At 32.0% G+C, this 126,856-nt stretch overlaps 1 protein-coding gene and 1 long non-coding RNA gene across 2 annotated transcripts; one reads left to right on the top strand and one right to left on the bottom strand.

Moving 5' to 3' along the window:
- Window positions 1-8,268: 8,268 nt before the first annotated feature.
- Window positions 8,269-12,040, bottom strand: LOC143076562 (uncharacterized). Its single transcript, XR_012978694.1, has 3 exons — window positions 11,926-12,040; window positions 10,612-10,695; window positions 8,269-8,746 (listed from the first exon to the last, which is right to left on the bottom strand). It is a non-coding gene; the product is annotated as an uncharacterized LOC143076562 (long non-coding RNA).
- Window positions 12,041-18,743: 6,703 nt separating this feature from the next.
- LOC143076561 (uncharacterized) lies at window positions 18,744-124,475 on the top strand. The gene is made up of 18 exons (XM_076252387.1): window positions 18,744-18,890; window positions 38,319-38,612; window positions 39,653-39,757; window positions 43,780-43,941; window positions 47,842-47,922; window positions 50,347-50,421; window positions 52,112-52,231; window positions 54,869-54,982; window positions 55,551-55,761; window positions 67,768-67,875; window positions 78,299-78,562; window positions 78,981-79,025; window positions 84,045-84,155; window positions 100,685-101,002; window positions 104,148-104,257; window positions 111,562-111,745; window positions 114,895-115,041; window positions 123,627-124,475. Exons 2-18 carry the CDS (start codon window positions 38,346-38,348, stop codon window positions 123,725-123,727), a joined length of 2,523 nt encoding a protein of 840 aa, XP_076108502.1. The 5' UTR covers window positions 18,744-18,890; window positions 38,319-38,345; the 3' UTR covers window positions 123,728-124,475.
- The last annotated feature ends 2,381 nt before the right edge of the window (window positions 124,476-126,856 follow it).

Below are 126,856 nucleotides of genomic sequence, written 5' to 3'. Positions count from 1 at the left end.
AAGAAGGCAATTTGCACTAGTTTGTGTGCTTTATTCATGTAATTTCCAAGCTAGGGGGTCATTATTTTGACATTTACGAAAATTGAATTTTTCATCGTCTGCAATATTTACCAAGTGCGCATGACTTTTTTCTTCATGAAAACACAAGTAATGTAGTGGGTTTTTAATTAATAGAAACATAAATTTATTAATAATCATGCATAAATATCATATCAGGGGGCAAACATTAAAAATCGTTCGTAATTGTGTCCAGTCGTAATTGCGTCCGGTAAGGCTAGATGAATTTAGGTCTCATTTCCGTATGAGCAGGTCCACTGTTGAACAACTATGTTCTCAGTTAGCACTTACTGGGGAAATACCCACCATACATGAACACGGCAGGTCCCCAATAGAGACAGAAAAACAGCTTCCTGATGTACATATGGTAAAATTTAAGTTAATACTATTACTAATCATGCTAATAGTAGTAAAAAGAAACAAAAACGAACATTAGTAGCCATTACCAGAGACATATAATACATATTATATGTCTCTGCCATTACACACATTTCACAGAAGCCCAAAAGTATGAACAACACAAAAACCATCATAACATTGATTGAAACCAAGTGCCCTAGAATGGTATGCAAAAGTTACTGCTCCACATGCATACATCATTTTTTGTACATGTGGCACCCATTTTTTGTACATGTGGCACCAATTATATAATATGAATTATAAAATATACCATCAGTGGCAGTGTCATTGAGACAGCAAACAACCTGCCAAAAAGATGTGTAGGATATAAGAATGGTTCATTTGAATAAAATGTCAGGATTTACCAAGCAACTGTACTGTCTTTAATAAAAGAGAAAATGAAATTATGGTATATATTCACCTTTAAATAAACAAACATGATAAATATGATATATTTCAGTTGACAGTACCAGTATGACTTATATACATGTAATTTATGGCGAATAAACTTAAACCTGCAGCTAGACATGTACACCTTACAATAATTCCATACACCAAATAGAGTAAAACTGTTGCATACAGTATAACAAAAAACAGACCAAAACACAAACACTTAACTATAACCACTGAACCATGAAAATGAGTTCAAGTTCAGATGACACCTGCCAGTTGGATTAGTCCTACAATATATGACTGGAGGTTGGTAACGTTTACATTCAACGTTTTTTATCAGTTTTTTTTTTACCATCTGTATCATTGTTGAATGTACACCTTACAGTCCTTCTATACACCGAATATACTTGACCTATTGCTTATTGTATCTGAGATATGGACTTGACCAACAAGGAGGTACACACATACCAAATATAGTTATCCTATTACTTATGATAAGAGAATTTAACATTACATAAAAATCTTTTTTTCAAGTAGTCACTGATGTACTGTAGTTGTCGTTTGTTTATGTTATTTATACCTGTTTCTCGTTTTTTTTATATAGAAGAAGGACGAAAGAAACTAGAGGGAGAGTCAAACTCATAAATCGAAAATAAACTGACAAGGCCATGGCTAAAAATGAAAAAGACAAACAGACAAACAATTGTACACATGACACAAGTTGACAACATAGAAAAGTAAAGAATAAACAACACGAACCCCACCAAAAACTAGGGGTGATCTCAGGTGCTGCGGAAGGGTAAGCAGATCCTGCTCCACATGTGGCACCCGTCGTGTTACTTATGAGATAACAAATCTGGTAAATAGTCTAATTCGGTAGGTCACATTTATGAAAGGGAATGGAATTGTTGTTACGACGTTAGGAACATATCGATATCATTTACATAACGGCCAACCAACTCCGGAATGGTAAGGAAATCCTGCTCCACCTGTGATATTCATCGTGTTGCTTATGTGATTGGTTGTTTTTTCCCGTTTGAATGGTTTAACATGTCTAGTACAATGTAGTACATTAACCTATAATCAGATAATGGCTTACTTTTATAAATTGTTACTTGGATGGAGAGTTGTCTTATTGGCACTCATACCACATCTTCCTATACCTACTAAACCACGAAAATGAGGTCAAGAATAATGAACATATAAATTGTTATTTGGATTGAGAGTTGTCTTATTGGCACTCATACCACATCTTCCTATATCTACTAAACCACGAAAATGAGGTAAAAAATATTGGACATGTTACTGATAGAAAGTTTGTAACATGAGGCATCTATATATGAATTAAGAAGCATCTCGGTCTTCCACCTTCAAAAGTCGCAGGCTCTACAAATTAAAGATTGAAAAACCCAATGTATGTTTTGTAGTATTCTTCGTTTTACCTTATTATATAACTATGATAAAAGATCAAATTTAATTTTAATAAAGGAATATTTTGTTGCAGCAGATTAATGTAGTTATATATATGTTTTACATAGTCATTAGTTACTAGTATTTTAAAAAATCAGTTCATATTCTAGGTATATTGCTACATCTGAAACCTACAGATCAATCAGTGATCGCTTTGGTGTCACAATGTCCTCTGCTCATCGTGCAGTGAGAAGATGCACAACTGCTGTAGTGCAAATTGCAGACCAGTACATTTGTTGGCCAGATGAAGGTATTTGAGGCATAGGAATAAAAACAATAAATTGTTATAGGTGCTTTCCTATCATAGATCTTTAATTATTCTCTACAGCTGAAGTATAAATATAAATATTCTAAATATATATATACAATTTAATTTTACTAAAATTTTAACTGGTTGAATGATTGATATCAACTATGAACACTGTTCTGGCAAAATGAAATATATTCCTTTTACATTTGTATAAGGGCATGTATAATGCAGATCATAAACATGTAGAATAAATATTGTTAAATTGATAAAATGTTTATAACTCAATTCAAATTTTGATAACATATAAACCATTATCTTCATCATTGCAGCTGAAAATTGACTTTAACTCTGCCAGGTTTTACCTGCCGGTCCCAAGCCCGGAATAAAGAGGAGGGAAGTCAGCTACTAAATGTTACTAATCATATATTTTTTTAATTTCAGATCTTGTACGTGACTCTAACTCTGCCAGGTTCAATCCACAAGCAATTGTCTCTTATTTTTTTTTGTTTATATATATATATATATAATCAGAGACAAGCGCCTGAGGTTCAATCTGCCAGTCCCCAGCCCGGAAAAAACGAGGAGGGGAGTCATTGTTAAATTTAAAATTGTTTCCAAAGGTGTGTATATATGTAAATAATTCAATTTATGACTGACATAATACATGTTATATGAATAATTGAATTTTGTTTTAGCTAAACAAGCAGAAATAAAAAATAAATTCAAAGCCATCAAAGGTCTTCCAGGAGTGATAGGAGCTGTGGATGGGACACATATCAGTATAAGGAAACCAACGGACCATCCACAGAGCTACCTGAACAGGAAGAAAGATTATTCTATTATTCTGCAGGTAATAAATTTGGATATAAGATTGATTGATTGTTGGTTGCTTAATGTCCAGTGGCTAATATTTTATGCATGTTCAGGATGAGAGATAAAAGATAATACATTTGTAGTTACAGCCCTGTAATCAGCATTAAAAATTCTGAGATGAAAATATGCACAACTACATAGTATGTCCTTATTATCTGAAAAGGTTTCATGAAATTCTGTTGTGTAGTTTCAGAGGAGTTGCGATGACAAACTGTTGCAGTAGTACATTGAAGCAAATAAGTTCAAAGGGGCGTAACTCCTAGAAATAAAATTGAATCGTAATTTCCCGTCGATATGCACAACTACATGATATGTTCTTTTCATATAACAAGATTTCGTGAAATTCTATTGTGTGGTTTGAGAGGAGTTGCGATGACAAACTGTTGCAGTAGTACATAAAGTAAATAAGTTCAAAGGGGCGTAACTCCTAGAAAAAAAATTGAATCGCAATTTCCCGTCGATATGCACAACTACATAGTATGTCCTTATTATCTGAAAAGGTTTCGTGAAATTCTGTTGTGTGGTTTGAGAGGAGTTGCGATGACAAGAAACAGGACTGACGGACGGACGGACGGACGGACGGGTCAAAAACATTATACCCTCCACAACTTCGTTGCGTGGGGTATAATAAAGCCAGTTAATTTTTTCTATGCAGACATTTTACTTTCAAAAATAATTTTTATACCTGAATGTTACCTTTTTCAATGTTTCTTCAAAAACAAAATATATACAAAAAAAAATCTGTTGGGTACTTTGAACTGTTTAATTTAAGGAATAACTGTAATATTTAAAAAATATAAGTCATTTAATTCTTATATTCATGTAAACCAGAGTAAACCATGAAAAAAAGTTGAAGACATCACGGTCACATGACAAAATTATGTCAATGAGCTGAAATACAATACAACGTAAGCCAATCAGAAAAGGTGTTACATCTAAAATTAAATTATTAGCTTTTGAACTTATATGCATTTTTGTCTGATGAAGAAAAGTCATTTTTTAATGTTCATTTGGTGTAAATAAATGGACAAATAGACAGGTATTAGCATTTGAAATAAAAAAAAAAAGTCTACCCATTTAGGTGACAAAAAATATGATATGATTAAGACATATAGCCTATATTGACTTATTTTACATTTCAAAGGGTGTTTGTGATGCAGACATGACTTTTATTGATGTTTTTGTTGGTTGGCCTGGGTCAGTTCATGATGCGAGGGTATATCGGAATTCACCGCTGGAAGAAAAAGTTTCCCATCTGCCAATTGAAAGCCATTTATTGGGAGATGGTGCCTACCCACTGACTAAGTATAAATCTTTAAAATATTTTGATAGGCTTCAGTTAATGCTCCTGAAAAATTTCATCACATGATATGATTTGATGAGAGAAATGAAATTCTTCTCAATTTTCTATATATATTGAGATTTTTATTTTCCCAGTCGACGACTTTGTAAATAAGGAATTCTATGTGCCTATGGGTAATACCATGCCTAAAAAAACGTTATGTAAATACCTCTTAACTTTTCTGTGAGATGAATACAAAGAAACATTTAGTGAATTCAAACAACTGTATTATGCTGACAAGGATTATTTGCCCAAAAATACTGATTCAGTGGTAATAACAATTGTTGATGAAGGAGAGTAAATCGGATACAACTTTGCATAACTCACACTAAGGTTTTAAATAGATAAGTACAGTGTATCACAAATGGTAAGTTCATGTCATCACAATTGATTAGTACATATTATCACAAATGAGTAGTACAATTAAACACAAATGAGTAGTACAATTTAACACAAATGAGTAGTATAGTTAAACAAATTATTAGTACAGTTAAACAGAAATGATTAGTACAGTTAAACACAAATGATTAGTACAGTTAAACACAAATGATTAGTACAGTTAAACACAAATGATTATTACAGTTAAACACAACTGATAAGTACACCTCATTGCAAGCGATTAGCATAGCCCTTTCCTCCATAATGACGCTTTTTGACGCCACCCCCTTTACTCCATAATGACACCTTTTGACGCCTGTGTAGTGCCTCAGTTGAAACGTCTTAACTAGGAAAAATCTTTATCAGATCTAATAAAATTTGTATCTAATATAAAAAGAATATTCAAGAGAATATCTGACTGGAATTTCATTGATGAAATATTCCTTTTTGCAATGCATTGATACTTTAAACCTGATGATTTTTTTTAATTGAAAAAATCCTATGCGAATCAGGTATGTGTAAAAAAAAATGTCAATGGAGGAAAGGGTTAATTAAACACAAATGATTAATCCAGTTTATTGCAAGTGGTTAGTACAGGTCTGGTCAACCCAAATGATTAAACCAGAATAAATAGTAACTACTATATATGTAGATCTTTTTTTCACAAACCAAATTACTGATGTAAGACATATCTAATGATTTAGAATATATCTTTTCTAACAAGAGTAACCACAAAACTTAAACAATGCAGGCTTTGCCTGCAACATCATTCTTTTAATCTAAGTACCGGTAAGAATAAATGATTATACTATTACGCCAATGGCCCCCAATATTTAGTGTGGGCTACTTAAATTTCATCTTTTCTTGTATAGGACTAAATATGTGGGTTACCATGCCAAAATTTCAACTTTCACATGTAACTATTTCCTTTTTGAACACCTAATTTGTGTTAAAAAAAACAACAAATATATATAGGACATGATCTTAAAATTTCAGTCCACTTCTTTTATTATTCTAGTGTTCTAATTATATGATTTCAGTGGGCTCATCACACCATACAGAGACACAGGCAGACTTGCAAATGAGGAATTGAAATTTAATAAAGTGCAATCTGCGACCAGAAATAAAATAGAGTGCACATTCGGCATGTTGAAAGGCAAATGGAGACGTCTTAAATATTTAGACATGCTAGACATACCATGCATGGTGGAATTAATTTTTAGTTGTACTGTTGTACACAATTTTGTTATTCAAAGAGAAGGTACTCATCTCGATGATGAGTTTGATGATGAAGACAATCTTCAACCTCCCAATTTGGATGTGCCAACACGTTTGGCATTTCAAAAGAGGGATATGTTAAAGATGTCCATACAGTAAATATTATCTTGTCCCAAGATTTTAATATTATTTTTAAAAGCCTCCATAGGTTATACAGCTCCTTATATTTTTTTTACATCCTTGAAATGACAGACTTTGGTAACTCATAAAAGATTATTTACCAAAGATAAAGCAGATTATAGATTACTTTTGATTTGAGACTTAAACAATACCAATGCAAATAACAGTTAAAAGTTTTCCACCCTTTAAAAAAATCAAATATTTAAAAAAGGATTGAATGATTGTTGGTTGATTTAGGTTCAGTGGCAAATATTTCATGCCTGTTCAGGACGATATCAAAAAAAGGAACTGCATAACATATCAATATCTTTAGCTAAATGCTAAATGTGTATCTTAACTTAAATATGCTCTTCTGACTTAATACACTATCTTTGTTAAGTTCTAGTTTGTACTTGAATTAGTTAATTCCTATACATTTGAAAATAAGTATTATTTATTTCATGCATAGTCATACAGGTTTCATTTTAGTTGACTTTAATGTAGGCCAATTTACTTAATTTACCATTTCTTAAAACACGTAAAAAGTTTTGTATAATAAGATGTTGAAATCTGTTTAAATTTGAAAACTATAAAAATTTGCCATGATGATACAAACCTTGTTACAGAGTTAACACAATTATCATTGCTGGTGAATAAAACAATACAATTTTATTGTTATAACTAAAATTAAACCTGCTTTGACCTTTTTTAACATGTTTACCTCCACCAAACATTATAAATACCTTAACATAAATGGTATGCTGTTTTAATCAGTTACTTTACAAATTTCTGAAATAAACCTTCAACAATAAGTATGAATCATCAATCTCATCATCTGTATATATATATATATATATAATTAACACGAATACCTTCTCTGCAAAATTTTTATATTTTCACTTGAAATCACTCATATGTTATAGAGAAATATTTTTCTCTCTTATCTTTATTTCTTTCTTTAACAAATAGATTTCTTGCATGAAGTCTGTCTTTTTTCTTATTGTAATGAAGGATACAGATTGAACCAATGACTGTGTAAGAAGGATTTATTTCGTGTAAACTATCAGTTACAATTTGAATAATGAATACAATTTCTAATGTTAAAATAAATATCACAAGGAAAAGGGAAAACTGGGGTTTTTTTTCCGGAATATTATATTTCGTGCAGAAGATAAAACAAATTTGAAATTTAATTTCATAATATGGTAGTGGTAATTGAATATGAAAAGCTAATGAACTAACAAAACAACATTTAATCCAATAAAAATATAGTTATATGTGCATGATGTGGGAGAATATTTATTTATCTGGTGTTATAATTCCTAATTGCAATAAAAATGTTTATAACGTTTGAAGAAAAAATTTGAAAGTAAGTTTCAATCATCTTATACAATATATGAACAAGTAAAATTTTGTTTTTTCTTTTATAGGAAGAGGAAGAGAGTGTTCTCTCAGAGTTTATCATAATAAAGCATTATATCAACAAAATTTGCAGAAGAAAATTTTTATGTACGTTTAATTTTTTCAAAACTTATTTCTATACATTAAAGCTGTTTAACTTTGCAAAAGTTCTAACTTGTCAAATTATTATATTGAAAAATTATTGAAGCTGCATCAAGTTTTATTGGATTAAATGTTGAAAAAATCCTTGGTTTCTCATTTATTGCAACTATTCTTAAACACATTTATAAACTCTCTCATTAAGTCACACCTCTTTTTATTTATCTCCTTCACCATACTCTCAAACCTCTCATACCTATCCTCTCTCTCCCTCTTCATTTCCCCCAAAGATTCTGTTAGTTCATTAGCTTTTCTCTTACGGGGTTGCTTCCCTTTTCCCTCTTTTTGCACTTTGTCTTTTTCAACACTCAAATCCATGGAGGAAATGGTCTTAGCTGGACGGATGTTGGGGTTGTCCCCAACAGCTTCTTCCATTTCCTCCATGTATTTGAAGTTATGTGTTCCTTCTCCACTCTTTCGATTTTTATCCTCCACCTGTTTGAACTTTGATTCAAGCTTCTGCCACTTGGATTTCAGTTGAATCCAAGTGACAGTTTTAGCTTGTTCATCGCTTGTAGCATTAAACTTTATAGCAATGATTTCCCACACTGCCTTCTTAGTTAATCTCCCCTCCTCAAATTTGTTGGAATGCTCTTTTCTATATTCGATGAGCCTCTTGATGCTGCAGTCATCCCAGATATATTTTTCTGAAATTATGTACCATTTTACTTACTTTACATGTTAAATTATATGTATTATTTCAAATCAAGATTATGTGGACTGTTATAGAAATATTTCTTTTTGTTAAAATGTTGGATTAGTTTTCATTTACCTTTTGACAACTTTCATCTGTTAAGCTGATTGGGGATGAAATAAACAATTACAGTATTGCCCTTTTGAGGTTATGTAGTTCTGCTGTCTCTGTGACTCAAACGACATTGGTGATGAGTACCATTATATTATGAATTGTGGATTTTTTATGTTTGAAAGAAAAATGTTTACCTTCATACTGCTGGTCAAACTGTAATATCTATGAATTTGATCAACTGTTATATTTATGTAATATTGTAATATTAGAAAAACTATGTAAATTTATTAAAGTTATAAATGTTAAAGTTAGTCCATCCAAGTTTATTTCGTTGTGTTGTTCACACATGCTTGTAAAAATTGTACCTTATAGTTATATTTATGTATGTTCTCTATAACTATGTAATTGTAGTTTTATGAGAAATATAGTATTCGTATTCGTACCCAGATATACCTATAAAAACTACAAGGCAAAAATGTAGTTCAAGTTAAGTAATATTCATAAAAAAAAAAAAAAATCTCAAGCAATGAGAACTTTACAAATTGGTTTTGATTTTTGGTTGCTTTATGCTGTATCTGCACAAAAAGGTTATTCCAGTTATTTTTTCAACAAATGGGTTATTTAGTGAAATGACTCAGTTATTAGTTGTATGCATTATATGTATTGTCATTACAACAAAGTTTATTGTGTTTTTTCTTATTTTCCTCATGGAAGTGATTCAAAATTTGATGAAATCAAATAATGTTAAATTTTAGACACTTTAGACCTCAATGTGGACCAATTTTTTAACGGGGCCCAAATATTAAAAATCTAAATAAATGGTTGGATTCTGGATTCAGCATACTGAAGGACCCCATATATTCAAATTTTTTTTGCAATAAAAAAAACTTTAATGTCAACCCTTTGGACCTTCATTTAGACCAATTTGAAAACAGGACAATACTGTGCAAATTAATATTTCTTGCTATTGGGTAAAACTGTGCACTGGAAAATTTCTTGCTTTTGCGCAATATTGTGCAATTAGATATTTCTTGCTATTGTGCAATACTGTGCAGTTGAAGATTTCTTGCTATTGCACAATACTGTGCAACTGAAGATTTCTAGCTATTTCCCAATACTGTGCAATAGAATATTTCTTGCTATTGCACAAGACTGTGCAATTGAAGATTTTTTGCTATTGCCCAATACTGTGGAATTTTAAATTATAATAAAAAATCTATAAGTTTATGTTCAGATTCAGCATATCAAAGAACCCCAAGAATTCAATTTTTGTTAAAATCAAGCTAAGTTTAATTTTGAACCCTTTGGACTTTAATGTGTACCAATTGGAAAATAGGACCAAAAATTAAGAATCTGGATACATGGTTAGATGTGGCATATCAAAGAACCCCAATCATTCATTTTTTTATGAAATCAAACAAAGTTTAATTTTGGCTCCTTTTGGTCCCTTATTCCTGAACTGTTTAGACCACAACTCCCAAAATAAATCCAAACCTATCTTTTGTGGTCATAAACCTTGTGTTAAAATTTTATAGATTTCTATTTACTTAAACTGAAGTGAGAGTGCAAAATCAAATGTCTTTGGACAACGACCCCAACATGATACCAATATACGACCAAAAAAAACTTTACGATTGTAAACAAATAATGAAGCCTTTATGATATACATTATATATTTTTTATCTTTTGAATAAATTCCAACATTAACTGTTTTCCCTTCCATTCTGTTTAATCTACAGATACAAGTTAAGAAAAAACACATACCATTTTCTTCCTCTGCAGCCTTGCTTGTTGATGGTACTTCTTGGTCTGTACATTTCTTTCCAACACTGGTACTTGCTGATTTAGCTATTGAAATAAGTTTTATTTTTTTTATTTTTTTTTAACTATAGGACTTCAGTTTGAAAAGAATGATATTGTTTCTTGTTATATATATATATTTGTTGTTGTAATATATATTGTTTCCTTGATATATTTACATTTTTATTGTATGTACTGTACATATTGTTTCCTTGTTATATATGCATTTGTTGCTCAATATTCATCATTTTTCAATGAATGAAGAAGGACTGTGATAAAACCTCTTTTATTAATTCTACAATGATAATAAATTTCAAAAGGTATTTAGTAGTTTTATTTTAAAAGAGTTATATATTTGCTGAATATTCATAAATTTTTAATGAATGAAGAAGGACTGTGATAAAACTTGTTTTAAAGCATTTTTAATTTTACAAGGATAATAAATTACACAAGGTATATAGTATATAAATGTACAAGTGTATATATATATGTGAAAATGGATAGCAAACAACATGCAGGCATCAAACCAGCTACTTTTATTTTACCATTATATTGTAATGTTATTATTGTCAGTTTAAACAAAATGTACATGTATTGTGAGCATTTTTATGTATAAATAGATTACAAATATATCAATATGTTTCTGAGTGATGGAATAGTTTATTACAGTGTTTACAGCTGTTTTGATATATCAGACGTAATGGACATGATTTACAAGTATGCCACTACCAATACCATGAATTAAATAAACAAATTAATAAAAAATACTATATATTAATATGTTTTAATAGGAATAAATAGAACATGCTTGTGATACTTATGGTATATTTGGGTCATTACCAGTCCAATCATAGTAATACGAATTGCATGTGTATTAAGATGAATGTATGCCAATGTGTTAAAGCTCAGCTCATATATCATTGTATATAGTATTTAAAAGTGCTTTTGAATATAATTATATTATATTATAATGATTAAAGATAAGCACATATTCATAGATCTTATTTGTCATTTACAAGGTTTTGTTTTAAGTTTCAGGGGAATGAATATGATATACTGTTGTAATATTATATTTAAAAAAAATAAAGGGTAAAAGGGGTGCTACTCCTATAAATTTAAGTTGATCATTGTTGATATGCACATCTGCTTAGTATTTTCTTATTATCTATTCATGAAATTTTGTTTTGGGTTTGACAGAAATTGCAACAACAAGAACAAGAATACAGATAAATAGAATTAAGAATCTCAAATAAGTCTCTCCATCAATGCTATACATACGTCTTGGTTCAATAACCAAAATTTTTTCTTGTTCTACAGAACTTTCTTGTTCTGTCAATATGTTGACTCCATCTTTATCCAAAAGATGCCCCTGCTCATTAATTAATTTTTGTAGATGCTCTGGATCTACAATGTAAGGATACATATTTTTAAATGTGAGGTGGTTTAGGTGAGACACATTAAAAAATATAGTTTGTAATAACAATAAAAAATGGAATTCAAATGTGTTAGAAAAATGTCTATTTTTTCTCGCATACGTAAAATTACATTACATTATGGCAAGTTATTGTGATTGGCTTACATTTACAACAACATCATGTCATTTTAAAATCAACCTTCATTTAATTTCCAATCAAAAATGTAACATTAATGATGAAAATACATGGAGCTACAATGTACTACAGTAAAATGCATACAGTACATATAGTTAAATAAAATAAAAACTTGATAGGAATTGTATTTTCATTATTCTATCAAAGGAATGTTATTATAGGAATTGAATATGGTGCATACATGTAAATTTGTTTTTTCCTGTCCTAAGTCATGTTACTGACGTTCAGTGGTTATCATTTGTTGATGTTTTTTTTTAAGGATTTCTGTTTGTTATATATAGACCGGATCTAGGCCATTGGTTGACCTCTTTGGATTGTTCATTGTTGTTTGGCACAGTCAATTTTTGGGATTTTAATAGCTTTGTGTTTAGTTTAAGCCAAGACTCTGTGTTGAAGACCATAATTAAATCTTTATTTGTTTTTACAAATTGTGACTTAAATGGAGAGTTTGGCCTTCGGGCTAGGGTCGAATTTACTTTTCAGTTAACCCCTAAAAGGGTTCGTTTAATATGGCTGTGTATGGGTTTGAAATTAAAAAAAATTTGAAAAAATAAACCAACAAGTTACATGCTACACAATTAGCCCGATCTCCAGACTGGTTTAATTTTATTCAAACTTTCAGTTGGTTTGTTTTTACAAAATCTTATCATTTGCTTTTCATGTTTATGACAATGTTAGTCCGAGATTACTCTGACGTCCGACGGCTGTTTTGCCAGGCAAGCTGGGGCCGTGGGACGTCAGAGTAATCTCGGACTATGACAATGTATGATCTGACAATATCATCTAATCATGTTATTAGACAAACAGTTGGTTAATAATATTTTTCTGGGAGACAGCTTGCTCATTCATTTCATTGTTTAAAAAATTGTCAATATTAAGGTAAATCATTTATATAAACATGATTTTCCTTATTAACCCTTTCAGCGCCGAGACGTTGTTTTTTCACATGATTACGTTGCCATACATATTTCAATGACGTTATTTAAATTATACGTAACGTAACGTCAACACATTACCGTACAAGCACATGCACGCTATCCTCCGTAATCGATTAATTGGACATCTCATATATTCGGGGAAATTTCCCATATATCCGGCCACCTTTGAATTAACTTGAGGTCACGTAGCGAATGCGTATTTCCAGTGATTTTTGTTTAATTTTCAGGCTAGAATTCGAGTTTTTTTTTTTTATTCTTTTCTAGAATACTATTTAAAACACCCGACAATATGGAAATAAATGAAGATTCTTATAGCATGATGAATATCATTATCAATGAAGATATATTGATGAAACTATAGCTCAACTTCTGTATTTTGATATAAAGAGGGTGGTACATGTAAAGGGTTATTTTCGTGCAACATGTTTTGACATTTTTTTTCCACGTGCAGCCGTAAAAAAGGTTGTCGTTATTCATCGTAATTTGTGAAATTGGTAAAAAGATCAATGTGCAAGAAAGTTTTAATTGTTCGTTCATCGTTAAATGGCAATTTTACTTCGCCTTCTTTCGTGTAGTTAGGGGAACATGGTGTAACTCGCACCATAAGAACTATTCAAGCTGATGCATTTTCCCCTCGCATCTTTCGTGAAACTTTTTCATGCGATACTTTAAAAAGTGTATACAGTGTTCTACAAATACCAAAATCAATTGTATGTTTATACTCTATGATAAGAGCCTACCCCCTCTCTTTACGCCCTCTATAAAGCATCATCAAATGTAAGATTTGATATCATCGAATGATTAAAAAAAAACGAGCAGTGTTCTCAGTTTCTTCATACTTGGCGCGGGTCTGTTTTTTTCTTAAGCACCATCGATGAAGAGTTCGACTGAACACTTTGCAGATCTTTGCATATCACCACAAAATTAGGGATACCAGTATATACCATTGTTATAATTCAACCATCATATAAGTCTCAACTTATTGAGTAATAAATAGTTCAGCGGCAAATATTTCACGACACTAACTTATCTTTTTTCTGATGTATAATCTGAAATAAGTTTGCTTTAACATTACAATTGTGTGACTTATCTTTCATTTTGATTTGCCGGTTTGGTTTTGAAGAATGTTACTTTTCTGACTAGACCAGTACATGTAGTTGTGAATATTTATAGCATTCATTTTGCTTCTTTTTTATATAGCCTAAAATTATTTTATTTTTTGGTATTCTATAATTTAAGTCAATTAATGTTTTACATGTCAACGGCATGCAAATTTTCATAATTTCACTAAATATTTATTTATGAAGCACTTGGTGTCTAAATTTAATGTATTAATACCTGTGGTTCAAACTGTCTTGACCTTTTTATAGAGTAAGCCGATTTTTACCAGATACTATTTCTAAAAAGTGTACAATTAAAGATACAGTTTTAAGAAATACTTTGCTGTGCTAAATACATGTCTGACCTAACCTCAATTTTGTCATTAAATGGGGCCTGTCGCTCAAATAATTTTATGTTTCTGTTGCGATCATTGACATCGAAAATCTGATATGAACCCCTTTTTCTTGGGTGTGATTTTGGCGTAAATGAGGAGAAACTATCTCATCGTAAATACACATTTTTCTGGCAAGAGTTATTTAGGGATTTCGTTAAAATCGATATAGCCCTAAATGCTTGAATTATTTTCCTTCATTGTACACAGTTAGTTTGAAGTTTGAAATAAAAGAGGTAAATGTTGGTACCAATAGTTTACTCCAATCATAATAACGGACAACGTACTTTCCTTTTTACTGAGATTCTTCAAGTAATGCATTTGATTTTAATAAATGCACAAATATAATCACAAACTGGTCGACTTACATTAAAAGCCCTTCTCTAAATTTTAAAAAGAGATCCATCCAGTTAAAGTCTCATTTTCACTGAGTCTGGCATGACTCAGTGAAAATGAGACTTTAACTCCAGTACACAAACAAATTTACAAAGATATATAGAGGTCAACTTACAGTCTAAAAAAAAGATAGTCAGAAATATGCATTATACGATATTTCAAACACTAAAAGCAAAAGTATAAATTGGCTGCGAATAAATTATTGGAGGCTACACATATTTGTTATACCATTCACTTCCTAAATTAAAATTTAGAAGTCTGATATTAACGAACACAACCGCTTAGACAATAGAAAAAACCCAACTCAAATACTATCGAAAACAACGACTGGACTGGGACAATAAAACAACTCGCAGACATGAGTGGAAAACATCGCTGTTGACTGACACAGATAAATGGTCCCGGGTTAAAATGTAGTCATTCATATCCTATCCATAGTTAGATAGAAGATTGGACTTAAGTGAATATATTATAATACGCAAATTTAGACGACCCTTTATTTTCAAGTTGAAAATTTGATTTTTAAACCAAACGGAAACATTTAAAAACATTGGAATTACAAGAGATGCCTCATTATATGTTTTTATATTTTCATCTCTTTTCCTTAGCTCTATTTGATTATATCTTAATCTTTTTCATATTTAGTCATACGAAGTAGCTAGATTGCAGTCGTGTTTAGTCTTTCTAAGTAACGATTCAAAATGACGACAATAGCGTAATAATTTTAATGGATCAGATGGACTGATCTGCATGCTAACTTCTGTATATAAACAAGTTCGTATATCAATTGCGTGTGTTGGGTTTGAGTTGTCAGTACTAGTATTAGCTTGTATGTAATTTATACATGTATATATAGAATTATGCACTGCCGTCCGTGTTTATATATTGTTTTATTCTTTAGCTGGGTTTTTTTTAACAATAATGGTTGTTAAAATAAACAATTCAGAATTCTCTTTTGGCACCAGTATTATTTTTGGAAGAGTTCGTTATAATAAGTCATGATAGCTGTACGTATGGTTACAAATGATTCACTTATAGCCACCAAAGTCATCGGGACAAGGCTATAAACTACGGGTCGTCGTACTGCCTTATACAATAGTTATGTATATATGATCTCCTCCAGTTATTGGTTGGGTTGATGTTGCTCAGTCTTTAGTATTCTTTTCTGCCTGTGTAAATTTAACTTGTCTTTTGGTTAGTATTATTTTTTTGCCATGGCATTGACTTTTGAGTTTGAATATCTCTTTGGTAACTTTTACCTCTCTTTTTGTATGCACGATTGGTCACTATATAATTCAATGTGAAACATTTAAAATGAGATGATCATGACATGTCGGGTACCAGTTTAATATTAGAACAGATTGAAAAAAAACTTTTATAAAGAGCTTGTCAAAATTGGACCAAGCACAAAAAAACCCAAAAAACAACACAGTAACAAAGGACAAAAATAAATCCAAAAATACTCAGTAAGTGATGGGTAAATCAAAACACGATCTTAACTCAAAATTGAATATGATTTCTAATATTGAATTGACAACAAAGTGAGACACATGGACACATAAGGCGGAGTATGCAGATTGTATGCCATAATTAAGTATTAGAATGATAAATACAAAAATCCGGGTCAAGTTTAAGAAATTATTTTAGAAGACCGGCATTGTCAAAATTATTCATTATAAGTTATTATAACTTAAATATTTGTTGTTTTTAAAACTAGTGAAGTCAACCCATGTTTAAGCCAACCCCAAATGGCTAAATTTCTCAAGAAATATGAGGAGTAAAATAGTGCATTTAAAAAGAGATATTCCCGGATTCTATATACCGACTATATTTGCAGAGCTAACCTTCTAAATTTAAACTAACAGTTTTATTGAATAAATTAATAAACAACAAACTATTAAACAAATTATCGAATGATTTTCGATCTGTAACACTTCACATTGTAAAAATTGGTAAAAACTCAACGGTTTTACTGCAAAACGTTTCCAGTAATATCAAGTACCTGCCACTTTTATACGCATAAACGTCACACACAGCATCAGTTTTGATGACGTCATTCAGATAAACGTTACAATTTAAAAATAAAATAACAACTTTTTTTTTAAAGTCAACCATGTGAGCTAATTTCATTCAGTTAATTTAATAAATAAAGGCATACAAAGTTTATAATTGGAGTATAGATTGTGTAAAAAGTTGCACATTGTCTCAGACAAAAATAGTTTTCAACCCCAAAATTCAATATATAATTTGAGAATTTTATGTTTATTCTTGAATAACAGAACAAAGTCAATTATTTTTCTTTAAACCTAATATGGTTTCGGCAGTCAAATGAAGTTTTTTATATACGTTTTTAATGCTTCGTATGTTCTACTGAAAAACGACAAAAATGTCGTTTTGGCGTGCTAGCGGTAAACGACAAAAATGTCGTTTTGGCGCCGAAAGGGTTAATACTTACTGTCATGGTAAAAACTCATCATACTATATGAAGATTGAAACCTGTAATTTTGAAATTCATAGTTTAGTATGGCCTCTGCTTGCATTGTCTGTTAGTGATGGATACCTTATATATTTAAAGAAATGAATTGACTTCAGTCTACTGTACCGGAGGCAGATGTCAGATGAGAAGAGTGCAGACGACAATGAAACAATTAGAATTCAAACGACGAAAAAATTAATCTATCCTTACATATCAAATGGCACCTCAAATTTATAACAAAAAGGTGCACAAACGATATAAAAAGACGATTTTTATTGCATCTCAAGCAGACGAGAATACTGTTACTTTCATTCATGTATTTGGATGGGCTTTTATGAATGGGCTGGAAAATCACAAATATGCGGCATTTTCACAAATGAAAACCCCCCAAAATAACTCGGTTGTGTAATTATATGTTTCCTTTAAAATCGTAAGTGTTCTGTGCCGTTGAAACATCATCATATATCTTTCCTTTTCTGTAATCTGTAATTGCAAATTGTTTACATTCTTCTTAAACTCTATTTTCCGCCATCTTGGATCTGTATTGGATCGGGGAAATCGACGAATCAGACGAACTGTATGGTACGGCGCGTTCCATTTCAGGTTCGAGGGGTTCAGCTGGTACGTACCGCATAATGGAAAGCACCCCTGGTAACAGCGTTTCTTTGTTTACATTTAATATGACGTCATAACTTAAATAACGTCACAACTAAATCCCTAACAAAAGAACCAATATCGGAAACGTTACGGTATTTCCGTTTCTTTTATCAACATGTTTGTCAGTTTGAACACAGGGGCTTGTTACAATTGCCGGGTTTACTATCCATACGAACCCCTAGGGGCCGGGTTCGTATGGATAGTAAACCCGGCAATTGTAACAAGCCCATGTATTTTGAATTATAAAAAAAAATAGTACAGACTTCGTCCCCATTCACAGGTAATGCCTGCCTCATATTATTTTAGGAAAGCAAACCATACAGCACTAAAACTATGCACACAAATCCAGGAAAACACACTAAAGGTCAATATCCCTTATTAATTTTGTATATTCCGAAGGCATACTGGAATGTTTTACGGAGGGGACCAACCTAGAGAAAATCGGAAACGGAAAGGGCTTGAATTATTCGAGTTAACGCGAGACTTCAATAATATACAAGGGAGACAATCCAGTGTCAACAGCGACACCTATGGATGACGGTTTAACTGAAATCTGAAATTATAGACAAACCGCATAAGTAAGCTGTGAATTCGTACACCTATCACATGAAAAATCTAAACAAGCACACACAGTTTTATTATTTATAGCACTGGTTGAGACGGACACAATTTAGGTAAACAGCTAAAATAAAGGAGTAGGTTCACTAAGACCCCTTTTTGGCCCCAAAATATAGCAGTTTTAGAAAATTGTGAAAATGTAATCTTTAAGCTATATTTTGGAAAGTAAAATGCTTGTGCTACATAAATATGAACTGTTTTTGACGATAAAATGCACAAATATCGCGTTCTAGCATAATTAAGTCATGCTAAATTACTGAAATCTTCACAATTTTAGCATTTTGGTCAATTTTTAGACGGTTTCCGTCTAAAATGAAAGTGGCCGCATTCGTGTTCATTCATAATATTGAAATGTAAGTTGAATTTGATGATAATACAAAACATATATAAAGGTTGAGGATGAACACTGATGCGGCCACTTTCATTTTTGACAAAAACCATCTAAAAAGTGACGTTTTTTGGCATATTTGATAGATTTTTTCATATTTAAGCTTGAATCAGAGCGTTTTTAATGACCAAATCAGTTAAGATCTTTCACATAAATTAATCGAATCAATTGAAATAGACACTTAACTTAAGTGTTTAAAAAGTGTCCAAAAACTTTCGTTAGATGAACTTGAAATTTGAGGCCAAAATCGGCCCTTACCGGACCTACTCCTTTTCTGCAAACTGGGTTCCAAATTATAGTCAGCATGGTCAGGGGTACTACTTGTACAAGTGTATTTTATTTACTTGAAGAAGTGAAAAAAAATATACACATATAAGTAAATAAATAATGTTTGAATAATCTCCGCTTAATTTTCTGAAAAATCCAATAAAAATCCTTAAGTTTTGAGATGTAAAATCATGCCTTTAATGATTTTTCCCAGGTTTGCTCAATTTTTTTCATTAAAGTTCAACATGTTCAATGTTTCATCTCATTAATTCATCAAAGAAACTGATTGAGCAAAGATCTTGTATATTTGCGCAAGGCATTCCAAAATTGCTCCTTTGGGGCTTGTAAATGAGCAGTGTTAAGAAGATAACAGACAAATGGGACTTTCATTGTCCATGAAATTACACTTAAATGATTAGTAAAGACATCTGCAAAGGGTACACAATTTAAAATTCTATTAGAGCAAAGAAATTTTAAGAATTCAAGAAAAGAAGAAAGGATGATTTTTTTACTTATACAAGTAAAAAATTCTGAATGCCTAAGGGACATAACTAAGCCAATTTTTGTTTACCTATACAAGTAAATAAAATTCACTTGTATTATAAGTATCCTGCAAATTTACTTATATGTGTATAATTTTTTTTACTACTTCAAGTAAATAAAATACACTTGTACAAGTAGTATACCCCTGACTGAATTATAGAAAATTATATTTAGGCCACACCTACATCTACATCTACATAATACTTCTTAACTTCAATATGTTGAAGATTACAAGAAGGCACATACTAGGGAAACAAATTAAAAAATAAACAAATTTACAATAATTTCAAAAACCATTTTTTTTTTTTAAATTTTGTATATAGATAAAAACATGGTTTGGTTTAGCAGTACATATGTGGTTTTGCACCATACTTAAAAGCTTCTAAGTCTGGGCTACAGGCTACTTGGTATGGTAGGGAATTCCACAACCTTATTGTTCAGGAAAAAATGAATATAAATGATAGTTTGTGGGAGAGAATGGCTGTATGAATTTATGTTCCTTAGATGGTATTAGGTATGTATTTAAATTGTACTGGGATGGAGACTAATTGGTGTTGGATTTTATATAGCACACCAATTTAATTTCTTGTTCTACGGATTTTTGGACTCCAAAATTTGGGGCGAGCGAGCAATTTGAAAATTTAAATATAAAAATATTTAATTTGCAAATTTTTGAGGCGAAGCTTGAAAAGTAAACAATGGTAAAGGCGAGCGATTATAATTTTTTTTGTAAACATAAAATAGTAGGTTTTGACAATATTAAAACTTGAATTATCACTTGTACTTTGACTTTTCTTTAATTTCTGAGGTATTTTTTCCCTGCTCACCAAGAAATGATTAAATCTGGTCTATGTATGTGTGACTGACAATGAGACAATTCTCCATCCAAGTCATAATCAGTTTTGGGGCAACCCCTTTATGTTATAAATATCGATATCCCTTTTACATGTTTTATGAGGGATATCGATCAATATAAGGTATAATATATTTGTTTGTACAAAAGGGCTCATATTTTTTCAAAGAACTATATATATCTATCTGGTATTAAATGGTCTTCTTTTCTTCTTCTTTAGGTTTTCAGTAGTCCTTCAATGATCTGAAGATTATTTACTGTTTGCGCGCGCAGCGTGGCCTATATATATATTTACAAAAACAAAGACAAAAATATATGGAAATAAATTTGAGGTGCGTAATTTAACTTTTTTTTAAAATGTGATTAAAACTATGTACATAGGCTAATAATGAGTTAGATGAATTTGTGGAGAACAGCTGGTGTGAGCTGTTCTCTAAACGTGTCGACTGTGGCGACAGCGACTGTTTGCATTGGCAATAAGTTCCACTGAGTTATGGTATATGGAAAAAATGAATATTTATATGTATCTTTTTTGGTTGAAATGTGTCTAAAAGTATAATTATGGTTTTTGCGGGTTCTACTGTCTGATGGTATGAGAATAGCAGATGGTATAGCTACGATTTGATGTACTATTTTGTAGAACATTATTAATCTTGTGCGTGTTCTTCTTTCCTGTAGAGTTGGCCAGTTTAGGGTGTTTATCATATCTGTCGGGCTACTGATGTTATGGTATCTGTTACAGACATATCTGGCAGCTCGCCTTTGGACCATCTCGATTTTGGAGGTTTGTTCAACTGTGTGAGGGTCCCACACTGAACATGAATATTCCAGTTTTGGACGAACTAGTGCCAGATATGCCTGAGTTTTGATGTTCTGACATGATGTTTTAAGTTTCTTTTTAAGAAGCCCAGAGATTTGTTGCCATTAGCTATGATGTTGTCTGTATGTTTTGACCATTTTAGGTTCAATTGAAGTGTAATGCCCAGATATTTAGCTGAAGAGACAAGTTCCAGTTTGTGATCGTGGAGGATATAGTCATGTTTGAATGGGTTTTTCTTCTGTGAGACTGTAAGGACTGTGCATTTGTCTGGATGGAAAGCCATCAACCAGTCTTGCTCCCACCTAGCAGCTGCATCTAAATCTAACTGGAGTGCATCACAGTCACTTTGAGATTTGATGGTTTTGTAGATGATACTGTCGTCGGCAAACAGTCTGAGCTTACTGTATGATAGGTATTCTGGTAGGTCGTTGATATATACCAAGAATAATACTGGGCCCAGGACTGTGCCTTGAGGGACACCTGAGGTGACTGGAGCCAGGTCAGATGACTCTCCATCCAGGACAACTGTTTGTGTTCTGTCATTTAAAAATGCAGCGACCCAGTTCAGTGTTTCTTTTTGAATACCATAATATTTAAGTTTGTATAGAAGTCTTTTATGAGGGACTTTGTCAAATGCTTTGGCAAAGTCCATTATAATTAAGTCTATTTGTGTGTTATTGTTGTTATTTGCTGCAAGCTCTTGTATGAATGAAATGATTTGAGTTTCACATGATCGTGACTGACGGAAGCCATGCTGGAGGTCATACAGTATATTGTTCTTTTCAAGGTGGTTGATGATGTGTTTGGTGATGATATGCTCCATAAGTTTACAGGAAATACATGTTAATGATATTGGGCGGTAATTTTCTGGCTTGTATTTTTCCCCTTTTTTGAATGCTGGTGCTACGTAAAAACATGGTCAAAACATGTCCAAGAATTTTGTAATATTCCTGGACTTTAACCATGTTAAATTAACACATTTACTTTAACAGTTTAATATTATTCAAAATAAGTGGACCCCTCTTTTAGAAAAAGTAGTTTAAAATATGATGTAACTCGAGATCCTCTTTTTGAGTACAAAATCCTAAGCAGTCAGGGGACTTACTTAAACAAGTGATTTTCTAAATCACTGATTCAAGTAACATTATTTCCATAAAGGTTGGAAGTTAGAGTTGTCTTTCTTTAATAATCACCTATTTAAGTAGTACAAATTAATCACTAGAAGAAGTGATTTAATATTAGTGTAGCTTTAAATATAGAATACTAATGATCCAGGGACTAATTATGTTTCTAAACTTATCAGAACCAACATCTGTGTTGTCTAGGATGACCAGGTCATTTCAGGTGATGACCTTATACTGAATCTAGGATAATGACATAAAAATCACTTGTTTAAGTATCAGACCTCAATTTCCTTCCCAAAAATCACTTCTTTAAGTATCATTCTTTTAATAACCCCAACTAATTTCAACACCCCAGAACAGTGAAATTTTTATCGCGAACAGTAGAATTTTATTACATAATCTGAAAGATGAAACCTTGAACTTCACAGGAAAAATACTCCCACTGCTGTGAAAAATCTTTTAAGAAAGTATCAGTTCATTATTTAAAGCCATTATTATATAGCATTTTTTCAACTAAAATAGAATTTTCAGGTAAATGATAGCATCAAAGTCATAAACCTTGCTACTTAAAAGAAGAAAAAAGTTTATATTTTTAGCTCACCTGGCCCGAAGGGCCGAGTGAGCTTTTCTCACCACTTGGCGTCCGTCGTCCGTCGTCGTCGTCCGTCGTCGTCGTCGTAAACAATTTACATTTTGAACTTCTTCTAGAGAACCACTGAATGGAATGGAACCAAACATGGCATGAATGTTCCTTATGAGGTGCTGACCAAGTGTTGTTACTTTGTAGCCGATCCATCATCCAAGATGGCCGCCAGCGGGGGAATTAGTTCAACATAGGACCCTATGGGAAATGCATACAAATGACTTCTTTTAGAGAACCACTGAATGGAATAAAACCAAACATAGCATGCATGTTCCTTATGAGGTGCTAACCAAGTGTTGTTACTTTGTAGCTGATCCATCATTCAAGATGGCTGCCAGTGGGGGACTTAGTTTAACATGGGACCCTATGGAAAATTTATACAAATGACTTCTTTAAGAGAACCACTGAATGGAATAAAACCAAACATAGCATGAATGTTCCTTATGGGGTGCTGACCAAGTGTTGTTACTTTGTAGACGATCCATCATCCAAGATGGCTGCCAGCTGGGGACTTAGTTTAACATAGGACCCTATGGGAAATGCATACAAATGACTTCTTCTAGAGAACCATTGAATGGAATGAAACCAAACATAGCATGAATGTTCCTTATGAGGTGCTGACCAAGTGTTGTTACTTTGTAGCCGATCCATAATCCAAGATGGCCGCAAGCGGGGGACTTAGTTTAACATAGGACCCTATGGGAAATGCATACAAATGACTTCTTCTAGAGAACCACTGAATGGAATGAAACCAAACATTGCATGAATGTTCCTTATCAGGTGCTGACCAAGTGTTGTTACTTTGTAGCCGATCCATCATCCAAGATGAGCGCTAGCTGGGGACTTAGTTTAACATAGGACCTTATGGGAAATGCAAAAAAATGACTTCTTCTAGAGAACCACTGAATGGAATGAAACCCAACATTGCATGAATGTTCCTTATGAGGTGCTGACCAAGTGTTGTTACTTTGTAGCCGATCCATCATCCAAGATGGCCGCCAGCTGGGGACTTAGTTTAACATAGGACCCTATGGGAAGTGCATACAAAAGTCTTCTTCTAGAGAACCATGGAATTGAATGAAATCAAACATAGCATGAATAGTCCTTTCCTTATGAGGTGCTGGCCAAGTGTTGTTACTTTGTAGCCAAATATTATATGATTTCAAAAAAACAAGTAGAGTCAGGTGAGCGATACAGGCTCTTGAGAGCCTCTAGTTTTTAATTTACTAATTAAAAGATGTTATTTAAACCTATGTGTTTAAAATTTTGAAAAAACTACAAAATCCCAATTTGTGACAAAACCTCGAATTTGCTACTTTAATAAGTGATTTAAAAATCACTTATTTCAGTAAGTCCCTTGACTGCTAAGTTTTCAAAGGTTTTGTATAGATGAACTATACACATCCTTGGTATTTCTTTTCTTTTCTACATCAGTAAAATGACCCCTTGTCTGAGGGAGAGTTGTTCTCAACTAGTTGCGGAACCGTAGCTCTTAGGTCCTTATGTTATTTTTTGACTATTTGCGGACCTTCGCAAATAGTCAAAAAATAACACAATGACCTTAGAGCTACGGTCCCGCAGCTTGTTCTCAACCTGATAATAACAAACACAGGTCAAAGTACAGCCTTTTACACAGGGCTTTGATACAGACCAAACAGCAAGCTATAAAGGACCCCAAAATTATTAGCGTACACAATACGAACAGGAAAACCAACGATCTAATTTATATATCCAAACGGGAAAATACCAATGAACAACATCAACAAACGATAACTGCTGAACGACAGGCCCCTGAATCAATCAGGACAGGTGCTTAAACATGCACTCCCACTTTGAATAAATAGGTTTCATGCTGAAACAAATATTTTCATATATTAACACAGTGTGGTGGGGTGCTTTTATGTTTAAAATCGTTATATACAGGTTAGACTGTGATTTTAAAAACAAATGTTGATAACTTTTTATAATATTTACTAAAAAAAAACTGTGCGGAAAATGATTACATTTCCGGATGCGGAAAGCGCTACCTAATTAGCTTCCTAAGGATTTAAGTCAAACATGTGGATTTTGTATGTTCATTTACTTGTAATGTTGTTAGAGCCTAGAGTCGCTTTTTTAAAATGTTATCAAAGATGGTATAAGGGTACTATCTGAGGCCAAAATAAATAAAAAGTGTGTTTCCTATTTCACCCCGAAATAAATTAGATAGGGTAGGTAGGTAAAACATTTTATTTTATGAAAACTTTTATTTTGTTCTATCGATGACAGCAGAAAAAGGTTCCAAATGAAATCATTTGTTGTGCCTACATGCTTCTTCAATATTTAGAATAGTATTAAAATAAAATCTACAGCTTTTTAATTCTCTGTTATAGTTCTGTGTAAGAAATATGAAAATAAACTTTAATGCAAATTTTATGCATTTCGTGGGTCATACATTGTCATAATAGGAATATGTTCTTGCATTTAATTATCTTAAAGCAAAAATGGCAGTGAAAAATCTGGCATGGTATTATTATGTTTGGCCTCATTGAACCTACATGTAACAATGTAAATGACACACAGGGTACCTATACATGTACATGTGGGAACAGATTCCTACCCTGTTTTTTTAGTAGTAAAAACACTGCAAATCGATGCTAAGCAGCTTTCGGGTCGATCCGGCCCCACGTCGATCCGGCCCAAGTCGATCTGTCCCACGTCGATCCGGCCCATATGTAAAGTCGATCCGGCCCCAATAAAAAATATTTTTATAAGGAATGAAAATAAAGATATATATTAATGTAATTCATAAATGTTTATGATTTTTATTATAATGTAAAAGGTATTATTATATATGTTACAGGCATTTTCTAAATTTAGGCATTTTGTAAAATGACTGAAGTTTTAGGCATTTTCTAAAATGCCTAAAATTGACAGGCATTTTACAAAATGCCTAAAAAAACCTAGTCATTTTGTAAAATGCCTGAAATTTTTAATGACAATTTCACAAATTGCCTGGTCTGTTAAATAATTTCAGGCAGATTGTGTAAATATGAAATATATGAAGGCAATGTTTGGCTGTGATGGTAAGATAGGACTATTGTCATCATCACTACCTCAAGAGATTCTTGGGTCTTTGGGTGCAATCAACAGTTTTTTACGTGACGTCATTCTGTAACAGGGCATGTAATAGTGGACCCATCATGCAGAAGTCAGATATTCATAGTTATATAGATATCTATACATCAATGGAAAGATAATTCTATGAACTTTCTGAATAAATAAAAAAAAATCCAACATCTCTCGTTTAAACATGCAAATTGGTACAAGTTATCAGCTGGAAATTAGGCATTTTCCCCCTAAAAAACCTTAAAAACAGACCACCTTTGGACACACGGATCAGTAACCTGTGCATATATTTGAGATTTCTTATAATATGCATTTCGAAGAGCTTATCCGGCTGATTTAAGAAAATGTAGTTTCAGCCTACGTTCGCCTGCTCCGAAAGGAGCTATCTTACCTGACAAATCAAAGTGCTTTTTGCAACAGGTGAAAATCAGCTGTTTATGGAGTTGCCTCCCATATAGTAGGAAGTCACAAAAACATTTTTTTTATTTTAAATCTTGACAAAAGTGGCATTTTAATTGAACTTCAATATATGTTTTTCACATTGAACATAAAAAACAATCAACTTTTTCATTTAGTGGTATATAAATAGCAGGGAATTCCATCAGTATGTAAATCTCACTGGGGAAATACCCCTAGTTTTAAGTACGAAACTGTTTATAGCACCCTTTACAGACTGAGGAAGATCTGATTCAGCATCTTCAAAGCTCTGATAAGCCAGATGAGATAGCAATGACAAGCCAAATGAGTTAAGCTCTGATAAGCCAAACAAGCATGACGAGGTTAGCCAGCCTAATGCAGCATTGAATCTATCCGAATTTCAGGAAACAGAACTAGATGTTCATGTGTGTGCCGTGTGTGAAAATCCATGTTTTTCGAATATCCAGTGTTCGACTTGTGCAACAATACATACATGAGCTGTGTTCAAAAGAAAACATGTCTGATACTATTACTTGTCATCTGTGTTACAATGAAGAGGTTATCAGAAATGAAAGAAAGCTTGCATCAGACTCCATGACAAAACAAGCTGTCAGGATGAGAAATCTATTAGAAAGAATTTTTACAGAGGTGGATGTAGGAGCGAATGTGTTAGTTGCAATTCCCAATGTTGGTTTTATGACTGTTGTTACTGGAAAGAACATGGTTATCAACTGGAAATTAAAGATGGAATACTACGTGGACTTTACACCAGGAATCAGTTTGAACTGTCTGACAGTAACTTTATTGCTATTCAATCTGTAAATTATGATAATGAAATATCCTTTAGAAAAGCTGTCAGTAAAGTTTCTTTGTGTGATGGTCAGGTTTACACAAAACGTGGATGTAGTGCTTGTGGTAAGACTAGATGTAACACTAAACGTTGTCTTTGCAAAAAGTCTGGACAAATGTGTAACATTTGCTGTCATCTAAACATTACATGTAGCAACAAATAATTGTCATCTTCAGTGTTAATGTAAATAATTTAATTACAATTATAAAACTGTAACTGTTTAAATTGCATACTATATGTAATGATAGAATAAAATTATCTATTTGATATTTCCAGTCGTTAAATTTTGAGTACATTCCATTCAGTCTAAGTCTTTTAGGCATTTTGTAAAATGCCTTACAATTTTTTCAGGCATTTTATGAAATGCCTGAAAAAAAACAGTCAATTTGTAAAATGCCTAAATCATGCAGGCATTTTAGAAAATGCCTAAAAATTTCAGTCATTTTACAAAATGCCTAAATTTAGAAAATGCCTGTAACATATACACCAAACAAAATATCAAACTATAAAGACCTTGTTGATATTACAACAACAACAACAAAAAAACCAAAAAAACAAGTGTTATAGAAGCCTGTGATGTAACCTGAAAAAAATACAATTAATTATTATTATATATACACCAACCTGAACCAGAAGATCAATCTATAAAGACCTTGTTGATTACATAACTTTAATTAATCAGGATTTGATTTAATTAATTGATTACAATTGGCATCACCTTAGTTCACAATCATCAGACAATTGTTGAATAAACAAACCAATTATAGACTAATGATTTGATTAATCAAGTCATTATGATGAGTTAAATTTTATAGGTTTCAGTGGACTGTAAATATTTATTTAGATATTCTCTGTGTATGAACTAACAAAAAATAAAATTGCCATGACATTCAAAGTTACAGTTATCACGGAAAATAACTTCATATTTCAAAATATGTTGAACCTGCAATTCAACAATAACACTCCATTTTCGTATCGATTTAAAATAGTTCTTTAACTGGTACTCCAATACTTCACTTACATGTACCTGTTAATTTTGTCATCCATCATCGGACACTTTTTGCAAATTCCATTTAAACTGTTAAAATGTGTCACAAATTCCTCCAAAATCAATATAGTTATTTCATATTTATTATGGGGCCGGATCGACTTGGGGCTGGATCGACGTGGGCCGGATCGACTTGGGCCGGATCAACTTTGGGCCGGATCGGTTTGGGGCCGGATCGGTTTGGGGCCGGAACGACCGGATACCGCTAAGCAGCAGCTTATTATGATTTTTCGAGGGATAATACTCTTGCACCCTCTTTATTTAATATATATATAGATGTGTTTTGATGTTTGACAGAATTGAGGGGGGGCTAGAGGGGGTCTATTCCCGATTTCCCGGTTTATATATCAGAAAATCCCGAAATTCCAGACATATTTTGTTAAAAATCCCGATCCCGATAAATTTGTTTCAAAATTTAAGAGTTTAAAGTTTCAATGCTTACGATTTAAACATCTCGGATATGATTGATGTTCAAAGTCTTTCAGCGTAGCCAATCCGAATATGTATTATCAATATTACCGTGACGTCAAGCTGCATATAAGCATTTTTGTTCACATAAATCTTCAGTACCCAGGCAGAAAATTGGCCAAATTTCAGTTCAAGTCAATACAAGAATTTGGCTTGATAAGAAACTGGATGCACACGTTTAGGGGAAAAAAGGGGGATAATGTTTTGTAAATATACAACTTTTATAAAAATTCAAATGATATTTTATAAGATGATTGAATGAATACTTTAATTAGTACTATAACAGAAAGAGATAGTTTTCTACATGCACCTATCAAATTTGATCTTTCAGTTTGAAGGAATGTTTTCTCGTGATCCCATTGATGCTGTGTATAAATGGAAAAGTTTATTACTTTTCCTTTGCCATCTTTGTATTGCCGTCCTATCTTTGTATGGACATTTCTCCCCATCCTTTTTTCACAGGCTGATTCATTAATTCCCAAATAATTGATAACATATTTTTTTAATTTGTTTAAGTCAGTGACTGCTACAGGAAGTTTATATCTATAGTGTAATTAAATCAAAATCGTTTAATTAACAGTATAATTGAAGACCTGATCCGAGCTCAAAGCTTATCTCTAAACTTACTGTTACATGTACTCTTATTGATTTGATCAATTGTTGGTTGCTTAACGTCCAGTGGCAAATACTTCATGCATATTCGGGACGAGAACGAGTTCACAATAAATACAATATGTAGGTCTTGTCATAATAGAGGCCCTTTGGAATGATGGTTGGAGATATTTGGACTGCCACTGGAAAATGAGGAAAAATCAGTCACCCTTGGGGTTTACATATACTCTGATCTGGATCTACTCTGTTTCTAGATGCGATTCTGATTGAAGTATAATGAAAATGGCACTTTTATCTGTCCAAGGTACAGTTGTTTGTCAATCCCGTTATAATATTTCAACATAATAATCCCAATTGCCCGTAGCTAAAAACATGGCTTTCCCGTATCCCAATGTTTTTTCATCCCCAATTCCCGATCTTTAAACAAGGCAATCCCGATTTCCAGTTGCTAAAATCGCCCGATCCTGGCGTCCCGAAAATGGTCTAGCCCCCCCCCCCCCCCCCCCCCCCCCGAATTTAATTACGAAGAGTGGGGTTCTGACAATATTAAAATTCCAGGTTTTGAGAAGAGTGAGAATGCGAAATCTATGGAGAAAAAAATGTAGATATCAATAGGACATGAATTTTTTTTCTTCTCTAGTATAAACTGTTGTGGGATCAGCCAGAGAAATATTAAAGAATAAAAGTAGACATGGTGCCGGGGCAGATTCATTTATAAATGAACATGAATCACACACCATGTCTGCCTACTGGGGAAAGCTTTCTATTTCTGGTTACACTTTATATGCCCACTTGCCGTCATTAACTCAAACTGTCAAATGCTCAAAAGCATTAAACAGTAGGTATGGCAAACCAATAAGAGATAACTCCAAATTACCCTAAATAATTGTTCCCAGATGTGTGTAAAAATAAAATCTTTGGGTGACCTCCGATTACGGCCTTCTATTAACTTGTTAAGTCTCAGAAGGTTTTGATTGCTTTTGATAGATATTATATGAATATTCATGATTCTGTATATTATAATTTTCGGGAATACGATGAAATATTTGAGGTACAAACAAGGGTTTGAAAGTTACATTCGTTTCAAAAAAATACAAGGGAATGTTATACAGCCATAAAATGTACTTTTTTTATTAAGTTTAATATATTAATTAAATAATTAGGTCCAATAAATAAATCTAGAAAGCTGTGTTCATATCAAAATTAATTTTTATAAATAACTCTCGTTTTTGTGTATACAGAGTTATTTCCCTTGCATGGACAACTTTTGGTTTAGTTTTGATTGGAAATCAGCAGAGATAGTTTTTTTTGCATTATACAGCCAGTTTACTGCGATTTAAAGATAGTTCAACCACTTGCCATTGCACACAAGATAGTAAGGATAATGAATAATGTGGTTTAACAACAATAAATATATGTATTTTGAACATGTTCAACTATAAAAAACATACATAGGAATCCATGCAGTAGTGGCAGTTCACTGGGAATACTATTCACATTCAATACTGTATTGCATTTTGAACTTCAGTCCTGAATGAGATTGGTTTACAGATTTCACTGTATAAATATTGTAACTGATATACAGTTATGAATTTATATATATAAATACTTGTATACATACAAGTATTTACAGTGATCTGACATAATTATTTTGTTTGAAATTTCTCGAATAAAAATAATGTTATATTATTTTCATTGTCATGATTGTTTTTCAGTGCAACAGGTATTTTAGTCCTGTAAAATAATTGTTAGAAGGTTGTTGTTTATTTTTATTTATATTAGCATTCACTATACATGCTATATATATAAGAATAAGAATATTTCATTAAATAGAATGTTAATGAAAAGGGAACATTCTAAAACCATTATGACTTTACAAAGACAGATGACATATTTCAAAACTTTCTGGTCTCTCATGGTACAACTGATTTTTATAGTTCGTTCTTATGTTTAACCCCGCCACATTCTATATGTACATGTATGTGCCTGTCCAAAGTCAGGAGCCTGTAATTCAGTGGTTGTCGTTTGTTGATGTGTTAAATATTTGTTTTTCTTTCATTTTTTGTACATATATTAGGCTGTTAGTTCTCTTGTTTAAATTAATTTACATTTGTCATTTCGGGGCCTTTTATAGCTGACTATGCGGTATGAGGTTTGCTCATTGTTGAAGGCCGTATGGTGACCTATAGTTGTTAATTTCTGTGTCATTTGGTCTCTTGTGCAGAGTTGTCTCATTGGCAATCATACCACATCTTCTTTTTTATACACACACACAAACATATACATTTGTATATAAAGAGTAATATTCATATTTAAATTTTGTTTCTTTACATTCAAATGTTTATAAAGTTTTCTTTACATTTTCAATATACCAACTGCATGATGCTCTGAAAAAAGGAAAATATAAAGGTATCATCATGTTCACAGGTGCTTGAGGACAGGATCCTGTATGAGCCCCATATAGTCCCTCCCCCTTATTATCATAAATCTCAGATTTTTTGATATATATCACTTATTTGTACCATATATACTCTAAATATGCATGTTTACTATCAACGTGAATCTCGACTATATGGTATGTGTATTCTCTATTCTTTATATTATTTTGACACATCAGTTTGAGAACAACCCCTCAAATGAAGGATTACCCTGTTCAAAGTGCACTGACTCCCTATTATGAGTAAAAATGGATTTTTCTAAAAACTATCTCTAAGAACAAAAGGGAACATGTTTGTCATTTTTTTGCGGTCATATATTGGTATGGCGTTGTCGTCGTCATCGTCCGAAGACACATTGGTTTTCGCACTATAACTTTAGTTTAATTTAAACACAATTTAAGGTTTATGAACACAAAAGGAAGGTTGGGATTGATTTTGGGAGTTTTGGTCCAAACCATTTAGGAATAAAGGGCCAAAAAAGGGCCCAAATAAGCATTTTTCTTGGTTTTCGCACAATTACCTTAGTATGAGTAAATAGAAATCTATGAAATTTAAACACAAGGTTTATGAACACAAAAGGAAGGTTGGGATTGATTTTGGGAGTTTTGGTCCCAACAGTTCAGGAATTAGGGACCAAAATGGGGCCCAAATAAGCCTTTTTCTTGGTTTTCGAACCATAACTTTAGTATAAGTGAATAGAAATCTATGAAATTTAAACTCGAGGTTTATGACCATAACAGGAAGGGTGGGATTGATTTTGGGAGTTTTGGTCCCAACAGTTTAGGGATTGGGGGCCAAAAGGGTCCAACATTAAACTTTGTTTGATTTCATTAAAAATTTAATATTTGGGTTTCTTTGTTAAGCTGAATCAAACTGTGTATGTAGATTCTTAATTTTTGGTCCCGTTTTCAAATTGGTCTACATTAAGGATTAAAGGGTCCAAAATTAAACTTAGTTTGATTTTAACAAAAATTGAATTCTTTGGGTTCTTTGATATGCTGAATCTAAACATGTACTTATATTTTTGATTATGGACCCAGTTTTCAAGGGGGTCCAAAATTAAACATAGTTTGATTTTCAACAAAAATGGAATTCTTGGGGTTCTTTGATATGCTGAATCTAAACATGTTCTTATATATTTTTGATTATAGGCCCAGTTTTCAAGGGGGTCCAAAATTAAACATAGTTTGATTTTCAAAAAGAATTGAATTCTTTAGAATGGGATTTCATGTTCTCAGCATTAAAAAAATTTGGCTTTCAAGATTCTATGCTCAAATGGATAAAAACTATGTATACAGATATTAAAAGCTCAGTGATCAATAATGGGTGGATATCTGAACCCCTCAACATTTTTCGAGGGATTAGACAAGGATGTCCGTGCAGTGCTTTAATTTTCGTTATTGCTGTCGAGATATTAAAGCATGTAGAATAAGACAAGACAATAATATTAAAGGATTTGAAATCAAAATAGATGGGAAAACACATTCTTTAAAAATCAGTCAACTTGCAGATGACACCACACTTTTTTTAAAAACAAAACAAGACATTTCAAAAGTATTAAACATGATTGAAATTTTTGGCACTTTGTCAGGGCTTAAATTAAACAGATCAAAAACAGAAGGAATTTGGCTAGGAAAACACAAACATTGCAAAGAAAAATATGAAAATATCAACTTTACAAACAATTAAACCAGTGAAATGTTTAGGAATTTTTTTCGGTTGTAACAAAAATGAATGCCAAAAACTAAATGCAGAAAAACAAATAGAAAAGTCTGAAAATATCATAAAAAATTGGGAGAAAAGACATTTAACAATGATCGGTAAAATAACAGTTATCAAATCATTGATCATACCAAACATTACCTTTTTAGCGTCTGTTTCACATATTGAAAAAGAATATATTGTTAAATTAAAAAAAATTATCTATAATTTTTTATGGAAAAGCAAAAGAGAAAAGGTTAAACGCACAGTACTAAGTTTTTGTGAACTAGATGGGGGTTTAAAAATGATTAACATAGACAAATATATAGAATCTATCAAAATTGGGTGGATCAAAAGGTTAATTAATGGAGATTTAAAAAATTGGAAAATTATTCCACTTTTTTATTTTAATAAGTTTGGAAAAGATTTCCTTATCTTTCACATGAATATTGATAACACTGACTCTATTCCAGAGTTAAAGGAGCTGCCAAAATTTTATTTCAACATTGTAAAAGCATGGATAAATAATAAAAAAGTACAACAGCCAAAAAACTTTAGATCTATACGTCAAGAAGTTATTTGGGGAAATCGTTTCTTAAAGATAAAAAATAAATGCCTTTTATTCCAAAACTGGATAAATAGTAATTTTATCTTTATTAATGACATCATTGATGAAAATGGTAATATAGAAGAAAATTTTATTTTACAAAAGCTTAAAATAAAAAGTAACTGGATGTCAGAATTTTACCAATTAAAGAAAGCTTTTCCAAGAGAATGGTTAAAGATTTTATAACAGGAAAACTCAAAGAAAACTAAAGTAAAAACGCCCTATGCAATACATATTATTGATAATTGCAATAAAAAAGAAAAATTAGAAAATGTAGATAACAGAAAAATTTATAATATATTAATTGAGAATGAAATTGAAATACCTGTTGGTTTTTATAAATGGAAGACAAAGCTTAACCTTGTATACATTAAGAGTCTTTCATGTAATATGTTAAAGTTTGTTCATTATTTTTTAAAAGATAATAAATACAAAGTGTTCCGTTGGAAATTGCTATACACTTTATTTTACCTTGTAAAGTTTTATTGAAAAAGTGGAAGATATGCAATATTTGAAATTGTCATTATTGCAACACCACAGAGGATTATGATCACATGTTTCTAACATGTCACTATCTTGATAATTTCTGGAGAAAAGTAAAAACACTCTGAGAAAAACTGAATATTAATAATAATATTCTAACATTAAAAAATTTAGTTTGGGGTTATAAAATAAATGATGAACAATACTATGAAATTAATTATTTGATTACAATTATAATGTTTTGTATATATGTTACAGTAAATAGGTGAAATTAGGAATTACATGTAATTACTAAAATTTAGGAATTACAGGTAATCCCCGATGCACTTAGTTAATACAAGTAATTCCTGAAACGGTCCAGTTATTACCAGTAATTACTAATTTAAAAATGAATTTTTACACCTATTTACTGACTGCTACAACAATGGTGTATAATGGTCAGGTGATCAAAAATTATGGTAATACTAACTAAAAGATCAGTTAGTACTCTTAAAATTTTTAATGGTTGATTTCTATAAAAAAAATCTTGAATAAATATGGACTTTCAAATATTTGGTTAAATCCGAGTAACTTTAGTTTTAATCCAAAATGGTTCAAGTTGAGCATTATACAGATAATTTTTGACAAATTTCAGCAGACATGGAAATCAGAAATGGAAAATTCTCCTTTGGCATTATGTTTTAAATTTTTAAAGAAAACTTTGAATTTGAAGAATATTATTCAATTACTGTCTTTTTGGATTGATATCATTGTCTTGCATGCATATATTTACAGAGTTTCAAAACCTATAAAACACCCATTTTCCTCTTTCAATTCACAAACACTAAAGATTATGCACTTTTGATGTGCCTTATAATCCTACATCCTTAAGTAAGCTCCCTTAAAATCCCTATCCCTTTACTTTCTTATTTGGTATCTTGAATTATGTTTTTAATTTTAAAACAAAAACATCAAGTTAGTAAATAGCTGTAAAAATGACAAAAAAAATCAGTGATTACCAGTAATCACTGAAACAACTAGTAAATACATGTAATTACTAAATTGGCTAGTAATTACAGGTATTTACTGAAACGTTTAGTAATTACGTGTAATTCCTAATTTCACCTATTTACTGTAACATATACAAGGCAAACTATATGTCTGAACAGAAAACAAAATCTTTAGATGTATATACTGTATTTAAAACAGAATTCATGTACAGCTACAAAATGCAGGCAACTAGTAAACATACTAAGAATAAATGTCTACTTGATAAAGTTGTGAAATTGTTGTAATAATTTTTATGTTTGCAAATGTATAATCTAGCAAAAAATAAGAATAGAAAAAGATAAATAATTTAAAATGTCCAGATCAGGAACTGATTTCGAGAAATAATTTCACCTTTCACCGATAAGCGTGGAGATAACGGTATTGCTCTCCACTTTTTTTATCGTTAAAAAAAATGGGAAAAAAATTAATTACATTCTATTTTTATCAGAATCGATACACATATATTGTAATATTTGTTTATACATACCTGTGAATTGCTTATATTAATCATAAATCATTATTAAAACTGGTATTTCCAAACCAGGAAGAGATATCAATTCAATAATAGGAAACCGATAACGGCAAGTGTGAATTATTTCCGGAAACTTTTTATTTCTAAACAGACTAGATATACATATTGATAAATTAGAATTTCATATATAATTATTTATTTTACGGTTGAAAATGAATTATATACACTATAGTCTAGATAAATTGTACTTTATCATTGTTACACAGAGAGAAATGATATTAAAATGCAGGTACTCTTCACTAGGAGGCTGGACTAGTGGAGTCAATTGTTAACAGCAAGCAATATATTGTTGAATAAAAAAAAAAAAAAAAAAAAAAAAAAAAGAATTCTTGAGGTTCTTTGGTATGCTGAATCTAAACATGTACTTAGATTCTTGATTATTGGCCCAGTTTTCAAGTTGGTCCAAATCGGGGTCCAAAATTAAACTTTGTTTGATTTCATCAAAAATTGAATAAATGGGGTTCTTTGATATGCCAAATCTAACTGTGTATGTAGATTCTTCATTTTTGGTCCTGTTTTCAAATTGGTCTACATTAAAGTCCAAAGGGTCCAAAATTAAACTTAGTTTGATTTTAACAAAAATTGAAATCTTGGGGTTCTTTGATATGCTGAATCCAAACATGTACTTAGATTTTTGATTATGGGCCCATTTTTCAAGTTGGTCCAAATCAGGATCTAAAATTATTATATTAAGTATTGTGCAATAGCAAGTCTTTTCAATTGCAAAGTATTGTACAATGGCAAGAAATATCTAATTGCACAATATTGTGAAATAGCAATATTTTTTTTTAATTAGAGTTATCTTTCTTTGTCCAGAATAGTAAGCAAGAAATATCTAATTGCAAAATATTGTGCAATAGCAAGATTGTTTTTTAATTGGAGTTATCTTTCTTTGTCCAGAATCAACTTAAATCTTTGTTATATACAATATACAATGTATGTTCACTTTTTACTACCAACTGATAAATTAAAATAATCTTTACCATTCAGTGATAACAAGCATTTTTTTTACATCTTAATATTTTATGATGTATTTAAGGCGCCGTATTTAAATGAGTAGTTATTGTTGCAAACTCCATTAGAAATTTTAATTGAGATTAGTTTTGGAATAAGGGAAAGGGGGATGTGATTAAAAAAATTGGGTTCAATTTTTCTCATTTGAAATTTCATAAATAAAAAGAAAATTTCTTCAAACATTTTTTTGAGAGGATTAATATTCAACAGCATAGTGAATTGCTCTAAGAGAAAACAAAAATTTTAAGTTCATTAGAACACATTCATTCTGTGTCAGAAACCAGTATGCTGTGTCAACTATTTAATCACAATCCAAATTTAGAGCTGAATCCAGCTTGAATGTTGTGTCCATACTTGCCCCAACCGTTCAGGGTTCAACCTCTGCGGTCGTATAAAGCTACGCCCTGCGGAGCATCTGGTTGTAATATTGTCATTGAGGACCTCAAAAAAATGTGGGTTAGAGTATCATTATGGCATTGTCAGTGTCATATACAGGTAAAAACGTTAATTAACTTTGTGTTTCTATTTCAAATTAACAGGTATTTTGGTGGTTGAGTATATATAGAATGGATAAATCATTAAACTTGTTATCTCTGACATCCAATGTTCCTGCATCCTTACAAACTCCTCTTGGTGATCCTGAATTTGTAAAACTTCCAGCAAAGCACCAATGTTTGATATGCCACAAAGTACTGAGAGATGCTGTGATGACACTTTGTGGACATCGTATGTGTGAGGGTTGTCTTACTCCTCTATTGTTTGATCCTCAGAATAAAGAACCTGTACACTGTCCCGGAAAAGAAGAATTTTGTATAGAACTCAAACCTGATGAGGTATTTATGTTCATAGCAATTTGATGAAGAAAGATAGTAGGACACAACTAGTCTTTTCGTAGAGAGAATCATAAAATCAAAATACTGTCAGGAACAATGATTCAAAATGGATTAAATTTGACATGCAATATTTCAGATTGTAATTTTTCTTTAGTATTATACAGATGGCTTTTTGTTAGTCAAACCTTTTCATGATTTTTAAACTTGTGTAAACTAAATTATTTTCTTGAAGATGGTTGACTTATTTACTATTATTATCTGTTTGCATATCTGTCATTTCCAAAATTTGATGTGTGAAAACTACAATTACTGTGGTGAAAGTACTAGTCTTGTCTTCAGATAGCTGTTCCTTTATATGAATTGATTTTAATACCTGAAAAATGTTTTAATGGCATAAGTAGTTACCACTTGTATTAGTTACAGACCTCACCAAACAATATCATCAGACTCCTCTGAAGAAAACAAATAGATCTACCTACAAAGACATAACATAGTTCAGATAGCTTGACTTGGTAACACACACAACATGGTGAGGTTAAACCAGTTTTGCATGTACACAAACCTCCTCCTTAAACTATCAGGACAATAGGTCAAAAAAGTAAAACAAAATTAAAAAACTGCACGATGCAGCTACCAACAGGATGAAAACTTACTAATACAAGAAAATAAAAGAAGGAATAAACTTGGAAAGCAAGGGAAAAATGCTCTGGTTACTATAGGAAGCAATCCTGTTATGGGGATCAACAGATATCAGATGTTGGCTGAATACTTATGCTCAAGTCGAGTCAAGAAAATACCAAAAACAACACATCTAACAGTTTTCATAAAATTCAAGTTTTATTGTATGTTCTGTTTCATTTTTACTTCAAATTGAATTTAGCTTCTTATACATGTCGAATCAATGAATGTCATGTGCCTAGTAAACTAAAAAGTGACAAGTTAACAACATATCTCAGTGTTTAACTTGTTTTCATTGATTTCCTTGTTGATTTTTTTTTACTGAGATACAGTCTCAAATTAATTTTTTTAACGTCTTACAGATCAGGGGAGATAATGGAACAAGAAGAGAAATAAGAAAATTACCAGTTTATTGTACATATAAAGCTCATGGATGCTCAGAAAAGTTGCCATGGAAAGATTTAATGGTAAGGTTTTCTTGTTACTAAAAATGATATCAGATAGGAATGCAAACTATTAGACTTGCTAATTTCAATGATAGAAAATTTTACCATGGACTAACTTTCTCAAGGACACAACTGACCACTTTCAAATCAAATTAGTTTTTAATCGACCGCAATTTTTACACACATATTTCTGGACAATAACTTGAGTATAAGTAAATGGATCTATATGAAATTTTACCAGAACATATAGTGTCAGCCTGTGACGATGAAAATGCAGGTCATGATGCGTACGAACTTTTTCGAGCGGAATTTCAGTATTTAGGGGAAATTTTTCTTAAAATTAAAATCAGTTTCCAAAACATGTTCACTTGGTTAAGAGAAAATTTTATTAATCATTATTTCATAGCACTTTTAAAAGCTTTTGATAAATTTGTGTAACAACCATATCTCCTTTTCTTATTAATATTCCTACAATGAACATCATCTGATGTGTTTCAGCCTCAACCATATTTTCTACACATGATGTATCTGATGATTGTGACCGGTTATACAGCCTTTTCACAAAGCTGTTATTTAATAGAAATTAGAGTATAGTAAAATAAAGTCAAACAGTTAAAGGGGCACTTGCTGTCAAATTCATGTTCACCAATTTGACTCAAATTCTCATATTTTATTTTTAATGTAAAACATTTTTCCAAACTATCAAAAGTATAAAATAAACAATTAACAGGCCATGGTCCCAATAAGATTTAGCTTCGTTTCGTGTGAAATTTAGCCTAGACGCCATCTAATTAACTTTCGAGTTGACTTTCTATGACCATATAAGCGATGTAAACATAAACAAAGATATAAATAGATTAAGCAACTGGTGCAATTTGATTTTTATAGATCTGTTAAATTTTGTATTATGGATTGAAAATTTATGTGTATCGTCGTTTTTTCCTTTATAAGAATGATTTTTGGAAAATGACGCTATCAGCGGCATGTTTCCAATACCATTGACCAGAACCGGAAGTCGATTATATATTTCCGCCTACCGCACTCGGTTTCATATTTACTATTTTACATACTAAACTGGAATCTGCTTGTATTACGTTACACTCGAACAAAGTGTTGTAGTTGGACAGGAACCAGTTTACATACTTTATTTTATTTACAAAAAAAAAATCTTGACCTGTCCATAGAAATGCTTGTATTGTCCGGTTTTATTCTCCAAAATTGGACCGTCCAGAGGGGGTGCGGACTATAGAGTACAATAAGCAAGAAATAGGAGAACAAGTTCAATTTCGCGGCGAGATGGTTTGTTTACGTTCCGCCATCTTGTTATTGATATTGTCATCATTTTTCAAACTAATAATTTTAACTCATCCATATTAATAAGTTATTTCTATTCGTTATCAAATTAATAATGATAAATATAAAAACTAAACCTTTCATTACAAATTTCTCGTTTCTTTTCAATGCATTGGTTGAAATAAACTGGTATCTGCTTGATTGAAAAGATACATAGTAAAAAAGACAACCATAAACCAGCTTAGAATTTGTAAACTACAAAACGTAATCGGTTATTGTTCATTCCGTTTTGGCGTTTCATACTAACTAATATGGTTTGTATTAGCTTAAGACCCTTCAAACATTAATGTGAAAAGGTATATTAAAGACTGTTTTACAAAAGGATGGAACTCTTTTACTTTCAAAATTGTATTATAGTGATATCTGTCATGTACGGATTTCGACTCTCACCGGTTAATTTCTTCTTTTACACATGCTTTTTAAACTTCCTGTTTAAACATACACAAGTTTCTAAATTGTTTTTTAAGTGAATTAAACTTATTTTAACAACCATGAAGCGTTCTAGAATCTTTTACAAGCAGTTTCAGCTTCTGTTTGATGATAGAAAACAGGTTTTCCCAAGAAAATACCGCAAACGATCGCACAGGATTTGAAATTACTGGAGTTTCATTAGACCTTTTCTAACAATAACAAAAAAGTTTTTTTACCTAACATTTCGTGGGGAGAAGGGGGTTTGGACTATGTACCTGTGCGAACTATACAAGCCTTTCTACAGTATTTATTTGTACAACAAACAGCCAGTAGTTAATGGATACTGTAGATCATTCAGGTAGTCTTGGCCTATTCATATGTACTAAAAAAACTAGTCCAAATAATTATGACATCTTGAAAGGCTATTATATTTTTTTCTTTGACGCCTTAGGAAGGCGTCAAAGCAAACATGTAAATAGCCTTCCAACACGTCATAATTATTTGGACTATAAAAAAACCAGCCAGTTGTCATGTTCACTTCACACACACACATATACGAATATCAATTATATGCTTACGAGACATGTTGCAATGTTAAACTAATTACTTTATGTGAAAATCAAGACTTGCTTAAAAAATATCCCAATATTAAGAGACAGTGGCGTCTTACTGTGGCGTCATTTTTCCTCAGAGCTTTGATTAGTGGATCGAATCAGTCATTCAAATTATTTACCTTTGTTTCACTTTCAATGTTGACATTCTTTTCCTTTAAATAACCGTACTCGGACAATGCATGCGTTATTCTATCTCTTTCAACGGGGTTAAATTGGAGTTCACATGAATATGGATTTAATGAGGTCGACTTATTCACTTGCAAGTGAGTAAGTGATTATCATTTTTTATTAGCCTAATTTGACAAAATTGAACCATTTTAGTTGCTAAAAGCGAATTATTATTTCACTATTTCACTTTCATTAATGATTGAATCATACTTAAGATTTTTTATACATCTCTTAGATAGTGCCCCTTTAAAGGAAGTATAGATGGAAAAAGATATTTTCAACTTTTTTTTTATAATTGTATTAATGTATGAAAATAACATAAAGTTATATTTCAATAGGTTTTTAAATTCTTTTTGTATTAGATTTTATCTTTTTTACCAAAAAAAACGTGAATGTAAGGAACAAATTTGAAAATAGTGACAAAAAAGGGGAAGTAACTCAAGTTGAAAAATGTTTGTAAAACAACAGTTAAATCTATTTACGACCTAAAGCTAAGGTAATTGGTGTTAATTAACAGTGCATTTGACACCAAAGCTGTCAAGTAAAGCCATGCACTTAATGGGTCACTTAATTTGACAGCTGAGCTTCTTGTTCATGGAAGAATTACGAATTTGCTGGTATTTCAAAGGAAAATCACTTAAGAAATCAATCTCAAAGCTAAAAAATCCAGGTGAAAACGGGTCATTTTCGGAATTCCCGGTTATTCAATGACCCGGCGGGTGTCCCGGGTGATCCCTCAGAATTGTGAAAATCTTGGGTCACACCCGCAGAATACGGGTCAGTTGACAGGTATGCCAGAAGTTTAATACCACAAAGGAAGGTTGGGATTGATTTTAGGAGGTTATGGTAACCAACAGTTTAGGAATTAAGGGCCAAAAAATTTGAAAGTCATCTATAAATATTTGTAGGGGGCAACAATTTAAATTTAAAAGATATTGCTAATTTTTCAGGGATAGACAATGCGTCTTTTGATTCTGTGATACTAGATATAATTTAAAACCAGATGTATTAAGTTGATTATTTGAATAATGTAAGATATCTCCAAATTTTCAACTGGTAGTTCAACTTAAAAATATTCTTATATTTAGTTATCATGCTTGTAAAAGTGATTCAATTTGACCTATAATTGTTGTACTCTTATGCTCCTGTCGTAAACAACTTAAGTTTGCCTCAACCAAATGTTATGAAACTTATACACAATGCTTATAATCTCAAAAGGGTCTTAACTAAGTGAATCCTGCATCTGTATGTGGAAGTTGACTCATGCATATTTACAAGGGGGGGGGGGAGGGCATATTTGGCCCATAGAAACATTCACTATTTATTTATAAGATAGTTGATATGTTTATAATTTAGATTGAAGAAATTATTATATGAGTATTATTTGTGTACTACCGGTAGTAGATATTATTTCAATGGGAGACTGAAATAACTAGACTCTTGTTATATTGTTGTAGACTTCTTGAATCTATTCAACTGTTTTTGATTTATTTGTAGACACATGAATCCCAATGTAAATATAAACCTATACCATGTCCACACACTGGATGTGAAGCACAGTGTAGTGAAGATAAAATGGAAGCCCATGTAAAAAATTGTGACTACAGACCTGTCAGATGTAGCTACTGTGAAGAAACTATCCCATTCTGTCTACAAGCAGTAAGTTTTTGTTTAAATATCTCTTTTTAATACTATGAGGTAAAGACTGTCTGCACCCAGACCATTTAATTGAATACAAGAACTTATTTTTGAAAGATTGTTTGGAAGTGTAGTGTAGAGAGTCAAAAAATCATAGCAAATGAACTTTTAAAATCACTTTGTATATCCAAAACATCCAATTAGTATGCTGTATTACCAAAATTGATAACAAGTTCTTTGATTAAATTAAAGGAACAAGTTCTTTGATCAAAGTAAAGGAACTAGTTATAAAAGTTACAGACCTTCCTATGGGCACCTTTGTAATCACAGACTTGTCACTGTATTGTTATGAATCACAATTTATGGCCAAACTCATAAAAGATCGATCTCAATAACACTTAATTGATAAATTTATAAACGCTTATTGGTACGTGATGATATTTTTGCTTTAGATAATCCTGAATTTTCCAATTTGACAGGGGAAATTTTTGCAAAGGAACTTGCTTAAAATAAATATACAAAAACCAATCTGTCACCAAGAGCCAATGCACGTCGAGTTTAAGGGGGACTATCGAACATGCACAGCCCAAGGTACAGAGGGTCAGTCTTTCGCAAGACTTAAGGGTGTCTTCCTCCTATTCCCACTTTTTAAAAATACTATTCCTTCTATTCCCACTTGCAAATAACAATAGATGTTTTGATAAATAATTTGTTTTTATAACAATCAGGGTTAATTAGAATTTCACCTAAGATTTACCTGTATTTTTTTTTAAAGCATAACATATTTGGTACACTGTTTAGGCAGTGTTCTAGGATTTTTTTGGCACCTTGACTTACCACGGGTAAGATCAATAAAAAAATTACTTACCCACATCTAAAAGTTAATTTACTGAACAAAGCTGGATTCGGATACGATTGAATTTTGTACAAAATTTAAAAAAAACGATTTCTTACTAAATTTGACAAATATGTTATAGTTATTACTATGTCATTTATTAAGAGCTATAATAAATGCAACTGTAAGTTTATTTTCCTCCGATGACAAGAAAAAAAATCGTTTATGTCCCGATTTAAGCACCAGTTATCAATCCGGATTTCCCGATTTTACCGACACCGTGACCGACTTTTAGAATGATAGGAGAAGAATGTGGTCTCTTTTGCGCTTGATTACACCTAGTAAACGAGTGCTTGAATAAAAGCGCCGATAGACATCGACAAAATCTTCGATCTTTTATCAAAGTTTTTTCTCGTGATTTAATAAAAATAAAAAGCAGATATGGGAAAATTGAAGAGGACCGGGAAATTTCAAGAGTTTTTCGGCTTCCCCGAACTTGAAAATTGACTTACCACCGGGTGACAAAGGCTAAAAAATGACTTACCCGTTGTCCTAATCCACTTACCCCGGGTAACGGGTAATGGGAATCCTAGAACACTGTTTAGGTATAATACCTTGTTTATTTGTAATATGTTTCTTTTTTCATCAAATAAATACTTAAAAATAGAGAAAAATTATGATAAATAGATTGGAGTTAGATTTATTTTTAAACTTTTGAATTTGTACTTAAAAATTAAGAAAAATTGTAATTAAACTTTTGAATTTGTACTTAAAAATAAAGAAAAATTATGATAAATAGATTGGAGTCAGATTTATTTTAAAATTTTTGAATTTGTAACTTTAAAAAATTGTCTGCTTTACTTAAAAATCATGATGTAAATAATATTATAACCAAGTATAATCTTATATATATATATATCTTTATTCTCACAAACCAAGTTACAGAAAGGTATAGAGATATAATTAAGGATATCTGCCGGTCATCCAAAATAAATATTTCTGAAACTCGAAAGTAAGTTAAACTTTAAATAAACAATAATTTAATGCTTTTGGTGATTCCTGTTGGCTTAAGATGTGGAATAAAAGTATACTTTAAAATATAATTACTTGGACCAATAATCAAAGATATAAAATAATGGGTGAAAACTGTTAACTTTACTTCATTATTTATTTTGTTTTAAAAAAAAAAACAGAATTCATACAGATGCAAAAATCGGCGTTTTGCATTTGCGCCAATCTGCATTTCATTTGCGCCGATTTTTTCTTTCATTTGCGCCGATTTTTTTTTCATTTGCGCCGATTTTTTTTACAGGTAAATTACAGGTGAATAGATATTAGAAGAAGTGGTATGAGTGCCAATGAATGAACTCTCAATCCAAGTCATGTTCTTTTTCATTTATCATTATAGACCTCCTCAGTTAGCTCCTTGTACAAATTTAATGAATTATCAATCATAATTTGTATATAACTGTTGTCCCCTGCTCACCACGGGTAGTGGAAGAAGTCCTACAAGATACTTCTCCAGACTTAACATTGACTGTACCCGCTGTCTTTCGGACATCTACCACATGGTTATGCTCGTTCTGTGTTTTGACAATAGAATCTGTGGTGACTCTGGCTGTACACGATTTTATGGTACATTAGTAAAATGTGTTTCAGGACACTTATCATCCGATATGTATGGCCCTCGATGATTAAAATTGACTCCTCGACTCGTTTCAGTGTGCAATATGTCTATCATGTTACTATGAAGTTTCAGAACAATATGAATCAAAATTAACATAAATGAACAGCATTTATAACCCGACTTTACCAATAGTATAGTACAGTACATAGTACATGTACAAGTATTTACTTACCTGTAAATCTAATTAGGAGCAAATATAAAATCGGCGCAAATGAAAAAAATGAAATCGGCGCAAATGAAAGAATGTATATTTTCAAAATCGGCGCAAATGAAAGAATGAATATTTTCAAAATCGGCGCAAATGTCATACGCCCGCAAAAATAACTTATTACCTGTTCTAATAAAAACAAACACTGATCAATTAACAGTTGATTAAAAAATGTTTGTACAGTATAATCCTTTGTTTGCACAAGTTTTTCTTCTATTCCCACATGAAATTTTACCTTTTCTTACCAGATTTATAAAAAGTGGGAATAGAGGGAATGAACCGACTTAAGCAATGGCAGGTAAAACTATAAAGCAAGCAGCAAGTTGTAACAATTTTATATAGTAACCGGGCCAAATAATAATAATGATGCCAAATCAATTTACAAATAAATAAAGTCCAAATGTTCCAAATAATAAAGTCACTAATTTCACTAATTCATTCACAGTATAAGTTTAAAGTCCAAAATGTTTGAAATATTCCAAGTTAATGTTGTCTGGCTTCAACAGTAATAGTTGTGTTGAGCTGTCTTTTGAGTACGGGTTTCTCCTGAAGTAGCTGAGCCTGGATGGCTTTGGAAGCACTCCTATTTGGATCACACCGACGAGACTACACTGACGAATAACTGTTCGACTTCGATATTTAAGGTGAATGCTGAAAACTACTCATAAATGACAGACATTGATAATTTTGATAATTTTGATAATTTGAGTATTAATAATATTGTTTACAATGTCCAAAGGTGAAATATGAATAATGTCAATTAGAGCGATACAAGTTAATTACATTTATAATCCTAATTAAAATATAATTTTGCTCAGATTAATTAATGACAATTGACAAGATACCAAAATGTTGCTCAGGGCAATTATTAAGAAGCGACATGTTTCACAAAATTTACCTGAGTAATTAAATTAAGATTTGTGATAAAATATTTCATAATTTCATATTTTCTAAAATAATATATTTTCTCAATAAAATTCACTTTGAAAACTTTTACCTAAAAGAACACCTATGACAAATACAAGTCAATTGACCTTTCAGGATTTCTAGTCATTTGTGACATACTTGTTTTTATGAACTAATAAATCTCTACTTAACAATATAAAAGTGTGGATAGTTGATATGTTTGGGAGCAGATTAAAATATGCACATCATTTTCAGTTTTCACAATGGACATTTTTTTAATTTCAGGATCACCAAAATAACACTTGCAGAAAAGCAATTATTTCTTGTCCATATAAATGTGACCATGGACCAAGGGCAAGGGAAGAGGTTTGTTTTAATAAAAAAATACTTATTGATATTAAAGTTAAAATATATAAAAACCCAATATATATATGTCATTTAGTTTGTGTGATGATTATAATCCTATTCCATTTTATATCTGGTTGTGCATTTTAAAAATGATGATATTTATGCTTGTGCTTTATATTTTTTTGTATCTTCTTTATGTTAATTTTTCCTGAGAGCTAACTTATAGATGATTTAAGTTTATGTGATTAAAGTTTTGTTCAACCCATATTCAGAATAAGTACTTACAATAGACAATTAATATTCTGTTTAGTAATGCCTTATTTTACATGTTTCTCATGTGCAAAATACTATATTTATGATGTCTTACTTTTTTTTCTCATGATCTAGGACCTTGCATTGTAGTAAGTTTAAAGTCATATGAAATGAGTGACTTGTGAAAAATAATGTTTATTCAATTTTTGAACCAATGCATGTATTTATCATAAACTTAGTCTTCTGTGCACGATTTTATCATTTTTTACGCAAACATATCGTTTGATGGTCATTTTTTTTTCTCTCTGTCTGTTATGATGTGAAAATATGGCGGCTAATTATTTTTCGTGTTTTGAAGCCGAAGTTTACTGATTGTCACCTTATAGTAAACAATCAACAAAGAAGCATGGATATTGAGAACGTGTATAACATGTACAATCAGATGATAGTGCATTTCAATGAGAGATCCATGCGTATTGCGATCACCAGATTTTTACGAGAAGGGTCATGCTAAGGTCACTTTGCATATGGAAAATATGTCGCGAATTGCTTCCTGGAAGCAAGCAATTTAAAAAAAGTAAATTTTATCTTAATGTGGACAAATCAAAGAATTTTCTTCAGAAAAAAGTAAATGTACATAGGTTTTATAATGAAAACTATCCATTTAGTTTATAAAAAAAATATGCATCATTTTTTTTAATTTGAGGTTTCATATGACTGTAAGTTTCTGACTTGATGTGATTTTGCATATGGTTGGAAATGCAATGCTGTTGCATTAGGAATGATTAGGTTTTAAATATCTTCATGAAGATTTTGAGGTCTTACTATAAAGACATGTACAATGTATTTGTATCAAGAAATGTGCAGTGCTGGTTCTTTATTCAATTTTAAGTCTTCTAATATTTTCTAAGGATTATCCACTCCAAACTACATTCACACAAGCTTAGTCCATTTGATTGTTGATTGTTGATTTACACATAAGGAGTCAAAAATGTATTGCTCAGTGAACACTTTAAATACCCCCGCTTTAAAAAAAGGGAGGGGTATACTGTTTTACCTCTGTCTGTCCGTCCGTCTGTCCGTCTGTCAGTCAGTCAGTCAGTCAGTCAGTCTTATGAATATTTTTGTCACATTTTTCTCAAGAACTATAATACAAGGATTTCTGAAATTTGGTTTCAGGGTTTATATAAGTCAACATACTGTGTGGTGCGTTTTCAGATTCATCACTCAACAATTTCCTGTTTACCAAACACTTGTATCATTTTACACATGATAGCAAAGTTGAAAATTTTTGTCACATTTTTCTCAGGAACTACAATACAAGGATTTCTGAAATTTGGTTTCAGGGTTTATACAAGTCAGCGATACCGTGTGATGTGTTTTCAGATTCATCCCTCAACAACCTCCTGTTTACTGAACACTTACATATTTTTACATTTTTAAGATTATCCACTTGAGGCGGGGGTATCATCAGTGAGCAGTAGCTCTGACACAGTTTCATTTGTTTTCTCTCTCTGAGAAACAGGATACCATTTATGTACATTTATTGACAATGTTTATGTTTGTTTAGTATGCTAAATGTTTGTTGAACTTAATTCATATAACATTATGTTGGTATAAAAACAAAGAGAAGTGGTATGTTGCAAATGAGACCACTATCCACAGAATTTCAAACATTGGTAATTTGAATTTACTTTTTTTTTTGGAAAAAGTAGGGGAGGGTAAAAAGAAATTGGGGGGGGGGGGGTCATTTTTTTCTCATTTTTTTTATAATTTATTTTATGGAAGGGGGGTAGGGGTAAATTCGCAACAGCATAGTGTATTGCACAAAAGCATATAAAAAGTGGGGTCAAACAAATATTTTTTAGTTCTTAGACTACAGTTATTCTGTGTCAGAAATTTATTATGTGTCAATTACAATCCAAATTCAGACCTGTATCAAGCGCAAAAAATTGTGTCCATTTTTGCCCCAACTATTCACGGTTGGACCTCTGCGGTCATATCCAGCTGTGCTCAGTGAAGCAATTTATTAAAGTTATCATTTTAATTATACATGTAGTTAAGTCAGTATTTATTAATGAAAAATTACAAGAATAAAATATTACAATACAATGTTACATAAAGTTCAAATATGGGATTCGAAAACAAGTTTGGAAAAACTTATATAAATCCGTCTCATTTTATTTATAGATAGAAATTCATATGCAGACATGCCAGTTAAGACCACAAGAGTGTAAATTCAAATCTATGGGGTGTCAATTTGTGGTATGTATGAAAGTTTGTTAGAAATGAGTAGATATGTTCTAGAAAATGGCATTGTCCATATTAAAAAAGATTTATTTGTTAAATGAATCTGAAAATCCATTGGATGGCCTTGGATTATTGCCCCTACATTGACAGTTTTAATGAAATTTTGCCGTTTTGGTTATTTTCTTGAATATTATTATAGGTAAAGATATTAAAATGTCCAGCAAAGTAAGATCTACAAGTAAGGCAGAATATTCAAAATTGTCAATTGACCCTTTTGTACAAAGATTTTATCCCCGTTTGCACAACTCAAAATCCATTAACTTTAGTGGTTGTCATTTGTTGCTGTGTTTCAAATTTGCTTTTCATTTATTGTTTTTACCTCACCTTTCCTAATTACCATGCAATACTCACAGAATGCTGGATACTATCCACACTGGTTTGTTTCCACACTTATTAATTATACATTAAAAACTTAAAAGACAGAAAAAAAATGATCAAAAAGAATTTTAATAAAAATCTGCATGAGAGCATCTAGGAATTTTGCGGTGTTATATTGGTATCACGTTGTTGTCATCGTCGTCGGTGTCCTCATCATCTGGTGTCGTCACCAGTGGCGTCCAAAATCACTTAGTTTCCGGACAATAACTTTAGTTTAAGTGAATGGATCTCTATGAAATTTAAACACAAGGTTTGAAACCACAAAATGAAGGTTGGGATTGATTTTGGGGGTTATGGTCCTAACTGTTTAGGAACAAGGGGCCCTAAAGGGATCAAAATAAGTTTTTTTTTCTAGTTTCCAGACAATAACTTGTGTGTAAGTGTATGGATCTTTCTGAAATTGTACCATAAGGTTCCGTACCAAAAAAGGAAGGTTGGGATTTGTTATGGGGTTTATGGCCCACACTGTTAAGAATTGGGGACCAAAAAGGGTAAAAAACAATGCTTTTCTAATACTTTGTATAAATTGCTTATTTCTTGACCAATTTCAATGGGGTTTTATTCTTGAATTCTTGGGGTTCTTTGATATGCTGACTAATTTTGAGTCCCATTTTCATATTGGTCTACATTAATGTCCAAAGGGTCCAAAATTAAACTTAGTTTGATTTTAACAAAAAATAAATTCTTGGGGTTCTTTGAATTGCTAAATCTAACCATGTATTTAGATTTTTAATTTAGGCCCTGTTATTAAATTGGTCCACATTGAGATCAAACGGGTCCAAAATTAAACTTTGTTTGATTTCATTAAAAATCGAATGATAGGGGTTCTTTGATATGCAGAATCTGTGTTTTTAGATTTTTAATTTTTGGTCCTATTTTCAAAATGGTCTACATTAAGGATGAAAGGGTCCAAATTTTAACTTCGTTTGATTTAAACAAAAATTGAATTCTTCAGGTTCTTTGATATGCTAAATCTAGCTATGTATTTAGATTATTGATTTGTGAGCCCTGTTATAAAATTGATCCACATTGAGGTCAAAAGGGTTCAAAAATTTACTTTGTTTGAATTCATAAAAAAATGAAATCCCAACCATTTGTAGGATTTTCTTACTGTGTTGGTGGCTTTTTGGCTGTCTTTTGCTCTTTTTGTCAAGTTGTTGTCTCTTTGACACATTCCCTGTTTCTATTCTTAATTTTATCTTATCTTAAAACATTTAAAGAAATTTATTAATGAAATATTTGAACCTGTTTACTTTCTATATTTCAGGGATCAGAAAGGGACATGCAAAAACACAATAAGGATGCTGCAGATGAACATTTACAGATGATAACAATGTATACAGCTAGTATGGATCTACAGAGTATGGAGATGAGGCGAGAACTTCGGGTATGTCATAGTTTTGACAACATAAAATACAACAAGAAAGAGAAAAGGAATTTTCTGTCATATTAGTGGTGTCATTTCTTTCCTTAATTTTTCAGGCAGTTTGATCATTAAATTGTGTGCACTTCTTATAATTCAAAGAAGAAAATTTCCATCATAAAACTTTTTTAATCCCTCGTTATTTTTTAAAAGATTTTTTTAAGGAAAATCCATGATTAATGGGTTGTTACTTGGTAATTATAATGTGATTTGCCAAAAAGAAATAATTTAATATTAGGAGTAATACTACATTATTGCTAAAATTCCTATCATTTTAGCCTGAATGAAAAAAAACAACATTAGATTTAAGCCTAGCCCTTTGTGGTCTGTTCCTTTACCCTTTTGCTGACTCTGTGTATTGGCAAAATTATGGATTCTTCAATTTCATGAAAAGTGTATTTGTCAAGTCTTTTTTTGTAATTCATATTTTATTCAGACCGATTGAGTTTCCATTTCCTTCCAGTCATTTCCAGTTGACTAGATTTTTGAGGAATTTAAGTTTAAATATTAATTCTGGTGATCAACATTGACAATATGATTCTAGCTCTCAAATATTTTTTTTGTAATATTTTTTTGTACCATCTTCCAATACCCAATGGTAAAACATTATTTCCCATTTCAAAAGTATAAACCAATAATGATTTTCTCGAAGTCCATGTTTTGCCAAAAATCATTGGTATAAAAAAGAAGATAGAATTTATAATGTAAGTTTTGTCAAAGTTCAGTGCATTTTAGTGATAGTTTTTGAATGGAAGTGTTGAAACTCCTTTGCAATTATATGTATCGTCTCGTATTGTGTTTTCGACCGACTTACGTTTTCGACCTAATTCTACTTTCACTTCCCGTATGCGGCGCATGCCCACATATACTTTGTAACAATAGCAAATGATACCACGTGTGGTGAAGATTTTTCAAATAAAGTTATTTGATATCACATTTTTGTACCCTTTCACTAATACTAGTTTTACCTTCCAAAAGAATCGGTCTAAAATAAACAAATTTTCTAAACTTATGGCAGAGGTCTTATTGCATGCAAAGTTAACTTCAAGGTCATTAAGTCACATGACTGTCAGGTGGTTAGTTGTAATACTTAAAGTTAATTTGAATATGGAAATATGCATGCTCCTTACAGGTTTTTACCGTAAAAATCAAATATCAGATAAATTTTATTTACAGAAAAAACATTCTGTCAGTGGAAATTACAGACAATACTCACTTACCTCAAAGTATTTAACAAAAACATGAATGTATACAAGACCATGCAAGGCTTCCAAAGTGCCTCATTCTGAAATGTGTACAACTTGTCCAAAAAAGACATCAAAATAATATTTTATATCTTATAGTTGTATATTTAACCATTTAATTCATTAAGTCATAAGTTTGATCGCCTCTTACACTTTGATATAAACTTTGGTATCAAATTTATAACCAATTCCGGATTTGTACGACATGTCGTTTCCGACTTTTGACCCATTTTTTAGATAGGCGCTTGTTTTTGTCAACAAAGGTGCCATCGATCTAATGAACTCAAATAAAAAAATAAATTAAAGATCGAAATATATTTCAGATACAATTATTTAATGCACAAGTATACTAGTGACTCTCAAAATATTAGGTATGTCGATGTTCAAACATATAAAAGGGAAATTCGGAAAAATATGTAAGAAGGTCGAACATATAATACACGAGGATATGTCTAGTTTTTTCTTGATGACACCCAAGAATTTTTCAGATAAGAAATAAGAAATTAGCTGCATCTTAAAGGTTGCATTTCTGTTAAAATCGACAATGCAATTTCCCATAGGAACTCCTTTTACTGCTAAACCTGTACCACTTTTACTAAGAAATTTTGAAAAAAAATGTATCCTAGATTGGAAAGTTCATATGCACTACTATTTTTTTCAAAGGTCAAAATATAGGGCTATGCAACATATGTTCAACGTTTATATGCCCGAACTTCTCAGAGTTTAAACTTACACTAAAATTCTTTACTAACCCTACCTTGACTTTAGGATTCCCACAGATTTCAATACACATATTTACTGGTATTATTCCAAAGTAATGTCTCTACGAGATGAAACATAAAGATCATATCTGGGAACCAGTACACAAACAGAATTAATTATCTATGAATATTATATATCTCCCCAAAAGAGGCCTGGTTTGAGAAACAGCTGTACTTACAAAGTGCAACCTAAAGGCATTATGAAAGTCAGATTCAGTTAAGTGTATAAAGTACGGCCAAACCAGTTATCAATGTCACCTCTACAAAGCAAATACTTATCTTGTGACTTTAGCCAAATCAATCACTTCTTGGCCCATTGTAGAAGAATTATGTATTTTGAAACTCAAATTTAGAAAAGTAATCTTCGCTCCCAAGTGGGACTTTATATACCAGTGGTGGATCTAGAAATTTTCATAAGCATGATAAGTGGGAGCCCACTAACTGCCTAAGAGGGGGCACGCTCCGGTCATGCCTCAGTCATTCCCTATATAATCAACCAAATTTTTCCAAGAAAAGAGGGGCTGGACCCTCTTCTAAATCCATCTATGCATAAAGGTCAAGGAATGATTATCAGTAACTTTTGTCCAATTTCATAGGACATATCAGCAGAAAGAGATACTTTTCAGCATATTATTGAAAGTATACAAAGAGACAGCAGAATGTTGAAAGATCTGGTGGAGAGTATCAAAGTTGGACGGAAAGAATTAAAGGTGCTGATTACTGGAATTTATCAAGTTAATTATAAATAGAGAGAAAAAGCAAAATGAATGTTAAAGTTTGTAAAAGTTCTGTCCAAGCTATTACGGTTATTCATCTGCTATTCTCTTCACACATTCTGACTTAAACCATTGTTTTTAGTAATTTAGTAATATTTTGACAAAGATTTAAAAGATATTAGAACTATCCATAAAGAAACAGGTATGTACAGGGAAACCTCTTGTTTGGAATTTAGTGGTATTTTGATAAAGATTCAAAAGACATACATACAACAAAAACTCATAAAAAAAGATTGAAAGCAAGTATGTAACAGTACAAGGAATAATTGGGTCATATAGTGTCCAGTTATACCTGTTTAGTTGCTACATAAGAGGACATCATGTACATAAGTATGAATACAATTTAAAGAAAAGGGTCTTGTGTTAAAGTATGTAAATGTTGAACCAGCCAAAAAATGGATTGATGTATAATCATCTTTTGATACCAGCTGAAACACATTAAACAAAGGATTTCATACAAATATGCAATTCCTATCATTTATCTGTACATATATGTGAACAGTTAAAAATTGTTGAAAAGACGGAAAGAATAATTCACCTAGAAAAAAAAGTAGATGACTCAGCTAAGAAGGAAGTAGTAGATAAACTTGGAAGAGACGTACAGTCAGTGAAGGATAGACAAATCTCATTGGCAGAAAGAGTTAATCAGATAGAAAGAAGTGGATTTACTGGTGGAGGGACTGGCAGTCAACAAAACCTACAGGAGACTACAGGTTAGATATTAAGTTACTATGTAATAAGTGGTCAAGATGAGCTGCTGGAGTAGGACAGTCTAAGCTTGGTAATAAATGACAAGGTCAAGAAAATAAGATGAAATATATCATAAGGTTGCTAAATAAATCATAAGTAACTGAAACTGATAAATCTTTACAGTTTTCTCAAATGTGATTAAGATGGCCTTCATCACATAGTGCATGATGTAATTTGTCAAATCTATGTATCCTCAATGAAAAAGCTTTATCATGAAGGCTACAGCTGCATTTGTTGTCAAAAATGTATGATAGGGTATATATTTTTACTTTTCAAAATATATGAAAAGGTAGGGTACTGGATCTATCAGCTGCTTTCCCTTACCACAAAATGATAGATGTGCCCCATCTCCCCAACTTTTTTTCTGAAGTAAGAAATAAGGAACCTACATAAGGTTCAGTCTGTGGTTTATTTTTTTTCAACATCAATATCAAACCTTCAAAGAAATAAAGAAAAGTTAGACAATTTTTTTTTATATGATCAAAGAGTAGTATCCAGAGCAATTTTTTTACTTTCAGTTAATATGCATATTTAACTGATAAATGGAGTAAGTGTTTTATAGGTTATAATTAAGATACAGTCTAATGTTACAGTTTTGAAGACCTCAATCCTTCATTTGCCTTGAATTTTTTTAAAAATTGGACTGTAGTCGGAGCAAAATTGAAGAATCTATTTTCATTTACCATATTTTTGTCGAGCCTTCGACTTTAGTCGAAAAAGTGAGACTAAGCGATCCTAAATTCCGTCGTCATCTGTGTCGTCGGCGACGGCGTCCACAAATATTCACTCTGTGGTTAAAGTTTTTGAAATTTGAATAACTTTCTCAAACGATCCTGGATTTCTACCAAACTTGGACAGAAGCTTGTTTATGATCAAGAGATAGTATCCAGAAGTAAATTTTGTAAAAATAAAATTCCATTTTTTCCGTACTTTACTTATAAATGGACTTAGTTTTTCTGCTGGGAAATATTACATTCACTCTGTGGGTAAAGTTTTTAAAATTTTAATAACTTTCTTAAAATATCCTGGGTTGGTACCAAACTTGGACAGAAGATTGTTTATGATCATAAGAAAGTATCCAGAAGTAAATTTTGTAAAAAAAAAAATCCATTTTTCTGTTTTTTACTTTTAAATGGACTTAGATTTTCTGCCAGGAAACAATACATTCACTCTGTGGTTAAACTTTAATTTTTTGGTCGTATATTGCTATCACGTTGGCGTCGTCCTGCGTCATCGTCGTCGTCGTCCAAATACTTTTAGTTTTCGCACTCTAACTTTAGTAAAAGTGAATAGAAATCAATGAAATTTTAACACAAGGTTTATGACCACAGAAGGAAGGTTGGGGTTGATTTTGGGAGTTTTGGTCCCAACATTTTAGGAATTAGGGGCCAAAAAGGGCCCAAATAAGCATTTTCTTGGTTTTCGCACTATAACTTTAGTTTTAGTGAATAGGAATCTATGAAATTTTGACACAAGGTTTATGACCACAAAAGGACGGTTGGGATTGATTTTGGGAGTTTTGGTTCTAACAGTTTAGGAATAAAGGGCCAAAAAAGGGCCCAAATAAGCATTATTCTTGGTTTTCGCACAATAACTTTAGTACAAATGTAGTATAAGTAAATAGAAATCAATGAAATTTAAACACAAGGTTTATGACCACAAAAGGAAGGTTGGGATTGATTTTTGGAGTTGAGGTCACAACAGTTTATGAATTAGAGGCCAAAAAGGGGCCCAAATAAGCATTATTTTTGGTTTTTGCACCATAACTTTAGTATAAGTAAATAGAAATCTATGAAATTTAAACACAAGGTTTATGACCATAAAAGGAAGGTTGGGTTTGATTTTTGGAGTTTTGGTCCCAACATTTTAGGAATAAGGGGCCCAAAGGGTCCAAAATTGAACTTTGTGTGATTTCATCAAAAATTGAATAATTGGGGTTCTTTGATATGCCGAATCTAACTATGTATGTAGATTCTTAATTTTTGGTCCCGTTTTCAAATTGGTCTACATTAAGGTCCAAAGGGTCCAAAATTAATCTTAGTTTGATTTTAACAAAAATTGAAACCTTGGGGTTCTTTGATATGCTGAATTTAAAAATGTACTTAGATTTTTAATTATTGGCCTAGTTTTCAAGTTGTTCCAAATGGGGGTCCAAAATTAAACTTTGTTTGATTTCATCAAAAATTGAATAAATGGGTTCTTTGATATGCCAAATCTAACTGTGTATGTAGATTCTTAATTTTTGGTCCAGTTTTCAAATTGGTCTACATTAAGGTCCAAAGGGTCTAAAATTAAACTAAGTTTGATTTTAACAAAAATTAAATTCTTGGGCTTATTTGATATGCTTTATCTAAACATGTACTTTGATTTTTGATTATGGGCCCAGTTTTCAAGTTGGTGCAAATCAGGATTCCATATCAAGTATTGTGCAATAGCAAGAAATTTTTAATTGCACAGTATTGCACAATAGCAAGAAATATCTAATTGCACAATATTGTGCAATAGCAATTAATTTTCAATTGGAGTTATCTCTCTTTGTATAGAATAGTAGTTGATAATATATGTTGGAAATTTGCCAGACATCACTATGATGTCATTTTCTATTTTTATTTGCCAATAACTTTATGTAAATAACTTCATTGGAAATTTGCCAATATAAAATGTGGCTGATGAAGCTTTTTTCCTTATCTTATCTAAAATGTTTTTAGATAATGTATGTTGGACATTTGCCAGACATGACTATGATGTCATTTTCTATTTTTATTTGCCAATAACTTTATGTAAATAACTTCATTGGAAATTTGCCAATATAAAATGTTGCTGATGAAGTTTTTTTTTATTGTTTTATACAATAAACAATGCATATTCACTTTTACTACCAACCAATCTTTACCATTCAGTGATAACAAGCACTTTATTTTACATTTTAATATTTTATGATGTATTTAAAAGAGTAGTTATTGTTGCAAACTCCATTAGAATTTTGAATTGATATTAGTTTTGGAAAAAGGGAAACGGGGATGTGAAAAAAAAGGGGGGGGGGGTAAATTTTTCTCATTTTAGATTTCATCAATAAAAAGAAAATTTCTTCAAACATTTTTTTAGAGGATTAATATTCAACAGCATAGTGAATTGCTCAAAGGCAAAAAAAAATTTTCAGTTCATTAGACCACATTCATTCTGTGTCAGAAACCTATGCTGTGTCAACTATTTAATTTTAGATTTAAATAAGTTTGAAGAAGAAATCTTTAATTGATTTGTAAAATCTTGACATTTGTTTTATGTAATAAAAAACATGTAATGTCAAAAATTTGATCACAATCCAAATTCAGAGCTGTATCACGCTTGAATGTTTTGTCCATACTTGCCCCAACTGTTCAGGGTTCGACCTCTGCGGTCGTATAAAGCTGCGCCCTGCGGAGCACCTGGTTTCAATTAGACATAGGCAAATGACAGAAACATTTAACAGGCCCTCTCTTGACATAACAATTCATTAATATTACAAAGTCCATTCAGAAAGTTAGATTTTTAGCCATACAACACAAATATCTGAATGCATAATTTGCAACAACAGTATATATGTTGTGTACAAGTTGTAATGTTGTACAAATTATAATTTGTACAGAATTTTTGTACAAGTTATCAGTGTTTTATGACTTGCTGAACAAAAATGGATGATGCAAGCACACAGTCTTTTGCTCTGCATATTTCTGTCAATTTTTCACAACTTCATGATACAGTCTAATACTGAGCATTGACACAAAAAAATTATAAGACCTCACAAAGATTTTGTACAGATATGAATATGGTATAAGGAAAAAAAGAAAATTAGAATTTAAACCATTCAGGTATCCTCATTTCCAGTTTGAAGGCAAGGAGAATAACATTAAATGTTAGATTGACGTGTATTTATTTGAATTTAAAACATTACACTGGTACATTTTATAAGTTAAACCTGTACCACCTGTTGCAAGAAGGTAGGTGTCAAAAAACGTATAACTTGTACAAAAACCCTGTACAAATTATAATTTGTACAAACTTACATCTTGTACACAACATATATATATATGTTTTACCTTCACTGCCATCCTCTGGTTGCTGGTTCTGTTCCTGCATGGTTACATTAGCAATGGAGGAATGATTAGGTGTAGAAGTAGAACTTGTGTTTGCATCAGAAGGTGTAGTTGAACTGGAGGTTTTATCAACAGTGGAGACCCTGATGTTAGGTGTAAAAGAGGCTTCTTCTAACAAAAGAAAGGCTAAAATATCATTCTAATTCAAAGCTAGATCACACTTAAAAGTAGGCAAAAAATGTGTACATTTACAATTGATTAAAATCTTTTGTAACATATATATGATCAACAAAATTTTGTCCAAAATCACAATATTTCTCTTACTAGAAGATCTAATTAAAAGCTAGTTGTCAATTGCAGCATGATACAATAAACTGTTTATAGCATTGTGATGGTTATAATACATGTATAGACACACAAACAGTTGTGGACAATTCACTTAACTAAATCGTCAAAACCCTACTAAGGGAGCAGTCCAATTAACAACCACAAGTAAAGTTAAAGCATCCTGCCATTGACATATACCATTCTACAAGTATTTGCAGTTGTAAAAAATATGACATGGAGGATAAAAGCCTGTATAAATATTGTATTATCATTTTCACTTTAATTTCTTCCATCTTTGTACCTTGAAGAATGTCCTCTTCTGGAGCTTTCACTTGCTGAATTTCTGGAACTGGAACTTTTGGTGTTGATGTTACAACTTTTGTAGATGTGGTTGGAGTAGGACTTGAAAGGAAGTCCAAATGCATCCTTGATTTACTTACAGTTGATGTTGGTGTCTTAAACAAAGACGCTAAAAGAAATATTATCATTGTTGAAAATTCATACAAGATAAGCTTACATTTGGAAATTGTAATTACAATGCAAAAAACAAAATTGATTGTAAATCATAATTGCACATGGGAGTCACTACAGTAATTCTTTGAAATCTATAAACATGCATGCATGACATCAGCTGATAAATCATACTTGTAATTGTTATGATTTGCTGTATTTATTTTCCACCTCTTGTTTTTGGGTCAATTGAGTTTCTTTTCATTAATAAATATATGGAACATACAAATGTAGTAACATTCCATTCTCTATTCTAACATAACATGGTTGCATAAAATTATACAGCTAGAACTTTTTACTATGGCAAATTAAAAAACATAATAATGCAACTGCTTGGCAAACTGTCCAATTAATTAATAATGATAGGCAAAGGCATATTGGGTGAGCTTCTGCCTTGTGTCCCTCATTGTAAAACTTTTCATTCAAAGATCTTCTCCTCTGAAACTACATACCTCAAAATCATGGCTGCCAGCGCGGAACATAATTTAACATTTGAACCTATGGGAAAACATGTTAATCATCAACTCCTCTGAAAGTACTAAAGGACATTGAACCAAAGTTGACAGGAATGAAATGTATAAAAAGTCCTTTACAAAGATTGCTCATTTTGTTTGGATTCGTCAAAAAACATGGCCACCAGGGCAGAACATAATTTTAACATTTTTACTAGGTGAGCGGCTACAGCCTCTAGGGAGCATCTGGTTTGTCATCTAGACCTAGTTGTAATTTGCACATTATATTTTGATAATTAATTATTATTTTTCCAAGTCTTTACGTGTGACGTCAACTGCACATACACCATTTTGAATTCAGTGTTTACAGCGTTGTCTAAATATTTGTGTATTTTTGCCATCGTTTGGTGGTGGTCACTCTTTTTAGACATGAATTGAAAATTAAGTCATATATATAATAAATACCTTTAGCATCATTTGTAGATTGGGGTTGCTTTGTTCTGTCAATACTCTAAAAAGATACATTCAAAATTCACATTTACAGTGTGCTAAATTACAGACATTTGAAATTATAATGTCATGAATATAGTGCAATATACTATTTTATTATATATATAGACTTGTCCAAAATGATTTTCCGTTAATTTCACTCACTGCATATTTACATGATTGCAGCTTTATACAGTGCTTGATAATTTTGATTTCCTTTCAAAACATGAAGAATTTTAAATAGGCAATAAAGCATCTTCATATCTATTGCAAATTAAATTACAGATACAAGAAAAAAATGTTCAAAGCTGGTCCAGCAAACATACATGGGACAGGGGAAAGCACTTTTATTTATCACATATGGGTGGGTATTAAAAACTAAGACAAATTCAACGATTATAAAGGCATTATTCATAATTTCTTCTATGGGTAGCCCTGTCAGAAAAGCGCCTTCCCATGTACGCTTTGCTGGAACAGCCCTCAATAGAATCTACTATAATATTTATTTTTTTATTCATTCACTATAAAGCAAGTATTTTTAATTGATGCTCTAGAATTGCTTTAATTCGCTTGGCAACAGTTTTTCTTATTTTATTATAGAATACTAACTTATTTTATTATAGAATACTAACTTATTTTATTATAGAATACTATCTTAATCATTATCAAAATTCACTGAAGATGTTTTCAAATGCTTAAATTTTTAATCAACAACATATCAACATATTTGTCCTGTACGTGTGGTGCATGGCCTTTATTATAACCAGTAACTAAGATAGATTGCAGCTATGCAAGAGGGTGATACTCCTTATAGTTTCATAAGAATTTGAAGTTAGGCATCTAATGGGACATTGAATTACATCCCATCACATTGTGTGGCATAAAAAAGCATGTTATCATCTTGAAACCAAAAAATCAAAACACCATAACTTAAATTTACATTTGGATTGTGTTGCAATTTAAACTTGCTCTGTATTTTTAAGTATTCAAGTTTTGTGCAAAGTTGAAAAAAATCCTTTAATCCATTCTCAACTAGTCATTTGGAAACCACAAAAAGGGGGAGGTGATTACAAATGTTAAAAACAGTGCAACTCAAAAACTACAAATGGGATTGTGCTGTAAATCGACCTTGTTCTGTAATGACTACAAATATTTTATAGCACCAGTTGTGCAAATTAATACAAAAAATCCTTTGATCCGTTCTCAGATTAATATAAACTGGAAATCACAAAAAGTTATATTTTTTTAGTTACAATTATTGTTTGTTTTTATTGCTGTTATGTATATTTAATGGTGGCTCTCAATCTGGCCTGCCGTCTTTTTTGGGAGCAAAAAAAGGTGAAAGCAATTAAACCGTGCATAAATAAACACTTGTGTACCAGGTACATTTTACTGGACAAAAAACAACAGTTTAAGAGTTCTGTGTTAGACAAAAACAATTGTCTTAATTAGAATTACAAACTTTTTGTCACAAAAAAGCTACAATTTTCTAGCTTACATTCAATTGATTCTGTGCAAAAAAAACTAAAACAATAGGAAGTAATACATGCCACTTGCTTGCATTCCATATATACATGTATGTGCATTCTCGACATCATTATTGTATACCTTATAGGCTCTTCTCATGCAATCTTTGCAATCAAGGAGTATATCGAGCTTCATGTTGATATTCTGCATTAACTCCCAATTCTCATTTATGCTTTTCACCTGATTGGTTAGATTTTCCAGCTGCAACAGAAACAGTTATAAAAAAAATCAAAATTTGGCCAAAATACTGTTAACAATTGTGTCTGTTGACCTGCATGGTCAGCTTACCAAGATGGATCCCATGGCTGATATACAAAAAAGCACTGTTTACATATAAAAAAAACCAAATATCATCTTTTTCAGAACCACTTGGCAAAATAAAACCAAATTTGCTACTTATAGTCCTAGCTTGGATGGTCTCCTTTGAAACTTTTGTCCTTTGACCCCGTGTGCTGTCAAAAATGGTTGCCATGGCTGATTTGCAATTTAGCAGTGTTTTCATTAAAAATTCAAACAAAAAAAGCAGAACCACTAATTGGCCATTGAAACCAAATTTAATACAAATAGTCCTTCCGTTTGAAAATTCTGCCCATTGACTTGGTACAATATACATGGCTGATATGCAAATCCTTCTAATATTCGTCAGGTATTACTGTCTAGCAAATGTGGCAATAAGATTACTGGTGTGCAACAACAGGCTTTCGGGAGCCTATTTTTTTTATATGTAATTTTTCTATATTTATTTAGTTAACACAATTACATAATCAATCACTTAAGTGTAAAATCAACCCATGTCAATATTTGAATAAGAAAAACATGCAAAACCACAATATAAAATTAAGTACCTTCTGATTAATGTCAGATAAGGAATCCATAGAAGGCACAGGTATATGTGATTTCATGCCTTGATCACTAATCATATGCAAGCCAAGAACATCCCTGGCAACATCATTCAGTGCTTCATCTCTGATTTGCTCTGTTTCTTTCTTTTTTTTTATTTTTCTCAGCCTTTTCCTTTTTAGCCTGTGAAAAAACAAGTAATGGTCAAGATTACACATAAGGAGAATGAACGGCTGCGCCATTGCGCATGATACGACCGCAGCATGTTGACACATGAAAGTTGAATAAGTGTTTATTTAAAGTGAGTGTGGACACATTATTATGTTGGTCATACAATGTACAAAACTGTATAAAAAAAAATTTAAAATGTGCCTTATGTGGTACTTTGTAAACTTGCAAATATGCCCCCTTAGGCACCTTAATTATAGCTTGAAAATGTCAAGAGCTACGCAAAATTCATCAACACTCAACCAGAAGCTCAAGTCAAGAGGAATCCAAAGAAACAAGTCCCATTAAAATCTGACTCAAAATAAAAAAAACAGCCCTAATGTTTAATTTTTAGAAGGAATTCATTAAAAAAAATCTGACTCAAAATTAATTTTTTTTTTTTTGAGATTCCCCCTGTTGGGCCCATTTATTTCAGGAACGGTCAATGCTACGTTAAATCTGTTGAGATATTCTAGATTGGGAATTTTGTTAGGAACACAATGAAAGAAACGCCATCAAAATCTGACAAATAGTTATAATGTTCTACATCAAAATATACGAAAACACCCAATTTGGCCCTTTTTTTACAAACGGGCGGGGCCACAATACCCAAAAGCAATACCAGCCTTCCTTTTGTGCCAAAAATTTCATAAAGATGGTCAACTAGAAATAAAGTTATTAACAGGAAACGAAGCGTCCTACAGATGCTGACTGCATCATACCATTATCCATTATACGACCTCCAAAATTTTTTTGCAGTTGTATAAAAAAAAAACAGAAAATTATCTTCCACAAAGCCCCCCTACACATTTTAAGGTCATACCTTTAAGCAGGTGGCTTAAATACTCTTTATCACACCCCTGCATGGTGTCATAATGTGAAACACCTAGGTTCTGGGGTGATTTACCTCCACATTCTTTCCAATTAAAAAATTTTGAAACAAAGAAACACAAAATTCATCACTTAATTGTTATCATGATTGCATTGCACAAATAAAATATGTCAAAATCTGCATCAAAGACGTATATATATTGACCCTTGTCGGATCGATATTACACCTCGGTCTTCTGCTTGATCTATCACACCTCAGTCCTCTGGGTGATTTATGTTCCTCCAGTTGATACAGATTTTGACATGTATTATATTAATTAATTTTGCTGGAAATTAATAGGGCAATTAGACAGTTTTTGTAATTGCATTTGCAAAGAATGTGCAGAAATAACCCAATTAAAATGTCTATATTATAAGTTACATAATGTGGGGAAAATACCTCTTCAGACATTCTTTCTACTTTCTTCTTCTTTGGTTGTGGTTGTTGTTCATCACCACTAGAATCACTTTCATACTTTCGTTTTCCTACTTTCTTCTTCTTCAGTGTTTCAGGTTTTTCTTCTTTGTCACTGTAAAGCAAAATCCCTTGTGGTTGATGCAAATGGTATAGATATTCATTGAAATTGAAATTACAGGAACAATATCCATGATATTATTTAAAATCATAAAGGTAAGTACCACCACCTCTTTGCCGAAATATACACTTTAATTTTTAAATTATTTTTTTACTGTAGTCAATTCAAATGGCCCACTCATTTGACAACATGGCCCATTATTTTTTAAAATGGCCCATTAAATTTATTTATGGGGGGCCCTGGGCCCATAGAGAAAAAATCCTTCCAGATCACTGCAGTCTGTAAGTTATTATTGTATTTTAAAACACATATTTGTATCAGTAGGTGAGAACAAAACAACAGTCAAAAGTCTATATTTGTACCTATTAAGTTACCTATGCATGAACAGTTTGTTTGACTAATAGATCATCATGAAATAAGATATAATTGTGTAATAAAAGTTTAAAACATGCAGATACATAAACCAGCTCTATTTTAATCTTGATATGATGACAATGATGATGAACTTTTAGTTCATTTGACCTGTAATTATACAGTTTTTGTCGAGCCTGCAACTTTTGTTGCAGAAAGCTCAACATAGGGATAGTAATGCGGCGGCGGTGGTAGCGGTGGAAGACCTGGATGCTTCATAATTTGTATATAGATGCCTCATGTTACGAACTCTCTGTCAGTCACATGTCCAATGTCCTTGACCTCATTTTCATGGTTCAGTGACAACTTGAAAAAAAAGTTGAGATTTTTTGTAATGTTAAAAAAAAAAAAAAAAAACAAATCACAAAAATTCTCTCTTATTATAAGTAATTGGATAACTATATTTGGTATGTGCGTACCTTACAAGGTCATCATGGCTGTCATACTGTTTTTACTTGACCTCAACCTCATTTCATGGATCAGTGAACAAGGTTAAGTTTTGGTGGTCAAGTCCATATCTCAGATACTATAAGCAATAGGTCTAGTATATTCAGTGTATGGAAGGACTGTAAGGTGTACATGTCCAACTGACAGGTGTCGTCTGACCTTGACCTCATTTTCATGGTTCAGTGGTTATAGTTAAGTTTTTGTGTTTTAGTCTGTTTTTCTTATACTATATGCAATAGGTTTTCTTAATTTGGTGTATGGAATGATTGTATGGTGTACATGTCTAGCTGACAGGTGTCATCTGACCTTGACCTCATATAATAGTTCAGTGGTCAAAGTTTAGTTTTTGAGTTTTGGTCAATTTTATCGAAATACTATATGCAATAGGTCAACTATATTTGGTGTATGGAAATATTTTATGATCTTTATGTCAGTCATGCAGGTTTTATTTGACCTTGACCTCATTTTCACAGTTCATTGCTTAGTGTTAAGTATTTGTGTTTTAGTCTGTTTTTCTTAATTTATAAGCAATAGGTCAACTATATTTGTTGTATGGAAGAATTGTTAGCTGTACATGTCTGCCTGGCATGGTTCATTGATCAATGTTTAGTTTTCTTGGTTAATGTTGAGTTTATGTGACAGTTGTAATAAAGCTTTATATTTAGGACTATCAACATAATATCAATGATTAGTAAAGAAGGCGTGACATTTTAGTGTGTGCACTCTTGTTATTACTATAGATTTGATTTATTACAAAATATTGTAGCTCCTTTAAAAAATAAATATTGTTGTAAATTATACTGTATCATTCACAACAAATTATCAGTTAGATAGCAATTTTTATGCCCCACCTACGATAGTAGAGGGGCATTATGTTTTCTGGTCTGTGCCTCCGTTCGTTCGTTCGTTCGTTCGTCCGTTTGTGCGTCCGTTCGCTTCAGATTAAAGTTTTTTGTCGAGGTAGTTTTTGATGAAGCTGAAGTACAATCAACTTGAAACTTGATACACATATGTTCCCCATGATATGATCTTTCTAATTTTAATGCCAAATTATAGTTTTGACCCCAATTTCATGGTCCACTGAACATAGAAAATGATAGTGCGAGTGGGGCATCCGTGTACTATGGACACATTCTTGTTTTTAAAAAAATGCAAAGTTATTTTAATCAGTTGGATGGTCATGTGATGATAGTAAAAACATAATTCAGGGTTATGATTAATAATAAACTGGTAAGGTGTTTTCAGTAGTAAATGTTGAAAGTGTCATCATATAATTGTAGAAACAGCCAGTCCCAACAGAGACCCTGCTACAGAAAGTGTTAGAGAACTTGGATATACAGATGAAATGATAAAAAGAGCTATTGACAATATTAAACAAAATAATCCAGGTAAGGTTGACATCATTCTTTGTATACCATGTATACAGTAGATTCCGGTTATTTGCATAGCCTATTTGTCAGACAAAATTATGCAATAAAGCGGAGAATGCTTATATCCAAAATGCCAAATGACAGAGTCATAATAACATCAATAGAACAGATCAGTAAAGGAAATCCTTGAAGAAAGATGATCGTCTGTAATCCACGTACAGCATACTGAATGTTGACTTATTCTAATAAAAATTATATGTCTAGTGTCATATGTGTTATTTTATTTTATTTTTTTAAATAAAGATTATAAACACATTTTGTTTTAGTTTTAGTTTATTTTCGTTCCGACTTTCCTTTACCTGGGATAAGAAAACAAACTGTTCTAAAAATAGACTTGTTTCTAGGGAAATGTCTTCACAGTCTGAACCCAAAAGTTAAAAATACACCATATTATGAGTTAGCCACAGAAGATAACAATACAACTAAAAGTAAAAAATGTATAGCTGATACTTTTAATAACTTTTTCACTTCCCGTGCTGAAAAACTAAGAGAACAAGGAAGTTATACATCTGGACTGGGTTGCACAAACGTCTATTAAGTTAATAGACTATTAACTTCTAATAGACTATTAAATATCTAATTGACAATTAGTTAATAGAGTGATTTAATAGCGTTGCACGAATCACTTTTAAGGATACTATTAACTAATTGACAATTAAGTGACTATTAACATTTTAATAGTCAATTAAGCTCCATTTAATTCTGCGATTTTCATCATTTTTTCACAACGTCATTACGATTTTCTCGATTTTCATCATTTTCACGACGTCATCATGATTTTCACGATTTTCATCAATTTTTCATGACGTCAACACGATTTCAGCGATTTTCATCAATTTTTCATGACGTCAACACGATAATTTAGCGATTTCATCATTTTTCAACGGGGTTGTGTTCAACATCGAAGCAGCTAAATAATGCTACGTAGTGCTACGTAGATTTATGACTATTAAACGTGTAGCTAGCCTAGCTTCTATCAATATCTACGTAGCTGCTATAAGTATAGGCTAGCTACACGTTCAATAGTCATACATCTACAATGTACGTAGCTGCTAATATATTGAACGCAACCCTGGGTCTACTTTCAATGGACACCAAAACATGTCCAATTCTAAAATACAAGAAATTGCATATGTTGTATTGAAAAAGATAGAAAGTCTCGAAAAACAAGGGGAATAGGGGAATAAAAAAGTATTAGTCTTAAATTCCATTATGTTACTAATTTAAATATAAAGTTTATTGTCGACATCTACAAAAGAAAATTGACAACTGCAGCCTGCTATATTTATATCTTCCATTTCGAGAGACTGACTCAATCTAAGTCGATTTTTCACTTCGTTTTTTAACTCGAATAAATTACTATAACATTTGGCACAATCGTGGTAAAATCAGAAATTTTTAATCTCCCATGAGAGAAATTTAGCCGCTAATTTATTTCAAACAAGATACAAGAAATTACTTGTGTTGTCATTGAAAGGGAATAAATATTCTCGGAAAATACACGAGGGGAGAAATTAAGTATCATAAATTGGGGCAGCCCCATTATTCAGATGTCCCATTAGTCCGACACCCCATTGGTCCAACAACCCAATAGTCCGACGCCCCATTAGTCCGACACCCCATGATATTTCGATATCCCAAATAGTCTGACATGGAATAATTCAACAACTTTTTTAAATAAATAATTTTGATTTCAAGAGAATAATCCCATCAGTTAAACCTATTCCTCCTGATAGTCCTAAAAATAATAATACAAATAACATATCATAAAGTACTTAAAATTTTGCGTGATGTCCAGTGGCAAATATTACTGACATGTATGTTAAGGCCGAGAACAATCACTTGACATTAAAAAAAAATTAGAAAGGCCCTGTAATAGTTGCCATCCGGCATGAAAAAAGGTCAATGACACTTGAACTGCCACTATACAATCAATGAAAGTACATACTAGTATTGAATAGGAACCGCCGCGAATTTGCCTTGTAGCAGGCTCAGGCAATTTATCACGGTCGGTTGGTAGATATGTATTAGTGAAAGTAGTCGGATATATTCACCCCTTAAAATAAAGAATGAATGAGACACGGTGTAGCGAACATTTTGTCAAACGAAATAAGCTTTGTGAAGCTTTATTGAATAACTAACATGACGATACACAGCTATGTATCTCTCCCAAAGCAGAGAAATTAGAAAGTTAAGGCTCCAGTTAGGCTTTACCACTTAGACGATTGTATGCGAGATGCTTAGTTTAGTGCACAGAATTATTTTGAGATGAACATTAGTTTAGTTAGTCTATATATACAACAATGTTCATACACTACTTAATTGAAGAGTGAATTATCGAAAGTTAATACGCGGTACGTTGAACTATAAAGACAGTGGTAAACCAAATAGAACTTTGTAAAGTTTGTCGCGTTCTCTGTGAGGAATCTGTTATAATAAGTTTACAACAGCAAAAAATGCTCGTAAATCGAAATAGTGAAAACTTGCACCTTCCGTTGTGAGTGTCAAAAGAGGTGGTGTTAATTGCTAGAGTAATTTTCGTGTCGCATGTTTGCATGTGTTGTTTAACTCTATATAAGGTATGGGGGAATCTGCATTCAAAATATTGTTTTTCAACTGCTTGACCAGAAATATTTTTTTCCATCAAATTGGGGATCAGAATATATTTTTTAGGAAAAAAACATAACCCCCTTGTAGTTAAATGGTCGTTCCCTGATCACGTGAACATTTTTCTTTATGAAGAGAGACTGCACTCCTGATGACATTTTTTTTTTTTAGTAGAATGTGTTCCCACTTTCTTATGTACCAAAGCTTGCAAAGTTTTCAGTTTCTTTATATGCATATGGTCATGGTATTTCTTTGATAGTTATATCCGATAGGTGGCATGCTAAAATCTGTTTCTGTGATATTAGAACGAATAGTTCAAATACCATGTCAACAATTATTCTACCAAGGGGTGTCTGGATTGGAGAGGAGGGGGTCTTTCATATCTGTATTCTTTAAAATGTTTGCCATTTTCTCTATTCTTTATACTTTTTGCCCATTATTTTAGGACCTCATTTTTCTCTATTCTTTAACACCCCCCCTCATTATTTTCTATTCTGTAAATCCACATGAACATCCTCATAAAGCTCTACTCATGAAGTATATTTTCTATTACAGCAGTTATTAACCTTTGTCGGCCTATTGGGGTGTTGGACCAGTGGGGTGTCGGAATATCTGGGCGATCCCCAAAGTCCGATAATTGTTTATGTTATTATGAACCCTATTCCATGTCAATATCAGATATTTGTTTGAAGTTTATACCCAAGATATACAAAAGTGTCGGATAGTTTCGTTTCATCTATATTACAGTTTTCAGCTGCAAAAAAAAATTGTTAGATATGTATTATTGGTTATAAATATTATGGACAATTTACACTATGCCATCTTTATTTAAAAAAAAAAACTAAATTAATTCACTGTGTAATATATGAAAATTATCACATAGTTTCTCTTTATGTCCTACGAATAACAATGTATGGTATTGTAAAATTGAGAATGGAAATGGGGAATGTGTCAAAGAGACAACAACCCGACCAAATAAAAAACAACAGCAGAGGGTCACCAACAGGTCTTCAATCTAGCGAGAAATTCCCGCACCCGGAGGCGTCCTTCAGCTGGCCCCTGAACAAATATATACTAGTCCAGTGATAATAAACGCCATACTAATTTCCAAATTGTACACAAGAAACTAAAATTAAAATAATACAAGACTAACAAAGGCCAGAGGCTCCTGACTTGGGACAGGCGCAAAAATGCGGCGGGGTTAAACATGTTTGTGAGATCTGCACTGTTCTGTTATTTGTGTTTCTTATCTGTAGTAATCATTAATATGTTAACTTGGCATGCCATACTTGATAGAAATGCGGACGTGAAAGAAAGCACTCTTTATCAACACGTCAATGGAGATTACATTTACACATTCTTCGTTTATGAGGGTTTGGATGGGGTTAAATGATTAGAGAATAATGCCCTTAAAAAATGAAGATTAGAGAATAACGGGCAAAAAAAATAAAGATTAGAGAAATGCGTGGTCTAAAAATATAATGAATATTGAATGATTTTAATAAAAGAAAACGCTAAAAATTAACTGCTAACAGAATTTTCCCTTCTTAAAATTTAAAGAAAATTATCAAAATTAGCATTGTAAATATATGATTAAAGTGAAAACAAACTTGGTAAACCTTTTTTGGTTTCGTGATAACAGACTATAGGATTCGGTCAATGTGAACTGGTTTCCGATACTTCAACTCGGACTTTTAATTCAGTGGCGGATCCAGAGGGGGGCGTAGAGGGCGAATAAAACATCTCTTAGTCATTTTGAAATTCAAATTACAGTAACACATTGCGTAGGCTGAGGATGACAATCGTGACACCTTCAAAGCGACACAGGATTTAGCAACGTTTATACATCGTATTTCAGGGAAAATGTGTATTAATTTTCAATGTTGACACCAATATCGATCTGCTGGATGTAGAATTTTACGAAGAAAAACTAGGGCTGTAATTTAAAACTACCATATTTGTTATTACATAGCAAAGACTAGTTAAATCATTGTCAATACTATAATATTGACCTAGTCCAAATAATTATGACGTCTGGCAAGGCTATTTTAATTTTTTTCTGGGACGCCTTCCATTGGCCCAATATTGTTATCGTTCGATGCAGTCCGGTGTATCCGCGCATTGCAGAATTACTTTGAGAAGAACATTAGTTTAGTTTGTTTATGGACAATATACACCATGCCATCTTAAATAATAAAAAAAAATATCAAAATTATCACGTAGTTTCTCTTATCTCCTACGAATAACAATGTATGTTATTGTACGTTATTGTGCACTGTTCTGTTATTCATTTCTCAAATCTGTAGTAATCATTAAAATGTTAACTCGGCATGCCATACTTAATAGAAATGCGGACGTGAAAGAAAGCACTCTTTATCAAAGCGTCAACGGAGATTGCACATTCTTCACCCCTGTTATAAAAGGGTTTCAAATGTCCAATGCTTTCGTCCATGCATGCCTTCTAAAAATTGTTAATTTTGGAGAATGGATTTTATACTAAGAAATATATTTCAGTTTGAACAAAGCATACTTCGAAGGATGTGGGCAAAAGTTTTTTTTCTTCAGTTTAATGACACTTGTCGTATTGAAAATAAAACCATTGTTTCCCTAATAGATTTATAATGAAAATGGTTAATCATAAAAAAAACAATTATATCTTTTTGTGACGAAATCATACAATGTGGGATATCAGCGGCTGTGCGAGGCTCTCAGTCCGTCAAGTCATCGAGTTGAGAAGCCTGTCACGGTATTTTTCGGCTGATTTTGAGGTACAAGTTATCCAAGCACTTGCATGGCATCCATTTTAAATGTACAATTAAGGACTTAATAGCGCTCCTTCGTTCAATTAAATTTAATAGTGAGTAATAGACTATTAACGTTAATTAAATTTTGTGCAACGCAAGTAATAGACTATTAAATTTAAGTGTACTTTTAATAGACTATTAAATTTAAGTGTACTTTTAATAGACTATTAACTTTAATAGACGTTTGTGCAACCCAGTCCTGTTTACAAAGCAGATTTTAGTAATCTTAGTAAATTTGTTAAAAATAAATTACATAAACATGAAATTTTTTTTATACCACCAGTGAACATGAATGAGCTATTTATTGAGTTAGCAAAACTTGATATAAATAAAGCATCTGGTATGGATAATATTGGACCAAAAATCCTAAGATTAAGTGCCCCTTTTATTGCATCACCTCTCACATATATATTTAACAGAATGAAAGATACTGGTATATATCCTTCATTACTGAAGAATGCTAAGGTAACCCAGTTTTCAAGGATGGTGACAAGCTTTTAGCCACAAATTACAGACCTATATCTGTTCTTCCAACTTTATCAAAAATTAATAGAAAGACATGTTTCTAATAAAATGTACAAATATTTATCTAAACTTAAACATTTACACCCTACACAATCTGGTTTCAGGCCGCAGCATTCTTGTCAAACTGCACTTATCAATATCATTGACAAATGGTTGCAAGAAATGAATGATGGTAATTTAAATCTAACAATTTTATTAGATTTTAAACATAGCCAGAAATTAGTAGTGGTTTTGCTAATTAATATTCATAATATGTAAATGAGAATTGTACCACGTGATAGTACTTTGAACTGGACTGGCTTGATAGGCTTGATGTCATTAAAATCTTTAAAACACGGATATTATAAGTTGCCCGTCACAGAGTCCTTATTTACAATCACTTTGATATTTCCGTAAAGTTGTCAGGCGGTCAAAATCAAAACAATGAACACGAATTTAGTGAATTTTTCGTGCTTTCGTGAGTTTATTCTTCTTGAAATAGTGACATTTTAATTTTACGTGGGAACCTAGAGTTCAACGACTACACATACAAGGTTTGGAATTGCTTATTCTTTGGAAATTCAAGTTTCATATTTCACCCCGGCAACCTGTTTTTGTAATGACCTTAATTGTAAGCCAATTTTCAACACGAAGTTTGCAAATTTGACGTTTCAGCCATTTTAGCCTGTATTTTACACTGCAATGTTAAAGGCCTCTCGCTTCGAATTTTAAAATAGCTCAGGAACCTGTATTTTTGCAACAACAGTCATTATGTTTCGTTTAAATGGTGTATATTGTTGTGTATATTCATTTTCTGCCCCGGCAACCTGTCTATCACTTAAATTAAGATTAAAACAGACATTTTTTCAAAATTCCCTATCATTTTAATGTAATTTCCGTGACCCGTATCCGATTTCTATAGTATTATATTCAAATAAGCAAAGTGGCGTTGATTTCTGGATATGAAAAGCTTTTGGATTTGGTAGATCATGATATTCTTTGTTTAAAGCTTGAAATGTATGGATTTAGTGAGGCTACTGTTAGTTTTTTCAAGTCATACCTCAATAACAGAAAACAGCAGGTAAACATTTGTAATGTTTATTTTGAACAACAACATGTAAAATTTGGTGTCCCCCAAGGTTCTATACTTGGTCCCCTATTGTTTGTAATATTTATAAACTACCTTACCTTATGCATTGAAAATTGTGAAGCAGACCTATATGCTGATGACACCACTCTTCATAAATCTGGGAAAAACATAGAAATATACATGATGATGTTCAAGAAGATCTATACAGGGTTGAAGAGTGGTGTAAAATGAATAACATGTTCATTAATGAAAATAAAACAAAATGTTTGGTTACCGGAACAAAACAGAAACTATCAATTCAGACTTATCAACCAAACTTGATAATAAATTCAAAAGTAGAACAAAATTCTTCATGTGAAAAATTATTAGGTGTTAAAGGGGCACTAGCTACGAGATATATAAAAAATCTAAAGTTTGATTTTTTTTTTGTTCAATCAATAATGAAAGTGAAATAGTGAAATAACAATTCGCTTTTTGCAGCCAAAAAGGTTCAATTTTGTCAAATTACGCTAAGAAACATTGATAATTAGTAATTCACTTGCAAGTGAATGAGTCGACCTCTTTAAATCCCTATTCATGTGAACTTCAATTTAACCCCTAGCTAGAGATTGACAACACATGCATTGTACGTGTACTGGTTATTTAAAGAAAAAGAATGTCAACAATGAAAGTGAAACTACGGTAAATCATTTGATTACTAATTCGATGCACATTAAATCATTCTTATACGGTTAAAAACAACGAGAAACATCTATTTTTATACGCCCGTCAAAATTTTGACGGGACGTATTATGGTATACAAATGTCCGGTGTCCGTCCGTCCGTCTGTCCGTCCGTCCGTCCGTCTGTCCGTCTGTCCGTCTGTCCGGCGTTAACATGTCGCACCGTAACTTGAGAACGACTTATCCAAATTTCATGAAACTTAATAAAGTTGTTTCTTATGATGGTCAAATGATCTGTATACTTTTTGGTGAAAATAAGATTTAAACTTTTTGAGTTACGGCACTTTGTAACTAAAACAGGGGTGTGTTTTTTTTCACATGTCGCACCGTATCTCAAAAACGTTTCTTGATTATTGCTTAAAACTTTACACACTTCTTAGTTATATTAATCTTAATATCTGTATACTTTTCGGTGATGATTCAAAATTTCATTTTTGAGTTTTTGAGTATTTTATAAAAAAGGGGGAGGGTTTTTTTACATGTCGCGCCGTATCTCAAAAACAATTTTTGATTATTGCTTAAAACTTTACACACTTCTTTGTTATATTAATCTAAAGATCTGTATACTTTTTGGTGATGATTCAAAATTTTATTTTTGAGTTATTGAGTATTTTGTAAAAAAGGGGGAGGGGTTTTTTACATGTCGTGCTGTATCTCAAAAACGATTTATGATTATTGCTTAAAACTTTACACACTTCTTTGTTATATTAATCTAAAGATCTGTATACTTTTTGGTGATGACTCAAAATTTTATTTTTGAGTTATTGAGTATTTTGTAAATAAGGGGAGGTTTTTTTTTTACATGTCGCGCCGTATCTCAAAAACAATTTATGATTATTGCTTGAAACTGTACACACTTCTTTGTTATACTAATTTAAAGATCTGTTTACTTTTTGGTTTCATTCAAAATTTTATTTTAGTGATATTTGTAAAAAAATAACAGGGTGGGGAGGGGGGGGGTCACATGTCCTGCCGTGTCTCAAAAACAATAAATGGTTATTGCATAAAACTTCCACACAAGACGTCGGGCGTATCATGCGCTCATGGCGCAGCTGTTTATTAATCTATAAAATAAAATCAAACAGACCTATAAAAATCCAATTGCACGTGTTGGTTTAATCTTTTCATATCTTTATTTATGTTTACATCGCTTATATGGTAATCTGAGGTCAAATCGATAGGTAATAAGATGGTGTCTGGACTAAAATACACAGGAAACGAACCTATATATTATCTACCCCATGCTCTGTAAACTGTTTATTTTAGAGTTTTGATAGTTTGGATAAATGTTTTAAAATTACATTGTTACAAATCAAATATTAGAATTTGAGTCAAATCGGTGGCCATGAATTTGACAGCTAGTGCCCCTTTAAGATTGACAGCACACTTAACTGGACAAATCAAATTGACCAAGTTTGTGCTAATATATCATCCAGAATATACCTTCTTTCTAAAATAAAGAATTTTTTAGATATAAATGCAAGGGAAACATATTACAATGGGTATATTCTTCCCTTAATTGACTACTGCTGTATTATTTGGGGTGAATGTAAAAATGAAGGGAAAACAAGAATTTTAAAACTCCTAAAAAGGGCAGCAAGATTAATTCTAGATGCATATCCTTTATCCCCCTCAGCCCCCTTATTTAAAAAACTTGGGTGGATGACAGTTGACAATAGAATAGAATACCACAAATATTTACTTCTATATAAATGTATGCGTTATGGAATCACCAATGTACCTAGTTCAAAAGTTTAAACTAGAATCAGATAATAATCCTTACTCCTTAAGAGGTGTCACTCAAGATAATCTGATAGTTCCTAAGCCAAAAGCTAAGCTATTTAAGAAATCCTTTGCTTATTCTGGATCAGTGTTATGGAATGGACCAGCACACAAAATGCGTAAAGCTCAAAACATTTTTACTTTTATCAAGAAGTACCTAACACAATCCTGATAAGAAATGTTTGCTACAATGTATTTGTATATTTTTTATTTTCATTTGATATTTTGACTACATGTACATCTTTTACAGCATTATATCATGTTAATAACACTACATTGAACTACATGACTGTAAATTAACTATGTGTAAATATCTTTTGATTGTATTGTAATTTGTATGTGAGGGCCTCAGGGAAGATTAGTTTATTGTAACTAACTGAGTTTACCCTCTTTAAATAAAGAATTTATTATCATTATATATAAATTATTTAACCAATAAACAGATTATGACTTTGCATCAAACGTATTTGTACTACTGTGGATTCATTTATTTTCCATCGGTACTAATTTTTGTGGTTAGAGGAAAACTTGCATATTCATGGATATTTAATTTTGTGGGTATGGCAAAGTCTGCATGCATTTTTTTGAAAATTTAAAATTCAAAAACAATTAAATTTATGAAAATTGGTATTCTACGATTTGAAATGAATCCACAGTAGTAGACCCACTCGTGGGTAACCTTCTAAACAACAATGATGTCACACCAAGTGTGATAATAAATTCAGTTTTTACTGTACTCACATAGTGTAGACTTTCTTTATGATCTAATTAGTTTTGGTATATTTTTTAACAACAATGCGTGCAAATCTTGTTTTCAGGAGGCCAAAATATTGCTCTTTTCTCAAGTTAACAGACCTGTTTTCTTATTTTAGGAAAAGAGAAAATTAAGGCAATAGAAATTTTAGAAATGATTTTTTCAATTGATTTTACAACTGATTTTACAACTGATGATGATACATCAGAGAACACACCAAGTTCTGCTTTTGGTTCATCAGAAGCAAGCATACAGCCAAGTGTTAGAACAAAAACAAGTCAGGCACAAACAGCAACATCAAGTGTGCCAGCCAGTACATCAGAGAGTTCACTTCCATCTTTATCTGTCAGCTCATTGGAAGTACCAAATGCAGCTGTATCAGGTTGGCTGTTCATTCTTCATTGAATATTTTAGCATTTATATTTTCATCAGTACCCTTTTATATATGCAGAAGTATATCATGTCTTCTGAATTTTATGTTGGTATTTTTATTGCATGTTAAATAATTGTCAGAGGCACATGAATTTAATAAACCATAGAAAGAAAGATTTCTAAGATTTCTAATGTATTTAATCTACTGTAGATTTTTTTTTTTACATGAATATTAATGAATCCACAGTATTTTATAGTAGAATCTACTACAATTCATCAATTTGGAACACAACATGTTTATATAATTGAAAATAATAATTGTCTGACTTTTTGTACTAAACATTTATAAGATTTTTACACTATGTGATTTCATAAAATTGAAGCGGAGGAAATGTATGCATCAAATTATACATTTTGAAATATTTCAGGAGGCAAACAACAGTCTAGTGCAAGTAAAGAGATAACTGAAAATGGTATGTATTAAAAAATGTGCAGATTTTATTTTATTTACTGAATACTGAATTGTCGGTAACAAAAAGATAGATAATGATGTAAAGAACATGAATATATACATGTTATGATATAATTTTTGTTTCAATTTTGTAATTTCACTTCCAATAGAAAAGGCTCTTTTTGCCAAAAAATATTGAAATTGTTTTATAGTTTTGTTGAGCCTGCTACTTTTGTCACAGAACGCTCAACATAGGGATAGTGATCCGGCAGTGGCAGCAGTATTAGCTTACTTCTTAAAAGCCTTATATTTTAGAAGTTGGAAGACCTGGATGCTTCATACTTTGTATATAGATGCCTCATATTACAAAGTTTCCATCAGTCACATGTCCAATGTCCTTGACCTCATTTTCATGGTTCAGTGACTACTTGAAAAAAGTCAACTTTATCTTTAGTATAAGTAAATAGAAATCTATGAAATTTAAACACAAGGTTTATGACCACAAAAGGAAGGTTGGGATTGATTTTGGGAGTAGAGGTCCCAACAGTTAAGGAATTAGGGGCCAAAATGGGCCCAAATAAGCATTTTTCTTAGTTTTTGCACAATAACTTTAGTATTAGTAAAAAAAAATCTATGAAATTTAACACACAAGGTTTATGACCACAAAATGAAGGTTGTGATTGATTTTGGGAGTTTTGGTCCCAACAGTTAAGGAATAAGGGGCCCAAAGGGTCCAAAATTAAAAATTGTTTGATTTCATCAAAAATTGAATAATTGGGGTTCTTTGATATGCCAAATCTTAAACTGTGTATGTAGATTCTTCATTTTTTGTCCCGTTTTTAAATTGGTCTACATTAAAGTCCAAAGGGTCCAAAATTAAACTAAGTTTGATTTTAACAAAAATTGAATTCTTGGGCTTCTTTGATATGCTGAATCTAAACATGTACTTAGATTTTTGATTATGGGCCCAGTTTTCAAGTTGGTCCAAATCAGGATCCAAAATTATTATATTTAGTATTGTGCAATAGCAAGAAATTTTCAATTGCACAATATTCATCAATGGCAAGAAATCTTCATTTGCACAGTATTGTGCAATAGCAAGTATTTTCAATTGCACAGTATTGCGCAATAGCACGAAATATATAATTGCACAATATTGCGCAATAGCAAGAAATTTTCAAATTTGTTTTTAGTTTTCTTTCTTTGTCCAGAATTGTTGTTGAATCAACTTAGATCATTGTTTTATACAATATACAATGTATATTCACTTTTACTACCAACTGATAAATTAAAACAACCTTTACCATTCAGTGATAACAAGCACTTTTTTTACATTTTAATATTTTAATATTTTATGATGTATTTAAATGAGTAGTTATTGTTGCAAACTCCATTAGAAATTTGAATTGAGATCATTTTTGGGATAAGGGAAAGAGGGAGGTGAAAAAAAATTGGTGGGTTTCAATTTTTCTTATTTCAGATTTCTGAAATGAAAAAGAAAATTTCTTCAAATATCAAAGTATTAATATTCAACAGCATAGTGAATTGCTCAAAAGCAAACAAAATATTTTAAGTTCATTAGACCACATTCATTCTGTGTCAGAAACCTATGCTGTGTCAACTATTTAATCACAATCCAAATTCAGAGCTGTATCCAGTTTGAATGTTGTGTCCATACTAGACCCAACCGTTCAGGGTTCAACCTCTGCGGTTGTATAAAGCTGTGCCCTGCGGAGCATCTGGTTACTATATGATGTATATCACGTTGTGGTCTGTAATCTTGAGAATTTTTTTTTTAAAGTTCTATAGATATTAGTATTAGCCTGTAGTGCTTCATATTTGGTTGCACATGCAAGTGTAATCAAGCTTTTGTTAGTTTGAATATTTATATTTTCATTTCTGATGGCAACCAGTTCATGTCATACATGTACATATAGTCAGGATTATTAGTAAGTTTTACTTGTCAATGTTTATTGTAATGATTGATATGGACTATATAGAATTGCTGTTTGGTGTGAATCAGGCTTTGCGTTGAAGACCATACTACAACCTATAATGGTTTACTTTTATAAATTGTGACTTTGATAGACAGTTGTCATTGGTACTTATATGAGATCCAGTTATATCTATCTACATGATTGAGAACACATTTTAATACGAACGCAAACATTTTTTTGCGTCGTATAATGGGTATGATGTTGTCATCTGCATCGTCGTCGTCTTCCGAAGACGCATTTAGTTTCCGGAAAATGACTTTAGGTTTAGTGAATGGATCTTTATAAAATTTTAATAGAAGGTTCAATACCACTAAAGGAAGGTTGGGATTAATTTTGGGGGTTGTGGTCCCAGTGGTTTAGGAATAAGGGGCCAAAAAAAGGCCCAAATAAGCATTTTTCTTGGTTTTTGCACAATAACTTGTATTAGTGAATAAGAAATCTATGAAATTTAAACACAAGGTTGATGACCACAATGAATGCAATGGGAAGGTTAGGATTGATTTTTGGAGTTTTGGTCCGTAAAGTTAAGGAATATGGAGCCCTAAAAGGGCCCAAATAAGGATTTTTCTTGGTTTTTGCACAATAACTTTAGTATAAGTTAATAGAAATCTATGAAAGGAGTAGGTTCAGTAAGACCCCTTTTTGGCCCCAAAATATAGCAGTTTTACAAAATTGTTAAAATGTAAACTTTTAGTTATTTATTGAACAGTAGAATGCTTCTGCTACATAAATATGGGCTGTTTTTGACAAAACAATGCACATGTATCGGATACTTGCACCATTAAGTCATGCCAAATTACTGAAATCTTCACAATTCCAGCATTTTAGGTTTTCGTGTAAAACGAAAGTGGCCGCATTCGTGTTCATCCTTTACATTGAAACGTAAGTTGTATTTTATGATAATACATAACATATATAAAGGTTGAGGATGAACACGGATGCGGCCACTTTCATTTTTGACAAAAACCATCTGAAAAGTGACATTTTTCTGCATATTTGGTAGATTTTTCATATTTGAGTTTGAATCGGATCGTTTTTCATGACATAACCCATACAAAAAAAATTATCACTAGGGCAACTGCATTGCTCAACTGGCCGCCAGTTGAGCTAACAGTTGAGGGCCAGTTGAGGGCTAGCTGGCCATCAGTTGAGCAAATAGTTGAGGGCCAGTTGAGGGCTAGCTGGATTTTTGCCATGCAAATTAGGTAACCCTCAACTATCAATGCTCAACTTTATGCAAATTAGTTGAGCAAGTTGAGAAAATATCATAGTTGAGGGCTAGGTGTCCAACAGTTGAGCAATTAGAGTTGAGGGCTACCTGGCCAACAGTTGAGCACCAGTTCATTAAAAGTTGAGGGCTAGGTGGCCAATAGATGAGGGCCAGGTCATTAAAAGTTGAGGGCTAGGTCTTAAAAAGTTGAACATTATGTGGTAATTGAAAACTGAAGACTACACATTGTAGAAAAAATAAATTTAAATTGTGTATTTTTATAGCCAAAATACTGATGAAAGATCTTAACTCACAACATACTACATGAATGCTTTATCCTTACTCTTTAGAAGTTATCTAGCAAATAAGATAGAATAATAGATCTCTAGTTTTATACCAAATTCATTATATTAGAATATTCTTATTTTATTAGTAATACTTTCTAAAACAATAATAAAATAAACATGTCTCCTGTCTTACACATTTTGACAATATATAAATTAATGCATAAATATATTGTCTCATTTTTTTCTTCACTCTTTAAAGTTTATAAAGAAAACACTTTAAATATCACTATTTTGAACTAAAAGAGCATAATTATACACTTATTCAAAATGGTGGAAATCAAATCTTATCCAATGTACTTACCAAAAGATGTTATCAGAAATATGTGTTAAACACCAATCTTCCTAAATCCAAGAGTCATGTCATCAGAAGAATACACTGCACTTTTCAATGTCAATACAGTTATTTGTAACTTTTTTTATCTACATTCATTGTAAAATTCATATTTTATTCATGATAGCTAGAAGACATCTTTACTTGCCATGTGCATGCTCAAACCCAGTTCAAATTTTAAATGTTTGAGGTTCTTTTGGGTATTGTGACAGTGTGATCACTTTGAGATTTGCCCCTAATAATAACTGTTAATAACCTAAATCTTGAATATTTGATATATCTTATAATAAAAGAAATACTGTTTTTTTTTTTATCTTTATGTCAAAGATTTAGTTAAGTTAAAATACAGAAAAATGTATAAAATTGAAAACATGTGCTTCCCTTAATTTTGCCTCAAACTTTGTGTATACATTTATAATAATACTTCCTGTCCATTTGCACTAAAGACAGATAAAACAGATGGCACATAACATTTATATCACTAGGTCATATTTCTAATTGCTCAACTTTTGCTCAACTATTAAAAAAAAATCAAAGTCTGAACGCTCAACTTTTCCTCAACTACAACATGTACAAAAATTTCAAAGTCTGAATGCTCAACTTTTCCTCAGCTACAAAAATTTCAAAGTCTGAATGCTCAACTTTTGCTCAACTACAAAAATTTCAAAGTCTGAAAGCTCAACTTTTGCTCAACTATATGAAAATCAAAGATCAATTGCTCAACTTTTTCTCAACTTATTGGCCAGCTTCAGTTGAGGGCCAGTTGAGCGACATCTATCCAACATCAGTGCTTGGCCTGGTTTGAGTTGAGCTAAGATGCTCAACACCTAGCCCTTAACTATTTTGCTTAAAAATGCTAGCCCTCAACTGTCCGCCACATGGCCATCAACTGGCCCTCAACTTTTTTTTCTGAAGGGGAAATCAATTAAAATCTTTCACATAAACTAATTGATTCAAATGAAATAGACACTTAAGTGTTTAAAAAGTGGTCAAAATCTTTCGTCAGATGAACTTGAAATTTGAGGCCAAAATTGGTCCTTACCGGACCTACTCCTTTTAACAAAAGGTTAAAATTGTTTGAAGTTTGCCTTTGATCATATATATTTTTATTAACAAAACAATACAAGAAATGAATATAAATGGTTTTATTTTTCAGGACTTTTCTACAAAACCTTGTTACAGTTTAACACACCATTGAGGACTTTACTGTATCTGACAATATGGATATTGCTAATTAATGTTGTTTCAAGTGAACAAAATGTTGGAGGTAAGGTTTCAGTTTTAGATCACATAGCTTATAAACTGATCACCGTAACTGCATCCAACATAGAGAAGCTAAATACTATGGCAAGCCTTTTAACTATTTATTCGAATTTCAAGATATCTCCTATAATATGTAAGATATCTAATATAATATATAAGATATCTTATATAATTTTCATTTTTTTATAAGATATCTCATATATAATATAAGATATATTTAAGGTTATATGCATATGAGATATCTTTAAGGTTATATGCATATGAGACATCTTTAATGTTATATAAGATATCTTTAATGTTATATAAGATATCTCATAAAGTTTATATGATATCTTATATACTTTTTAAGAGATCTTCTAAAGTTTATAAGATACCTTATAAAGTATATGAGATATCATATAAAAAAATTTTATATAAGATATCTTATATAATTTATGAGATATCTTATATAATTTATAAGATATCTTATAAAGTTTATAAGATATCTTTTATAGTTTATAAGATATCTCATATAGTTTATAAGATATTTTATATAGTTTATGAGATATCTTATAAAGGCAATTATACAAGATATCAGATAAATTATATGAGATATCTTATAAACTAGATAAGATATCTTATAAACTATATCAGATATCTTATAAACTATATAAGATATCTTATAAACTTTATAAGATATCTTATAAACTTGAGGAGATATCTTATAAACTTTAGGAGATATTATATAAATTATATAGGATATCTTATAAACTTTATGAGATTTCTTATAAACTTTATGAGATATCTTATAAACTAAATAAGAAATCTCCAATAATATATAAGATATCTTATATAATTTCATTTTTATGAGATATCTTATATATTATATAAGATGCATTAAATGTTATATAAGATATCTCCTAAAATTTATAAGATATCTTGTATACTTTGTGAGATATCTTCTAAAGTTTATAAAATATCTTAAACCCCTAGTTTTTGGTGGGGTTCGTGTTGTTTATTCTTTAGTTTTCTATGTTATGTCGTGTGTACTATTGTTTTTCTGTTTGTCTTTTTCATTTTTAGCCATGGCGTTGTCAGTTTGTTTTAGATTTATGAGTTTGACTGTCCCTTTGGTGTCTTTCGTCCCTCTTTTATAAAGTACATGAGATATCTTATAAACAATTTTTATATAAGATCTCTTATATGATTCATAAGATATCTTATATAGTTTATAAGATATCTTATATAGTTTATAAGATATCTTATATAGTTTATAAGATATCTCATATAGTTTATCAGATATAGTATATAGTTTATGAGATATCTTATAAAGGCAATTATATAAGATATCTTATAAAGTTTATGAGATATCTTGAAGTAAGAATAAATAGCAAAACGGCTTGCCATAAAAAACAGGTAAAATCGTCTTTATTTAATTTCTCTATGTACACATGTTGTTTTAAAGAATTACTCAGCCGCTAGGTTGATATGTACAGTATTGTTAGCTCACCTGGCCTAAAAGGCCATGTGAGCTTTTCTCATCACTTGGCGTTCGTCGTCGTCTGTCGTCGTTAACAATTTTTCAAACATCTTTTCCTCTGAAACTACTGAATGGATTTGAATGAAACTTAAAATGATTGTTCCTTAGATTATCCTGCACAAAGTGTGTGCTTCGATTTTTGATCCGTCAAAAAACATGGCCGCCCTTACTTAAATTAGAACATAGGGGTCAAATGCAGTTTTTGGCTTATATCTCAAAAATGGAAGCATTTAGAGCAAATCTGACATGGGGTAAAATTGTTCATTAGGTCAAGATCTATCAGCCCTGAAATTTTCAGATGAATCAAACAAACCATTGTTGGGTTGCTGCCACTTAATTGGTAATTTTAAGGAAATTTTGCAGTTTTTGGTTATTATCTTGAATATTATTATAGATGAAGATAAACTGTAAACAGCAAAAATGATCAGCAAAGTAAGATCTACAAATAGGTTAATAAGACCAAAATTGTCAATTGACCTCTTAAGGGGTAAATGTCCTTTAATGACAATTTTTCACAATTTGTTCATCATATTTGCTAACTTTAAAAAATCTTCTCCTCTAAAACTACTGAATGAATTTGGATGAAACTTAGCATGATAGTTCCTTAGATTATCCTGCACAAAGTGTGTGCTTCGATTTTTGATCCGTCAAAAAACATGGCCGCCCTTACTTTAAATAGAACATAGGAGTCAAATGCAGTTTTTGGCTTATATCTCAAAAACGAAAGCATTTAGAGCAAATCTGACATGGTTAAAAATGTTCATTAGGTCAAGATCTATCAGCCCTGAAATTTTCAGACGAATCAAACAAACCATTGTTGGGTTGCTGCCACTTAATTGGTAATTTTAAGGAAATTTTGCAGTTTTTGGTCATTATCTTGAATATCATTATAGATAAAGATAAACTGTAAACAGCAAAAATGATCAGCAAAGTAAGATCTACAAATAGGTTAATATGACCAAAATTGTCAATTGACCCCTTAAGGGGTAAATGTCCTTTAATGACAATTTTTCACAATTTGTTCATCATATTTGCTAACTTTAAAAATCTTCTCCTCTGAAACTACTGAATGGATTTGGATGAAACTTAGCATGATAGTTCCTTAGATTATCCTGCACAAAGTGTGTGCTTCGATTTTTGATCCGTCAAAAAACATGGCCGCCCTTACTTTAAATAGAACATAGGGGTCAAATGCAGTTTTTGGCTTATATCTCAAAAACGAAAGCATTTAGAGCAAATCTGACATGGGGTAAAAAAAGTTCATTAGGTCAAGATCTATCAGCCCTGAAATTTTCAGACGAATCAAACAAACCATTGTTGGGTTGCTGCCACTTAATTGGTAATTTTAAGGAAATTTTGCAGTTTTGGTCATTATCTTGAATATCATTATAGATAAAGATAAACTGTAAACAGCAAAAATGATCAGCAAAGTAAGATCTACAAATAAGTTAAATATGACCAAAATTGTCAATTGACCCCTTAAGGGGTTATTGTCCTTTAATGACAATTTTTCACAATTTGTTCATCTTATTTGCTAACTTTAAAAAATCTTCTCCTCTAAAACTACTCAACCAAATTCAACCAAACTTCATTTGAATGATCAGTAGGGTGTATAAAATAAAGTTTGTGTTTTATTTTCTATTTCGTCAAAAAACATGGCCGAAGGCATTGTTTACCAGGTGAGCGATTCAGAGCCTCTTGTTGTATGTGTGTTTTCTTGATATCATATGTAATCTTGTTACCGAAATAATTCCCATTGAAAATTTTTGGAAGATCATCGTTACTCCAAGAATTTTGTTTGTTATGATAGTCGTAGCTTGAACATGATCATTGTAACTTGTTAATGTTAGTGATGATCGTAACTTTCTCTGTATGTTGATGGACGACTATATATAAATTGTGTTTGAATGTTTTATAATGTGGCTAGAACTAGTGAAAATTTACTTATTTACTTTTTGCTTTGTAGATGATGCCCTTACCGGAATAAACCTGCGGCAAACATTTGCAGTTGCCGCAAGTTTGCAGCAGACTTTGCCACAAGCTTGCAACAAACATCAAGCTTGCATCAAACATTTGCTGCAAACTTGCCACAACCATTTTACTATGCAAATGAAGGTTGCGGCAAGCTTGCTGCAAACACAGTTATGCAAATTAGATTTGCAGCAAGCTTTCGGCAATTGTTTGTTACAATCTTGCAGGAACTACACATATACCAATGTCATGTGTGTAGACACATTCAATAACCTCGTCAAATTACACAGTAACATTTTAAAAAAGAATTCCTGCCTGTTTACAAACAGTCATTGAAAGAATTCTTGCAAACTTAAAGATTTAAGGAAATACATACATGCATTTGAGTTTTGAAAAAGGGGACAAGGTCATTCTCAAATGACATCATACAATGATAATACCTGTATTAAGAAATGAAAAAGGTTAATCTCAAATGTGTATTAGGTATAAAGTTATGTAATATTTCCCCTACATAATTGAACTTCATTTTAATAAACATCATCGGTACAGTACATCAGTTTCAAAATTCAAACACATATATAGTTGCCTACTTAATTATGTATGGTGTAAAATTTATTATTTTATTAAAACATGCAGTTCTATGAATTATTTGTACTTACAAAATTACATATTGAATATTCTATATTATTGAACCGAAATGCCTCCTTGATCTCTTATATGTGAAATTCATTTTCCAAACATAATCAACATAACATAGCCACAACTTCAAATTGTTAAGATTCCAGGAAGTGCTAACTGTCATGCCCAGTCAATATTGTGTAATTCTTGCAATGTTTTGTCGAACATATGGAATGGTCAAAGTTTTCTGCGATGTTGTGGCAAAAATTCTTTATTATCTTAACTTTCGCGCAATATTTTGATGTTTCTGCAAACTTACCGTAATGCAGCTAAATACTGCAATGTTTGCCAGAAGTTTGCGGCAAACGACAAACATCTGCAAAAAATGTGTTCTTGCAACCTTTTTGTTTGCCCAAAGTCTGCTGCAAGTTTGCGGCAAACAATTCATTTCCATAAGGAATAGTCTTTATAATTTACAAATTACAATTTAAGGTAAATGTTTATCATGATGACAAGGAGAGGCAAACATTTTCCATGTATACACTTGCACATTATTAAAGGAAACTATAATTTTTAAATTACGTTTGTTTTCAAGTAAAAATATGCTTTAGGTTAGTTTTCTCGTTTGAATTGTTTTACATTGTCTTATCGGGGCCTTTTATAGCTGACTATGCGGTATCAGCTTTGCTCATTGTTGAAGGCCATACAGTGACTTATAGTTGTTAATGTCTTTTTAGGGCACGGAGTCTTATTTTCCTGTGAATCTTGTTCCCTTTTGTACATGGTTCACTTCAATGATCACCATGACTATGCATTTTTATACGACCGCAAAATTTGAAAAATTTTTCGTCGTATATTGCTATCACGTTGGCGTCGTCGTCCGAATACTTTTAGTTTTCGCACTCTAACTTTAGTAAAAGTGATTGGAAATCTATGAAATTTTAATACAAGGTTTGTGACCACAAAAGGAAGGTTGGTATTGATTTTGGGAGTTTTGGTCCCAACATTTTAGGAATTAGGGGCCAAAAAGGGCCCAAATAAGCATTTTCTTGGTTTTCCCACTATAACTTTAGTTTAAGGTAATAGAAATCTATGAAATTTTGACACAAGGTTTATTACCACAAAAGAACTGTTGGGATTGATTTTGGGAGTTTTGGTTTCAACAGTTTAGGAATTAGGGGCCAAAAAGGGCCCAAATAAGCATTTTCTTGGTTTTCGCACTATAACTTTAGTTTAAGTTAATAGAAATCTATGAAATTTTGACACAAGGTTTATGACCATAAAAGAACAGTTTGGGATTGATTTTGGGAGTTTTGGTTTCAACAGTTTAGGAATTAGGGGCCAAAAAAGGGCCCAAATAAGCATTATTCTTGGTTTTCGCACAATAACTTTAGTTTAAGTAAATAGAAATCAATGAAATTTAAACACAATGTTAATGACTACAAAAGGAAGGTTGGTATTGATTTTGGGAGTTTTGGTCCCAACAGAATAAGGGGCCCAAAGGGTCCAAAATTAAACTTTGTTTGATTTCATCAAAATTAAATAATTGGGGTTCTTTGATGTGCCGAATCTAACTGTCATGACTGTGTATGTAGATTCTCAACTTTTGGTCCCGTTTTCAAATTGGTCTACACTAAAGTCCAAAGGGTCCAAAATTAAACTTAGTCTGATTTTAACAAAAATTGAAATCTTGGGGTTCTTTGATATGCTGAATCCAAAAATGTACTTAAATTTTTTATTATGGGCCCAGTTTTCAAGTTGGTCCAAATCAGGATCTAAAATTATTATATTAAGTATTGTGCAATAGCAAGTCTTTTCAATTGCACAGTATTGCGCAATGGCAAGAAATATCTAATTGCACAATATTGTGAAATAGCAAATTTTTTTTTAATTAGTTATCTTTCTTTGTCCAGAATAGTAAGCAAGAAACATCTAATTGCAAAATATTGTGCAATAGCAAATTTTTTTTTTAATTGGAGTTATCTTTCTTTGTCCAGAATCAACTTAAATCTTTGTTATATACAATATACAATGTATATTCACTTTTTACTAAATCTTTGTTATATACAATATACAATGTATATTCACTTTTTACTACCAACTGATAAATTAAAATAATCTTTACCATTCAGTGATAACAAGCAGTTTTTTTTACATCTTAATATTTTATGATGTATTTAAATGAGTAGTTATTGTTGCAAACTCCATTAGAAATTTTAATTGAGATTAGTTTTGGAATAAGGGAAAGGGGGATGTGATTAAAAAAATTGGGTTCAATTTTTCTCATTTGAAATTTCATAAATAAAAAAGAAAATTTCTTCAAACATTTTTTTGAGAGGATTAATATTCAACAGCATAGTGAATTGCTCTAAGAGAAAACAAAAATTTTAAGTTCATTAGAACACATTCATTCTGTGTCAGAAACCTATGCTGTGTCAACTATTTAATCACAATCCAAATTTAGAGCTGAATCCAGCTTGAATGTTGTGTCCATACTTGCCCCAACCGTTCAGGGTTCAACCTCTGTGGTCGTATAAAGCTACGCCCTGCGGAGCATCTGGTTTACAATGTAATTAGAAACAGGCGAAACCCAGTTGAAATAGAATCAAAGCTCTTTGTTAGAGAAGCTGCTATATGCTTACTGTAATATTTACTATAGTAACAACAGTTTTAAAAGATAATAGAAACAAATGAAATGACAGTTTTCGGCCAAAGTATTTTATCATTTGCATGAGTTTTTATACGCCCGTCAAAATTTTGACGGGACGTATTATGGTATACAAATGTCCAGTGTCTGTCCGTCTGTCGTGCCGTCCATCTGTCCGTCTGTCTGTCCGGCGTAAACATGTTGCAACGTAACTTGAGAACGACTTATCCAAATTTCATGAAACTTAACATAGTTGTTTCTTATGATGGTTAAATGATCTGTATACTTTTTGGTGAAAATAAGATTAAAACTTTTTGAGTTACAGCACTTTGTAACTAAAACAGGGGTGTGTTTTTTTCAAATGTCGCACCGTATCTCAAAAGCGATTCTTAATTATGGCTTAAAACTTTAAACACTTCTTAGTTATATTAATCTGTATACTTTTTGGTGATGATTCAAAATTTTATTTTTGAGTTATTGAGTATTTTGTAAAAAAGGGGGAGGGGTTTTTTACATGTCGCACCATATCTCAAAAACGATTTATGATTATTGCTTAAAACTTTACACATGTCTTTGTTATATTAATCTGAAGATCTGTATACTTTTTGGGTGATGATTCAAAATTTCATTTTTAAGTTAATTAGTATTTTGTAAAAAAGGGGGAGGTTTTTTTTACATGTTGTACCGTATCTCAAAAACCATTTATGATTATTGCTTAAAACTTTACACACTTCTTTGTTATATTAATCTAAAGATCTGTATACTTTTTGGTGATGATTCAAAACTTTATTTTGGAGTTATTGAGTATTTTGTTAAACAGGGGAGGTTTTTTTTTACATGTCGCGCCGTATCTCAAAAATAATTTTTGATTATTGCTTAAAACTTTACACACTTTTTTGTTATATTAATCTTAAGATCTTTATACTTTTTGGTTTTGATTCAAAATTTTATTTTAGTGATATTTAGTTTTTTGTAAAAAAAAACGGTTGGGGATTTCACATGTCCCCGCTGTGTCTCAAAAACAATATATGGTTATTGCTTAAAACTTTCTCAGAAACTATTTATGATTATTGCATAAAACTTCCACACAAGACGTTGGGCGTATCATGCGCTCATGGCGCTGCTGTTTATTAATTTATTTATTCCAGAATTAAGCAGAACACTTAGTATCAAGTCAACGACATGGGTGTCTTTTAAATTGGATCTAAACAAAATGCATAACCTATGATTTTCAAAAAAAAACATTACCACGGACGAAGAACATATCAATCCTAAATTTTCGTTTCTGCCCTTCCATTATGTGACTTGAGAAATAATTCCAAAATGGGTTACAATAGCATCGAAAAGAAAAAATCGGGTGCACTGTTTTATACGCCCGTCAAAATTTTGACGGGACGTATTATGGTATACAAATGTCCGGTGTCCGTCCGTCTGTCTGTCCGGCGTAAACATGTCGCACCGTACCTTGAGAACGACTTATTTAAATTTCATGAAACTTAACATAGTTGTTTTTTATGATGGTCAAATGATCTGTATACTTTTTGGTTAAAAAAAAAGATTTAAACTTTTTGAGTCACGGCACTTTGTGACTAAAACAGGGGTGTGTTTTTTTTCACATGTTGCACCATATCTCAAAAACGATTCTTGATTATTGCTTAAAACTTTACACACTTCTTAGTTATATTAATCTAAATATCTGTATACTTTTTGGTGATGATTCCAAATTTCATTTTTGAGTAATTGAGTATTTTGTAAACAGGGGGAGGGTTTTTTTACATGTAGTGCCGTATCTCAAAAACGATTTTTGATTATTGCTTAAAACTTTACACACTTCTTTGTTATATTTATCTAAAGATCTGTATACTTTTTGGTGATGACTCAAATTTTATTTTTGAGTTATTGAGTATTTTGTAAAAAAGGGGAGGGTTTTTATACGCCTGTCAAAATTTTGACGGGAGAATTTTGACGGGACGTATTATGGTATACAAATGTCCGGTGTCCTTCCGTCTGTCTGTCCGTCCATCTGTCCGTCTGTCTGGCATAAACATGTAACACCGTAACTTGAGAACGACTTGTTTAAATTTCATGAAACTTAACATAGTTGTTTTTTATGATGGTCAAATGATCTGTATACTTTTTGGTGAAAAATAAGATTTAAACTTTTTGAGTTACGCACTTTGTAACTAAAACAGGGGTGTGCTTTTTTTCACATGTCGCACCGTATCTCAAAAACGTTTCTTGATTATTGCTTAAAACTTTACACACTTCTTAGTTATATTAATCTGAAGATCTGTATACTTTGTGGTGATGATTCAAAATTTCATTTTTGAGTTTTTGAGTATTTTGTAAAAAAGGGGGAGGTTTTTTTTACATGTCGCGCCGTATATCAAAAATGATTTATGATTATTGTTTTAAACTTTACACACTTCTTTGTTATATTAATCTAAAGATCTGTATACTTTTTGGTGATGATTCAAAATTTCATTTTTGAGTTATTGAGTATTTTGTAAAAAAGGAGGAGGGTTTTTTTTACATGTCGTGCCATATCTCAAAAACGATTTATGATTATTGCTTGAAACTTTACACACTTCTTTGTTATATTAATCTAAAGATCTGTATACTTTTTGGTGATGACTCAAAATTTTATTTTTGAGTTATTGAGTATTTGTAAAAAAGGGGAGGGTTTTTTTTACATGTCGCGCCGTATCTCAAAAACAATTTATGATTATTGCTTGAAACTGTACACACTGCTTTGTTATACTAATTTAAAGATCTGTATACTTTTTGGTTTGATTCAAAATTTTATTTTAGTGATATTTGTAAAAAAAAAAACAGGGTGGGGGGGGGGGGGGGGTTTCACATGTCCCGCCGTGTCTCAAAAACAATAAATGGTTATTGCTTAAAACTTCCTCAGAAACTATTGATGATTATTGCATAAAACTTCCACACAAGACGTTAGGCGTATCATGCGCTCATGGCGCAGCTGTTTATTTTACATGTCGCGTCATATCTCAAAAACTATTTCAGATTATTGCTTAAAACTGTACACATGTCTTTGTTATATTAATCTGAAGATCTGTATACTTTTTGGTGATTATTCAAAATTTTGTTTTTGAGTTATTGAGTATTTTGTAAAAAAAGGGGAGGGTTTTTTACATGTCGCGCCGTATCTCAAAAATAATTTATGATTATTGCTTAAAACTGTACACACTTCTTTGTTATATTAATCTAAAGATCTGTATACTTTTTGGTTTTGATTCAAAATTTTATTTTGGTAATATTTAGTTTTTTGTAAAAAAAAAAACAGGGTGGGGGGTTTCACATGTCCCGCCATGTCTCTAAAACTATATATGGTTATTGCTTAAAACTTTCTCAGAAACTATTTATGATTATTGCATAAGACTTCCACATAAGACGTAGGGCGTATCATGCGCTCATGGTGCAGCTGTTTATTAAACACTTAAGTGTCTATTTCATATGATACAATTAATTTATGTGAAAGATTTTAACTTATTTAGTCATTAAAAACGATCCGATTCAGGCTCAAATATGAGAAATCTACCAAATATGCAAAAAAATGTCACTTTTCAGATGGTTTTTGTCAAAAACGAAAGTGGCCGCATCCGTGTTCATTCTCAATCTTTATATATGTTATGTATTATCATCAAATACAACTTCCATTTCAATATTTTGGATGAACACGAATGCGGCCACTTTCGTTTTACACGGAAACCGTCTAGAATTTAACTAAAATGCTGGAATTGTGAAGATTTCAGTAATTTAGCATGAATTAATGGTGCTAGTTCTCAATGTGCATTGTATTGTCAAAAAGAGCCCATATTTATGTAACAGAACCTTTCTACTATCCAATAAATGACTGAAAGTTTACATTTTAACAATTTTGTAAAACTGCTATATTTTGGGGCCAAAAAGGGGTCTTACTGGACCTACTCCTTTTATTGAGTTATTGAGTATTTTGTAAAAAAGGGGAGGGGTTTTTTTTACATGTCGCGCCGTATCTCAAAAACAATTTATGATTATTGCTTGAAACTTCCACACAAGACGTCGGGCGTATCATGCGCTCATGGCGCAGCTGTTTATTTTTACATGTCGCGCTGTATCTCAAAAACAATTTATGATTATTGCTTGAAACTGTACACACTTCTTTGTTATATTAATCTAAAGATCTGTATACTTTTCAGTTTGATTCAAAATTTTATTTTAGTGATATTTGTAAAAAAAAACAGGGTGGGGGGGGTTTCACATGTCCCACCGTGTCTCAAAAACAATCAATGGTTATTGCTTAAAACTTTCTCAGAAACGTTTATGATTATTGCATAAAACTTCCACACAAGACGTTGGGCGTATCATGTGCTCATGGCGCAGCTGTTTATTATGTCAGGACGTGTTTGTGTTGAATATTTTGTCTAGAAAACATATAAAGCAAGAGTATTTGATATATCAGCTCGCTTCAGATTCTATCATGATTTTTATATAGCAAGGCTACTGGTTGATTTTATAACATCAAAAAGTCAGTACTTAAAAATGAAATATATGGGTTAAGTGAAATACCTTTCTCATGAATCACAAAAACATAGTAGGTGTGTTTGAAAAGCAAATTTTTGATAAAAGTATTTGACGATGGACTTTTAATAGGTTGGATCTTAAAAATACAAATCTTCGAGAGAAAAAAAAATTGTTTATGATAATTAAGGTTTAAAGTCTTCAACCACTGATTTTTTAGCATATAAATGACTTCTTTTAGAGAACCACTGAATAGAATGAAACAATACATAGCATGAATGTTCCTTACAAGGTGCTGACCAAGTGTTGTTACTTTGTAGGCGATCCATCATCCAAGATGGCCGTCAGTGGGGACATAGTTTAACATAGGACCCTATGGAAAATGCATACAAATGACTTCTTTTAGAGAACCACTGAATGGAACGAAAAACAAAACATAGCATGAATCTTCCTAATGAGGTACTGACCAAGTGCTGTTACTTTGTAGCCGATCCATCATCCAAGATGGCCGCCAGTGGGGGACTTAGTTTAACATAGGACCCTAAGGGAAATGCATTCAAATGACTTCTTTTAGAGAACCACTGAATGGAATAAAACAAAACATAGCATGAATGTTCCGTATGAGGTGCTGACCAAGTGTTGTTACTTTGTAGCCAATCCATCATTCAAAATGGCCACCAGCGAGGGACTTAGTTTAACATAGGACCTTATGGGAAATACATACAAATTTCTTATTTTAGAGAAACTAAACATAGCATGAATGTTCCTTATGAGGTGCTGACCAAGTGTTGGAACTTAGTAGCCGATCCATCATCCAAGATGACTGCCAGCGGGAAACTTAGTTTAACATAGGACTCCATGAGAAATACATACAAATATCTTCTTTTAGGAAACCACAGAATGGAATGCAATATTAAACAAATTTTATCTTTTTTAACAAAAACCCAAGTAAAGTCAGGTGAGCGATACAGGCTCTTGAGAGCCTCTAGTTTTAGTCTGCCTTTCCACGAAATATTTAATTATAGCTTTTTTAGATGTTTAAGAATTTTCGAAAATTCCACCTGACAACCGATCAGACAATAGTTTCAAGTTGGCTGAATGCAGACAAGTACATTAACTGATGCTCATTAGCTAGTAGATACATTTGTGTTTTAAAAAACAGATGGCATAAAGGTCGTAATGGTGCTATGTGAATAAATTTATCGGTTTTCAATAGCTAAATTGGCAGCACCTCATAGATATCCCAACACATTCAACAATGGCTTCTATTTTATAAGTCCGCAAACAAAAATTTGCGTCTTATAACATGTATAATGATATGTTGTCGTCGTCTGTGTAGTCTGAAGAAGCATTTAGTTTCCGGACAATAACTTTAGATTTAGTGAATGGATCTCTGTAATTTTTTACCATAAGGTTTAATACCACTAAAGGAAGGTTGGGATTGATTTTGGGGGTTATGGTCCCAATAGTTTAGGAACTAGGGACCAAAAAGTGGGCCCAAAATAAGCATTTTTGTAGTTTTCAAACAATGACTTGTGTTTTATTGGATGAATCTCTCTGAAATTATATCATAAGTTTCCATACCATGAAGGAATGGTTAGTTATTATGGCTCAAAATGTTTTGGAATTAGGGGCAAAAAAAGACGAAATTAGGGACAAAAAAGGAGACAAACTAGGTTTTCCTGACAATAACTTAAGATTTAGTGAATGGATCACTATAAATTTTTACCAGAAGGATCAGTACCATTTAGAGAATGTTTGGATTGATTTTGGGGGTTATGGTTCCAATAGATTAGGAAAAGGGGGCCCAAAATAAGCATTTTTGTAGCTTTCAAACAATAGCTTGTGTTTAAGTGGATGAATCTCTCTGAAATTATATCATACCAGTAAGGGATGGTTTGTAATGACTTTGGGGTTTATTGCTCAAAACATTTTGGAATTAGGGGTAAAAAAGGGGGGAAACAAGGTTTTTCTAGTCCATGGACAATTAAGTCAATTTAAAAGCAGTGTAAGGGAGGTAATTAAAAAATCTTAACATACAATGTTTGGTATGTTCAGATTTACCTCCCTTACACTACTTGTAAATAATGTATAAATAAATTGAGTTATTGCCCTTTAACGTTTAAGGACAATTTTACACAATTTGTTTATCATGTTTTCTATTTTAAAAAATCTTCTCCTCTAAAACTACTGAACCAATTCCAACTAAATTTGAGCTGAATGATCCTTAGGGTTACTAGTATAAAGACTGTGTTTTATTTTCTGTTTCTTCAAAAAAACATGGCCACATTGCTAAAAATAGAACAAAGAGGTCAAATGCAGTTTTTGGCTTATGTCTCAAAAACTAAAGCTTTTAGACGAAATCTGACGGGATAAAATGTTCAATTGGTCAAGATCTATTAGCCCTTAAATATTCTGACCAATCAACAACCCATGGTTGGGTTGCTGCCACTTAATTAGTAATTTAAAGGAAATTTTGCAGTTTTTTTCTCCCCTTGATGGAGTCAAAAAGCAGGACATAGGTATGCTGTTTCCGGCGTCAGCAACAGCTTCAACAATGTATTAGTTTGTGATTAGGTCTAGTTAATGGTGAACCACAAGTGGTAGATCAGTAATTTATTGGTATGCAGTTGTATAAGCATTGGCACATCTCATTTCCATGGAGATTATTTGGCCCTGCCCCTTCATTCATGGTCTATTGACTTCGAAACGTTTGCTTATTTAACATGTATTAGTTTGTGATTAGGTCAGTTTATGGGGAACCACAAGAGGTAGGCCAATGATATTTGGTATGCAGTTGTATAAGCATTGGCATATCTCATTTCCATGGAGAATATTTGGCCTCGCTCCTCAGTCACAGTCTAATATGACTTTGAAACTTATCTTAGTTTACATGTATTAGTTTGTGATTATATCAATTTATGATAAACTGCTAATGTTTAGTCAATGATATTTGGTATGCATATTTATTGGCATTTGTAAGTAGTTTCCAATGAGATTATATAGCCCTACCCATTCTTCATGGTTTATTGTCTTTGAAACTTTAAATAGTATACAAGTTATTGTTAGTATTTGGGTTTGGTAACGACTCATAATAAGTCAATGGTATTTGGTATGCAGATGTATTAGCATTGGCACATCTCATTTACATGGAGATTGATTTAAGCCATGTATGGTTGTATTGATAAATTAACTGTTTACAAAATTTTGATTTTTTGAAAAACTAAGGCTTTTCTACCTCAGGCATAGATTATCTTAGCTGTATTTGGCATAACTTTTAGGAATTTTGGTCCTTAATGCTCTTCAACATCGTACTTTATTTGACCTTTTTAACTTTTTTGAATTCAAGCGTCACTGATGAGTCTTTTGTAGACAAAACGCCTGTCTGGCGCATATACAAAATTTAGTCCTGGTATCTATGATGAGTTTATTATTAAACTCAGTCATGATTCATTGACTTTGAATATTTGCATAACTTGTGTAAGATGTAAGTATTGCTATTTTGATTTAAACATTTGCATAATCAAAATTACAAAAAGGCGAGACATATCTCTGTGATAACAGTTTATTTGTTATTTTTTTTTTAATGAAGTGGTGTAATTTTTAATCAACACCATTGTCCTAATTATTGGCTATATATATATAAAATTGAATTCTTTTATTTGCTTACCACATATGACGGCTGACAAATTGGACCTCGTTATTTAAGTATTGTAGATACGCTGAGTCATACTAAATAAAGTTCTACTAATTATTATACGACCATATATTCATATCGTGATCCAATTGGGATCCCACCTAATTCCACCGGGATAAAATTTCGGAAATCCCGCAAAAAATCCGGGAATCCCAATGTAAATCCCAGTAGAAATATACTGGGATCCCACTGGGATATTGTGGGATTTCAATTGAGATACCACTGGGATAAAATTTCGGGATTCCCGCAAAAGAAGCGGGATCCCGATGTAAATGTACTGGGACAATTTTACGGGATTCCTGTAGAAGAAGCAGGATCCCGATATAAATCCCAGTGGAAATATACTGGGATTTTGATTGGAATATACTGGGATTCCTAGAAAAAAAAGGGGGATCCCAAAAATAAATCCCAGCAGGATATGCATGCACCAATTTAAATTGCACTGCCACTGGGATTCCTGGGTTATTTATGCAAAAGGATACATGTCAAGTTCTCCTTTCTGTAAATTTATTTGCTGTCTCTGTACTCCCAACTTAAGTTTTGCCGAGTAAATTAAGGTAACTGGAATATCTGAATGCAATTTGTTGGCAGCTCCTTTTAAAAATATCATTAAATCCCCTGAAAGTATAAAAAAAAATCTACAAAGAATCATTTGTTCAATAAGTTTTGAAGCAACAAATTCAATAAAAATATTATTGCATGTTTATACAGTAGATTGGAAGCTAGTCCAAATAACTATGACGTCTTGGAAGGCTATTTTAATTTTTTTTGCAAATTAATTACCCTCCCCCTTTTTTATCCCCTGAAGATAAATAACCTGAGTGAGTGTGACTTATTATTTTCACCAAATAAACATACACACAACTGAAATAAATTTTTACATACCTACCAGCTATGCCTGTTATGTGACAACAAATTTATTCGTTGTAATGTTAAAAATAAATATATTTTCAGTTTATGCTTTCAGACTTTCTGATGTTGATCGCTCAAATAAAAACCATAAAAATCATAGTTCCTCAATAAATTATTTTTATAATCATTATATACACAGGGGCAAAAAATGGGGGTACTAGGTTAACAGCATAGTGAATTGCACAAAAGCAATTCTGTGTCAGAAACCTATTAAATGTCAAATATTTAATTACAATCCAAATTCAGACCTGTATCAAGAGGGAATATTGTGTTCATTCTTGTCCCAACTGTTCCAGGTTTGACCTCTGCATTTGTATCCAGCTGTGCTTGGCGAAGCAATTTAGTAACTATATATAGCTATAGAGACTGCATATAAACAGAATTTTCAATTTTCTCTTTGTTATATTATTTTGTGCAGCACAATGAAGCATGCAAACAAATTGCAAAGTGCAGTATGGCAATGTATAGTGAACAATATAACCAATATTCAATTTAGTGCCTTTATGAAACATGTGAAAGACAAATCAATACCAGATTTGTTTGTGTAATTGTTACAGAAAGGGGAATGTTTCCAAGGTACATGTACATGTTATAGCCATGATCCTGATAGTTTATTTGATAATATTTTTTTATAATTTTTTTCAGTTCATTGGAATGTATCCACACCAGCAGTTTTTGGACAAAATACTAAACTTACATGTCATTTAGAGGAAATATCTAAAAATCCTAAGGAATGTCAAGTGCGACAGTGGTCAGGTGGTCCACGTAACATTGAAGGACTTATTTACAATGGACGTTCATCTGACAGAAATAAATACGATGAATATATAAATCATCATAGCTTTCAGTTTTCACTTGTAATAAAGATTTTAGCAGAAGCAGATGTTAATGCTTATTATACTTGCTCTTGCAACTTTAAGTCTTTCACCAAGAAGTTGATACTAGACAAAGATAGTTTTCACTGTAAGTATGTTAATTCAATTCTGAAATTTTTGCTTGTTGCTGAACAACTGACCCTTTTATGGGTAAAAAAATCTCCCATTGACTTTAATGCTAATCTATGTTTTGAATTAAACGTATACCTGATTTACCTTTAGAAATTAGAAGCTTTCATATATCATATGTTGGCGGATCTTTTGCAACAATAAAAACATAGGGTCATGCTGCATTTTTTGGTATTCACATGGCCTTATTTAAAAACACTGTAGATTCGCATTTAACTCCTTTGCTGACATCCATTACTTTTCAATCCTGTAAAAAAGAATTTAGTACATTCAGCATTCATTTTTGTCGAGCCTGCAACTTTTGTTGCAGAAAGCTCGACATAGGGATAGTGATCCGGCGGCGGCTACGGCAGCGGCAGTGTTAGCTAACTTCTCAAAAGCTTTATATTTTAGAAGGTGGAAGACCTGGATGCTTCATACTTTGTAGATGCCTCATGTTACGAAGTTTCCGTCAGTCACATGTCCAATGTCCTTGACCTCATTTTCATGGTTCAGTGACCACTTGAAAAAAAAGTTCAAATTTTTTGTAATGTTGAATTCTCTCTTATTATAAGTAATAGGATAACTATATTTGATATGTGCATACCTTGCAAGGTCCTTATGTCTGTCAGACAGTTTTCACTTGACCTCGACCTCATTTCATGGATCAGTAAACAAGGTTAAGTTTTGGTGGTCAAGTCCATATCTCAGATTCTATAAGCAATAGGGCTAGTATATTCGGTGTATGGAAGGACTGTAAGGTGTACATGTCCAACTGGCAGGTGTCATCTGACCTTGACCTCATTTTCATGGTTCAGTGGTTATAGTTAAATTTTTGTGTTTTGGTCTGGTTTTTTCATACTATATGCAATAGGTCTACTATATTTGTTGTATGGAATGATTGTAAGGTGTACATGTCTAGTGGGCAGATGTCATGTGACCTTGACCTCATTTTCATGGTTCAGTGGTTATAGTTAAATTTTTGTGTGTTGGTCTGTTTTTTTCATACTATATGCAATAGGTCTACTGTATTTGTTGTATGGAATGATTGTAAGGTGTACATGTCTAGCGGGCAGATGTCATGTGACATTGACCTCATTTTCATGTTCAGTGGTCAAAGTTAAGTTTTTGAGTTTTGGTCTTTTTATCTAATACTATATGCCATAGGTCAACTATATTTGGTGTATGGAAATATTTTATGATCTATATGTCAGTCGCGCAGGTTTTAATTGACCTTGACCTCATTTTCACAGTTCATTGCTCAGTGTTAATTTTTTTTGTTTTGGTCTATTTTACTTAAACTATAAGTAATAGGTCAACTATATATGTTGTATAGAAGCATTGTTAGCTGTACATGTCTGCCTGGCATGGTTCATCTGACCTTGACCTCATTTTCATGGTTCATTGGTCTTTGTTTAGTTATCTTGGTTAATGTTAAGTTTATGAGACAGTTGTAATAAAGCTTTATACTAAGGACTATCAACATAATATCAATGATTAGTATAGAAGGCGAGACATTTCAGCGTGTGCACTCTTGTTTAGTATTTTTAAACCCTTGCTTAAATCCATTTATCAAAAAATATGTATTGTAAACATTATCTTCCAGTCAGAAGAGCACAGGTCTTCAGTTTTATATAGAAAGCTCTCCCCTCAAAGGGCGGACTCTGATGACGTATATTTATTTACTGAATTTACCACTTTAGATTCTGTAATACATGTTCATTAATAAATACAGATATAGGATACCTAATCCAAAATTTAAAAGAAAAATCGATTCAGTGCTTGCATCAATCTGACTGACCATCGCATTAATAACTTTATAAAGTCGCGGTCCCACCTTAACGGATAGCTCGAATGAATGCCGAACAGATAACTTTTTTTTTCATTCTGTTCATGTCCGTTAGACGTTTGTTCTTATCCGTTGGACTTCATATCCATTTTGTGTCCATTTAGCGTACGTTTTATATCATCCATCAACGTCAATTCTGTCCGATGGAATATTTTGAGCATGTCCAAAACTTTAAACAGACGTCCAACGGATGAAGTGTCCGTTGAACGTCTGGTAGGCGTCCGTTTTGTTCGGTACTCGTCCGTTTCATTTCTATTTTGTATCGGTAACTTGTCCGTTATACATCTGTTGGAGATCTGGTAGACAAATTCACCGGATAAAATGGATGTTGAACAAATGTGAAACGAACTTCTACTGGACGTATAACCGATAAAACGGATCCAAAACGGGTACATGCCAATTGAAAAAAAACGCGTCAGAAATGCCAATTATTGGTTTGCCAAATTTGGTCATGAATTCTTATTTTTCATAATCAATCTTTTAAGTAAAGGCACTTCTTCACTATCAAGCAGCTCTTATTCAGGCCAGACATTACCATTTGTGGCATTTTGAAGGACAAACCAAAACCTGTTACACAGAAACTTTTTGAATAGTTATGCGGTTTACATGTTTAATTATTGTCGGCTTTAATTTTTCCGTATGTCTTGTTTGATCCGGTACCTTTTTCTTTTCTCGTACATTGCATATCCGTTGTGTGTCCGTTACAAGTCCGTTTTTTTTGGTCAGGACATCAACGGACTCCAAACGGATAATGGGACTCGGATAATAAATTAGTCAACGGTCAACTGGTATTTTCATCCGTTAAGCGTCAGTTCGTGCTATCTGGTAAGGTGTGACCACAACTTGAGTAATTCATGAATTCTTAAATGTGTGTATTATCTATAGCTATTGAGTGAATCATCACAGTAACTGATGTTCGGTCATGAGTTAATCATGTTAACCTTGTTTTGTTTTTAAATTCTTGGATTAATTATTTTTTTATGACATGGACTTTTTGTATTATCTATTGTATCATTTTGATGAAAATTTACAACCATGAGACCTTGACAAAACCTAGTGGTGTTACCTCAGGACATCAGAAGGGTGTCATTACAAATTATATACATGTATCTCATTCTAAAAAATGTAAAAGCGGTAAAATGATCAAAGTTATTTCTATAAGAACTGCAAGCTATTTTTATTCTGCATACACCTTTACAAAAGCGTATTGCAATGATAGTTGGATAGAAATGTATTATGGTATTACAATAGTAAGTTTAGCTTCTTTTTTTTTCAGATCCTCCAAATGGGACATATAGTAATTTTACTGTCATAAATAATTTTCTTCAAGTTAGACTACATATTACAAAAGTATATCCTAAGCCAAACTGTTCATTGGTGCTTGCTGTAAGTACTCTTAAATGTAAACATGTAAAATTAATCTCGTTTTATAACAGGAATATATGTACAAAATGTAGCTTCTTAACATTATATTTATATTTATGAGTGTCCACCCAGCCGTGGCATGAAATAAGACACCATAGTGTTTTTAAAGAATAAGATGCTGTTAGGAAAATATTTGGTTTCTAAGATGTATAGTATAACATGTACATGTATGTGAATCCATCCTGAAAAACACTTGCTAAAATAAATGATACTGGACTCACCAGCTTGTGTTTGAAATTGTTATAAGAAGCAAACAAAAAACAGATTTCTCAATTTACATGATCTAAAAACCTTATACATTATCTTTAATATATTTTTTGTTAAATCCTCTTAAGCTAATAATGTTTTTATACGACCGCAAAATTTGAAAAATTTTTCGTCGTATATTGCTATCACGTTGGCGTCGGCGTCGTCGTCGTCGTCCGGCGTCCGAATACTTTTAGTTTTCGCACTCTAACTTTAGTAAAAGTGAATGGAAATCTATGAAATTTTAACACAAGGTTTATGACCACAAAAAGGAAGGTTGGTATTGATTTTGGGAGTTTTGGTCCCAACATTTTAGGAATTAGGGGCCAAAAAGGGCCCAAATAAGCATTTTCTTGGTTTTCGCACTATAACTTTAGTTTAAGTTAATATAAATCTATGAAATTTTGACACAAGGTTTATGACCACAAAAGAACGGTTGGGATTGATTTTGGGAGTTTAGGTTTCAACAGTTTAGGAATTAGGGGCCAAAAAAGGGCCCAAATAAGCATTATTCTTGGTTTTCGCACAATAACTTTAGTTTAAGTAAATAGAAATCAATGAAATTTAAACACAATGTTAATGACTACAAAAGGAAGGTTGGTATTGATTTTGGGAGTTTAGGTCCCAACAGTTTAGGAATTAGGGGCAAAAAAGGGACCCAAATAAGCATTTTTCTTGGTTTTCGCACCATAACGTTAGTATAAGTAAATAGAAATCTATGAAATTTAAACACAAGGTTTATGACCATAAAAGGAAGGTAGGTATTGATTTTGGGAGTTTTGGTCCCAACAGAATAAGGGGCCCAAAGGGTCCAAAATTAAACTTTGTTTGATTTCATCAAAATTGAATAATTGGGGTTCTTTGATATGCCGAATCTAACTGTCATGACTGTGTATGTAGATTCTTAACTTTTGGTCCCGTTTTCAAATTGGTCTACATTAAGGTCCAAAGGGTCCAAAATTAAACTTAGTTTGATTTTGACAAAAAATGAATCAGTTAGGTTCTTTGATATGCTGAATCTAAAAATGTACTTAGATTCTTGATTATTGGCCCAGTTTTCAAGTTGGTCCAAATCGGGGTCCAAAATTAAACTATGTTTGATTTCATCAAAAATTGAATAAATGGGGTTCTTTGATATACCAAATCTAACTGTGTATGTAGATTCTTCATTTTTGGTCCTGTTTTCGAATTGGTCTACACTAAAGTTCAAAGGGTCCAAAATGTAACTTAGTCTGATTTCAACAAAAATTGAAATCTTGGGGTTCTTTGATATGCTGAATCCAAAAATGTACTTAGATTTTTTATTATGGGCCCAGTTTTCAAGTTGGTCCAAATCAGGATCTAAAATTATTATATTAAGTATTGTGCAATAGCAGGTCTTTTCAATTGCACAGTATTGCGCAATGGCAAGAAATATCTAATTGCACAATATTGTGAAATAGCAAATTTTTTTTTAATTAGAGTTATCTTTCTTTGTCCAGAATAGTAAGCAAGAAATATCTAATTGCAAAATATTGTGCAATAGCAAGATTTTTTTTTAATTGGAGTTATCTTTCTTTGTCCAGAATCAACTTAAATCTTTGTTATATACAATATACAATGTATATTCACTTTTTACTACCAACTGATAAATTATAATAAATAACATTCAGTGATAACAAGCAGTTTTTTTTACATCTTAATATTTTATGATGTATTTAAATGAGTAGTTATTGTTGCAAACTCCATTAGAAATTTTAATTGAGATTAGTTTTGGAATAAGGGAAAGGGGGATGTGATTAAAAAAATTGGGTTCAATTTTTTATACGACCGCAAAATTTGAAAAATTTTTCGTCGTATATTGCTATCACGTTGGCGTCGTCGTCGTCGTCGTCGTCGTCCGGCGTCCGAATACTTTTAGTTTTCGCACTCTAACTTTAGTAAAAGTGAATGGAAATCTATGAAATTTTAACACAAGGTTTATGACCACAAAAGGAAGGTTGGTATTGATTATGGGAGTTTTGGTCCCAACATTTTAGGAATTAGGGGCCAAAAAGGGCCCAAATAAGCATTTTCTTGGTTTTCACACTATAACTTTAGTTTAAGTTAATAGAAATCTATGAAATTTTGACACAAGGTTTATGACCACAAAAGGAAGGTTGGGATTGATTTTGGGAGTTTTGGTTCCAACAGTTTAGGAATTAGGGGCCAAAAAAGGGCCCAAATAAGCATTATTCTAGGTTTTCGCACAATAACTTTAGTTTAAGTAAATAGAAATCAATGAAATTTAAACACAATGTTTATGACCACAAAAGGAAGGTTGGTATTGATTTTGGGAGTTTTGGTCCTAACAGTTTAGGAATAAGGGGCCCAAAGGGTCCAAAATTGAACTTTGTGTGATTTCATCAAAAATTGAATAATTGGGGTTCTTTGATATGCCGAATCTAACTATGTATGTAGATTCTTAACTTTTGGTCCCGTTTTCAAATTGGTCTACATTAAGGTCCAAAGGGTCCAAAATTAAACTTTAGTTTGATTTTAACAAAAAGTGAATCCTTGGGGTTCTTTGATATGCTGAATTTAAAAATGTACTTAGATTTTTAATTATTGGCCTAGTTTTCAAGTTGGTCCAAATGGGGGTCTAAAATTAAACTTTGTTTGATTTCATCAAAAATTGAATAAATGGGTTCTTTGATATGCAAAATCTAAATGTATGTAGATTCTTAATTTTTGGTCCAGTTTTCAAATTGGTCTACATTAAGGTCCAAAGGGTCCAAAATTAAACTAAGTTTGATTTTAACAAAAATTAAATTCTTGGACTTATTTGATATGCTTTATCTAAATATGTACTTTGATTTTTGATTATGGGCCCAGTTTTCAAGTTGGTCCAAATCAGGATTCCATATGAAATATTGTGCAATAGCAAGAAATTTTCAATTGCACAGTATTGCACAATAGCAAGAAATATCTAATTGCACAATATTGTGTAATAGCAATTAATTTTCAATTGGAGTTATCTTTCTTTGTATAGAATAGTAGTTGATAATATATGTTGGAAATTTGCCAGACATGACTATGATGTCATTTTCTATTTTTATTTGCCAATAACTTTATGTAAATGACTTCATTGGAAATTTGCCAATATAAAATGTTGCTGATGAAGCTTTTTTTCCTTATCTTATCTAAAATGTTTTTAGATAATGTATGTTGGACATTTGCCAGACATGACTATGATGTCATTTTCTATTTTTATTTGCCAATAACTTTATGTAAATAACTTCATTGGAAATTTGCCAATATAAAATGTTGCTGATGAAGTTTTTTTTATTGTTTTATACAATAAACAATGTATATTCACTTTTACTACCAACCAATCTTTACCATTCAGTGATAACAAGCACTTTATTTTACATTTTAATATTTTATGATGTATTTAAAAGAGTAGTTATTGTTGCAAACTCCATTAGAAATTTGAATTGATATCAGTTTTGGAAAAAGGGAAACGGGGATGTGAAAAAAAAGGGGGGGGGGGGTTAAATTTTTCTCATTTCAGATTTCATAAATAAAAAGAAAATTTCTTCAAACATTTTTTTGAGAGGATTAATATTCAACAGCATAGTGAATTGCTCAAAGGCAAAAAAAAACTTTTAAGTTCATTAGACCACATTCGTTCTGTGTCAGAAACCTATGCTGTGTCATGATCAACTATTTAATTTTAGATTTAAAAAGTTTGAAGAAGAATTCTTTAATTGATTTGTAAAATCTTGACATTTGTTTTGTGTAAAAAAAAACCATGTAATGTCAAAAATTTGATCACAATCCAAATTCAGAGCTGTATCACGCTTGAATGTTTTGTCCATACTTGCCCCAACTGTTCAGGGTTCGACCTCTGCGGTCGTATAAAGCTGCGCCCTGCGGAGCACCTGGTCTCATTTGAAATTTCATAAATAAAAAAGAAAATTTCTTCAAACATTTTTATGCCCCACCTACGATAGTAGAGGGGCATTATGTTTTCTGGTCTGTGCGTCCGTCCGTCCGTCCGTCTGTCCGTTTGGCTCGTCCGTCCGTTCGTCCGTCCGTCTGTCCCGCTTCAGGTTAAAGTTTTTGGTCAAGGTAGTTTTTGATGAAGTTTAAGTCCAATCGACTTCAAACTTAGTACACATGTCCCCTATGATATGATCTTTCTAATTTTAATGCCAAATTAGAGTTTTTACCCCAATTTCACGGTCCACTGAACATGGAAAATGACAGTGCGAGTGGGGCATTCGTGTACTGAGGACACATTCTTGTTTTGAGAGGATTGATATTCAACAGCATAGTGAATTGCTCTAAGAGAAAACAAAAATTTTAAGTTCATTAGAACACATTCATTCTGTGTCAGAAACCTATTCTGTGTCAACTATTTAATCACAATCCAAATTTAGAGCTGAATCCAGCTTGAATGTTGTGTCCATACTTGCCCCAACCGTTCAGGGTTCAACCTCTGCGGTCGTATAAAGCTACGCCCTGCAGAGCATCTGGTTAACTTATATTCTTTTAACCAAATGGAAATTGAAATTATGTAAAAAGTAAAGTCACAAAAGTACTGAACTTAGAGGAAAATCAATTCGGAAAGTCCATAATCACATGGCAAAATCAAATAACAAAACGCATAAAAAACGAATAGACAAGAACTGTCATATTTCTGACTTGGTACAGGCATTATCACATGTAGAAAATGGTGGATTAAACCTGGTTTTATAGTGCTAACCCTCTCACTTTGATGACAGTCTCATCAAATTCCGTTATATTTACATTGATGCGTTAATGTAGTATAAAAACAAAGGATATCAATCCCCTGTGAAAAATAGTGATAATTCCTAGGATTTTCTTTGGGTAAAGCTGGAAAAAAATACCAGTTTCTCCTAGAATAATCCGAGTTTTTTAATCTAGGATTATGTGGGACGGTAATAAACCGTGACATTTTGAAATTAACGTTTTTTGTTTCAAACTTTTTTGTTTTATACACTGCATAACGCTAAAAGAAGCCATTTTACAGGAATTTGACCATATGATGTTTTAATGGCATGTTTACAATATAAGTTTAACAATTATACTTTCATTTTAAGACATTTTCGGGTGTGTGTTATTTGGGTGCATTAATGAACTCCTTATAACTATAAGCATTTTTTCCGATTTTGTGGCTGCACTAAAAAGCATATTTTAAATATTTAAAATTTTGTTTTATAAGTGACTGTTAATCTCTTTGCTCATTGGTTAAATTGGTTTATACATGATTTTAATATGACGGCCTATTGTCGTCAACCAGTATAATCACAATATATTTACTTCGGCGCAAACGCAGTTTATAATACACAAAAACGGCTGTCCCGCGTTACGACCAACCTACTTGTACTGCCAGATATTCTCAATTTTCGACATCAAAACCCACAGTTTACGTTGGCCAAGATTTAGATACAATATATTTATCTCTATTCTACAGCAAAATAAACAAATCAGTCCATTTCAATTTATTTTTCATGGTAAAATTTCATAAAACGGAAATTTCGCGAAATGATGTTATTGTCTTTGCATGGCAACGAAACAAGGTGATGCCACAAGTATGCTTCTGTAAAAAAAATCCAATGTAAATACCGAGAGTTTTAAAGCTTCTTGTACGCCTCAGAACGAATACAGTTCTATGGAAGAAAATATATAAGTGAAAAATGCTATTAAAAAAATCATTAAATTATACTACTTAAAATATCAAAATTGGGTAAAACGGAACAGGCAAAACAGTGTCTTATGTACAGGGCTTTCACGGTTATCAAAATTACAAAATTTGACCTATTAGAAGCGAAATAAATCATTGGTTGCAATACATAGTAAGAAAAAAATCTTAAAATTGGCTCTCATAAACCTCCTTCTTTTCCTTCCTATCTAATAAATAAGGCTTACTATTTGTGTTATGCGTGTGTATATTTCTGAAAAGAGAACCTTCCATAGATTTAATTTTCAAAAGTTTAAAATGTGAAATAGAATCTTTTTATGGTGTAACCATGGCAACAATCTGCATTTATTTCATATAAAATATTGCAAAAAGGGGGATGAAAATATAAAAAAAAGTCTCCAAAATTTGGTTCAAAGAAAAATTTCAATCAATTAGAGTGATACCTTTCCTGAAACCATAGACGTTTATCTATCAAGAGGTCCAAAAAAATGCATATGCCTTTTCTGCTCGTTTTTTAATAAAATTGAATTGAAAAGTCATTTAGCATCAAATCTTTGTTGATAAACACTGCAATAATTTGTGGACCTATGTCCGGTACGGATAGGAAAATACAGACTGTCAAATAGAAAAATGGCATATAAAACATACTTAAACAATCTCAATGTACATATAACCTCACCTCGAAGGCTATATTATTCTACAACTATCTGAAAATCAATTTTATTGTATAAAAACTTTCATATACAAAAAATTCACCATGGCCATAATGCGAAATTAAACTTCTGACAGTGTATTGCTACCATGGCAGCCGTAGATTTGTTTTCATTACCATGGGTTGGGCATTATATTCATATTTTACCTTTCGCTAACGCTCAGAGTAAAATAATCAAACATAAATGCCCAACCCATGGTTAAATGAAAACAAATCTACGGCTGCCATGAATTATTTCTAAAATTTGTTATTAGGAAGTCAGAATATGCATTTAAACTGATATTTTTTAACAGATGCATTTATGAAGGTGATATTATGCAAGCGCTGTCGATGTTCTCCTCCGTTTTTCTGCGCTTCGTACGGAATTTACTTTGGTCAACACTTTTACACCCAAAATAGATTTACAAAAAGAAGTATTAAATTCTTAAATGAAATAATTATATCAAATACATGCCAATTTGATAAAATTTATAATTCTGCAGTAGTCAATAAAATGTATATGCATTTGCAAACAAATTTTATTTGATTTAGAGCATGGGTTTATTACCAAAGCGATTCGAAAGAAGCACGTTATATTGGAATACATTATTATATTCTATCCTTTTCTTTTCATTGCAGGGCAGATTCATTCCAGATAAAGCTGTTAACTATAGCCACAATGGGCATTTTTACACCGTTGACTATATTGCAGAATATGAATTAAGAAAAAAGGACTGTGGAAAGAAGCCAATCATAATTTGTACATTTGGGAAGGTTGCAGGACCAGTTAGATTTGTAGGAAATGAGACCAATAAATGTTTGAGTATGTTTTATAACTTATATATCATGTATATATATAAAACGTCTGAATAATAGTCAACGATTTTTCTCATGAGGGCGCTGGATCGTTACTAACGATACATGTACACAATACATAAATTATATAAACTCATAAAACGTGTACACAACAATACCAATAACAAAAAAAGGAACTATAAATGTATTTTTTTCTAAATATTTCGGATAACAGATATCCTTCATCAGTGAATATGATTGTGATGTTGAATGAATCATATATCAGTCTACTTACATTAAACTATAACAATCTTGAAATTTATACAATAAAAAAGTCAAACCGAACACCAGGTAAGACGCTTGCATAATTCTAAATATTTGTTAAACAAGATATAGGTTAAATGACTAATTACAACAGAGAGTTCAAATATATGCTTAAAATAAAAATAATAATGTGCGATATGAACTAGCACAATTCTAAAGCTATAACGGTGACGACAGTTATGATGTTACAAGAACGATTGCGTCAACATATTAACTAGTCTAAATTAAAAACAACGTTCAAACCTATGATTGCGTTTGATAAAAACCGCAACTTTTATACTTGTGTGCATGTAAAACAAATTTCGTTGTAGAGGGGTCTAAATACAGCACATACAACATTTTTCAAATGACCAAAAGAGTGAAAAAGTACATTTTAACAAAACGCATTTTACTAACAGGTCGAACAACTGATGTTCTTAAGCCCTGCTGACTGCCATTGACGATTGCCAAATAAATTGATCACAAGATGTAACAAAATAGATCTTTATATTAATTTAATATCAAACAGAAAACAATAAACTTACGGCAAAGATGGTAAACCACAAACATGAGGTGCTAAAATTTGTACGACATATCCGGATTCGACAATCAATGTCTCTTCAGTGATGTTAGGGATCGAAACTATATATATACAACTCGTCTAAACATCAACCCAACAATGTTAGATCTGTAAATTTGCTTTCGCAAATTTTTGGTTCTTCCCTTGCCGGGATTCGAACCCATGCTGCTGTGATATCGTGACACCAAATCGCCTGCAGTGCAGCCGTCCCGCTAGACCACACGACCACCTGGGCTCTCAAAAAAGAGCTTTCGCTGGCCGTGTGTTACCTTTCCTCGTCAGTTTTAATCTAGCGACGTACTACAGTACATGATATATAAGGCATGAAGATGTTATTGTTACAGATCAGCTAAATTATCTATAGTAAAGGATCCTACAAATTAATGTAATATACAGTCACAGAAAATAATTATATTTATAAGTACGTCTGAGTCAGTGACAACTCTACAACAGATGTATCCATCGGATCGCCATCAATGATGGTGATACATGGCTGTGTACATAATGTATATACAACTCGTCTAAACATCAACCCAACAATGTTAGATCTGTAAATTTGCTTTCGCAAATTTTTGGTTCTTCCCTCGCCGGGATTCGAACCCATGCTACTGTGATATCGTGACACCAAATCGCCTGCACAGCAGCCGTCCCGCTAGACCACACGACCACCTGGGCTCTCAAAAAAGAGCTTTCGCTGGCCGTGTGTTACCTTTCCTCGTCAGTTTTAATCTAGCGACGTACTACAGTACATGATATATAAGGCATGAAGATGTTATTGTTACAGATCAGCTAAATTATCTATAGTAAAGGATCCTACAAATTAATGTAATATACAGTCACAGAAAATAATTATATTTATAAGTACGTCTGAGTCAGTGACAACTCTACAACAGATTTATTAATCGGATCGCCATCAATGATGGTGATACATGGCTGTGTACATAATGTATATACAACTCGTCTAAACATCAACCCAACAATGTTAGATCTGTAAATTTGCTTTCGCAAATTTTTGGTTCTTCCCTCGCCGGGATTCGAACCCATGCTACTGTGATATCGTGACACCAAATCGCCTGCAGTGCAGCCGTCCCGCTAGACCACACTACCACCTGGGCTCTCAAAAAAGAGCTTTCGCTGGCCGTGTGTTACCTTTCCTCGTCAGTTTTAATCTAGCGGCGTACTACAGTACATGATATATAAGGCATGAAGATGTTATTGTTACAGATCAGCTAAATTATCTATAGTAAAGGATCCTACAAATTAATGTAATATACAGTCACAGAAAATAATTATATTTATAAGTACGTCTGAGTCAGTGACAACTCTATAACAGATGTATCCATCGGATCGCCATCAATGATGGTGATACATGGCTGTATACATAATGTATATACAACTCGTCTAAACATCAACCCAACAATGTTAGATCTGTAAATTTGCTTTCGCAATTTTTGGTTCTTCCCTCGCCGGGATATATATATATATATAGATAGATATAAGAAGATGTGGTTTGAGTGCCAATGAGACAACTCCGAATTCATGTCATAATTGGAAAAAAGTAAATCATTATTGGTCAAAGTTTGGCCTTCAACACGGAGCCTTGGCTCTCACCGAACATCTAGCCAACATGGCCCTAAAATAGCTAGTGTAAATCAATTCAAACAATAAAACCAATGGTCTAATCTATATATATCTACACTTTTGTAAATCAACAAACGACAACTACTGAACATCAGGTTCCTTACTTAAGACAGTTGCAAACAAATGCAGCAGATTTAAACGTTTTAACAGGTGCTAACCTTCACCCCAACCTGAATCAAATGTGCAACATCATAACATACTCTAAATTATCAATTGAAAGGGCTTAACCCAATCAAAATGTGTATTACAGTAAAATGCATTGAGTTTGTAAGTAAAGGTAATATCTTTGGCTAGCTTGCTTGCTAGCTGAACCGTGAAGTCATTATAAAGTTTACTATATTAAACACTAGTCCTACAGAAATAAAGATTGGTTATCTGTAGGACTAGTCTACTAAAAAAGATACCTAGTCTAATAATGACAGTTTAGCTAGTGAGCAAGGTAACCAAATATTTTACCTTTACCTACACACGAATTGCATGTTGCAGTAATTTTTGAACTTTTGCAATAACTATTTTATCTTTATGTACCATGACCTCAATATATTTGCAGATTCATTGTGTAAATGTAGTCTAATTAGTTTTTTTATCAAGCAGATTGAAAATATAATTTATCCATACATCTTACATTTTCTTAAAAAAAATATTTTTTTTAGTCTACAGAAATGCAAGCAAAGCTGGAAATTCTAGTTATGTTACTACACCAGATTATCACAATATGACAACAACGCCAGAAATTGTATTACCTGTTTTAGTTGTACTTATAATTGTTATCAGTGTAGTACTGGTTGTTGTGGTTTGCTGTAAGTACACAAGAATTGGTTTTATTTTTATAATCAGCCTCATTGCAAGACCACAGCAAATTATACTTATTGTGTGCTTTAATTACTAATCATATACTTTCATATTAATTGTGCAGCTTTCAATTTCCTCATATAACCATATAATTGAGAAAAGGTGTTCATCCTCGTTAACATATTTGGAAGATGTTCATCCTCATTTTTGGAAAGTTTGCTATAGCGTGTCTGAGGCATCAGTCTCAAACCAGAAGTTTTCAGACTATTACAAATGTTCTACTAGATAATGTATTATAAGTATTTGAATACTAATTCTAGGTAGGTGATTTTGGAACTTTGAGTTACCTGTATTTTGATAAGCTTGCAGCAATACACATCTACATGAGACAGCAGTTTCTACATTTTGCTTTTATCGGTTTTCCCTAGACATGCATGAAATCCATTTATTTACCACCCGAAAGGAGTATAATAATCTGAGTTTCAGGGGTTTCCTCGTCCTGCGGTTGAAGAGAAAATAAATTCAGTTTAAAATGATTCATGAATGAAAAATTTTGGCTCTAGGATTTTTTACAAATTTTTATCTAAGACGTAAATAGTTGTCCAAGGTACCAGGATTATAATTTAGTAGGCCAGATTCGCGTTTCGTCTACACAAGACTCATCAGTGACGCTCATATCAAAATATTTATAAAGATAAACAAGTACAAAATTGAAGAGCATTGAGGATTATAATTCCAAAAAAATGCCAAATACGGCTACGGTAATCTATGCCTTAGATGCCTATGATCGAAAATAAACTGACAACGCCAATCTTAAAAATCAAAAAGACAATCAGACAAACAATATTACACATCATAACACAGAAAACTAAAAACTAAGCTACACGAACCCAACGAAAGACTGGGTGTGATATTATGTGCTCCAGAAGGGTAAGCAGATCCTACTCCACGTTGTTTTTAACACCGGTTTACATAACCAATTCCAACCAAACTTAAGCTGAATGATCCTTAGGGTATCTAGAATAAAGTTTGTGTTTTATTTTCTGTTTCGTCAAAAAACATGGCCACCATGGCTAAAAATAGACCATAGGGGTAAAATGCAGTTTTTGGCTTATATCTCAAAAACCAAAGCAGTTAAAGCAAATCTAACATGGGTCAAAGTTTTCATTAGGTAAAGTTCTATCAGCCCTGAAATTTTCAGATGAATCTTACAACCCATTGTTGGTTTGCTGCCACTAAATTGGTAATTTTAATAAAATTTTGCAGTTTTTGGTCATAATCTTGAATAGTTTTAATCATAAAGATCAGCTGTAACAGCAAATATATTCAGCAAAGTAAGTTCTACAAATAATTTCATATGACCAAAATTGTCAATTGACCCCTGAAAGAGTTATTGCCCTTTAATGACAATTTTTCACAATTTGTTTGTTTTGATTTTCTAACTTTAAAAAATCTTCTCCTCTAAAAGTACTGAACCAATTCCAACCAAATTCAAGCTGAATGATCCTTAGGGTCTCTAGAATAAAGTTTGTATTTTATTTTCTGTTTCTTCAATAAAATGGCTGCCTTGGGTAAAAATAGTCATAGGGGTTAAATGCAGATTTTGGCTTATTTCTCAAAAACCAAAGCATTTAGAGCAAATCTGACATGGGATACAAGTGTTCGTAAGGTAAAGTTCTATCAGCCCTGAAATTTGCAGATGAATGTAACAACCCATCGTTATTAGATACCACTAAATTGGTAATTTTAAGGAAATTTTGCAGTTTTTATACGAATATTGGTATCACGTCGTCGTCGTCGTCATCAGCGTCGTCCGAAGACAGATAGTTTCTGGATAATAACTTTAGTATTAGTAAATAGAAATCAATAACATTTCAACACAATGTTTATAACCACAAAAGGAAGCTTGGGATTGATTTTGGGGGTTATGGTCTCGAAGGTTTAGGAATTAGGGGCCCAACACAAGCATTTATCTAGTACAAAAAGTTGTGTATAAGTATTTCGATTGTTCTGAAATTGTACCACAATGTTTAATACCAAAAGTAGAAGGTTGGGATATATTTTGTGGGTTATTGGGCAAACAGTCTAGAAATTAAAGGCCAAAAACAAGCATTTTTGTAGTTTCAAGACAATAAATTGGAGTTATCTTTCTTTGTTCAGAATGGTTGTTGAATCACCTAAAACCAATGCTTTATGAAATTTTTGAAAATTGGAGTTATCTTTCTTTGTCCAGAATAGTAGTTGAATCAACCTAAATAAATGCTTTATACAATATACAATGCAATACTCACTTTACTACCAACTGATAAATTAAAGCAGATTTAGTGATTACAAGCCCTTTGATTACCATTCTAGAGTTATGCCCCTTTACAAATGGAAAAATTGAAGAATGTTTAAGTTTCTGTTCTCTTAACTTAAGTTTGTCTCAACTAAATTTAATGAAATGTGTATATAATGCTTATTACCTCTAAACTCAGTTTAATTTCAGATTGTGGCAGCTTCACTTTTACAGTTCTTGGGTTATGTCCTTTATATTAAACGTTATATGGTAGTGGGGGCATCATCTGTGTCCCCTTGGACACATTCCCCATTTATTTTTTTAGAAGTAACTTAATTAATATTAATTTTAACCATGACTGTATGACATTTTATATTTTAATATTTTATGATGTATTTAAATAAGTAGTAATTGTTGCAAACTCCATTAGAAATTTGAATTGAGATCATTGTTGGAATAGGGAAAAGGGGGAGGTGAGAAAAAAAATGAAGGAGGGGTCAATTTTTCTCATTTCAGATTTCAGAAATTAAATCTGAATTTCTTCAAATATTTTTTTTGAGAGGATAAATATTCAACGGCATAGTGAATTGCTCAAAAGCAAAAAAAAATTATTAAGTTCATTTGTCCACATTCATTCTGTGTCAGAAACCTATGCTGTGTAAACTATTTAATCACAATCCAAATTCAGAGCTGTATCCAGCTTGAATGTTGTGTCCATACTAGCCCCAACTGTTCATGGTTCGACATCTGTGGACGTATAAAGCTGCGCCCTGCGGAGCATCTGGTTGGTTTTGAAGAAAAGTATGACAAAAAACTGCATTTCCTAATCTTATTAATATACATTAAACCAAAAACACAAACTACGATGAAATTGGACACTTAAAATGTTAAACGAAAGATAAATGCGAAAAAATCAAGGTGAGCGATTCAGGCTTTTGAGAGCCTCTTGTTAGATTTTACATTTCCAAGTTGTGGGATTTTATTCATAAAAAGGGGTGGTTAGCAAGCTTTTGGATAAGTGTTGTTAGCTCACCTGGCCCATAGGGCAAAGTGAGCTTTTCTCATCACTTGGCGTCCGTCGTCCGTCGTCGTTAACTTTTCCAAAAATCTTCTCCTTTGAAACTGCTGGGCTAAATTTAACCAAACTTGGCTACAATCATCATTGGGGTATCTAGTTCAAAAAATGTGTCCGGTGACCCGGCCAACTAACTAAGATGGCCACCATGGTCAAAAGTAGAACATAGGGGTAAAATGTAGATTTTGGCTTATAACTCTGAAACCAAAGCATTTAGAGCATATCTGACGAGGTGTTAAATTGTTTATCAAGTCAATATTAATTTGTCCTGAAATTTTCAGATGAATTGGACAACTGGTTGTTGGGTTGCTGCCCACCAATTGGTAATTTTTTAGGACATTTTGCCGTTTTTATACGACCGCAAATTTTGAAAAAATTTTCGTCGTATATTGCTATCACGTTGGCGTCTGCGTCGTCGTCGTCGTCGTCGTCGTCGTCGTCGTCGTCCGGCGTCCGAATACTTTTAGTTTTCGCACTCTAACTTTAGTAAAAGTGAATAGAAATCTATGAAATTTTAACACAAGGTTTATGACCATAAAAGGAAGGTTGGTATTGATTTTGGGAGTTTTGGTCCCAACATTTTAGGAATAAGGGGGCAAAAAGGGCCCAAATAAGCATTTTCTTGGTTTTCGCACCATAACTTTAGTTTAAGTTAATAGAAATCTATGAAATTTTGACACAAGGTTTATGACCACAAAAGAAAGATTGGGATTGATTTTGGGAGTTTTGGTTTCAATAGTTTAGGAATAAGGGGCCAATAAAGGGCCCAAATAAGCATTTTTCTTGGTTTTTGCACAATAACCTTAGGTTAAGTAAATGGAAATCTATGAAATTTAAACACAATGTTTATGACCACAAAAGGAAGGTTGGTATTTATTTTGGGAGTTTAGGACCCAACAGATTAGGAATTAGGGGCCAAAAAGGGACCCAAATAAGCATTTTTCTTGGTTTTCGCACTATAATGTTAGTATAAGTAAATACAAATCTATGAAATTTAAACACAAGGCTTATGACCATAAAAGGAAGGTTGGTATTGATTTTGAGAGTTTTGGTCCCAACAGTTTAGGAAAAAGGGGCCCAAAGGGTCCAAAATTAAACTTTGTTTGATTTCATCAAAATTGAATAATTGGGGTTCTTTGATATGCCGAATCTAACTGTATATGTAGATTCTCAACTTTTGGTCCCGTTTTCAAATTGGTCTACATTAAGGTCCAAAGGGTCCAAAATTAAACTTAGTTTGATTTTGACAAAAAATGAATCGGTTGGGTTCTTTGATATGTTGAATCTAAAAATGTACTTAGATTCTTGATTATTGAAGTTTTTTTGGTCCAGTTTTCAAATTGGTCTACATTAAGGTCCAAAGGGTCCAAAATTAAACTTTGTTTGATTTCATCAAAAATTGAATCCTTGGGGTTCTTTGATATGCCAAATCTAACTGTGTATGTAGATTCTTCATTTTTGGTCCTGTTTTCAAATTTCAAATTCTACATTAAAGTCCAAAGGGTCCAAAATTAAACTAAGTTTGATTTTAACAAAAATTGAATTCTTGGGCCTCTTTGATATGCTGAATCTAAACATGTACTTAGATTTTTGATTATGGGCCCAGTTTTCAAGTTGGTCCAAATCAGGATCTAAAATTATTATATTAAGTATTGTGCAATAGCAAGTCTTTTCAATTGCACAGTATTGTGCAATGGCAAGAAATATCTAATTGCACAATATTGTGAAATAGCAAATTTTTTTTTAATTAGAGTTATCTTTCTTTGTCCAGAATAGTAAGCAAGAAATATCCTATTTGTGCAATAGCAAGAATTTTTTTTAATTGGAGTTATCTTTCTTTGTCCAGAATCAACTTAAATCTTTGTTATATACAATATACAATGTATATACACTTTTTACTACCAACTGATAAATTTAAATAATCTTTACCATTCAGTGATAACAAGCAGTTTTTTTACATCTTAATATTTTATGATGTATTTAAATGAGTAGTTATTGTTGCAAACTCCATTAGAAATTTGAATTGATATCAGTTTTGAAAAAGGGAAACGGGGATGTGAAAAAAAAGGGGGGGGGTTAAATTTTTCTCATTTCAGATTTCATAAATAAAAAGAAAATTTCTTCAAACATTTTTTTGAGAGGATTAATATTCAACAGCATAGTGATTTGCTCAAAGGCAAAACAAACCTTTTAAGTTCATTAGACCACATTCATTCTGTGTCAGAAACCTATGCTGTGTCAACTTTTTAATTTTAGATTTAAAAAGTTTGAAGAAGAAATCTTTAATTGATTTGTAAAATCTTGGCATTTGTTTTGTGTAAAAAAAAAACCATGTAATGTCAAAAATTTGATCACAATCCAAATTCAGAGCTGTATCATGCTTGAATGTTTTGTCCATACTTGCCCCAACTGTTCAGGGTTCGACCTCTGCGGTCGTATAAAGCTGCGCCCTGCGGAGCACCTGGTTGGTTATTATCTTGAATACTATTATAGATAGAGATAAACTGTAAACAGCAATAATGTTCAGCAAAGTAAGATCTACAAATAAGTTGCTTGACCAAAATGGTCAGTTGATCCCTTAAGGAGTTATTGCCCTTTATAGTCAATTTTTAACAATTTTCATTAATTTGGTAAATATTTTCCTCTGTAAAAAAAAGGGCCAAGTTCATTATATATAGAGAAAATTGTAAGTGGCAAGAATGTTCAGTTAAGTAGGATCTACAAACACATCACCATCACCAAAACACAATTTTGTCATGAATCCATCTGTGTTCTTTGTTTAATATGCACAGAGACCAAGGTGAGCGACACAGGCTCTTAAGAGCCTTTAGTTAGCAGCTTACGTTCAACTTTGGATATTAAAGGTCGGTGGTTTTCTCTGGGCTCTCCGGCTTCCTCCACCTATACAAACTGGCCGCCAAAAATAGCCTAAATGCAGTCCTAAAATAAAAAACACCAAAAATCAATCAAAATCAATCGTTAATCTTTGGTGACTGATTTATATTTATTAAGATAACCTCCCTTTGAAAACACAACTGGCGTGTTGAGATCCCCACCGTGAAAACCATATATATTCTTGTATGGGTCAATAAACTAAATCATATGAAATAAAGGGAGAGTCCCCTGGGGATTACCTCACCCTTTTTTGAGAATTTAAGATACCCACCCCTAAACCAAATTTTATTCCTGTTATTCATTTCACATATTTATATCACTTTACTAGACCTTACAAATTTGTACTGGACTACAATGTCAGGTGACCATGGGAACATGACGAATTATGAGAGCTCTGTTACAATTATTTCTTGTTTATTATAAAATTTAATTGATGAAAAACAAAGTCTAGGTGAATTGAATTGAATTTACTTTAATTATTTTGTGAATTATTTCTTGGCCTAAAACCATTCTCTTTATGTCTAATTTTAAAGAAAACATATAAATCTTTCAAGCAGTGTAAAGCCCAAGAATGTTTGACCACCTGTCATTTTATTCCCAACTTGGGATATAGTGAAATCATGGACTTGGTGAAGGTAAGGGTAATTTATTATGGTCAGGTCAATCAAACCTCACCTTTGATCCCTATATTAGTAAACGTTTGGCTGGTTTTTGTCCTATAATTATTGTACTGTAGAACCCAAACTCAGTGTTCCTTCCAGGGAAGCAAGTCCATTCATACTATTACAAACTCGTACTACCTCCACTTGTTCTTCTAAAAGTCAACTTGTACCAACATTAACTACCAACTGGAACAACTGTAATCATTGCGAACTTGTACCGCTGCAAAGTCATTAAAAATATGCATTGATATATGTGCATTGCTTTTGAAAACCTTGATAAAATCTTAATTAATTTGCCTTTATAATCAGTTCATTAAATAAACATACATGTACAATATACCAATGTTTAATGTTTGTTCTTTAAAAGATGGAAAACCAATGAAGCAACACTGCCACGGTTTTCATAATTTCGTCTGCTTTGGGTTTTTTGTTAACTGCCTACATGGCTTAGATTGCTTTGGTTTTTTTTTTTTTGTGTTTTGGCAAAAACTAATGGAAACAGAGAGAAACTGTAAAATTATCATCTATTCTAGATCAACAACAACAGCCACACATTTTTCATGAATTCTATTCTAATCTACAATGTTGGAGAGGGTCCATTGTTGAAGATGTTCATATACCTACATTTATAGGTGACCGACAGCTGCTATTACGAGCCTCTAGTTTTACATTTTGATGCCTCAGTTAGGGTCATATTATTTTTTTCGGTCTGTATATATAAAAAAGAGAAGATGTGGTATGATTACCGATGAGACAACTTTCCATTATAGACCAAATGACACAGAAATTAACAACTATAGGTCACCTTACGGCCTTCAACAATGAACAAAGCTCATACCGCAAAGTCCGCTATAAAAGGCTCATAAATGACATATGTTAAACAATTCGAACACGAAAACTAACGGCCTTATTTATGTAAAAAAATATGAACGAAAACAAATATGAAACCCATCAACAAACGACAACCACTTAACTACAGGCTCCTGACTTCGGACAGGCAACTACATACAGAATGTAGCAGGTTTAAACATGTGAACGGGATCCCACTCCTCCCCAAACCTGGGACAATGTTGTAACAGTTCAACATAAAAACGAACTATAAAAAGCAGTTGCCAAAAGGCTTTAAAATAACTCATCAGAAGGATACAAATAGAAATACATCCTAACAAAAATACAGTAAGCGTGACCGGGTACTTGTATATCCAAACAATAAAAAATAAACTTAAGTACTGATATGAGAGTACTCACAGTTACTGACAGCTAGTTCGAAGCCACATACAACTTATAAATAAAATCATGCATCTAAGACTAAATTATCAATGAGTAAACATCGAACATCCAATGGATTTTATGTAAAGACGTTCGAATGTTCGGCCTGTGATGAAGTGAAGTCCAATGAACATAAAACTAAGTTCACATGTTCCTACGATATGATCTTTCTAATTTTAGAAATTAGATTTTTACCCCTATTTTACGGTCCACTTAACCTACCTTATGATAGTGCAAGTGGGGCATCTGTGTAATATGGACACATTCGTCTTGTCTATTATCTTGAAAACTAATGTAAACTTTTTTAAGAAAAAATTGTCAGCATGAAATAAGCCAATAATAGTATTAAATAAACTGAATGACTTGAATAATACATGTATATATAAAAATAATCTTTGTTTTATCTGTTTGTAGGTTTCATATACAAAACTGGATGTCAGTGTAGAAGAAAAAAAGACAAAAACAGAGACCGAGCGGAAATAACAAATGATATTAGATTATTACAAGACAACTGATTATATAAAAAAAGATTGATTTACAGTTGACAAAAACTATTTTAGCTTGTTCAGCAATTATTATCGTGTACTTATACATGAAAAAAAATGTCTTATTTTGGTTAACAAGGTTGTTGCTTATTCCAATATCAACCATGGTTAAATTACGAAACTACACTTTTTACTGTGTATTTGCTACCTTAGGTTCATTTAGTTAGCAAAAAATTTAACAGTCATGATACATATTCACATTCATTTCTGATTATAATAATGAAAGTACATCAGTTAACTAAGTATGTAGTACTTTTGGCAGTGTGAAAAGGTGGTTGAAATTTTTAAAAGGCTATCATTATCTGTATGGTAAAGGAAAAACTACTGTGTCCCCTAAATTATAATTCATCAGTATAAATATGCTAAACACCATTATTTGAAGAGTTGGTATCATTTGTTTTCAAAACTTCTTCTCGCAACCATTACATATCAGAAACTTAAAAAAGAAGTCTCAAAATATTACAATTTTTATTTGAAATGAGCGATTTGTTCTGATTTAATTAAATCTGCACATTTGTTTGTAGATTTATAGGTATAAATTACATCGTTACTGCAATCTCGTAATAATAAAACTTGCCTTATACAGAGATTTCTCCTCTTTTTATATCGTAAATAAGACATGTTTTATACATATATATATATTTTTATTTTTATTTTATTTTATTATTTAATAAGTTATTGCTCATATACGATATTGTTATTGACAGTATGATGAATCATTATTGTACATTGTTATCATAATACAAGTTAAAAACAATTAACTGTTTTTGTTCTTATTTCATATATCATGTTAAAAGTTGTAAGCTCATTCATAAATATTGTTGCATATCATGCGAGATATCCTGTGTGCCTATTTGGACCTTCAAATAGATAATAATATTTCTATTAACATGCATATGAATACAGCTGTTTTCATCCTATTTAATCTGCTGATTCGAAACTTTTTAAAAAGGGATACTTTGTCTTCAAACAAGTGAGGGTTTGATAATAAAACTTATTTAAAGCTTACTTGGCCTCCATTTTACGTCTTCGTCCGTCATCCTCGTCGTAAACTTTTGTAAATTTTGACGAGAAAACTACTGAATGGAATGATACCAAATATGGCGTGAGTGTTCAGTATGAAGTGCTGACCAAGTCTTGTTAATACATGTAATATGAAGACTATCCATCATCCATGATGGCTGACAGAAAGGGACTTATTTAAAGATAGTACCTTTTGGGAAATGCTTACAAATGTCTTCTATTAGAGAACCACTAAATGGATTGAAATCAAACATAGCATGAATGTTCCTTATGAGGTTCTGACCATGTGTTGTTACGTTGTAACTAGTCAATCGCCCATGATGCCTGCTAGCAGGGAACTTAATTTAACAGAGGACCCTATGGACAATAAAAAGACATGTTTTCTATAAGAGAACCATTGAGACCAAACATGGCATGAAGGTTCTTATGAGGTGATGAACAAGTGTTGTTACTATGAAGTTAATCAATAATCAAAGATGTCTGCCAGCGTGGAACTTAGTTAAACAAAAAGTAAAATCACAAAAATACTGAACTCCGAGGAAAATTCAAAACAGAACCATGTCATATGTATATAAAAAAAGAAACACAAAAAGACATATAGAAGAAGCACAATAACAATTTATTATAAAAGACAAGAATACAAAAATGGTAGGTCGATTACACAATGACGGGATGAAGAAGCACAAAGCCACGTTATTTGTATCAAAGAAACGCCCACAAAAAGGAGGCATATAGACGAAGCACATTAGCAAAAAAATAAAAGACAAGAATACAAATTTATCATAGAACAATAACACAATAACGGGATAGCAATAATATGGACAATTGTTCTGGCGCATAATATATTGGTTTAAGTACGAGAATTATACGTGAAATACATATTCGCCAAACAAAAGGTTATGAAGAATGTGCTGAGTGAGACTAAGAAAAGGCTGACATATGGATATTGTAGTTTTATGTAACGATTCTTTAGTCATATCTGAAGTATTGCTGATGTCAATATTGTCCACTGTAGCTGTTGTTAAAACTTAGGTTTCGTGGGAGGAACCACAAAGTTTATATTGAAATACAAATACAAATATTTTTATTGGCACAAACTCATTAAACAATAAATGGTTAAGACCTATGGCATTACATATAACTATAATAATTGACATGGTCAAAATGAAAGGTTCCATGATAACATATCAAGCTATAATGAAAAGTTACATATTGATGTATCATATAAGTTCACTTTTTCTTATACTTACACTCTGATATGAAAAATAAGACAGTCTAAGTAATAATGCTGAGCTATTATTAACCAATAGAGATATTTTTTCATGAACGGTAATGTTACGCTGTATTTGAAATATAACATTTATTTAATTTTCTATTATTTCTCGCTTTGAGATGAATCTATTACATTTTAATAAGAAATGTTGTTCATCCTCAATTTCCCCATTTTTACAGACAGGACAGTATCTTCCTCTCTAGGAATATTCAGATGTCTTCCCCTTTCAATCATTTAACAATGCGTATTTTGCATATTGCTGCTCTATCATTTAAATTGTTTAAAGAATCAACATTTGATGGTCTTTGACCCATTTTAGAGACTTGACGAAAGAAACTGAGCTTAGAAGACTCCTGTATGTTTGCATTATGATTTTGCAAGCACTGATTATAACTTCTCTGTTTTTCTTGTCCCAAGTGCTGCTTTGTTAGACAACTTTTTTCAACAAGATATGAATATTCTAATTTTTGTAAAATGCACTTAGTTTTTATGATCCAGGGGTTTGAAAATTTTGTTGCACTGAAAATTTGATTTACAAGAGTATTTTCTGATGAAAGTATATGCTCTAAAAAAATTATGCTTGAAAATACAATTTTATTTTTGAGTGGAATTCTACCAAGCTCAGCACGACAAGCATCATTTGAAGCCTTACAATGAACACCAAGTGCTTATTTGATTAATTTAATGTGTAGTTTTTCAAAGGGTTCAGAGTCCCTTTATGATGAGTTAACACGCCAAATTTCACAACAGTACATAAGTATAGGTGATATTAATGTATCGAACAATTTTTCAAGTAGTCTACA

Source organism: Mytilus galloprovincialis, chromosome 5 (assembly GCF_965363235.1).
Source record: "Mytilus galloprovincialis chromosome 5, xbMytGall1.hap1.1, whole genome shotgun sequence".
Lineage (NCBI taxonomy): Eukaryota > Metazoa > Mollusca > Bivalvia > Mytilida > Mytilidae > Mytilus > Mytilus galloprovincialis.
The sequence above is the reverse complement of the archived record's forward strand: the minus strand, read 5'-3'. Positions and strand labels throughout refer to the sequence as shown.

Excerpts from the sequence above, each read along its gene's own strand:
- LOC143076561 (XM_076252387.1), top strand. The coding sequence starts at position 38,346 with ATGGATAAATCATTAAACTTGTTATCTCTGACATCCAATGTTCCTGCA. Across the intron at positions 38,613-39,652 it reads TAGAACTCAAACCTGATGAG|ATCAGGGGAGATAATGGAAC; the intron begins GTATTTATGTTC and ends AACGTCTTACAG. Across the intron at positions 67,876-78,298 it reads TATTAAACAAAATAATCCAG|GAAAAGAGAAAATTAAGGCA; the intron begins GTAAGGTTGACA and ends TTCTTATTTTAG.